The 133,811-nt window shown below is 49.3% G+C and overlaps 5 protein-coding genes and 1 long non-coding RNA gene across 21 annotated transcripts; 3 read left to right on the forward strand and 3 right to left on the reverse strand.

The window, feature by feature from the left end:
- Positions 1–3,605: 3,605 nt before the first annotated feature.
- On the reverse strand, positions 3,606–13,284 carry MAFF (MAF bZIP transcription factor F). The gene is made up of 3 exons (XM_005302491.4): positions 13,050–13,284; positions 7,094–7,163; positions 3,606–6,578 (listed from the first exon to the last, which is right to left on the reverse strand). The coding sequence occupies exons 2-3, from the start codon at positions 7,127–7,129 to the stop codon at positions 6,165–6,167; spliced, it is 450 nt and encodes a 149-aa protein (XP_005302548.1). The 5' UTR covers positions 7,130–7,163; positions 13,050–13,284; the 3' UTR covers positions 3,606–6,164.
- A 3,179-nt stretch (positions 13,285–16,463) lies between these two features.
- On the forward strand, positions 16,464–41,523 carry PLA2G6 (phospholipase A2 group VI). 12 transcript variants are annotated; one of them, XM_042843551.2, is made up of 18 exons: positions 16,659–16,714; positions 18,184–18,787; positions 21,210–21,453; positions 21,755–21,970; positions 23,241–23,421; positions 25,575–25,762; positions 26,538–26,634; positions 27,904–28,086; positions 28,461–28,569; positions 28,966–29,127; positions 31,163–31,253; positions 33,368–33,531; positions 34,128–34,278; positions 34,463–34,599; positions 36,051–36,205; positions 36,938–37,105; positions 40,043–40,116; positions 40,353–41,523. In XM_042843551.2, the coding sequence occupies exons 3-18, from the start codon at positions 21,245–21,247 to the stop codon at positions 40,495–40,497; spliced, it is 2,430 nt and encodes an 809-aa protein (XP_042699485.2). In that variant the 5' UTR covers positions 16,659–16,714; positions 18,184–18,787; positions 21,210–21,244; the 3' UTR covers positions 40,498–41,523. The 12 variants fall into 12 exon arrangements, with proteins under 12 accessions (XP_005302546.2, XP_065437198.1, XP_065437208.1 ...); XM_065581106.1 differs by having other exon boundaries at positions 16,661–16,710; XM_005302489.5 differs by lacking the exon at positions 18,184–18,787 and having other exon boundaries at positions 16,464–16,714.
- A 2,165-nt stretch (positions 41,524–43,688) lies between these two features.
- On the forward strand, positions 43,689–59,744 carry BAIAP2L2 (BAR/IMD domain containing adaptor protein 2 like 2). 2 transcript variants are annotated; one of them, XM_024100036.3, is made up of 14 exons: positions 43,689–44,030; positions 45,845–45,920; positions 46,188–46,274; positions 47,732–47,793; positions 49,347–49,418; positions 49,882–49,998; positions 50,458–50,604; positions 51,533–51,685; positions 52,052–52,193; positions 52,586–52,808; positions 53,628–53,699; positions 54,329–54,509; positions 57,614–57,654; positions 58,926–59,744. In XM_024100036.3, exons 1-14 carry the CDS (start codon positions 43,992–43,994, stop codon positions 58,999–59,001), a joined length of 1,488 nt encoding a protein of 495 aa, XP_023955804.2. In that variant the 5' UTR covers positions 43,689–43,991; the 3' UTR covers positions 59,002–59,744. The 2 variants fall into 2 exon arrangements, with proteins under 2 accessions (XP_023955804.2, XP_065437235.1); XM_065581163.1 differs by lacking the exons at positions 43,689–44,030; positions 45,845–45,920; positions 46,188–46,274; positions 47,732–47,793 and adding an exon at positions 48,644–48,763.
- Positions 59,745–62,538: 2,794 nt separating this feature from the next.
- Positions 62,539–77,355, forward strand: SLC16A8 (solute carrier family 16 member 8). Of its 3 annotated transcripts, none has more exons than XM_065581146.1 (5): positions 62,539–62,920; positions 66,892–67,203; positions 67,866–68,009; positions 69,410–70,279; positions 75,249–77,355. In XM_065581146.1, exons 2-5 carry the CDS (start codon positions 66,975–66,977, stop codon positions 75,638–75,640), a joined length of 1,635 nt encoding a protein of 544 aa, XP_065437218.1. In that variant the 5' UTR covers positions 62,539–62,920; positions 66,892–66,974; the 3' UTR covers positions 75,641–77,355. The 3 variants fall into 3 exon arrangements, with proteins under 3 accessions (XP_065437218.1, XP_065437214.1, XP_008177536.2); XM_065581142.1 differs by having other exon boundaries at positions 62,541–62,879; XM_008179314.4 differs by lacking the exon at positions 62,539–62,920 and having other exon boundaries at positions 66,825–67,203.
- A 1,304-nt stretch (positions 77,356–78,659) lies between these two features.
- Positions 78,660–93,066, reverse strand: PICK1 (protein interacting with PRKCA 1). Of its 2 annotated transcripts, none has more exons than XM_008179313.4 (13): positions 92,592–93,066; positions 91,440–91,533; positions 89,561–89,672; positions 88,508–88,636; positions 88,316–88,382; positions 86,874–86,963; positions 85,336–85,389; positions 85,165–85,227; positions 84,586–84,719; positions 83,910–84,002; positions 82,937–82,987; positions 81,040–81,184; positions 78,660–80,556 (listed from the first exon to the last, which is right to left on the reverse strand). In XM_008179313.4, the coding sequence occupies exons 2-13, from the start codon at positions 91,478–91,480 to the stop codon at positions 80,504–80,506; spliced, it is 1,032 nt and encodes a 343-aa protein (XP_008177535.1). In that variant the 5' UTR covers positions 91,481–91,533; positions 92,592–93,066; the 3' UTR covers positions 78,660–80,503. The 2 variants fall into 2 exon arrangements, with proteins under 2 accessions (XP_008177535.1, XP_008177534.1); XM_008179312.4 differs by having other exon boundaries at positions 78,660–80,561.
- An 11,776-nt stretch (positions 93,067–104,842) lies between these two features.
- LOC135980867 (uncharacterized) lies at positions 104,843–108,171 on the reverse strand. The gene is made up of 2 exons (XR_010597778.1): positions 107,873–108,171; positions 104,843–105,144 (listed from the first exon to the last, which is right to left on the reverse strand). It is a non-coding gene; the product is annotated as an uncharacterized LOC135980867 (long non-coding RNA).
- Positions 108,172–133,811: the final 25,640 nt, after the last annotated feature.

The following is a 133,811-nucleotide window of genomic DNA, read 5'->3' on the forward strand; positions in this document are numbered from 1 at the left end:
ACTGATTGAACAACAATTCCCAGAGAGTAGTTATCAGTGGTTCACAGTCAAGCTGGAAGGGCATATCAAGTGGGGTCACGCAGGGATCGGTCCTGCTCTGGTTCTGTTCAATATCTTCATCAATGATTTAGAAAATGGCATAGAGAGTACACTTAAAAAGTTTGCAGACCATACCAAGCTGGGAGGGGTTGCAAGTGTTTTGGAGAATAGGATTAAAATTCAAAATGATCTGGACAAACTGGAGAAATGATCTGAAGTAAATAGGTTGAAATTCAATAAGGACAAATGCAACGTACTCCATTTAGGAAGGAACAATCAATTGCACACATACAAAATGGGAAATGACAGCCTAGGAAGAAGTACTGTGGAAAGGGATCTGGGGGCCATAGTGGATCACAAGCTAAATATGAGTGAACAGTGTAACGCTATTGCAAAAAAAAGTAAACGTAGGATGTATTAGCAGGAGTGTTGTAAGCAAGACACAAATAATTCTTCTGCTGTACTCCACACTGATTAGGCTTCAACTGGAGTATTGTGTCCAAGGAAAGATGTGAACAAATTGGAGAAAGTCCAGAGAAGAGCAACAAAAATGATTAAAGGTCTAGAAAACATGACCTATGAGGGAAGATTGGAAAAAAAAACTGGGTTTATTTAGTCTGGAGAAGAGAAGACTGAGGGGACGTGATAACAGTTTTCAAGTACATAAAAGGTTGTTAAAAGGAGGAGGGTGAAAAATTGTTCTCTTTAATCTCTGAGGATAGGACAAGAAGCAATTGGCTTAACCTGCAGCAAGAGAGGTGTAGGTTGGACATTAGGAAAAACTTCCTATCAGGGTGGTTAAACACTAGAATAAATTGCCCAGAGAGACTGTGAAATCTCTGTCACTGGAGATTTTTAAGAGCAGGTTTGACAAACGCCTGTCAGGGATGGTCTAGATAATACTTTTAGTCCTGCCATGAGTTCAGGGGACTGGATTAGATGACCTCTCGAGGTTCTTTCCAGTCCTACACTTCTATGTAGAAAAGTAGGCCTTAACCTTTCTATGCCTCCATTTCCCTGTTCGTACAATGGGATGATAATGCTAAATGGATCTGTTTATGGGAAAAGGGAAATATAATTGCAAAGTATTACAGTAGGGTAACTGAGTTTAGTTTAAAACCCCAGGTGCACTCTGGTTATAGGCTTACTGTTGTATTTTTGCCATGTGCTTCTAGCCAGCATGAAATTGGTGATAAATGTGGTAGTTGTGTTACAGGGACCCCCTCTCTACTTCATATGGACGCATCCCCAAAGAAACAAGATGCTACTTATTGGAGAAGCCCCAACCAATAGTGAGACTACATTAGAGGAGGGATCCTGGTAGGCTGGTGGACGCTGAGAACCATGAATTCTGGCAGGAGTGCACTAGAGGCTGCTGCAGTGGGAAGCAGATGGAGACTGGATGTCAAATGCAGAATAGGTGTGTGGATTCAACATTGCCTGGAGGCTGGGAACTTACCTGTGCACATTGCAAAGCTCTGTAGTAATCCCTCCCACTTGGGCTCTGGCGAGCAGAAGTCATCACATGTTTGTCCATGTAGGTTAAGAGGATCCTTGTTTTCCTGTGGTGATGGCAGCTCTGTGGAATGTGGAGCGGGTGGGACCAACTACCAAGCAGTCATTGACCTCTAGGTAACATTCCTGGAATTCTATCATGCACCTGCTTTTCCTGCTGTATTCTGCATTCCTGCCACAGGGGCCTCCTGGCTCCTTGTAGGTTCCCCATCAGGAAGGACCCTCTTCTCCCCTCCCCTCCCCCCCCATCGCCCTTTAACTCAATTAGTAAGGCAGTGTGGTCTCCGGGCTGCAAGGCTCCTGTGTAGGCAGCAGAATGGACCCACAGTGTTTCCCTCCCTGCAGCCCCCATGACCCTATGTACACCCGCCAATGGTCTCAGTATCCAGATCCTTCCACCTCAAAAACCACTGAAAGTTGTTACGACCTAATTGTATTTTCCAGAGGCCGCCTAGCTGCAACCCGGCTCCAGCCCATTCCTAGCAGGATGAGAACCTTGGCAGCCCTTGGCACTAATTGCCCCCTTCACTGGCAATCTCAGCAGGAAGGCAAGGGTGTTGAATGGGGCAAGAAGACCAGATTGTCATCTTGTCCCTAGGGGTAGCTGCTGCAGGGCAAGGCTGAATAGGGTCACCACCTTTGAAATGCCAAAAAAAAAAAGCCCCCCCCCCCCCCACACACACACACAAGGCAAGCCTGCCGCAACCCCAGTCCCCAAGGCAACTCTGCAACACCCCTCCACGCCCCACTTCAACTGCCACTTACAGTGTGTAGAGCAGTGGTTCTCAACCTATCATTCTGGGCCGCAGGTTGAGAACCACACCGCACCCCTCCCCCCACAGATGGACCCCTATGCCCAGCGCCTCCCGCCCAGAGACCCCTCCACAGAGTGGGGCCAGGCATGGAGCCCTGGGCACGGCAGCAGGGACCCAGAGCCTCTGTGTGGGGCTGGATGGCAGCCTGGAGCTTGACGCCACGGGGCCAGGCAGTAGCTCCGACTCCATGGGGCAGCCCCCTGACCCAGCGGGGCTGGCTGGCAGCTCCAGACCCCACAGGGCCAACTGACAGCCCCAGACCTTGGACCCCACAGGGCTGGCCGGCAGCCCCGCGGCCCCGCCACACTGGGCGGTCAGGCAGCTGGGAACCCACACCCGCCACACGGCCTGGTGGGCTTTAGCACACAGCTGGGCCGCAGCTTTGTGCTAATTGGGCCACATAGGGGTCGTGGGTTGAGAACTGCTGGTCTAGAAAGATTGATAACATACCAGTCTCTTCACTCTCGCATGACTCAAACCCTCTCTCGCACACACATGCAGTGTGTTTGCGTTTTGATGGGCAGACAGCTGCTGTAGTTTCACCAGTATTGATCTGTTATGACTTAAACTGCAGAAGTGGGAACACTGCAGCATCTTTAGCCAGACACAGAAACTTTTAACATTAGCTATCCCAGTGTATTGTGATGATAATGCAAAGCTGTAGACCCACATTTTAAAAAAAAAAAGGCAGATTCAATTATTTTTCTGGGAAATGGCAAATCCATTTTAAAAAAAAAAATGACCAGGCTGGTTAAATACCAGCCAGGTGGTCACCTTAGGGCTGAGACATGTTGTCTAGGCACTGTGTGCGTTCGTGTTGCTGCCTCCCATGTTGGACCAGTCCTGTGCATAAAAGTGAAGTCCACCTTGAGGCCTATCACTCTGACACTGCCACTAGGATCCATATTCACTAGTATCTACAACCCCAAGTGTTTTAAAAGACCTCAGACCCCCAAATCATGTGATTGCACAGAACATGAGTTCTTTTTAGTCAACTTCCAGGTTCTGAGCACTTCGGGTGCAGCTGGTTCATGTACTGAACCTTTTCTGGCCAACCGGCAGAGCTAGTAACTTACTACTTTAATTAAAAAGATATTTTCCATGCAAGCTCTTGACTCCAACAAGTGGGGCTTTGAGAAAAATAGCCAATTGAGAGCACCATAAGAGTTGGCAATAGTTATTCAGTTTGATAAGCCCAGAGATCTGTTTTACAACTTAATAAACTCACACCCTCTCTGTGGAAAAAAACTTGCTTTATTTGTAAAGTTACAAAATACAGAGGAGTCGGGTAGATCACTTACTGTACGTCAGAAAATAAATACCTTTTTTTTTGCTCTATATAAGTATAAGATAAAATGTGATTTGCATATATAAAATATAAAGTACTGCTCTGTACCAACATCCTGGCTGTGCCGAGAGGCGGAATGGCAAAGAGGACGTGAAAATAACTTACATTCGTGCAATAAATAAACCAAAGGTGGGGAAGGGGAAGGGAGAGGCTAACCATGGAACCTCCCACAAAGTACACGGAGGGGGAAGTTTGGCTGCACTGCTCTGGAGCTGGCTGCGGCACTGTGGTGGGTGGTGGGGCAAGCTGCAGGGACAACCAACCAGATGTGGGGGAAATGAAGGGGTTAATTCTCTAACCTAACAGATGCCTAATGGTGTCTGCCCGGTATTACCTTTACTGACCCCTATGCTGTCCGTATTTATTTATGAATCCGCCTCCCTCCTGTGCCCAAGCTCCTATTTCAATTATACTGGAAAAGGTGCCTGTGACTGGTAGGGAGCGGGGAACTATCCCCTGCTCCCCGAGCCACCACCTGGGCTCTCCACCTTCCCGCTTTCCCTCAGCTAGTGGGTTGAGCCAGCCTGGTTCAGGGGAAAGGGCACTGAACTGGGAGTCAGGAGACCTGGCTTGTCAATTCCCAGCTGTGCCCCCAACCTGCTGGGCAACCTTGGGCTAGTCACTTCACCTATGTGCCTCTGCATCTCCCTCCCTCCCCCCTCCCCCCAGAAGGTACGCTCTTGGGAACAGGAGCCCGCTCTCTCTCTGTTTGTACAGTGCCTAGCACAACAGGGTGCCAGTCTCAGTGGGGATGTCCAGGTGCTACTGTCATGTAACTAGTAATTTTATCTCCACTACAGCTGTGTTTATTTCCTTCCTGCTGGCCTTTTGAAGAGTCCCACCATGCCATGGAGGAAATGTCACCATTAGAAGGAAAGGGTGTGAGCATGTGTGTAAGTCGAGATAAAAGGACACTGCTCTCTTCCCCCTGCTCCCCCCTGCCCCCCAAATAAAATTCCATCTGTAAAGCTAAAGAATCAAACATGAGCGTCCAACCATTTCAGCTGGTTACTGGCTCCATCTGCCTTTTCAGGCTGTGCTGGTTTTTGTATGAATGGATCTAGCCCAGCAAAAACCAGATTGATACTACAACTTCCTTCTGCGTGGCTTATCTCTGCAGCTCATTTGGCAATTGTGCCAGCTCCCAGTTACGCAACCAGGGCTGCACCGAAACGTGCTGTGCCTCCTTTGTTCTTTTCAGATCTTCTAAATTCTGTGGTCACAAAATGTGATTGAAACAGTCTCTCCTCCCTCCAGTATGTCAAACATAGTCCTGCTGCTACTTCTCTATCCAACTGCCTCACTTGCTTTGTTCCTCTTTCTAGTGTCTCTACTCTCCCTCTCTTTCCTTCTCTCTCTCTCCCTCTTTTTTTCTCATCCTGGTCACTCTCTCAAAACCAATTCCCTGCCATGCAGGAGATCTTGGAAATTTAGCCCTGCTACTAAATTTAAATTCACCCCTGCAGCTGAGTCTTTGTATTTCTAGTGTGCTCATCACCCTGATGTCTAGCCCAGATCTGAGTTATAATGGCCAAGAGCGGAGTCAGTCCTGACACGTGCTACAGAGAGCCTGTTGTCTCTCCATCACTCCCACGCTTGTCCTCTCTTTTTCCTCCCCCTCTCCATTAAACTGCAACCTCTCTTTCCCCCAGCACTACCCTGGCTCCCCTTAATGCCCAGTCCCTGGAAGACAGACTTAACTCAGCTAGCAAAGCCTCTGCCATTTGCTCTCAATAGTAGTTGTTTCGGGGCCTTCCTGGAAAGGTGTGGCAGCTTAGGGAAGTGAAGACCCCCGAAATGCAACTGACAAGGGGGCAGGGAGGGTTTCAGTTTATCTCCCTCGGGGGAGGCCACAACAGAAAATCTGGAATAGAGGGGCCAGAGTTAGGGAGAGAGGGCAGCAGGGTTTGGGCAACTCCTGGCTATTCTCTGGACAGGTATCCCATCCCCTGCTCTGTGCTTGACAAAGTAGAATAGGTCCTTGGCCTGGCTCCTGATTCTCTTCCCCCCCCCCATCCCCCTTATCTCACAGATCTTGGCGTCAGTGGAGCTGTACCCCTACCAATAACAAATGGGAAGGGTCTCTGAGCCCCTTGGGTAAATATGGGGGGAGGGGCACCGATGGGCAGGAGAAGCTACGAGGAAACTTTTTATAACAGTACACAATTGTTCGGGGAGGGAATATTTCAGCTAGGAGATTCCTGTCGGAACATTTTCACCCAGCTTGACAAGTTAATGGGGGGAGAGGGGGGTGCGGATGGAGGGCTGAACCATCGCTTGGTTCAAGGTGGGGAGAAATCGAGGGACCACTTGTTTTAAGGTCTTCAAGTCAATTCTGTCTCCTGCGGGGTTGTGGGAGAAGCCAGGGCAGCCGCTGTCCATTCTGGGTAAAGAGCTGGGCCCAGCCATGGAGGGAGGACGCAGTTCATGGGGGGGTTGGGCGGGCACTAGGAGTATGTGGCCTGGTTGGTGCCGGATTTGACGATGGTGATGACGCTGGCGGTGGCCACCTTGGCGGCAGAGCCATGGGCAGCGACTGTACGGGCAAAGCCCTGCAGCGCCTCGTACTTGCCCCGCAGGGCGTCCAGCTCCAGGCGCATGGCAGCGTTCTCGCGGGCCAGCTTGTCCACCTCCCGCTCCAGCTCCGTCTTCTGCTTCTGCAGTTCCTCCTTCTGGCACACCCGCTTGACCCGGCAGCTGGCCGCGTAGCCGCGGTTCTTCAGCGTGCGCCGGCGCTGCTTCAGCCGCGCCACCTCCTCCTTGGAGAGGCCCCGCAGGTGGTGATTCAGTTCCCGCACCGACAGCCCCATCAGCTCCTCGTCCGACAGGTGGGGCGTGTTCTCCCCCAGCTCGCGCTTGATCTGGCCAAGAGAGGACAGTGGGTGAGCAAAGAGTGCATTGGAGAGAGGAGGAAGGGGGGTGGGAGAACAGAAGAGAGTACAAGGTGGGCAGGGGTGCCGGAAGGGAGGGTCCAGGGGGCCATGGTCCCATCACGTTTAAAAGTGGGAGGGCTATGCCCTCCCCCTTTTTACTGGCTGTAAGGGTGAGCGATGGGGGGCCGGGATCTTGGGGGGAAGAGAGGCAGTGCAGGAGCGAGGCCTTGGGGGAAGTCGCGGTGTGGGGGTGGGGCTTTGGGGAGAAGGGATGATGTGAGGGTGGGGTCTGGGGGAGAAGGGGAGGCGCGAGGGTGGGGCCTCGGGAAGAAGGGGTGGTGTGAGGGGTGGGGCCAGGGTTCAGGTGCCAGTGCCCCCCCCCACTTTAAGGGCACTTCCACCACTCCTGAGGGTGGGAGAGAGGAATGGGGAAGGGCGGGATGGGGGAGCAGGGAGAAAGGAGGTGATGCTGGCTGTGCTCTTTGGTGCGAACTCACTCGTACCTTCAGGGCCTTGCTCGATAAGCTGTCTGCAGACATTGTCTCCTGCAGTCGTGCTCCCCAAAGGAGGACCCTGCAAACAAGCCAGAAGCAACATGTCACTCCCCTCCATCCCTGTTCATTTCACGCCTCTGGCTCTGTTAGTGGGGGGAGGGGGGAAGGCAGCCTGGCCCTACAAATCCCCCTCCCATCCCTTCTTTGCTCCGCAGCATTTCTTGCCCCAGCCCCATAAGCCTGGAACATAAATCACTTGGTCTCTTCCCTGAGGACACGTTCACGGGGGTGTGGGTGCACTGTCCCGCTAGAGAGATGGGGGTCAGGGGAGCGCAGAGGCCCAGCACTGAATGAATCAGTCATTCGATTTTAAAAGCAAAACATTCCAAAATTCCTTCCCCTCCCTTATTTCCCCCAAATGACCAGCAGCAGCAGGCAGAACCCACGGCTCCCCACCTATCTCCCAATGCAGGTTATAGACAGGTTCCCCGCTGCCCCACACCATCCGTCCTGAAATAGATGGGCCTGGCCCCTGCCTTCACCAGGAACTGCAGGAGGGCAAGAACTCTCCTGACTGAAAGGAAACATGGTGGGGAGGCAGCTGGTGTGTGTGTCACTGAAATGTCCGTGCCTGGAAAGGACGGCTAAAGGGAAAGTAAAAGCAACACAGGCAGCAGCAGGACCAGAGATCAGCAGGGAGGCCGGGGAAAGGGGTGGTTGGCTGGTAGGGCTGTGGCGTGACCCAGGAAACTGCCCGGGGGCTCTGCTCTTCCAGGCCCCCCTCTCACCTGCAGGCACCTGGCCTGCCCTGTCTGGCTCAGTGGGCCTCGGCAGAGATTAAACTCCCTCCCTTGATCTCCGGTTGGGAAGCAGAGCTTTGTTGACAGATTACAGAGCCCTACAGTAGGAGAGGGAGGGCTGGGGGCGACAGGCAAGAGGCAGATGGATGCAGGCAGGTTTTTGGGGGGGGAGGGAGGGCAGGCATAAGAGGAGGGGTCCACTGGGGGAGCTGTGCATGTTGCTGTGGCACAGGCCCCCACAAAACCGAAGAGCAGGGAGGGGAGCGGGGTTCAGCAGTGACGCCACTGGGGCATCTACGTGTGCAGGGGGTTGTGCTCCCCCTCCCCCACTCTCTCTGGGGACCACAGACAGGTGCCCAGGGCTGGAGGGGTGGGGAAAGGGGATTCCACTGAAGTCAATGGGAGCTGCTGGGGCCCAGCCCCACTGAAAGGTCAAGCACAAGGGGGCTCAAGCCGGGGACCCAAAATTAATGTCAGAGTCTGGCCTGGAGGAGTGGGGGAGAGCAGGTGGCCATCCGAAACTTACAAACTTGTCTAAAATACCCCAGTCCTGTGCCCTAGAGTTAGAGGAATTGAGAGGAGTCCCTGTCACAAGCAGCGCAAAGGGCTCCTTCGGCCTCCCCTGCCCCCCTCAAAAGCCATTCAGGGTGCACGTGTCTGTCTGAGCCACCTCTCCCCCAGAATCCCGCCGGGGCTGAGCTGAGCCACAGGTCTTTCCCTCGGGATGTGGGACGGACAGGCCAGCAGCAGAGGGAAGGAGTCACTCGTTTTGCTCTGCTGAGACGTGCCCAGACATGATACTCGATTGAGCCCACAAGCTGGGGCAAGCCAGGCTCATGGAGAACACTCTTCACAAGGGCCCAACACTGGAGGCGGGAGGGGACTGAGGCACGTCCCTTTCACTCCTGAACCCCAACCAGAGCCCTGGCAGCAAGCAGGATGTCCTGCCAACACGCTCACGTAGGCCTGCATGCAGAAACACCACCCAGACTTCCACCTGGCTGAGCGGTATTGTTCTCATTACCTGCCCTAAACTGCCGCAGAGCAGCCACCTTTCATCTCATGGGGGGGCAGAGCGAGCCCTGTCTAGAAAGCCATTTGGGATAGAAGGCACTAGAAATACGGACACTATTTTTGTCCCACCTACATGCACGTGGGTCTAATACACAACAAGGATGTGCCCAGATGTACCTGCACAACCACGCACAAGTTTGCTACCTGCCTTGCCTGTGAAACGTGAGCAGAGCCATGAAGCCAGGGGCTCTGACAAAGCCCATTCAAACACACACCAAAAGAAACGAAACAGTGTCAGTGCCAGGAGTCACCTCACTTCATGGAAACACCACATGTTTCTGCCCCACTCTCCCATGCTGGGGGCTGACGCAGAACAGGTAGGTGGCAAAGACTCCTCTGCTCTGTGGCTGAGTCAATCAAACGTCTGGAGAGTCCCAGAGGAGGAGGAGCAGGAGTGAGGGAAGCAGCAGGAGTGTGGGAGGGAGAAAAGCCATCTCACTGTGATTCAGCACAGAGAGCAGCAAGGTCACCAAGGCTATACATGCCCCATTCTCGGTAATTCTCCCACTGCGGCAGGGTGGCAGGGAGGGGAGGGTTGCATGGCTGAAATGTGACCATGATTATCATGAAACAGCAGCCATAGAGCGCTGTGAATTCACCCAGCAAGATGTGTTCTCTGTCCCCATGAGCTTCCAGTATAAGCAAGACAGGACAGGGGTGACAGCCCAGGTAAGGGTGGGTGTGAGGGCTAGTGATAAGAGAAAGAGGAGGTGTTGGAAGAGGTGGCCTTGAAGGCAGAGAGATGCTGCCTGATGGTTGAGAAGAGGCAGACTGCTCCAACCACAGGGAGCAGAACAAGGAAAGGTGGAGATACAAGGGCATGAGAAAGAGCCCTAAGGAAGAGAGGGTTGGGAGAAGTATAGGGAGTGAGGGAGAAGGAGGGGGAAATGAGAGCAGAGTTGGAAGCAGGGGTTGGAATATGCAGGGCCCTGGATGTGTGGGTGAGGAGCTGGCATTGGATACAATAAGAGAGACACTAAAAAGGGGGGTCATGGATGGGGTGACATGGTCAGAGCAATGGGAGAGGTGGATGACCTGAACAGTGCAATATTTGATTGGCTGGAGGGGGCGGGGGCTGTTAGAGGCAGAGAGGCCAAACTGTAAGAGGTTACAGTAACTAAGACAAAAAAATCAGATCCTCATGTAACCTGGGTTCATTGCAGCTGAGTACAGAAATGCTTGTCCGGGCTCAGTCTGCCATTGTCATAGGTGAAAGGACTTTAATTCAAATTCACAAGAATAGTCACTTGAGACGCGCAGCTTGAGATGCCCACTGTCAGAGACAGGAGACTGTGGAGTTGGAAACTGGGGTAGGACTTCCCTGATCTGGCGAAGATGGAATCAGAGACGGGGAGCAGGCCCCCACCCATGGTTACCAGAGTCTGTGCAGAGTCAGTCTTCTGCTACTTTAAGAAGCATGGGTGAGATGTCAAAGCTAAGATACCTCGTGCACAAATGTCAGGAAATTCAATTATCTGGGTCCCCCAGTGGCATTAACTCAGCTACATTGTGCCTCACACGCTAATGCAGAAGATTAAACACCATGTTTAGCTAATCAGTGTTTTTCAGTCCCTGTTTTTTCCCACGTGTTGGAATGACTATAAACTACCTCCAGTCCACCCTGCTTTAGGAGTGTGATTTAACACACACAAGGGACAGGGAATTCAGACCTAGTCCTCCAAGGTACTTAGCTGCCAAACTCCCATGCTTCAACGTTTGTGGTTCCAACAGCAACCCCACTTAGCTGGACGCTGCTCCTACTGAACTCAGGGGCAAAACTTCCATTGACTCCATTGGGAACAGTATTGGGCTCACTGTATTGATTCATGCCCAGCATTGTAGCATGTAGCTCCATTAGACTTAGATTAAGGGAGGGGGGGAAGGTTCCCCCCCCATAGAGGAGGAGAAGTAGCTTCTTCTCTTCCCTTACCACCATTTGGAGGTGGCAGGAGGGTTGTAATTCTGTGATTTGATGGGGGGAGAGAAGCGAGCTGGCCTGGCAGCTAAAGGTGCCTTGATACATGGGTGTGCTAAAAGTAGGCAGATACACTGGTTGACACTGAGTGGGAGGAGGTAGCAATGGTGGCAAGTGTGTGGGCATGGGATAAAACTATTGCTAGTAGCATCTAATTCTAGCAGTAATTCCACATCGGGACAGTGCATTAGGCTGTCCCAGTAGGGGGTCCCAGTAGGGGAAAACTGGACCTTTTCCTCTCACTCTGCACCAGGTTTTGAAGGGTGAGCAATAGCTGCACCTGAAGAGAGGCATCTGCCTGGAGAAACCTCCATTCAGTGTTGTGGGAGAGGGAGAACTCCAAAGGGAATCCTCCGCAACCTAACTCAGTAGAGGCAGATCCCAGCAATGTTGATTATGTTGGGTGTTAAGCGGCGTCCCAAACACTGGAGGAGGGTGGAGATACCAGTGTATGACCTGTGGGTGGTGGAGGGGGTATGTGAGGTTCAGAAGAGGAACTAATGAGTGTAGTGAAGTGGGAGGGTGTGAATGCCTTAACTGCTATTTCCTTGCTTTTTATGGCTTGCAATAGCAGGATTCACAGCCTAGCAACCTTACCTCCGAGTATTTGTGTGGGATCTGATATAATAGTTGTCATATGATAATGAGTCGCTTAATTCTAACATTGAACATGAAGAAAGTATTAACCCTAAGCTACTCTCTCTGCTTCCCTATAGAATTTCTGCCTCGAACTTTCCCCTGCCCTTCCTGCCTGGCTTCCTGCTATAGATTTAAAGAAACAGTACACACATCTCACAAGTATGATCTATGCTTAATGTATACTCAGTGGTAGTCATTAAAAATTCAGCATTTGCCCACAAGTCATCACATGTTGGCATGTGACCGTGTCATCCCTCCCCCCCGCCCCCCGATACCCTTAGAATAAGAAATAAGCCTGGTACTTGTATGGCATCTGCTGGCAAATGTAACTAGCGCCTTTTAACCCTAGAACTCAAAGTGCTCTGTAAATTCATTTCCAAGCTATGCTGTTTACACAGGGATCACTTCACCTGCCACTGAAATGCAGCCACCTCTGGGCTGAAGCTCAGCAGCTGCTCAACAGTGCACAGCAATACTACACAATAATTCAGGACAGAAGGTAAAGGAAGAAGAATATTTATCCAAACGAAACCTCAAAGGGAATTTAGGGGCTAAATTTTGCAACTGTTGCATAGCTAACACTGCCTCTGAAGTCAATGGGAGCTCAAGATGAAGCAAAGAACACAAGATGGGGTCCTCGTAGTTTACCCCAGGTGGCATTTGGCTGTGATTGTGTACCTCTGAGGTACAAAAAAATGGGATATCTGGGATGATCCTGAGCCCATAAAACTGGACAGTTGGCAGTGTGTACTGAGCACCCATACAGATTTCCCAGGACAACTACCTTAAAAAAGGGATCATCCTGAGAAAATCTGGACAGACGGCAATCCTAGATTTGGCCAGGATAGAAGGGCTAACATTTCTAGTCTTATTAAATGTGCCAGCGGATTCTCAATAGATCAGGGCCTCGGTTGTACCTCTCTTTCACTCACATACACACATGCCCCACACACAGTTAATTTGCGCCATGAGTAACTTCTCTGTTATTGAGAGATTTCCTGCCTTCACAGCTGTCTGAGCTCAGCAATGGGTGTGTATAAAACAGCTATGAATGCACCCTCACAGAGACACTCCGTGCTTTTGAACACTTGATCCTCTCCATTGCTCCTCGCCCCCCACGCTTCTCTGAAGATAAACCCCTTATATCCAAAACTGATAAAACCATGTCCTTCACCAGACACACTCTCGCCCGCCTTGATTTCAGCTGACATCAACCCTCCCTTTAGCTGTACACACGCACTCCTAAAATAAACACGCCACAGAGAAGAGCTGTATCATTCAGGCTTTTTATCCTTCTCTGGGTAGGGAGGGCACAAGGAAAGCAAAAAGCCCACACTGGTGGGATACACACATACACAGCCAGCAACATAAACACACCACCCCAAGCTCTCTGAAGTCTGTAAACACCCCTCTCTGAAGTCTGTAAACACCCCTCCTATGGAGGGGTGGGAAAGAAACAAGTAGAGTTCTCACTTACTGCGTGGTGTTCCTTGGTTCGAGTCTTTGTTGCTGCTCTCCTCCCTTCTTTATCCCCTTGGAGATCCTTTTTCTTAATGGTTTTGCTCTGTAACCTGCTTGTTTGAAGTTGTTGTCTGGAGAGGAGCTGGGCTCTGGGCTGAGATCTGCTGAGTTGTAATATGAGTTTCCTGGAATTACTCACTCACAGGATTCTTTTCATTCATAAAAACACAGTCATGCGATGACATCATTGTTTCCCCTCCCTCCCTCGCCATCTTAGCGAAGGGCACAGCACAGGCATTGGAAGCGACAGGAAGCTGCCATCTTGGTGCTGGGCATTAATCTTAAAGGGCCAAGTACGTTTGTTCTTGGTATGTATTAATAACCATTATGACTCTTGGCATTAATAATTAATAATGATATGTGTACTTTTATAGGGAGAGATGATTTTGTTGTTGTTAAAGCATAGCACTGGGAGTCAGAAGGTGTAGGTGGTAGTCCTGGCTTTGTCACTTGGGCAATATTACCTCACCCACCTTGTCTCTCTAATATCCTGGGACCAGCAGGGCTGCAACTGCACTGCATACAACAATGGAAGATATGGAATGTTACCATCCGAAATGGCAACTCCACAACATGAAGAAAAAGAAAGCAAAACTTAACAGCATTACCTCACCCATCTTGTCGCACTTGGGCAAACCATTTAGTCTCTCATGTTTCCCCTTTGTGAACTGGGGATATTGATCATTCCCCTCCCATCCAGACTCCTTGTAAGGCTAAATTAATTAACCTGGGCAAAGTGCATTGATATCCTTGGGTGGAAAGCATTGTAGCTGTGGGCAGTATTATTATTGTGTTATTAATAGTGTCTTGCATCTGAGGACTTCAAAGCACTCATGATTAGGAATGAATTTTAAATAGCTTCTTTTAAAATGTTGGATGAGTTTATATTAAAAGTGGAGAGGAAGGGGAACCATTGTTGTTTGGTGGTGGGGTTGTTGTTTTTTTCTGAAGAAAGTATTTTTAATTAGAGGCAGGTGTAACCCATACCAAAAAAATGGAAGTGTTCACTCATCCTCTTCTGGAGTGGTTATATCAATATGTTGTGAGTGTTGAGAGACACATCATATAGGGGTGACATGTCTAAGATTACTATAAAAAGGAGTTTCCTACTGCCTCCAACAGCAGGCCTTCCCGCTATCATTCAGTGCACCAGTCATGGGGTCTGGTCACACGATTCTCCTGAAATGTACTGAGCAGTTGCAGTTTTCCAACATCTGGCCTGCTGCCTCCAAGTTTAGAGGACAATGAATGAATCTCTTTGCATTTATTTGGGGTCTTGTCATGTTACATTGGGCAGGGATAAATATTGTAACACAGCATTTAGTTCTGCATGGACGAATACAGAAAGGAAGGACCTGTAAAGGGGATGATTCCTGGCTAGTTTCAGCCATCAGAACATCATGGTTTAGCTTTTCTCTCCTTTATAAAATTAGCCTGTAGTAATGGTTCAACGATGACAACGATGTTACTGAAGCCTTAGACCAGTACTGCAGGGTAGTATAGTGTTTTTTTTCCCCGGGCTTCCTATCATCTCTTCCAGAAACTCGGTCATATGGGTTACATAGCTAGTGATTTCTGTGCCACAGGACATAGCATTTGCTGAGACTCCTTTGCATTCATGCCGGTATCAGTCCTTGGGGAAAAAAGAGGGACTAAATTTGCCATCCTTCCCCTCATTCTAGGATAGTCCTGCCGTTCATGGGTCCAGTTTTGCCAACACCAAATGTTAAAAAATCACAAGTCAGGCTCACCAAAAATCACGAGATTGGTTTTAAAATCATGAGATTATGTAAAAATAATAGATTTGGTGTTATTTTTATTTGCCTTCCGCTTTTTGAGCCTTTAGGGCAGTGGCTCTCAATCTCTCTAGACTACTGTACTCCTGAAGTGGGGTCTGATTTGTCTTGCGCACCCCCAAGTTTCACCTCTCTTAAAAACTACTTGCTCACAAAATCAGACATCAAAATACAAAAGTGTCACAGCTACTATTACTGAAAAAGTGCTGACTTTCTCATTTGTACCATATAATTATAAAATAAATCAATTGGAATATAAATATTGTACTTACATTTCAGTGTATAGGATACAGAGCAGAATATACAAGTCACTGTATGAAATTTTAGTTTGTACTGACATCATTAGTGATTTTTATGTAGTCTGTTGTAAAACTAGGCAACTGTCTAGATGAGTTGATGTAGCGCTGGAAGACCTCTGTGCATCCCCAGGGGTACCCATATCGCTGGTTGAGAACCACTGCTTTAGCTGGCATTGGAGTCACATTTTGAAGCGTTCTCCACAGCCACGAGGGCTAGAAATTTACTTTTTCTTTCAGAATGAAGGCTGAAATCATCACATATCCATGTGACTCCAGGGGTTGGGGCATTAAGGAAAACAGTAATTATCATGAGACTCATGACAAAATCATGAGAGTTGGCAACACTGTAAAAAGTGTCTTTTTGACTTCAGCCTGGACATCATGTTGTTGGCACAGTGACTAGAGCTCTTCATCTCTTGTTATTTTCAAATCAAGACTGGATGCCTCTCTGGAAGATATACGTTAGTCAGACACCTGTTACTAGGCTCAGTACAGGGGTGACTGGGTGACATTTTATGGCTTGTGATCTACAAGAGGTCAGACTAGATGATCTGATGACCCATCTTCTGGCCTTAAAATCTATGACTTTAGGAAAGGTAATTGAAATATTTTACTTAACGCCCCACCGTGCCCTTTTTTTTTTCAAGAGCAGGGGCTTTTGGCTCAGCAGGAGCATTTTAATTGTGGTTGACAAAATACAAAACCTGAAAGACGTTCAGTAGAAAGGTCTGTCTGTGGTAGGAAGGTTTGTTTTTCAGGTTCTGGGTGTTTTAAGACGGAAACAGTTTCTGACACTGGACATTTTTTTTACCCAAAACTGAAACATTTTCACAGAAAAATGTAGGGAAATAAAAAACAGATTTGCAAAATGTCCCGGGGAGAATTGATTGTCCTTTCCCGCCCCCGCCCAGCTCGAAGCATAAGACTGGCCACGAGGCTGGTCTCATGCTTCGAGCTGGGCGGGAAAGGACAATTAATTCTTTCTGGGATGTTTTGCAACGAGGGTGCAGGGCCAGGGGTGCTGTGCAGCCCTCAGAGCCATGCAGTGGCACTTGTCCAATCAGAGAAATCAGGGGTGGCCCAGAGCAGGAGGTTGGTCTCCCCACAGCACAGAATCTAGAGCCCTCCCCCTGCCACTGAACGGGAGAGTCATGACGGCTCAGTGGAAATGGGGGAACGTTTTCAGGTCACTGTCTCTTTAAGGGGGGGTGGGTGTGAGGAAGTCCTCTGCTCCTCACAAAGATGCCTGTCACGCTACCATCAGTCTTTGCCTTTACTTCCGCCCCGCTCAAACATGGCCGCCGGCGGACCTACCCTACTACGGACAGGGCGTTCAAAAACAAAAGTCATCCGGGCCCCAGCTCCTGCCCCCTCCCCCGCCCAGATCGGATGGCGCCTGTGATTGGCCAGGGAGCGGGGCGGGGCGGGAGCGTGAGGAGCGAGCGCTGTGGTTGGCGAAGAGGGGATCACGTGACGTTGCAGTCCTTTTTGGTGACGACTGACGGGCGGGTAGCAGTGAGCGGTGGGTAAGTGACTCGGGCGATAAGCGAGTCTGGGGGAGGGGCACGGGCCTGGGCTTCCCGCTAAGGATTGTGGGGGCCCGAGGTGCAGTGGGCTGGGCGGTGGCGGCAGCAGCAGCCCGAGCACGCGGGAGGTCCGGGCTCGAGGTCCGTCGGTGGGGGCGCGCGCCCGCCTAACCTTGCTGGGGGCGGGGGTGCCCAGTCAGTGGTGCAGTGCAGGGAGCTGGGCTCATCGCCGCCCCGTTCCCACTGCACCCCCCGGGCCTGCCCCCTGGCGCTGGTTCCCCTGGGCTGGCACTGCCAGGCGGGCGGCTCCCCACCCCAGCACATGGCACGACGCCACAGATCCCTGCTTGGATCCCTGCGCGCCCCATGTGGGGCTGCCTCCTTCCCTGCCTGGCGGAGGGGAATGAAGCGCTGACCCTGCTCTGGCCAGGGCAGGCGTGGGGCTGAGTGGCCCTGCGAAGGGGGAATTTCCAGCCTCAGCTGGAAGGATGGCGCAGGTGCAGTGCAGGGCCTCGACACAAGCGATCAAACTGCAGCGAGGCCAGTGGGTGTCTTTGGGGCACAGCGAAAACCCCACATGCCCTTCCTGGAAATGAATGACAGACTAGAGGGAAGTCAGCTGTTAGTAAAGGAACAAAAGAGCCACAGCTTCATGTTTGTTTGCTTTCCTCTTTGGTGTGTGTGAGTGTGTTGAACTGGTTTTCTGATCCTCTTTTTGCATATAGTTCATTTCCTATATCTTTTTTCTTTGGATGGGTGGGGATAAAAGATAGACCACCTTATGCAGGTTGTTTATCTTGTGCTTAGGCTCTGTTTCCTTCTCTCCAATCAGCATTTTTCCTCTTTTCTAGAATTGAATACAAAAAAAAATCTCTGACTAGCAGAAATTCCTCTGCTCCCCCTCTATCTCTTGTTTTTCACCAGCTTGGAAGTGGTTGGGGTTTATTTGAGATTTCTTTTGGGAGTATGGTGAAATGCTGTGTTAAATTTCCCTTGTCCTGCTATTTGTTTTGTAGATCCTGTTTTTAGGCTGTTAGGTTTCCCCCAAAAGTTATGTGCATAGGAGCTGAACTCACCTGGCTAACTTCCCCCTCTTGCTGGAAAGGGATGACCATTGTCTAATGGTTACAGCAGAGAGCTGGGGGCCCTGCCTACACTAAGGAAGTTTTTAAATATGTCCCTTCATTGCTAACACCAGTTCAGCTCCATGTGTATTAGCAACATTAGGAACCCTAGTGTAGATGGGTTACCCCCGCTGTAAGCACTCTGTCAATTCCACCTGCTTTGGACATTCTCCAACCAAGGGCATAAAATCCTCCATCACTCCCTTCAGCTGTTCTTTCTGCCAGCCTGCGAGGTTCTGGGACCCAGTCTTTTCCCTGAGCTGGCATTTGTATTGGGGCTAAGATGTTTTTAGTCTAAATTATATACATAGTAGAAACTAGCTGGTCTTTTTTTCTTGCTTTTAGATTTGGATTTTTTCTGACCATTCAGTTCTCTCTGCTTTGGAAGATGGAGGAAGATGTCAGGGTTCAGGGATCCCTTCCCTGACAAATCACACGGTGGATAGCCACAGTCTGTATAATGCAAGAGAGATAAGGCATCCTCTGATCCAGGATGCTTTTTGTTTGAGAAGAAGGGGCCTCTGAAACTCCAATCTTGTCCCTTTGCCAGTTATTTTAGAATTGGTTTTGCCCTGGATTGATTTAAGGTTCTCCTGGGATGTAAACAAAATTCACTTGGCTGTTGTCTCTGCTTTCCACATGCCGGTGCAACCCGTCTCGGTCCCTTGTCATCCTTTAGGGAACAGTATATTAAAGAGTTGATGAATCTGCATGTTCAGATCATAACTTGAAAATTCATGGGATTGAACTCTATCCTCCTCGGGTCCTTTAGAGCCTCACAGAAACTGATTTTTCTTGCATTTATCATTTTATGGCTATAACGTGTGTGAAGAAAGTTACAGAACTGCAGGCTTTGATGTCATCCTTATACAAATTTTCAGAAGGATGAAGTAGTCCTAAACCAGCCTCCCAAACTCTTGTGTGGTGGTCTGATTTTTATTTAAATCAGGTAGTTTCTAAGCCAATATTCTTCCTAAACCCTGTGACCTTCTGGGTTTAGCTTGGCTGCACACAGTGGATGTGAAGAGAGGCCATTGTTTCATTGTCAGGGCAAAGTCTTTTAGGAAATCCTCAAGATTGAGGGTGGGTGGGTGGCTGGCCATTCCTTTCAGTTTAGAGGTGATCTAAGCAGACCAGATTCAGTTCTCAGGCTATGTCCTTGCTGAATTCCTTCTGTACCAGAAGGACTTAACACCCCTTCTGCTGGAGTCTAGCAGCGACTGCAGCATCTATTCCTCACATGCAGACTGTTGAGCTGGAAGGCTGCTATCTAGAGCCTGACTCATACCTCTTCTAAGCACTATATACTGATTTGTGATCAGATTGAATGCTGCACACAGGAGAGGAGTGGTTCAGTCTCTCTTCAGTAAGGAGCACACCTCAGTTCTCTTCGAGTGGATGTGTGAGGAAGCAGGATCCGTAGAGGAAAAAAATAAGGCTTGTCTTCATCTACAGCAGTGCAGCTGCAGTGCTTTAGTGAAGACGCTCTTGCACTGATGGGAGAGCTTATCTTGGTGGCGTTAATCCATCTCCCTGAGAGACAGTAGCTATGTTGGCAGGACAAACTCTCCCACTGATACAGCTCTGTCTACACGGGGGTTAGGTTGGTATAGTGTCGCTCAGGGCTGTGGATTTTTCGCATCCCTGAGCGAAGTCATTAGATATAGATCTGTAATGTAGACCTGACCTAAGTTTACTTACAGAAGAAACTTTTGTCCATGTAATGTACTGTCTTAGTAGATCTATACTGACTCTCTCTCCTCCCTACTTCAGAGATTTCAATTAAAGATTTAACCGACACTATGTGTCTGTGTCAATACATACCAATATTTCAAAGCGGCATGTGGTGGAAGAGTGGGGAGCTTGGTGGGGACCAAGGATGTTTTATAATCAGGGCTGTGGGCAGAGGAGCAAGGCTATGTATAGTATGGAGAGTAGCTGGGCCATGCATGGAGAGAATGGGGAACATGGCTATGGTGGACTGCAGCTGTGGGGGCCACCAGGCCAACTGACTTAGGACAGTGTGTGGGCATGAGGGCTCTGGAAGGGGATGTATCAAGGTGGACAGCTGTCTGTATGACTATCCGCATTCATGTAGACTTTAAAAACCTGGCAACTTCCTTAAAAAACAGTTAAGGTTGTTCAAGTGACTTCCATAAATATTATAACCAAAAGCCAGCAAATGCCTAGTGAAGTCTTCAGCCATCTCATCTGACCTACAGCCATGATTTCACCTTCTCTCCTCTGCCTCAACCCTCAATATGATGTATTTGCCTCTTCCAACTTCCTCCTCTGCGCAAAATATGCAACTTGTAACTCCATACACGAGCAGCTGTTACAACACATTAGCAGACAGACTTCTTCATTTCATCACCTAAATTAAGTCTACTACAGATGTTAGACAGTAACTTCCCAAAATGATGAACGCTGTACAAACAGTTTGCCCTTAAAAAAACAAATAATTCTCTCCATTAACAATCATACAACAGGACACACTTCAACATAACCGTCAACTTCAAATCTAGGCTACGCCCATGGCCATCTACTTCCACACAACACTAATTTTATACTCCAAACGTCTGTTTCATACCACTCCATGTGGTCCAAGTTAAAAATGGCATATTTAGGCTTTACTGCCATGAGTAGTCCCACTGGTAGTAAAGTTAAGTCAGTATGTTTGCAGGATTGGGGTCTTAGTATGGAGGTTGAGGGAGGCGACAGAAGTGATGTCAGTGAGGTAATGTGAATAAGGCAAAATCATGGCCGTAGTTTGCAAGGGGTGGCTGAGGATTTAGCTAAGAGCTTCAACTCCTTTTATGGTTGTATTATGTCTAAGGCACTGGATTGGGACTCAGGAGATCTGGATTTGATTCCTGGCTCTGCCACAGACACCCTGTGTGACCTTGGGCAAGTCACTTTAACTTGTCTGCAGCTCAGTTCCCCATCTGTAAAATTGAGGTATTAGGCTTGGCCTTTCTCTCCCACTCCTTGTCTGTGTAGATGGTAACCTCTTTGTGACAAGGCCCATCTCATAGTACAGCACCCAACACAATGGGACTCTGACCCTGACTGAGGCTGAAATTTCAGGGCCAGGCAGTGCCTGCTAGAAATCTGTTCAGCTGATATGTGGGGACCAACTCTTCACCCTTCACTCCGCATTGCACACCTTTCTGAGGGAGGATAGGGATGGCATATCTTGTCTCATGGAATACATGAAGAGTCAATGGACTTGTATTGAGGCAATGTGTTGGGGGTAGGGACTGGGAAGCTGGGGGTTAAAGTCACTGAATGGAACTCTCGTGGCTTTGCCAGATATGGGCAGTGGGGGAAGGTACTGACCTAGGCTGAATTTGGACTCTGATTTCTTCCAGGGTGAGGGGAAGTGGACAGTTGATTTCCCCCAAAGATGCAGTTTTTTGACCGAATTGTAAACACCATCAACAGTGTCAGTAACCTGTTTTCAAACCCTTACCGGGTGAAGGAGGTGCACCTGGCAGAGTATGTGGCTCTCACACGCCTGAGAGAGGACGACAGGGTGATCCTGTACAAGAACAAAAACGCTCGCTCCTGGGACTGCTTGCTGGTGAACTCCCAGAGTCATCTGGTCGCCTTTCGGTGAGTGACAGACGACCTTTTCCTCTTCTGGTTATGTTTTGGAGCCAGAGTGGAGATTTTCTGAGAACAGGGAGAGTGGCAGCATGGGGAATGGAAATGTCTTTCTGGCTGAAGGTGCTGTCGCTGGGGACAGGATGCCCAACTGGGTGAGGAGTCCTTAAGAGTGAATGCAAGAGGGAGGAGAAATGCCTAGCACTAGGGTGTGGACAATCAATGTGCCTCCCTGGTGCTAGGAGGGTTGGCTTTTGGCCTCTATCGAGGGGAGCTGGGCTGCATTCTCATTCCCTTTATTCTTCTCCAGGCTCTTCCAGTTAGACAATGAGACGGAAGCCGTTGAGCGCTTTGAGCAGTATGCCAGGCAGCTGCACCCCTTCTACGAGAGCTCACCACAACCCCTGCAGCTGGAGGTCCTCCAGCAACTGAGCGACTGTTTCCGTAACCACCCCCATTGGTCCCTGGCGCATGTGGCAGTGGAGACAGAGCTTCCGGGGAGTTTCCGACACAATCGCATCCTAAGGCAAGGGCTGAGGAGCTCTCTTGAAGGAGTATCACTAGGAGTTAGCTCAGGGCAGGAGTGCACTTCAGGCCCATGCTTTCAAGATCAAGCACCTAAATCCATATTCCAGCCCCTAAATAAATAAAAGTAGGCTGCTTGTTGGAAGAGCTTGGCTCCTGCAACTTCCATTGGCAGATAGTGGCCTAAATGCCTAGCTTGGTCAAATGATGGGTGTGATAACTGCTTACATAAGAACAGCCACACTGGGTCAGACCAAAGGTCCATCTAGACTAGTATCCTGTCTTCCAACAGTGGCCAATACCAGGTGCCCCAGAGGGAATTAATACATCAGGTTTATCAAGTGATCCATTGCCTGTCGCCCATTCCCAGCTTCTGGCAAACAGAGGCTAGGGACACCATTCCTGCCCATCCTGGCTAATAGCCATTGATGGACCTATCCTCCATGAACTTATCTAGTTCTTTTTTGAACTCTGTTATAGTCTTGGCCTTCACAACATCCTCTGGCAAAGAGTTCCACAGGTTGACTCTGCGTTGTGTGAAGAAATACTTCCTTTTGTTTGTTTTAAAGCTGCTGCTCGCCCATTATTGAAGGGTATAAATGTAACACTCACCATGGGAGTTGCTAGCGGGCTTTGAGCTCATTACCTTCAGCACCAACCTCCTGCATTTGAGCTGAAGGAGTAAATCTACTAGCCTGTAGCAGTAGTAAGGCTGTTATATAATCTGTGTGGACCAGCCACTAGAGGGGGTTGCGGTACACTGTGCAGGCATGTTACATAAGCAACAAGAAGGGAGAAGAATTGTCTTTCTGGATAATAAAGTGCTGGAAATCACTTTGGCCTAGATGCCCCATTCCCTTTCAGCATTGATCTGGGGAAACATTCAGTGTGGGCAAGGGGAATTAGAAATTGGATAGCTCAGGGACTGAGGGGTTAATGCAGGAGCTTTCTCCTCTTGGTCATTGGGTACAATCTAGCAGAGGATGCTGCACATCAGGAGCAAGGAATGTTAGCAGTGCTGTTTGGTGGTTCCAGTACTGGAATACCAGGAGGCACTAGATGGCAGGGATGTGAGTGGAGGAATCTTGCACAGCACTTCCCCATGCTCTTCCATGGGCTGTCAGCCCCTTGCTTTCATAAACACCAAGTACATGAAACAGTTAGTTCTAACACAGTAATTTAGGGAATCTGATGCAAACCTCTGGGAGGGCATTGTACTGAATGTCCTCTCTCAGGGCAGGGACCCTCCTGTTTACTCTCTTGTGTTGCAGCTGTGTGAACAGCACAGAGTGCGAGGATGGCTGTACCCCACTGCAGCTCGCCTGCCGGAAGGGAAACATGGAGTGTCTGTGTGAGCTGGTGGAGTGCCATGCCCGGCTGGATGTCACCGACAAAAATGGGGAGACGGTCTTTCACTATGCTGTCCGAGGGAGTAACCCTGAGATCATAAAGGTGAGGGGGAAGCAGCGGGTTTTACAGCTGGCTGCTGGGTACTCTTCCTACTGCGGGGTGGAGGGGGAAGAAAGGAACCCAGTGCTCTACGTCTGGAGGAGATAGAATCAAGGCTTTCCACACTTGGAGGAGAAAAAACCAGATAGATCTGCTGCTGCAGGAGGACAGGAAGGTGCAAATCTTTGGCTTGATCTCAGCTCCCCCACTTCAGGGACTTTGCTGTCTGTGTGACGGCCGAGTTCTCCAGGACTGAACTCTAAAGCCCAGAGTGCTCTGGGACAGGAGTAAAACAGGATGAGGTGCAAAACGAGTACATCAAAAAAGACTATATTTATTTGCATCTACTTCTGGCCTTAGGCCAAGAGTTCCCTTGCTATAGGCGCCATGGAAGCAAGAAAGGGAAGACCAAACCAAGTTTCTCATGGCCTTTCATGGTGGCTGAGGGTCAAAGGCTAGCTTGACCAATTCCCCTCATTCTTCAGAGTCTGCAGAGTCCGTCCTTAAACCTGCCTCCCCTTGATTCAGGTGACATGACAGTCGGAGCTGTTTGTGGACAGAGTCTGACCAAATCACGATTCCTCTGGGTCCTTGTTTAATTACTATGGGATGTTGGCCAGACTGGCTTGACAATCTAGACCCTTATGGACTGAGTCAATGTGGTTCCTTCCTGCTGATCTGAAGGGTTAGTGAGTACAATGTGTTTACACAGGCTAAGATTAAGGATTTTGGTTCTGAGGTTTTGGTGGTGCCCATAGCTACCCTCTGGATTTGGTCTGAGTATAGACTTGAGGGCTACAGATGTGCTTCTGTTGTTGCTCTGTGGGATGACTGCCTGCTGTCCATAGACAAGTGCTGTCTCTGCATTGTGCCCGGGCCTGAATCTTGATGGAGAAGGAGACAGGACACTGATAGGTGGCATTGGAGACCTTTTTTTCTGGCTGTTCTCTATTGTTATACCATGCAGGAAGAGCAGGGCTCAGAGTGATAGGTGGCCAAACCCTTGGATGGAGCTGTGTGTGTTTCTGGTCTGTAGTTACTTTGAGGTGGGTTTTGGGAAAAGAGGCTGATTCTTTGCGAGAAGAGGTTCTGGAGTCGAGTGGGGGCAGACTGAGTTCTCAGTGCAATTTGCAGTCCAGAAATGTTCTGCTGGGCTTGACTTTGCTGCCTCTGTCACAGAGGAGAGGGAGGAGCTCTGCCTCCTTCACAGCCTTGATCTAGGTTTGTAGAAATTCCTCAGGGCCAAGTCTGGCTGTATTTGATCGCATCTGGTCTGATCTGACCAGCACCACTTGAGTTTTCTTCCTCCTGCCTTTCTCTTTCTATGGCAGGTCATTGGTGATCTGTGTGGGGTGAGAGAAGGTGCTTCAGTGCTGGTATTTCTATGGCCATAGCCAGACAGCTTGCAGCACTTCACCATTTCTCCTACTTCTTGGCTTTTGGATTGGGTAGTTTTCTAGATGTCGGTCTTGGACTTCGGAGGAGTCCGAGAGAGTTTTGGGACAGACCGTGGGGGTTTTCTTGACTTGTGACCAGGAAGGTGGGATGAGGAGGCCTCGCCACATCTAGGGTGTTGGACCTTTTAAGGGACCCTAAAAACAATCCTGATTTAACGGGGCAGCCTCTCCATGTTACTATAATAATAGCAGCTTAATGGGTTTGCCCTGAGATTTGAAACTGGATTGACCTCCCCCAGGACGCTGTTTACCCTTTGCATCAGCAAGAACAGGGAAATTAAACTGTGCAGATTCACTTTCTGCCTCTCTGGTGGGTTTGGGTTTCCTGCAGAGTGTGGGTGGGGGTGGGGGGTGGGAAGGAGGTTTCAGTTTAACAAACAAACTGGCAACACTGTTTTGTTTGACATTTCCAAAACCAAAGTCTTGAAAACATTTCTATTTTGTTTATACTTTAAGCAGGATCTGGATTCAGGCTCTAACCTAAGCTTGAGCCGAAGGGGAGAGCGCAAGGTGGAGTAATAGACTTCCCAGTTGGACAAACAAGGAGAGTTTAAATAACCACCAGGATGGACTTGTGGGGTGACCTTAGGGTAGGGGATGGGGACAAGCTATGCCATTTATGATGAGTCAAATACTGTCCCCAGGAGCAGTCCTCAGAGCCTGGAGAGAGAGAGATTTTGCTGTTCAATGTCTTTTCAGCTACTGGGCAAAAAGCCGTCTGTTGGCTTGAACCACCTGAGCAATCAGGGGCAGACGCCTCTGCACCTAGCCTGCCAGCTGGGCAAAGAGGATGTGGTTCTCGCTCTACTGAAATGCCATGCCAAGTGCAACGTCATGGGGACACTGGGCTACCCCATTCACACTGCCGTGAAGTACTCCCAGAAGGGGTAAGTGTTCCAGCGCTTCGTTTCCAACAAGACAGGTGAAGGGCCCCACCTACAGGCTTGGAGCCCATGTGCTCCTCCCTGGGTGCCTGCTCACCCTGCTGAGAACAATGTCAGGGTATCACTGACTGGCATAGACTCGCCTCCCCTTTCCCAGTGCTTGCCTATCTTGCTGGGATAGGAGTGACAGCAGGATAGTGCTCGCTGGCTGAGACTCCGCCTAGTACCCGTTCGCCTTGCTTGGAATGGAACTCCGTGGTTGATGCCTAGCTAGCATGCCCCTTCCTAGTGCTCACTTGCCTCTCTGAGAATAGGCACTCTTAAGACACCACATGCTCAGATCCTGTGTGCCCACTACCATTGTGGGTTTGCCTTTGAGGATGGGCCAGCCCCAGAATGTCACCCGCTAGCACTAATGCTCTGTTCCCTCCCAGTGTCCATTTGCCTCGCTAGCAGGGCGTGATCCAACGGCCTGGATTCCAGGTATCTTCTTCCGGTGCCTGCTATCCTCTCTGCTAGTGTGGCCCTAGTAGCACGTTGACTCTTAGCCCCTCCTCTGTCTAAGAGCAGGGAGCACTGGATGCTTTGCTGTTCAGGGGCCTGCCCAGGTCACAGAGCCTCCCAGGTGGGGTGGAGGGAGAGAGGGCTGTTAACCCACAGTTCCCCGGCGTGGGCTCTCAAGGATGTGCCGACATCTGCATGTTGTTGGCAGGCTGGGGTCTTTGTCCCCATTCGTGACCGTTCCCTTTCCATGCCTCCATCTCATTTCCTCCCGAAGGTGTGTGCGGGCCCTTCTTGAAGTGGATGTCAATCAAGTTCAGTTCAAGGACCCCCGCTATGGAGCAGCTGTGCTCCACTGGGCCAAAAACGCTGAGGTAAGCAGAGCTGATGCCAGGCAGAGAGGCAAACTGACAGGCATACCAGCGCGCCACGCAGTCACACTGGACCACTTCTTCTCATTTGAAATTCTGCTCCCCACCTCCCCCCGTTAATTCCCCCAGCTGGAAACATTCACCTTCCTTCATGTTGCTGCGTGTGTGACTCCATTTACAGCACAGTAACCCAGCAGGCCACCCAAAAGACAGTCGCTGGTCACCCACGACTCATATTCTCAGGTAGAGCAGCTTCTTTCCCCAGGCCGCTTCCCACGGTGCTGGTTGAGAGAATCAGTGCTATCCACTGTGGGGGGAGAGAGCTGTGGACCCTCACAGTGAAGTGGGCAGATCCTGGTACTGGGTACCCATGGTTATCGGACTGCCAGCTTTCTCTCCTTCGCTCTCTTTCTGATGGAGTACTAGTGCTGCCTCTGCAACAAGGTCACCTCTGGGGTGGAACATGGCAGCCATTCTGTGCCATCAACATTATATAGCAGTTTCTAAGGCAGGAAACAGAAGAATAACTTCTCACTGAAGGGGAATTTTAGCTAGACACGTTATAATCACCCAGAGATGAAATTGGCCTGCCCACTAGGACTAATACCCCGAATTCTTGTGAAAAATACCAGGGGAGCTGGCATAACACCCCCCTGATGCCATACCAGGGCACTGATTCAGGCCTAGTTTAGAGAGGAGAGTGCCTCTTGTTGAATTGCCAGCACTCCTTTCTCCAGCATCTGGGTTCTCTTTGGATGTCTCCTAGTCAAGTACTGAACAGGCTTGAAACTGTCTAGCTCATAAGGTGTGACAGTGGAAATGAACGGGGGGGATTTTGGCAAAATCTACACAGAATCTTCCCTCAAATGTGCCAAAGATTTTAGCCCAAATGGGATCACGCTTTTCATTTAGCTCTGGCTCTGCTAGGCCCCATTCCTGTGTTTCGTTGTAAGACACAAGCAAGACGCTCAGAAGCATGCCATTAAAGTGAAGAGCTGTTTTGGTATCAAGTGTTAGAGAAACCTCACAAGATCCTCCTTGTCGCAATACAGATGCCCAGGGCTTTGTAGCTGACACTTAACTGTTAGGCCTTGTCTACACTAGTCTTTGTTTCTTCTCCCCATTGCTATCGTCAGCTGCTCCAGCACTCACTGCCTGGCATGTTCTTCCTTAGGCAGAACAGGGTAGTTTGCCCACCCACGCTGTTGCTCTGAAGCTATCACGCTTCCTTGTTGCCTTCTCTCCCTCTCTCCCTATGGCTTTGGGACACAGATGACCCGGATGCTGATTGAGTTTGGCTGTGACGTGAATTCTGTCAGCAAGACGGCAGACATGGCTTTGCACATCATGGTCAAGCGGGGGCGCTTTGATAGTGCCATGGTGCTGCTGACGCATGGGGCTCTCGCTAATGCCAAGGGGCAAGATGGCAACACCCCGTTGCACCTGGCCATGAAGGTGAGTTTCTCCTAGGCTGCAGGTTCTGCACTTCCAAGGGGATTTGATGGAGACCTTTTCTTCCAGGCCAGGACATGAAAAGAACACCATGGAGCAGGCCCCCCACCATTCTTTTTTATGAGAGAGGGGTTAGTATGCACAACTACTCTCCTCCGTGCTTCTAGCTGGGTTCAATCGGTCCAGCTGTCCTGGTGCCCACACCAGGAACATCACAGGCCCTGGCCCTCAAGTGATGTGAAGGAGATGAATTCATCAGGATGCTCTTAATTAGCAGGAGCACCCAAGGATGAGAGCAACAGGGCCCAGCAAAGTAGGCGGTGGCAGGCGGATAAAGGGAGTGTTGCCTATGACAAGAGATTTCTTCCCTCTTACAGCAAGACCACCTGGAGACGATCAAGGCCCTCATTGTGTTTGGAGCAGATGTTGAGATCCCCAATGAGTTTGGAGAGACCCCAGGGCTGGTGGCCGCCAGGACTAGCAAAGGTGAGCTGCGCGCAGAAGAGGGGAAGAAGGGAGCAGGAGGTAGAAGTGGAAAGCCTGATACTGCCCCTCTCCAAGCCATGCTATCCGATGCTGCAGGGGCACGATGGGGAGAGGCAGGGCAGCTGAACCACCAAGGTGCAGTCCCCCCGTCCTGGAGCACACTGAGTGTGCAGCGTCTACCCCATAAAGCAGCTGTAAAATGCAGAGTGAGGGATCCCAACAAAGCACAAGCCCTAAAGTCTGGTTGTGGAAGGATGCACAAAGTATGATCCCTACCTCACTTCCCATCCCTCAGTTACTGTACACACAGGACTGGCTTGCTGGGGTGTATGGAATGACCCTGTGATCTGTGTATTGATTTTCTTTTTAATATGTGCGACTCCCCCACCTCACAAGGTCCTAACCGGAAGGTGCTCTTAGGCCTGCTGCAAACGGTAGGGACGGAACGCTGCCACCCACCTAGCCCCGAATCCCCCCACATGGCATCCGCAGCATCACCACCGCTGTCCACCTCCCCGGAAAGACCACCGCTCCCACGGAACAACGGCCACAGTTTAGGTAAAGCCCTCCTTGGCCCTGTCTCTCACTCTCTCCTTCTCTCTCTTCACAGTCTTCTCTGAGAGCTTCTCTCTGGATTGTCCTGCACTTTTGTGGCTACATCCCCTCTCCCAGTTCTCATTGCCTTTAGTAGCTGCCAGCCTGCTCCCGTTCTTCCCAGGATCAGGTCTACCCTTCTCTTATTTTCCCCAGTAAAACTCTATAGGTCTGTTTGGATTCTTGGATACATCCCTGTAGTGCACCAGCCGAAGGAGGAGTATTTTTGGGTGACTGGCCACACACCCTTGAAATAAATCTGGGACCTATGTCTGTCCCCATATGCTGTGACACCCACCTCCATCCAGCTGGAGAGCCAGAAAAGAAAGCTCAGCTGAAATTTGTCTTGAGTTTTCCAGTCTTTGTTGGTGATGGGGCATCCTGGCTGTGGGGGAGAGGTGGGGAGGAATGAGACATCGGAGTGTCTGGGGCCCAGATCCTGAAGGCTGAAAACTAGTGGAGGGAAAGGCTGAGGCCTAGGGATAGATGAATGTGGAAGATGAATTCCCTTCTCACCCCAGCAGAGGGGCTTCTCTCTAAGCCAGTGATAGGGTCTCATTGGTAGGATGGAGCAATGGGTGTGATAGAAGGACAAAAAAGGAGGAATTACTTACCTGTAATTCTGTTGCTCTGAAGAAATGGCCACCCTGGATTCTCACTCCAAGCTTAGCACCATTCCTGTATGGTGTCTCTAGAGAAAATGGATTAATCTCGCCCCAGCAAGTGTGCCTGTACCTCCAGGAGTAGTACGAGGAGGGAAATCCAGGGCTGAATTCCTCTCTTCTCTCAGGAGTGATGGAGGTCTGGGTGTGTCTTTCCAGGATTAGTCTTCTGATATATTGACAGAACAGGGCTGTTTTTATCAGGGACCTGAGTGTGTGCTGAGAAACCTCATCCAGTGCTGAGATTCACTGCTTCCTCCTAGCCGCTGGCAATAATGTATTTTTTCTCCTCCCCTGTTTTCCGTTTGGTTTCACAGGCTGGCACCTCATCTGGGCCATATTGCTCCCCCGTCCCCTCCCAGGTTGTGGCCTGGGATACAGCTGCAGATGGGTAATGGGGAGGCTCCTAGACCTCCATGTCTGGTTATCTCCCAGGATTAAATCTAGATTTCTTTCTCATTTCCTGCGGCTGCTGGGACCTGTCTTCTCTCTGTCTTACTCTGGTGGTCCATCTGCTCCTCTGCATCTTTATTTGAAAGCTCTCTGGCTGCCTGCTCTCCGGGATTTGATTTCTGATCCTATTTGGCATGGAGTCTAAGGAAGGGGTGAATTGGTGGCACTGCATGCAGTGACTTGTCTGCTCAAGGGAGGAGGAGCAAAGAACTTGTTTGATGGGGTGGGAACTTGAAGTTCTTAGTTTTGCTATAACACGGTGCGAGGCCTTTGTTGGAGGGGTGGAATGTATCTGTGTCAGTAACCAGCTACCGGGGGACAGGACAGAGAAGGCGGGGCGATGAGTAAGGACTTGGCTTGTTGCAATAGAGAACCTACTAACCGTATAACTTTGCTAAATAATGACTTGAGGCAATGTGACAAGTATCTGTCCCTCAGGAGTGCTAGAAGGGCCTAAATAGCAGGGAGATGTCGCTTGGATAAAACAGTAAAACTTTGGCTGGCTGTTATGAAGTATTTCCTGATGGTGAGGTCTGTGTAAGTGAGAGAGAATCTCTCAAGGGAAGTGGTGGAAGCCTCATTGTTTGGGACGTTGAAGCACTTTAGATTGTACTGCAGGGAGCAGGTCTGCGCTGGCAGGGAAGGGACAGACATGAAAGATCTTTTCCGCCTTTGAGATAAGGGACAGAAGGGTGGGAAAGGGAACTAGAGGGATAGGGTAGAAGATTAGAGGGCAGTGGGGGAGCTCTAGGGATGCAGGAGACCCCAGAGGAAATATTCGCACCCCAGGTGAAGCGAAGGCCCTGTTCATGCATATTCCTCTCCTCCCTCTATGACACTAAACGTGTGTCTCTCTCTCCCACTGTCTGTCTGTGCCTCTCTAGGTTATGAGAGCATCATCCATATTTCCACAGCACTTGGCCACTTGCTGAAGACGCCGGATGTCGTGGACTCTGCCAGTGATGCAAAGAGAACGTAAGCGAGGAGCGGAGCTCATGAGACAACTGCACGGGTCGAATACAGGGACAGGGGGGAGTGACTTTTTCCTCCCCCCCGTAATGCGTGGCACCCTCATTCCTGGAACAATCCAGAGTTCCATGCGGGGGCGCATGTGTGTGTTAGGTTCTCTGCTCTCATTATCATTGACTAAAGACCCATGCGCGGCACGCCCATGTGTGACCCCTCTCCCCCTGCTAGTGCCCAGAGTCACGCATTGGTCTACACCCCTAATGGAACCCAACCTGGGCGATTAAAATCTGCCACTTCTGCCCCCACCATCACCCATTTAATGCTGTTGAGCAGCTAGTGCAGGCTTTAGCCCAGCCCGACACATTGACTTTATGGCTGCAAAGCTCTGCGTCAATTGCTGCACCGGTTTGGCAGCATCGTGATGCATCCATCTTGTGTGGGGTAGGAAGGGGATGCACAAAGATGGCATGAAGTGCAGGGGGAGTGTTGGGGGACCAGGATTGGAGAGCAAGTAGCAGGGTCCTGGGCGGAGGAGGGAAATAAGGAAACTGTCCTCAGCAAATCAAAAGGGTGGCCAGTCCTGCTTATGCTTTGTTGCTTCGAAAGGATATTGTATTAAAACAAGCTGTACTGGTGAGAAGGAATCTGAATGGCTGGCGACAGTCACAGCTGTGGAAGGGCAATGGAAGGCTTGGGAGCTATACCCATTTGTTCCAAAACCTGTACTAAAACACACCCAGCAAGAAGGACTTCATCAATGAATCCCCGTCTTCAAGGGAAATAGCTCCCACCAAGAGGATGGGTTATACCAGAGCCCTGCCCAACTTGGGAGCCATAACTCAGGGCATCGGGAGAAGTTACACTGCATGCCCAGGCCTGTCAGAAGCCAGAGGAGAGGAGCAGGTCCCTGTCATTCTTGAGGGGCTGAAGGCCTTTTCCTCCTCCTGGTTCTTATGAGATGTGCGTAGATCTGGTATCACCAAGGCTCGAGGACTCTGGCACTGAGCTGGCCCTAAATTCTGTAGCAAGGCCCCTGGTTTCCATGGCACCCTGGGGCAGCAGATTGGGAATTGTATGGTAGCTTCTGGTAAGAGTGTGAGGGGGAGGGATTGTTGAATTAAATAGGAATGGGATTAAGATGCTGGGCCCCCAGTGTATTTCATTTGAATATTAAATTCCCTCTATTTTACAATGCATCTAAATGTAAAAGGCCAGGTCCTCAGCTGATGTAAATCAGCATAGGTCCATTGAAGGGGATGACATCCTGTGTCCTACAAGAATGCACTTTTGCCCCTAACAACACATAACTGCTGATCATTGAAGTGGGTGGGGTGACACCAGTTTACACCATCTGGAGATCAATCCTTTCGCTACCAAGGTGCTGCTGTCTTTTGTTTGTCATGGCAACATGTAACTGCATTGTGGAAGACGTTTCAGGGGAAATGTAGGGGTTTTGGTGGCTGGGATAGATGGAGATTTTAGTGCCTGAGAGATGTTTGAGTTTGTGGGAAAGGCACGTTAGCTGGGTGTTTCTGCTAAAATGATCAGCCATGAAATTGTTCACAATGTTGACAGAGCAGTGATGTGTTCTTTGGGGATATAAGACCGTGCTACATCTGGAGACAGGAAGGCGGCTCTCCACAGTGTAGTTTCTTTTGTCTGTGTGAGGCTGCGGATCTCAAATCCAATATCCCACACCTTGTGGAAAGACCTTGTTTAGCCTGGGCAACTCCCCCTGATTTCCCAGTGGACGGTATCTGAAAATAGAGTGTTCAGGAAACTGGCGATAGGTGAGGTCTGGGAGCTGCTCATAGTGGTGGATGGCTGCTTTGGAACCTGAAAGGGAAAAGAGGGTGTTTGAGGATGGTTTGACAACTGAGAAATCAGTTGGGTGCTTTTGGGGTTGCAGGAGGGTTTAGCAATTGGGAGGAGAGCTGGGACACTTGAGGGGCTGCAGGGAGGTACTGGGAGAGAGGTTGGGGCATTGGGGTGGGGGTTCAGGGTGCTTGAGAGGAGGCCAGTTTATAGAGGAACGTCAATCCTGTCTGCTGCGCTGAGCATACGTATGTTCTAATGCATAACCTAGCCCCCATCTTCCTGTTCTCCTGGTCCCTCTCTAGGTACGATCGCCTCCTGTGTCTGGATGGAGGGGGCATCCGGGGCCTGGTGCTCATCCAGCTTCTCATTGCTATTGAGAAGGCTGCTGGCCGGCCAATCAGGGAGCTCTTTGACTGGATCGCAGGGACCAGCACAGGAGGGATCCTGGCACTGGCTATTGTACATGGTAAGGGACGACTGGGGTGGCAGCACCGACCCACAGGCACTGCCATTGCTAAGCCTGGGTCAGAATGGTTCCTCGGTGTGTGGAGAGCAGGGCAGGCAGGAAAGGTGGGGGCTGCAGCTCTATGAGCCCATCGCTCTGGGAGGTTGCTACCAGCTGAAAGGGAAATGGGATTTATTAACAAACAAACGCCAGAACTCTGATCGGTGTTTGCTCCTCCTGGCAAATGGTCTGACCTGCTGTTTGGTATTTGGGAAGTCACACAGCAAACAGGCAGTGTTTTTGGCAACCAGGTGTTCCTGGTCTTCTTCCCACCAAGGGTCTATGACCAGATTCATTAGCTCTTTGTTATTGTCTGGAGAATCCTGAGGAGTCCACTCTGAACTTGCCCTCCTCCCTCAGAGGCTTTCCGATAGCCTACTGCAGAGGATTAGGCACATACCTCCCGCTCCAGGTAGACACTGCAGAGGCTGTGTGTGATGTTGCCAGATCTCCCCCGACCCTGGGGAATTTGAGCTCTGATCCCCTGGGTCTGGCTGGTTCTGCTTTTCCGTCTGCCTCCCACTGCTGGTTACAGCTAATGCCGTTCTGTGTCTCAGGGAAGCCGGTGGACTACATGCGCTGCCTGTACTTCCGCATGAAGAATGAGGTGTTCCGAGGGTCACGGCCATACGAGTCGGAGCCCCTGGATGAGTTCCTGAAGAGGGAATTTGGAGAGCACACCAAAATGACAGACGTCCAGAAACCCAAGTGGGTCACAGCTGCGGCTGCACTTGCTGAGATTGTTCACTCCCCTCCTTTTGGCAGGCTCCGTGGTGAAGCGTTCAGCCAGGCCATGGACCAGATCAGGAAGCGGAGGTTGATTCAGAGGCTGATGATTCCTAACCAAATTTGTTTCAACACTAATCTTTGTTTCTCATTTCATTTCCCACAGGGTCATAGTAACAGGGACCCTGTGTGACCGGCAACCTGCTGAGCTCCACCTCTTCCGGAATTACAAGGCGCCAGCGACGAAAAACAAGCCTGATGTCAAGACAACAGACCCCTTCAGACCACTGACCAAACCAGAAGGTAAATGCTTCCACGCACCAGAGTCCACTGGTCCAAGTGACTGGCAGAGAAGAGGACCTTATCAGAGAGAGAGAGAGATTCTTGCCCCATCTCCCCTCTCTCTGTGAAGAATGGTACATCCCAATAGTGGATTACCCATCATAAGAGCAGAATGGTATGTCCCGGCAGTGGGTTATTCTCTACTTTAACAATCCTTAGAGCTTGGTCCTAGTGGAAGTTTCTTAGTGTCCCCTCTCACCTGTCCTGCCTTGACTGTTCCTGCTTTTCTGCTGCAATAAGCTGTAGCGTGCTGGCCTAGCCACCTGGGGATATGTTCTGCCACTCTGCAAATTCAGCAGCCACTCTCCCTGGCTCAGCGGGAGAAGAGTGGTGCAGAAGGGCCACCAGATTTTTGGAAAGGGGTCAGGAGGACACACCTTCCTGCATCTATGTACGGAGGCGATGCGTGGGGTGGGGGCAGGCAGGGTCATGTCCTCTCCCCCCCCCCCCCCCCGATTTCTGCCTTCCATTTAGCAACATCCAGAGGGGCTGCTGCAGACTCTGCCCCACAGGGCAGTGGGGGTGGGCAAGGCCTAGGCTGCCTCTCACGGGGACACCCAGCAGGGAGGAGGCAAAGACTCCCCCTGGTGGCGACACTCACCATATGTCTGTGCAGCGCAGGGAGGGAGGAAGCAGCAGGGAGTGTGGCTGTGGGCTGAGCCCCTCCCCCCCCCCACTACATGGGGCTGTTTCTCCTTCCTTGCCTCTGGCATCCCAGCGCTTCCCCATGCCTGCTTTGCAGACTGCCCTGTGACAAACGCTCCAGACCTGTTCCCAGGGCAGGGGCTACTCTCCCGCTCCTATAGCAGGGCTCTGCCCAGGGGAAACTGATCCCCTCGCAGAGCAGTGGGGCTTGCCCTGCTGTCCATTTAGAAACAGCTTGTAGATCCAGAGGTGATGAGTGGGGTGGTCACGTGCCTGCCCTCGCCAGAACCTTTAAATTGTGGCCCCCCCCCCCCCCCCCCAGTTTATGCGTTGCCTCTGTCTATGGGGATGGGTTCCAAAGGGACATCTCCATCCCTCCTGGGCTAGTGAATGGATCTATTTCATACAATGGGCAAATTCATCCCCGACGTAACCCTGCTGGCTTCAATGGAGTCCCAGCAGGGATGAATTTGGCCCAGTATCTTTAAAGGAGGCTTGAATGGTGGTGGGAGGGGGAGATGGGTGGGAGGATATTGCAGGGCCGTCATTTACACAAGCAATGATTCTCCAGTGAATCCAGGCAAAGCCCACAGTGTTATGAAGAAAGAGGGCAGAACTAACTGGCGGAGGGGGTCTCTGGAATTACAGATCTTTTCTCCTCCCCCCAAAATCTACTCTGTCTTGCCTCACCATTCAGCAGTGTGTCTGTCTGTCCGTGGTGACACAAAAAGTCAGTCAGTCCTATGCGCTGTCTCATGTTTTCACAGACCAGCTTGTGTGGCGGGCTGCCCGCTGCAGTGGTGCCGCCCCAACGTACTTCCGACCAATCGGGCGTTTTTTGGATGGCGGGCTGCTGGCCAATAACCCCACCCTAGATGCCATGACCGAGATCCATGAGTACAACAAGTCCCTAAGCCAGAAGGTGAGGGTAAATCCTAGGGCTTTAATTACTACCCGGAGGATTTCTCCGACATGACGTTACAGTGGGGTTTGGTTTGTAAATGACTCCTCCCTGGGAAGGGGGCTGTAACTGGTGGCTCTCTGAGATCAGAGCCCTGTATTTAGCCACCGACCAGGTAGTGCATCCTAAACAACGGCACTGCAAGCTCCCCGGATCTCCCCAGCACAGTGCTCCAACCTGGCTGTTGTCGGAGGATCAGCTCATTCTGTCTGTGGCTCTTTCAGTTCTTAGCCTTTCTGAGGAAGCAACAGATAGGGCCAGTTCATGCCAATGTGGCGATGGCTTTTTGTGTGATGCTGACGGCTGTGCTCTAGGCACAAAGCCAAGATTCCCCCCCCAGTTATTTCCACATAGGACGTTCAACAGAGGTTGATGACTGTCAGTCACTTCTGACATGGGGCTGGATTGGCAGTGAAGACTTGGGGGGGGAATGGAGAGGGTTCTGGTTCAGGATGGGCGAGGCATGTGTCTAAGTTATTGTGCAGGAGGGGTGGGGAATGTGGAGTGATCTTATGTAATCCTCAATCTCTTGATCCATACAGGTCCCCAGTATTATCAGCTCAAGGATCTGGGCAATGAAATGGGGACAGCAACTTATGAATCCCCTCCCCCCCCCCCATCCTGTTTGTGTATTTTTAGGGGGTAATACTGTGGATTCATGCTAACAAAAATTGGTTTCTCCATCCTCCAAAGGGGCAGAGCCAGCAGGTGCGGAAATTGGGAGTGGTGATCTCCCTTGGGACGGGGAGGCCTCCGCAGGTCCCGGTGAGCTCCGTGGATGTCTTCCGCCCCTCCAACCCTTGGGAGCTGGCCAAGACAGTCTTTGGGGCCAAAGAGCTGGGCAAGATGGTGGTGGATTGTGTGAGTAATGGGGGGTGGGGTGGATGGGATGAAGCTGTGGAGTGGTGCGGGGGGGGACACCTGAGGTGGTTTCTGATGCTAAATCGTACTATTTAAAAAAAGAAAAGATGCTCAGTTGGGACTTAGGCTATTACCCTTTAAATTCCAGCGAGGATGTGGGGATCACCTGTGACATCTATTCAGAGAGCTCCATGAACCACTCCCCAACCTACGGAGCTCAATAACAAAGGTCTTACTCCCTAGCAAGATGTCTACAATCACTTCCTATCCCAGCTGCCGTCATTCCTCCTCTTAGAGCCTCCTTAAATCCCTCCTTCTCTAAACTTTGGAGAGTCCAAATTGCTGCAGCAAAAACCTCTCATGCTTTAGAAAGTGGGTTGAATAGTGACATGTGACTTGTTACACCGTGCCCGTGATACCCAGAACTGTGAGCCACTGTGTTACCCCTCTGCCTTAGCAAGAGCGAGAGCTTTGCTGCTGCACAGCCCTGTGTGCGTCAGTTCCCTGATACACCAGCCTGACCAGCAAACTCATCTAAACTCGATCAGTCAAAGCCTTGCCTTGCAGGTAACAATCAGTGAACCCGAGTTCCCCAGAGCTATCTCCCTGCAGCGTCCGGCCCCTCTCACTGGACACTCTCGGACATTACTAAATTCGCTCCTTCCGTGGGGACAGAGCACACATCAGCTGATTAGATTAGCTGAAGACTCACACTTCTCTTTAATCCACACAGCGCTGAGATGGTTTTTTAATAGAACAAGAAGAGATTTATTAACAAAGAAGAGATACAAAGCAAAAGAAAGAGATGGGTGGTTCCAAACAAAAAAAACCCCCACGCAAGTTGCAATCTTTGCCTGCGCCATTTTCTTTCTCACATCAAGTTACCAGCATCCCCAGCCCTCCACACTATGGGACCCAACTTTTACAGCCTCGAAGGGTGCTGTACCTTAGATCCCCTCAGAGATGGATCACTAAAAAGGTCTCTTTGCTCCCCTTATATTACCCAAAGTCTATTGTCTCTGCCTTGAGAGCCAGGAAGGATTCCTGGGGTTTCTGTCCCCCACCGTGATTGTTAAATGATCTTCTCCTCACTTGTTTAGCTTGATGGCTTTGTTTAGCTTATATGTAAAGATACTTGCATTGTCCTCTGCCTGTATCCAAGCTTGTCACGTGGGTAAATGCATATTCCGGTCTCTAAAGCAGGCTGAGTTTATACACTGCCGCCCAAACACATTTCAAGATAATATTTCCAGCACGTGTCTATAACTCTTTTACACCCCGTACATACATCATGTGGTGACTTTCGGGACCTGCTTGTCACCAGTTGACATATGATACCTTCCATGACACCTTTTACATACATATTATGACAGTGTGCTGGGGCAATGAGTATGTTAGGCCTTATGGGAGTTACAGTATGGGTGGTCCTCTGTCAGTTGGCATTGAGGGGGTCACAGGAAAGCCAGAATGTTAGGGTGAGATGGTCTGAGGTGGCCCAGCCTAAAGAATTCTTCTTCCTATTTGGCACTTGTATCCTTCAAATACATGTAGATTTGCAAAGGGATTAGGTGGATAATCTCTGGGAGCGAATGAGAAGGCAGGATAACCAGCAGGGGGCAGAGTGGTGTAAGTATCAAACACAGTCTGTCAGTTAATCCTGAGGAGCGTTTGTGTGATGGGTTATGGAGCTGTGTTAATAACACCATAGCTGAGAGTATAAAACACTCCTTTATAAACCTACAGAGGGTCCTGTGGCACCTTTAAGACTAACAGAAGTATTGGGAGCATAAGCTTTCGGAAGAAGTGAGGTTCTTACCCACGAAAGCTTATGCTCCCAATACTTCTGTTAGTCTTAAAGGTGCCACAGGACCCTCTGTCGCTTTTTACAGATTCAGACTAACACGGCTACCCCTCTGATACTTTATAAACCTGATTTTTTGACACCAGCCACCATTACCTTGTCAAACAAGCTGCTTTCTGCCAGAAATTTTATATGTACTGTCTCTTGGCAGAGGTGATCTTGTGTGTAGAAAGTTTGTGGTTGACCAGGTTAGCCTCTCCAAGTGATCGGACACAGAGGACCTAATTTTCAAATTAGGCTGCATAATTTTGTGCATGTAAAAATGGGTGCAATTTACTTATGGGTGCAAAATTCCAGGTGCAGAATTGGAGGTCTGGTTTAAAAATGAAGCCCTGAAAAACGGGGTATTTTGCTTTTAGAAAAATCTTCTGTATTGCCATCATGATCATTCAGCAACATAAACAAATTAAAGAAATTCCTAAATAAAAACTATGATAGTAGAGAGAAGATTGGATATACCACTCACACACACACTCTCTCTCTCTCTCTCTCTCTCTCTCTCTCTCTAACAAAAAGAACCCTGGAATATTTTTGTTCACAATAACCTTAACTTTGACCCCTCCTTGGCTCTTCTCAGCCTTATACCTACAGACCAGAAAATCTCTGTGGAGTTTGTATTTGCCATGAGCTCTGCATTTCAGGTCTCATTTGAAAGCTGCCCCAGCATAACTCATAGGGCTCGTAGTGAATGCAACCCCTGCTGGCATTGTGTTCCTGGAGCAGAAGCCAGGATATAAACAGAATCTGAGAGATTTCACGGCTCAGAACCCAGAGCCCCAAACTAGAATCACCGCCAAAGCCCCTTTTTGCACTTTTGTCTGCACACAAAACTGTGGAGGCCTGGGACACCAAAAGGATTAGAAGAGTGAGCTCAGCCCCATGGGGAGCTGCAGCAGGGCCGGTAGAAAAGCTCCCCTACATCATTTGGTGGGTAAGTTTCCAAAATGTAGTTTTCTCTCCCTCGGAGGCCTGTACAGTGGGACTCAGTGCCAAGGGAGCCTGACTTTACAAGCAGAGGGATACATGCATTTAGGTTGATTTCAGTGACCTAAGAGTGGGCATCTTTCCCCCTGCAGTGCACTGATGCGGATGGCCCGGCCGTGGACCGTGCCAGGGCTTGGTGTGAGATGACAGACACGCACTATTTCCGGTATGAGCTTTTCTTGGCTGGTGCCCTTCCCCTCTCTCGGTGCTGGGCCATCTGTTTGGTTGTCTCTCTTCACATTGTTTTCCCCCTCTCTCAAGACCTGAGTGTGGCATGTGTCCCCATCCCCAGGCATCATGTGGTGCAGCATTTGATGCTTGTGTCCCCATCCCTGCCTGTCCCTTGTGTTGTTGCCCCTCTGTCTTCCCCAGTCCCACCTGGTGGCATCTCGATATCCGCAGGTTCAGCCCACCGCTGCACTCTGACGTGATGCTGGATGAGGTGAATGATGCGATCCTAGTGAACGCACTCTGGGATACTCAGCTCTACATCTGCCAACAGCAGGAGCAGTTCAAGCAGCTGGTGCAGGAGCTCCTCACCCGATGATTCTCTGGAAGACTCGAAGGCACCAGTGCCCAATCCCGACAGTAGTGACTTAGGAAGCGGGCAAGGAGCAACAGCCTTTGTAGAAGGGCTGGACTAGGGGTTGTCCTTGCCGTCAGACTGAGACGTTGGTGAGAAGAATTCAGGGATCAGAGATATTAAATATGAAGCAGTACCGCCCCCCCCCGTACCTCCCCCACACACGTGGTGGCAGCTGGGAATTTACAACTGGTATGGAGGCCTGAGTCCCCTGTCCTCAGAGTGCAGTCTCTGGTACTCCCCCAGGTATGGGCGTGTTCCCTAAATCACCCTGCCCTGAATCTATCTGACAGAGCAAGGGCAGACCTCACACTGCTTCCCACCTCCTGAGCAGACCTTCTGTAAGGTAACCTTGGGAACAGATCTCCCTTCCCCTAGAATATCTGTGGTACTGGCCCTTCCCACCCTGTATAGCACATTGAAAGTGATGCAAAGACAAACTTTTGAGAACTAGTTTATCCACTCTTGCGTGGGTGGGGTCTGGGCGGAGAAGGGGCCAGGAAGAGGGTAAAGTCCCTGCAGTAGTTTTGCATCCAAAGTATTGTGATTGTTCTTTTGTGATCCATTATCAGCCTTGGGATGAGGGAAGATCTTCCCTTGATCTGTTATAGCCTGTGACTGCTCCCCTTTCCCTTTCTATTGCTTCAGTGCCCTTTTTTCCCCACTCAGTGGCTCCTCCCATCTCTCCTTCCAGTGTCCCTCCCAGTTCCCAACAGCTTCTGGTCACTAGGGTGATGTGAGCAGACCTGAGGGGAAGGGGATGAGGCTTCCGGGTTTCAGATGAATGTTTCCTGCTGCCTGGCCTGTGCTGATAGTCCTCACTCATGGGCTGAGAAGTGGAAACCCCTCCCCTCCCCTCCCCTCCCTTCCAGGGGTCACGTGATGAGGAGCAAAATTCTTGCTTCAGCCGTGGAACAAAGATTAAACCAAATTTATTGGGAGCCATTTATTGGCTGATAACACAGAATAAAAAGATAACTATGATTTAAACGCTGTGTTCTCTGATCATTTCCCACTGAGGAATCTGACCCTTGGGATTAGATGGATTTCCGCTATTCCATTCTCCCCCTCCCCAGCTCTTCCTCCTGGGTTGGGAATTCCAGTGCGCTCTTAAAAGGCACTCATTGGTTCTGCGTTTTTGTTTAGCTTTTGATAGAGGTGAATTTATTTGCTTGTAGGAACTGTTTGGAGTTCACGGTTCGTCGGGTCATTTCCCACGTTCTTGCGCTCTGTTTTTTAAATCTCACAACATTTTTGCCTCGCAAAACAAACTAACCAGTTGTGGCGGTGTTGCAAAGAGAGGGTTCGGTGTGAGACTTAGAAGGTGTGAAATAAAGGGAGGTTTGAAGTCCATTTGATCCTCATAAGCTTTGTATTTCTGTAGTGTCTTCTATCCTGCAAGATCCCAAAGGGCTTTGGGTCTGATTCTAATCCCACTTATACACCCGTGTAATTCCACTGATTGCAGCGAAGTCACTCTTGATTTACACCGATGTGTATATGAGCAGAATCCTGCCCCTCTATCTGTATGAAGGGATCAGTCACAAGTGAAGTGCAGCCTCTTCTTGGGTGGAATGTAATGGCTGTTTAACAATGCACAGCAACATCACACAGCTGTCCGGGTGTTTTGGGCCAGCAGGCTGTAACGACCCAGTTGGAACTGGGTCAGAAGAGAGGATACACCGAAGTGCATTGGAATATAACGATCATGAGGCATCAGGGTATTAATTCTGCTGCATCTCATCCAAAATATTAGCACCTGTAAAGAGAGGGGCTTCTCCACCTCTGAGAGCTGTGCTGGGCCTGGGGTCTGTTTGATATGTTGTGGGCAGAAGTGTGGTGTCCTGGAGTAGGGATGCCAACCAGACCAGGTTGCATGCATGAGGGAGTTAAAAGAAGCCCACTAGTGGGGCTTGGTGGTGCAGGTTGAGCAAATTCTGTTTCCCTAAGAGTTGGGAAGGGATGTGATTGTGACTCTTCCTGGGGCACGCAGGCCTGTTGGCAGCAGCCTCCAATGCAGGGAGTCTTTGCCTGTTCCAGCTGGGTGTTAGTTTCCTAACACAACCAGCCTGTCAGCCACTCAGGCGCTCTCCTCTGGGCTGTTTGGGCCCTGCCTTTGCCCTGCAGGTTGACTATGAAGGCACCCCAGCCTCTAGCCTTCAAAGTGTCCTCCTGTGGTGTCCAGACCCTTATCACTGGATACCCCCAGAAATCTCAGGCTCTCCATTCCCAAGGGAAGAGTGTACCCCAGTTTAGCAGTTTTACCTTAGCTCACTGCTCCCCTATCACACACCACTCGTGTTCAATTATAGTAAAACAAGAGGACATTTATTTAAGAACAAATAGAGATTCAATAGAAACAAGTTTGTGATGGAAACAAATGGCTCCATACAAAACAAAATCATGAAATGTGAAGTAGGGCCTACACTTATTCATAGTTACCTTCCCCGTCTAGTCAAGTAGATTCTCAGCCCAAAGTTCAGGCATTTGCTGCCCCCAAGGAGCTAGGATCCCGTCTTTCACAAAGCACCCCCGCTCATCAAGGTACCTCCTCAGTGAATGGGTGCAGAGTGTCTCTCTCCACCCTGTGATATCCTCAATCAGTCTTTTGTCCTTATTCACAGACAGGGCGATTCCCTCGCTGTCCTGCCATCCTTTCCACTGCCAATGCCAAGTGGTTTCAGTGTTTATACTTTGCTGGTTTTTCATTGACTTTTCTGGGTTGGTGCAAAGGGGGACAACTGAGCAATACAGGGTGACAACTTCCTCCCACTTGAATGGGCCATCACTGAGACACATCATTTCCTGGTGATTCACTTTCACTCCAAGGCCATAAGGGCGTGATTTTCTGTATAGCTACATTCTTCCTTAAACGTCCCTCGTACACACATCTCATAATGATTATGAGTATTGATAAGTTACAAGCTTTCAGTGGAGACCTCACATGCTACCCTTTGTGGATAATAACCATGAAAGTGGTGTATTGGGTGTAGTGAGTTTGTAAGGTCTGAGACAGGAGGTGGTTGTAAAGAACAGTGAACCCTTTCCCCATTGGCACTTGTGTCACAGTGGTGAGGCACAATGAAGATGGCTGGACCACCACATGATGGTATGGGGGGGCGAGCTGTATACTGAAACCTACAATAAATAATTAAAGGAGAAGGTCACATGACCCTCATGGCTGTCACAGGGTTCCTCTCTCCTCGGTGTCTGGTTACATTCAAGGATCAAATTCTAGCATCCTGACTGGTGAATTATTAAACCTCCTGGTGGCGTTCTCATCCCTTCACACTGGACATGTTTCTTCCTGGTGTCCTGCTGTGCCAGGTAGAGAGTGTCTCAACCCATCTAGGTCCTTGCAATTGGATTCTCAGGAGAGTTTTGAGGACAACTCGTCCTCTCCCCACCAACTTCTCGATCTCTGGGAACCCCTCACCTCCCTGCAAAAGGCTGATGAGATGGAGCAGTCCTACAGATCCACAATCTCCATCTACAAGGTGAGCTGTTACCTCCCTGCCGGCTGTGGAGTGAAAGGGCTGTTCCCAATTGGTGAGAGACGCATGGGGTTGGGGGATCCTTCATAAAGGATTTAAAAGCACAAGAGAGACGGAGTGTTCTAGGGGGGGAGATTAAATTAAGATTAATTTGCTTTGAAAATCTGTGGGCCATATCCTCAGCTGGTGTAAAGTGGTGTAGTTCCAAGGCTGTATGAATCCTGGTCTGGTGTGAGAACAGAGTGATGGCCGAAGAGGTGTGTGGTGTAATTCAGCGCAGAACCCAGCAGTGCTGGGGCTAACCTCTGGGCATTCTGGTATATTAAGGCAGAGCACCTTTCCCAGTGAATCGCTGCTATGGGAGAGCGAGAGAGGCTCATCTGGGGGGACTGTCCCAGAAAGGAGGGAGGGAGGGAGCCAAGAGGGTAAAGCAGGAAAGAAACAGGCGGAAACTGAGCAGCATTTTGGCTGATCTTAGGAATCCTTTCCGGACAGTGAGGATCTACTGGACTGTGGAATATTCTCCCAGGGAAATGGTGGAAGCCCCATTGCTTGGAACCTGTAAAGCTAGACTGATCAAAGCCCTGGAGAATACACTGTGGGGAGTCATTCTGCCTTGGCAATGGAGGGGTGAATTACGTGTTACCTAATAGGAAAGGCCTGTCTCTAACACCTATATTCTGGGGGGGGGGCACCTGTATTGAAGGTGTCCAGGGGAGGCATGTGATAGAAATTGGCCAGAGAGCTCCCCTGTGTGTGCTCTGCATGACTGGTGTGAAAATCTGTGTATGTCTGAAGAGACACCAAGGATTAGTGAGTGCTGCTGTGTGTCCAGGCCAATTACGGTGTCTCTCCGTGAATGCACATTGTTACAGGTGTTTTTCTAGTTACAGGTGTACATCTGCCCGTGCTCATACAGCATGAGACCTGCTTATAATTGGCATCTTATAGTGAATTTTGGGGGAAGAAAAAAACCCTTTCAACAGCAGAGAGTTCCAGTGAATGTAGACAAGTGTTAAAACTCTCAGGCGAATCAAACATGCCCAGACACTAGTTTCTCTGACCGCAAGTTCAGGGTAGATTAGTGGCTGTGCAGCTCCTTGTCTGAGTGACCAGACCGATCTGACTGGTCTCCGATGTACAGATCAAATTATACAATGCACCTTTTTGGTAAAGACGCTGCCCGGATCGGAGCTCTTTCTAAAAGAATCCTGCGCACAACCATGGCCAGCTGGGCTGGAGTGTGCAATGAGGGCGCTTCCTTTCTGTGCTGGGCTCGTCTCCTTAATTTTGTGCAGTGCTTAGATCCCACGTCTGAATTTCCAGACTGCTGCCCCTGTATGGTGTGTAATAAGGGGTGCTGTGCACACTGCCCACCTTCAGTTAATACAGTAAATAGACGTACGAGGCTGGGCTAAGACTGCACCATGCCTTGACTCTATCGACCTATGGGGCCCTGATGCTCATGACATGGTTGCCAGGAAGTGATGCCCACCCCTGAGGGTGGAAAGAAACCTACTAGGTTCTGGGTGCGGGTAGTAGCACTTGGGGAAGTTCAGAGGGAAGGGTGATCTCCTGATCACCTCACTCCGATGTTTACTTTCTGCTGGAAAAGAAGATGCAAGAACGGGACCTCCCCAGTGAGAAGGGTACCTGAGCCTGAAACCAGAGACTGGTAGGATGGGTAGGCCGCAGCTCTGTCGGATGAATCACATAAGGGAGGGCACAGGCCTCATCCCAGGCCCCGGGGTATGGAGGAGGATCGCATTAACCTGTTGTGTTCTTTCACCCCTCTCCCCAACTTGGATGGATGATAGAGCATCTTGGAGCAGTTTAACCCTGCCCTGGAGAACCTGGTCTACCTAGGCAATAACTACTTACGTGCTTTCCATGGTGAGTGCTGTCTCGACTCCCGCCTGTGCTTAGTTGGGGGACAGCTTGGATTGTGTCCATGGGCATCACCCTCGATTGGCAGGTGGGGAACGTCAGTCTGTGCTCCTGGGGCTGTTCTGAGCTTGTGGGTAGGCAGGAGAATAGTTGATGAGGACGGGAGGTGGCAAAGAAGGGAAGAGTTGAAGAAAAGGGGCAGAGGGCAAGGATGGAGCACGGTTATTTAGGGAAGCTTTAATCCAGCTGCCCTCTCTCCTTGTGTTTCTGCAGCACTGTCTGAGGCGGCTGAAGTCTATTTCAAGGCAATACAGAAGATTGGGGAGCAAGCCCTGCAGAGCTCCACCTCGCAAATGCTGGGTAAGTTTCTCCCACTGACTGTCTCTGGGAGGTGGATCAATTTGAAATGTTGACCTCCTCTCCAGCCCAGCCCATCCCTTCCCTGCCCCAGGGCTCCCATCGCACCAAGAGGCATGAGGAATGAAGGACCGCACTGGGAAAGGAGCCTGCGTCTCCTGCATGACAACGCCCGTCGCTAATCCCCAGATGCGCTAGGCCTGGTCTGTGCAGCACTTCCAGCCCCCACTGATCCCAAGGCCTGAAAGCCAGGCTTCGTATGTGGCTTTGCAGAGCACTAACCCCCGCAGGGCACTAGGCCCAGCCTCCCCGTGTCCCACCCACTTCAGAGACGGAAGCCCAGGCCTCCTGCTGTACATAATAGAGCAGAGCACGGAGCCCTGGGGATCGCACAGCCGGGGGCTTTGCCACAGAATCCAGCCCTGGCTGCAGAATTTTGATCCAAGCGTCCCAGTTTTCATTTCACACAAACGATGTTCCGGGTCGTCACGGCGGTGAGGGAAACTCTGAATATATGAACCAACCGTAACGGACGCTGTGCTGCCTTCATGAGTCTGCAGCCAGCCTGAAGCGAGAACTCAGAGAGACAGGAGGCAGCCCCCATTCACCTATGTGGGTTAGCTCTGAAACCTAAAAATGGCAATTTAACTATTTCATAGCTGGATCTTTTTCCTAACATGATCAGCAAACGTGCTTATCTCCCAGTCCCCAACTGCCTCCCAGGCCTTCCTCAGATCTCCAGTCGCTTCCTACTCAGCAGCCCGTCACTCTCACTACCCCCATCCATCGCAACTTATTCATACAAAAATCTGTGGCACATCTCAAACAGAAACATGGGGACAATGTAAACGAAATGGAATGTAATATCAAAATAAGCCACATAGTGGCAAGCACCACTAAGTGCGCAGGTGTATTTAATTCTGCATTCATTGCAAACGGGATATTTAATGTAGATAAAGCTGTCACCAAATTTTTGGCCTGCTGCCGCAGTGTCGTGCAGAATCCAGGGTCCTTGGGGCAGACAGTCGATGTGACTTGCTGTGAAGTACGCAACGGCTTGCCCTGGGGCACATATCCCAGCCTTCCAACCCCTTGCTAACTCCACTATGCAAGAGACTGGAAGACCGGGAGCTGGTACCACAGTTTCCCATGGTGCGCTAAGCCACTGGTTATAACGTGCATATTCTGATGGTAATCAGTGAAATTATAGAAAGAGATTGAGCAGCTGTTATAGAATGAAGCGGATTGGCTGAAACCCTCTCCTCACACCTTGGACCCAGCCCCAGCAGACAGCTAATGCATAGCGATAGTAGTTGGACTTTTGCACCAAGATAACGCTGTGCCGGTCATGTAACAGTGGTGATTAGTGCTAATGACCCCTTTGTTTTAACTCTCTGGGAGAGAATGATACACGCAAGGAGGAAGGTCTAACTATGATACTTTGATCTCTTTTCTTGAAGGTCAAATTTTGATGCAGATGTCTGACACTCACAGGCATATGAACTCTGACCTGGAAGTAGTGGTGAGTATCTTGCCGTGGCCCATCTGTACTGGGAGCAGCCCTTAGCTGTATGCTGGCCTAATGGAGCTGTGTTTTATGGAGCTGCAGTGGCTAGATGCCATCTGTTGTTTCCATACCAAGAGTTTGGGGTGGGTTGCTCCCAGTTTGTGGTGAGCAGAACTGGGGGAGGGGTTAGGGTTGCCAACTTTCTACATGCACAAAACTGAACACTCTTGCCCTGCCCCTCCTTTGAGGCCCTGCCCCTTTTCTGAGCGCCTTCCCCCCCTCCCCCCGTCGCTCACTGTCCCCACCCTCACTCGCTCATTTTCACCGGGCTGGGGCAGGGGGTTGGGTGCGGGGTGGGGGTGTGAGGGCTCTGGCTGAGGGTGTGGGGCCGGGTATGAGGGATTTGAGGTGTAGGAGGGGGCTCCAGGCTGGGACCGAGGGGTTTGGAGGGTGTGACGGTGATCAGGGCTGGGGTTGGGGCAGGGGGTTGGGGGGTGAGGGCTCTGGCTGAGGGTGAAGACTCTGGGGTGGGGCTGGAGATGAGGTGTTTGGGGTGCAGGAGGGTTTTCTGGACTGGGATTGAGGGGTTTGGAGGACGGAAGTGAACTCCAGGCTGGGGCACGGGGTTGGGGTGTGGGAGGGGGTGCAGGCTTCGGCTGGGAGTGTGGGCTCTGGGTTGGGGTTGTGGATGAGAGGTTTGGGGGGCAGGAGGAGGATCAGGGCTGGGGCAGGGGGTTGGGACACGGGAGGAGATCAGGTGCAGGGTCTGGGTGGCACTTACCTCAAGCAGCTCCCAGAAGCAGCATCATGTCCCCTCTCCAGCTCCTACGTGGAGGTGCAGCCAGGCAGCTCTGCGTGCTGCCCTGTCCGCAAGTGCCGTTCCCATTGACTGTGGTTCCCAGACAATGGGAGCTGCAGAGCCGGCGCACAGGAGCTGGATGGGAGAAATGCCGCTGCTTCCGGGAGCCGCGTGGAGCCACAGCAGGTAGGGAGCCTGCCTTAGCCCCCCTGCGCTGCCGACCAGACTTTTAACAGCCCGGTCAGCGGTGCTGACCAGAGCTGCCAGGGTCCCTTTTCAACCGGGCGTGCCGGTCGTAAACCGGACACCTGGCAACCCTAGGAGGGGGATGTAATCTAAGCAGCATCCAGTTCTGACGTGCCAATATTTACATCTCTCCCCCTCCCCCGCCCCCGGTTGTGCTGTTGGGGGTGGGGGTAGAGAAGGGGAGGACTAGTGAAAAATGAGGATGTTAACCCTTGCCCGGCTGTGCGGTTGTTATTGATATGACAGCAGTGTCTAGAGGTCCCAACCGACATGGAGAGACAGCCTTCGCCCCAGAGAGCTTTCCGTCTGATTAGACAAGACAAAGGGTGGGAGGAAAAGCAGTATCGGCTCTGTCTGCAGATGCCTGGCCAAGCGTGTCCATCAGGAGTCAGGACTGGGGTGGGGGTTCTCCTGGGCACTCCCTAATTTCCCGTTTCGGGTCCCCTCGCCTCCCAGCTGTCAGCAGTGCCCAGTAATACCAGCTGCTAGGGGCGGTTTCTAACGACTTCTCTGCCTCGTCTAGGCTCAGACGTTCCACGGAGACCTGCTGCAGCACATGGAGAAAAACACCAAGCTGGACATGCAGTTCATCAATGTGAGCCCCAGCCCTTCCCTGTCCCTCCTGAGCTCTTTGCAGGCTTCCCTCTCCCCAACCCCTAAGCAGGGTGCTGGACTTCTCTCCCCACACCTTCGCTGCGCCCCTCCCTCCTTTGAGTCCCTTAGCGCAGCTCAGGCTTTCACCCTCTTGCTGGTTATATCATTGTTTCATCCCTGAGGCATTTCCAAGGATATTCCAGGCTTTCCCTGGAGCAGGGGTTGGGAAGGGTCTCTCAGCAACTGGAGAAAAAGAGACTTTCCTTCTGCCTAGCTGCCATGTCCTCATGGGCTGACTTGGCCAGCTCTCCTTTGTGGTAGCTAGGATTCATTGGGCTCCTAAGTCCCATTTTCAAAAGGGATTTAGGCCCATTGACTTTCAATGAGATTTAGGCTCCTAAGTCCCCTCTGTGCTTTAGAAAACGTTCCTTATAGTCTCTGGTCTCCTTCTGTGCTCCCGGCAGGACAGCCATCAGCGGTATGAACTGGAGTACCGGCACAGGGCTGCCAACCTGGAGAAGTGCATGTCGGAGCTGTGGAGGATGGAGAGGACTCGAGACAAAAATGTCTGGGAAATGAAGGTGGGAAATGAAGTGGAGGCAAGGATGGCCCTGAGACGCGGGAGAGTCTGGAATGAGGAGAGTGGTCATTGCAAGCTGATGCTGATGATGCCTCCAGAGCCCAAGATAGTTTATAGCTTGTCTCTCCCTTAGTAAGAACACAAGGGGGTGTTCCCTGGATTGCAAAAGGCAGCAAGTTGACACACAGATAGGAGACATACTTTTCCACACAGGGTACTGTTAATCTATGGAACTCCCTCCTGCAGGATGTTTCTGAGGCAAACTGTGTGGAAAGACTAAAATAAGATTAGGGGCCAGATCCCTATAAATGTTGTGTGCTGCTTCAGCATAGCAAAGGGGTTATAAAGGCTGATGACCCAGCCAGCTGAGGGAAACCCTGGGTTTATTCCCCCAAATACTGCTCTGTGCAGACCCAGGGTGCTGCATTGACATCAATCCCTTCTCCTCTTGTCCACCCAGGAGAAAGTGAGGCGCTTGCAATCGGAAATGCAGGCATTTGTGTCTGAGAGCCAGAGGGCTGCAGAGCTGGAGGAGAAGCGTCGCTACCGCTTCCTGGCTGAAAAGCACCAGCTGCTCTCCAGCACCTTCCTCCAGGTCTACAGCAGGGTAAGGAGGGGGTATGACCTGAGGTTGGGGGGAGGAACATAGCCATAGCTACTTAGTCCTGCCCTGAGTGCAAGGGACTGGACTGGAAGACCTCTTGAGGTCCCTTCCAGTCCTACGTTTCAATGATTCTATGTGGGGATGTGTACCTTACAATCCTTGACTCAGAAAAATTTCTTACCTAAAGCAGCTTTTCCGCATCACCTACCCACATGGTGGGGGATCCACCGTTCGAAGATACAGAGAGCACTGCATCTTTGTCCACTAAGTGATGGTTCATAAGGAGCCCTTTTGCTTCTCTTTATACCCCTCAACGTTCATTTTCTTTTTCTTAAGAGTTAGGACTACCCGCTGGGGTTCAGACTGTGGTATCCTGCAGCATGCCGATGACAAGCTATTTCCTCATCCTCCTGATAACTGGTGTTTACCTCAGAGACAAATTGTCTCTGGCATCATCATGCTCAATTGACATCATAGACCCAGGCAAGCAGGCAAATCAACATTCCTTTGTCTAGGACAAACATGTTTATGAGGTCTGCCCCCAAAACATATTTCTGGCACACGTACATAGCTCTTTACATACCGCCCATCACTCGATGATATTCGTGACCGGTGTGTCACCAGCTTTCAGCTGATACTTCACACAACACTCGTCACAGATAAATACTGTGATGGCAATGAGTTAGGGGTAGTGAGTGTGTCAGGCCTGATGGGAGTTACAGAACAGTTGGCCCTCTGCCAATCAGCATTGAGGGGCTCGTAGAGTGGCCAGGGTGTCTCACCTGCCTCATCCTGCTGGTGGCAATGAGGACAGTGCACTTGGGTACAGGTTGTAGCTTGTTTTGGATCCCCACTCTTTAATTCCCCCTTTCCCCCGCACAGCTGGTCTGCTCCCATTTTCCTCCGATCTCTCCCCTCTCTCTCTCCCCAGGCCTGGGGCATCATCCAGAGCAAGGTGCCAAAGTGGAAGGAGCAATTGGAGGCCAGCCGCAATCCAAGCAGCAGACACTCCCCGAGCCTGCTCAGTGCCTCCCATGGCCAAGGGTATCCGTCAGGCCGCCTGACCCCCAGCCACCTCGACATGGTGAGAAAAATGCCAACAAATGATCTCTCCAGTAACAGGGGGGTGCCTGGGATGGCCTCTCCCAGGGCAGAGATCCCAGAACAGAGGGTCAGCCCAGCTTTTTCCCAGGGTCTGTTATTTTTTTGGGGTGGGAGGCAATCCCATGTGTATCCCATTACTCTGTACCTCCAGGGCCTCACCTGATTGTCCTCCCTTGGTGGCATTAGCTATCCAAGACGAGGTGTGGGGGGCGGGCGGGGAGAGGTTGTGTGTGTGTGTGTAGGAGTGTTGGGGGTGGGGAGGGATACATTCCTTTAGGGACCAGGCTTCTGTCGAAGAGGAATCTCCTCTGTGGTGCTCACGCTCACCTTCATTTCCTTCCAACAGCCTCAGAGGCCTCTGGGAGATTTTGGCTCAGCCATGACTGGACGTAATTCAAGCCCCTTCCTCCAGGAGCCTGCAGAACTTCTTAGACCCTCTCCTCAGCCAGAACCAACCAGGAGAGGCCTGCAGAAGACTTCATCTGCTGGTAAGACTGGGTAGATGGGGGCAGTGGTGTGGGGCTAGTTGTACCTTATGTGAGCAGGTACAGGCTGGATTTGGGAGGGACAAAGCTGCCCATAATGCATTTGTTCCAGGGTGCACTTGAGCACCTGTTCTATGTAAGGGCGAGAGGGCAGGGTACATGGAGGGTGGGGGTGAAGCCCACGAGTGAATGAACAGGGACCCAAACAGGCAGGGTCAGGGCTCCATTAGGGAAGCTGTGTGAGTGGGATAGGGAAGCCCAGGTCTGAATGGACAATGGAGGCGTCTCACTCCATCAGCGGTGGGTCCCTCTCAGCCAGGCTGGGGTCTTGCAGGGGGAGTCTAAGGTTGAAAGAAGCCCTCTGAAACCCCTCACGCCTTGGCTGCTCCTGGCAGGCTCGCTCTCCGCCGGCCAGCGCTCGCGCTCCAGCTCCTTCGGGGAGCGGGCAGGAGGAGACGCAGGAGGAGACGGCAGCGTGTTGAGAGTCCAGGCAATCGTGCCCCACTCTGCTGGCGCCAACCGCACCTTGCTAGGGTTCAACTTCGGGGACGTCATCACGGTGCTGATCCCAGAGGCGCAGAACGGCTGGCTGTACGGCAAGCTAGAGGGATCATCCACGTAAGTGCGCTCAGCCTGTCTCCGTGGTGCTGGGCTGGAGGGGGGATGTTGGCGAAGGCAGAAGCCAGCTGTGAAGAGCTGGGCTCCAAGGGTTAATGCCCTGCCCTCAAGCCTTCCTGCTTAAAAAAGCAATGCCAGTCTCAGTCTAGCCGAGGGCTTTCTCACTTACACGGGCAGCAGCTACTGCTATGGCACAGTGCTTGACAGTTACCGAAAGGCACAACTGGTGCCATCCCTGGCCTGGTATCCGATATGGGGCATAGGTTACTGGCAACGTGGGGCAGGGTGTGGGTTGGAATTTGTGGGGTGCCTGCTTGCCATATAGTTCTTACCCAGATGCTGCCTTTCTATTTGAGGTTCATTAGTCCCAGCTGTGTCTACCTTTGGAGCAGGGGAGTTTCCAGGAGAGAGTCCCAGGGGATTCTCCAAAACTGTCCTCGCTTTCTGGGGTCAGCCTTGTCTCTGTCCAAAAAAGTGTCCAATATGAGCCCACTACCAGCGGTGCCGGGGGAGCTCTCCCAGGAAAACCCAGGTGCTGGTGGCTTAGTAAATGGTGCTCTTTCCTCTAAGTTGTCCCTGAACAAAGGCCCTGACCTGGTGCTAGGGGAGGTCCACGTGCTGCTGGAAGTGCTGTTCTTTCAGCTCAGATACAAGGCAAAGGGCTCGGTGACTGGTGGCCATTTTAAGATCCCATCACGGCCCTCCATGCAATGAGCGTGTTCGCCCCAGTGCCCTGGCCAGACTCCACCACGGGTAACGGAAAGCTAAGAAACGTGTTGCTGCAAAGGCTCATTGTCCCCTCTGTCTCCGGGTCCTTAGGAGCGGCTGGTTCCCAGAAGCTTTCATAAAGCCCCTGAGGGGAGTAAGAGACCCGGAGGAACCACCCACCAGGTAATGGGAGCTGCTGAAGTGCATGTTCGTACGTCATTCACGCAAGCGTGTGCCTGGGTGACGCAATGTCCTGCGTGGAGCTGCCCATCGAGGCTACGGCTCTTGGGCATGCTCAAGAACTTGTCTGAGGGCCATTGGCACTCTTGGACGTGGCTTTTCTCAATGAAACTGTGACACGTTGCTCCCATTGTGGCACAATATTTCCAGGGGCCTTTAAATCTCTAGTTAGGTAAATCCTAGGGGTACATATTCCCTGTGTCAGTGGTTCTCAAACTTTCGTACTGGTGACCCCTTTCACACAGCAAGCCTCTGAGTGCCACCCCCCTTATCAATTAAACACACAATGTTATATATTTAACACCATTATAAATGCTGGAGGAAAAGCGGGGTTTGGGGCGGAGGCTGACAGCTCGTGACCCCCCCCCCCCCATGTAATAACCTCGCGACCTCCTGAGGGGTCCCGACCCCCAGTTTGAGAACCCCTGCCCTATGGCAACCTCTTGGAAGGGATTCCCAGGGGACACGATCCCAGACCACATGTGCTGTATGGAGAGATTCCAGAGCACTCTTCCCCAGAGCTGGATTCTGGCCTTTTCTTCTTGGAATCTCTCCTTTCCCCTCTTGCTCAGGTCCTTCCCGCTGCGGAGCAGTCACAGCATGGATGGCCTGGATTGCCCCAGTGTCCCGTCAGCAGGAAATTACCGACACAATGCTGCCCTGCCTCAGGCACCAAGCCCTTCTCCAGCCTCACTTGGTGCTGGCAGCCGCCGGAGCAGCTTGGCTAGCGCTGCCGCTTCTTCAGATTCCAAGGTGAGTGGGCACAGTGCTATTCTAACCTGAGCTAAGGCAGTGAGAGGGGATCTGTGGGCTAGGGTGTGTCCCTCAACCAACACTGACCTTCGCTTTCATGTCCTTTCTAATTGAGGATAGTTAACAGGTTACCAAGGGAGGTTGTGGAATCTCCGTCACTGGAGGTTTTTAAGAACAGGCTGGACAAACACCTGTCAGGGATGGTCTAGATTTAGTCGGTGTCTCAGCGCAGGGAGCTGGACTTGGTTACCTCTCAAGGTCCCTTCCAGCCCTACATTTCTGTGATGCCATGATACATACCCGCTCCAACCAGGCTTAGTAGGAAGGGAAGGGTCATCCTGACCTCAATGCATCACAGCTTTCATCCATCTCGCCCATGCTTCTGGGCCTCTTTAGTGCTGCTCCTGGCCATCCATGAATCCACCCTAGCTGATCTCAGCTACTCTGCTGGGCACGGGCTACTTTACAGCTGCTCCCCTCCATCCCTTTGAACCTCCCTGCAGGATGAAGTCCTCTTCAGCACAGCTCCTGTCCATCCATCCCTAGCAAACTCCGTGCCCTATCCCATGGGAGAGCCCTGGCCCCTGTGCTCCTCTCACTTCTTCCCTTTATTACCCAGCAGGGGCCCTTCAGTTTACTCCTCTTCTCCATGACATCCCAGCCTGATTTCTGGTGGCTCCGGGGCAGCAGCTCTTTCTGCTAAAAGTAGGACCATGAGTGATGGAGCTAGGCTGGGGACCAGCTGACAGAGATGCCATCCTTCTTTCCTTGAAAGGGCTAGGGATAGCTCTTTTGGGTGCCTCTTCTAAAGGCAGCTGAGGATGGGGAAGGGTGAATAAAAGCCTGGGAGCAGAGGGCCTGCATTCAGGTCTCAGCAAGGTGGGGAATAGAATACAGAGGCTTTAACTGGAGCTCTTAGGTTCCAATTTGGACCCAGAATGGGGTAAGAAGGCAGGGTGAAGGGCAGAAGTGTGTTTGGATGCCACAGGGGATTGGGGGATGGGATACGGAGTCTGTCCTCTCTAGGTGATTGGTTCCAGTCCCAGGCTGGAGGGATCTGGATGGTTCAAGGGATTGAGAAATGGAATATGTAGCTTTTCACCTCTGGGTCTGTGGTTCTGGTGAAGCCCCAGTCTGCCTGGCTCAGGGGACTGGGATGGGGACATGTAACCTACCCCCTAAAAGTCACTGGTTCCAATCCAGCCCCAGCCTGGGAAACTGGACACCTCAGGGGATCGAGGAGTGGGAGCTTTTCTCCTCTGGCTCTGACCCAGCCGTAGGTCAGCAGTCAATGAAAGTCATTCCCAGCTGACGGCTGTGGAGCGAGCTGTGTGAAATGAGTTGGGGTCTTAATCTAGTACCTAGTGGGGCAGATATTTGCATCACAAGCCCCAACATCACCAGTTATCACTCCCTTCGGAGGCTCGGCAGATACCAGGATGAAATGGGCTGTAGCAACTGAACTCTTCTTTCCTCCCAGGGTTGGTCCCTCCAGGGCAGCCCAGAGGCGCAATTTGGGGCTGTGTATGTTGGGATCTTGTGTAAAGCTGTATCTGTATGTTATATGAGTAGGGGCCTACCAAATTCATGGTCCATTTTGGTCAATTTCACAGTCATAGGATTTTAAAAATCGTAAATTTCATGATTTCAGCTATTTACATCTGAAATGTCAGGTGTTGTAATTGTAGGGGTCCTGATCCAAAAAGGAGTTGTGGGGGGTCACAAGGTTATTGGGTGGGGGTGGTACTGCTACTCCAACCAGGGCTGGCGCTTCCACTAGGCGACCCTAGGTGGTAGCCTAGGGCGGCAGGATTTGGGGGGCGGCATTTTGCCGTCCTCGGCGGCAATTCAGCAGTGCGGGGTCCTTCCATTCTGCGTCTTCGGGGCACTTCGGCAGCGGGTCCTTCACTCGCTCCAGAGCCCGCCGCCGAAGCGCCCCGAAGACACGGAACAGAAGGACCCCCGCCGCCGAATGCTCTGAGATGGAGCGCTGCCGCCTAGGGCGGCAAAAACCCTGGCGCCGCTCCTGACTCCTACTTCTCTGCTGCTGCTGGCAGTGGCGCTGCCTTCAGAGCTGGGCAGCTGGAGAGCGGAGGCTGCTGACCAGGAGCCCAGCTCTGAAGGCAGAGCCGCCACCAGCAGCAGCGCAGAAGTAAGAATGGCCTGGTATGGTATTGCCACCCTTACTTCTGTGCTGCTGCCTTCAGAGCTGGGCCCTCAGTCAGCAGCCGCCATTCTCTGGCGCCCAGCTCTGAAGGCAGCAGCGCAGAGGGAAGGGTGGCATGCTATGGTGTTGCCACTCTTACTTCTGTGCTGCTGTTGGCAGGGCGCTGCCTTCAGAGCTGGGCTTCCAGCCAACAGCCACTGCTCTCCGGCCGCCCAACTCCAAAGGCAGCACAGAAGTAAGAGTGGCAATGTCAGGACCCCCAATTTGAGAAACTCTGGTCTCCCCTGTGACATCTGTCTAGTACAGGGTAAAAGCACATAAAAGACCAGATTTCACAGAGGGGAGACCATATTTCACAGTCCGTGACACGTTTTTCACGGCTGTGAATTTAGTTAGGGCCCTATATATGAGGCTGTAGGAAGCATGCAGGGGTCGGGAGGTGGTATCCCAGGCCCTCCTGTGATCAGAGGGGGCATCTCTGGCCATGCTGGCCTGTGAATTCTAGTGCCAGTTTTGTTTGTTTGCTCTTTGCTGTGCTCTGCAGATCCTAAACTCCCATGATCAGAAATGCACCCTCCTCCCTGAGAAAGAGAGGGGGGCCTGGGAGCCTGGGGCGGGGGGAGGGACAAAATTCCTTCTTCCCCCTGCACAGAAAGGGGGATATTTGTTCTCTGCAATTCTGCTTTGGTGGGATTTTTCAAAAGCACCTAAGGTATTTAGGAGCCCAAGTCCAATTAATGGGCATTGGAGAATGGGATATGGAGTCTATCATCCCGTTAGTGGGACTTGGGATCTTTAATTGTTTAGGTGCTTTTGAAAGTCCCACTGCGTGTGTGTTTGTGTGTGTGTCTTTCCCTCCTCCTCTCTTTGTGCCTCTCTCTAACCTGCACAAGGTGCTTACTCTCAGCTTTTGACCCTTTGTCTCGTTCCGTTGCAGAAGTCAGCTGTGCAGGAGCAGCCCCCAGAGCTCTTCCCCCGGTAAGTGAAGTCTGGGATCACTGGTGGTTTTATCTTATTGTTTGGAAAGTCCTGGAGAACTGGGGAGGTGCCTGGAGAAAAGCAAGTGTGGTACCAGTCTTCCAAAAAAGGAAGGAAGGGTGAGCGTGACAATTACTGCCCTGTCGACTGACTCCTATCGCTGTTAAAATAATAGAACAGTGAATGAGAGGAGGGTAAAAACAGTCTCTAGCAAGGCCCCCAGGCCTCTCTCTGGCCTCTCCTAGAGGAACCAGAGTAAGAGCTCCCAGGTTGAGGAGATGATGAATCGGGTCCCTCAGAATTGCCCATTTGGAAGGGTCCAAAGGGAGGGTGTAACTAAGAGCAAATTAGGACAGGAAAGTCAGGCCAGTGAGAGCTGCTGGACTGTCAGTTAGTTTCCCAAGGGAAGCGGTATGGAAGCCCCATCAGGAGGGGGACACAAACTATTCTGGACAGGTACTAGCAAATGTACCATAATGAGCAAGCTGCAGCTGCACCAGCCCCAGGGAGATCTGACAGGCTTTCGCCATCTCCTCTCCATCCTCTGAACCTTTCAGAGAAAACAAAGTGGGGCGAGCTCTCTAGTGGGGGATGGGATGGGCAACTGGCAGGGCAGGAGGCGAGTCTCGGAAAGGCTGCCCAATGGTCAAGGTGGATTGAAACAGTAGGGGGGGCTCTTGCTGCCCCAGCCAAAGAGCAGGGGGAGAGGAGGAGCCGCATGCCCAAGCCACCTCCCTGTTCTCTTTTATTTGAACCCTTGCCACCGCCCCCATCCTCCCACAACAACTCCTCCTTCACTGGCTAACTGCTCATCTTGTGAACGGTGCCAAGGGTAGGGGGGAATGGTCATGCCAGAGTGGAGGAGGGGTTCCTGTCCAGGGAGAGGCTGGAGAGTGGCTCTACCAGGAGGGAGTGAAGAGGAGGGTCCCTCCCAGGGAGAGGGAGGGAATGGCCCTGTCAGGAGGAGGTGGGGGGAGGCAGTCCCATGCAGGGAGGGAAGGGGAGTGGCCCTGTCAGGGGGCATGAGGAGGAGGGTTACCAGGAGAGAGTACGCAGATGTATTATAATTAACTGCATTGATAACTTGCACCTGGTGGCCCCCATCCGAATGAGACCGTTTCCCACTCTCAGCAGGGAAGCTTTCTACTGTCCCTGCAGCACGTCCCCACAACATTCTCTGTGACGGGGCCTCTGCCAGGGCCCTATGGCCGGGCGGTGCTGAAACAGCCTTTCCTGAGCCTTTAGTTCTCCTCTTGCCTTTCTCCTTCCAGCGGCACCAACCCGTTTGCCACGGTAAAGCTGCGCCCCACCGTCACCAACGACCGGTCGGCACCCATCATCCGGTGAAAGGGGGCCGTGGAGAGCAGCGGATTCTGGGGGGTTGACAGCAGCACAGGTGGTAGAAACGCATAGTCCTTTCCCATTCCTGGGCCACTGTGATCTCGGGTTGGCGCTAACCTAGTGCACTTTCTCAGGGCGCGCCTCAGTCTTACTCCCTGTGTCTGGCGCACTCCAGCAGTAAATAGATTCCCTGGTTTTCTTTGGCGTTCTCTTTGGATTGACGTGTGTGATGCTGGTCACGCTGAGTGGAAGGTGTCCCCAGGATACTGGTGCTGGTAGCATGGGCAGGGAGTTGCTTATACCTAAGCACTGGGAGCTGGAGGAGGGCCCATCTCTCATTGGTCTGTGCACCTGCACTGCATGGGGAGATATTGACAGGGGAAAAGGAGAACCCTACCCAGCCCCTACTCTCTGTTGTAAAGCCAGTGATGGTTATTTGGCCACTGAGCAGATTCCTGACCTACGTTTGGGGTTAGGTCCCTGCATGATGGATCAGACAGTAACTGCAAGGCAGGGGTCTTCTCCTCTCAGCTCCTCGCCCCAGGGCCTTGGGCAACTGGCCACTGAGTTTCAAAGAGCTTTGAGGGGAGGATGCCTGCCCGTTCGCAGTGCCTTCTCCTCCACCCTTTTGTTTGGTAGCCCCAGGGTTGGATTAAGATGGGAGGGGAAACCCAGCTGCGCAGCCTTGTGTTTGATTCTGTACATAATAACAATAATATATTTTTAAAATAAAATGGAAACACAACTTCCCCGTGTGTCCTGGTTCCTCTGACCGTCCTTCCTGTCTGCCTCCCCGAGGGGATGCCAGGGGCAGGTGTGCACCAGGGAAACTAAGACCTGGGAAAGCTTAACCTTGGGTAGGTCTACACAGTAAGTGGCAGCCTGCGGCAGGCTCAGAACCTGGGCTTGTGGGGCTCGCGCTACGGCTCTAGAAATAGCTGCGTAGACCTTCAGGCTTGGCGTGGAAGCCTAGGAAGCTGGGTCGGCATCAGAGCCTGAGGCGCAGTAGCCACCTGGCTGTGTAGACATACTCTGCCTTGCTAATACGTGTGGCTCTAGTGCCTAAACCACCTAGACAAATCTCTGAGTCTGCTGCCTCCACCCGCCTAAGGGACCGGGAGTTTGCTCCTCAGCCTTGCTATGGCCCCTCGGTGCTGGGTAAAACGGTGGAAAAGGTCTCCAAAGCTCTTGCTACCTGGAGCCACTTGCCTGCTTCGCTTGGCCTCACCAACTCTCCATCACATTTAAAATCTCTCTTCTCCTGTGCTGCAGCCTCACTCAAGTCTCCTTTCCTTCGTTTGAATCCAGCTTCACAGCAGCACCGAACGCTGTGGCGTGTTTTGAGCCGGAGTTCTTGTGAAAGCCACTGCCCAGAGGAAAGCTGTAGGGGGGGTGGGGGGGGGACTGGCCTGCAGCTGTGTTAGAGCTGTGTTTTTAACTTGTACATCCTCCTTGCCCACTCACCTTGGACATTCTGCTCCTTTCTTGCGGGCAGGCCCTTAAGAGCAGAGTAAGTGGTGGGTGAGCGCCTAACCTCACACTGAGCACCTGTAATTTCCTGCCCCTAGGGGGCAGCAAAGTTCTGTGTTCCCTTCCCCTAGCTGAGCGCAGGGCGCCGTCCTGCTGAGAGAAGGCCTGGGGGTCTCTGGGAAGCAGGGTGGTGGGGGTTCCTAGAGAAGCCAGTCAGAGTACTGAGGAGGGTGGAGTGAGTGGTGCCCACCCAGAGAATGGCAGGGAGGGGGAGGAGGGGTGAGCTCTACCTGTACAGACCATCAGCACCGGGGGATATCTAGATCTGAAGGAACGGGGGGTCCCACTAACCCTCTCCCCATCCACCTCTCTGCACTGGAATGTGGCACCCCCATCACTTCCCCCGTTACCCCTGCACAGAGTTTGGTTCCCCTGGGAGAATCGGTGGCGCCAGCCCCTTGCTCAGGTGTTGAGTTTGAGAGTCACCTTTTAAACCTGCTTTAATGAAAATACGCCTGGCCTCCCCGTCTCTGGCTGGGTCACTGTGGTGTGTAGGGGGGAGGGAGAGGGTTCCTTCCCCGCACTTGGTGCTTCACGAGGCCTGCACACAAACACAGCATTGTTGTTTTGAGCTCTCCCGGGGCGGGAGAGAGACCTGCTGCGGCTGCTTTAGTCAATTAGCCTTATTAATAGACATTAAACCTCCCCCCCCTCGCAGCTCCCGAAAGCCCCTCCCTGCTCTGTTACCCCTGCCCCCCTGCAGGAATTTAGAGACGGAGGAGGGGGAAGGAAGCTAAGAAGCTTAGTGGATTAAACCGCAGGCCTTTCGCTTCTGGGGACCAGGGTGTGCATGTCTTCAATCCTTTGGCCACACCTGGAATGAGTCTTGCCGGTCTCAGCGGTGATTTCAGGTGGAAAGCAGACTTCTAGTTTTATTATGGTGGCTTAACCCTCCCTTACTCCCACCCCAGCAGCCCCACACCCCCTCCAATCAGTTGCAGAGGCTGCCTGAATTCTGCCTCCGCCCCCACCCCCGGCCCTCATGGGGGCTTTGCTTTTTGTAATGGTTGGTGACTGTAGCATTCCTCCTGGCGCTCTACGTGCACCGATCTCCCCAGCACGGCCCCACCATCCTAATGCCAACGGCTCTGCCTGCTGTGGGTGAGTGCTGTTTGGAGTGTGCTAGACGGCCAGCCCTGCCCTGCATTCACTTGGCTTTTTTGTGGAGTCTGCAACAAAAGGGAGCCCTGGCCAAACCAGCCCTCCAGCCATATGCCACGAGGAGACGGGAATAACTCATGAGATTTTCCACACTCCTTAAAAGGAGAATTTACCCCAGGCAAGTGGTAAGGAGGATGTTCAGGAAGGCCTCCATGTTCCTCCTCTGTCTGTCTATCTACTAGCATATGTGGCCCTCATCAGCATTGAATCCAAGCACCTGCTTGCTACTTCAGAGCATTCCCTGCATGGCCCACTCTCTACTCTGTTTCCTTTGCTCCATCGTTGCACCGTCTCCACCGCAGCACCTCCATACTCCAGCACTGCACCCTGGTCCTGACACTGCACCCCACCCCCCCACAATGCCCTGCTCTGTCTCTGCAGCGTTCACTGCAAACACCCCCCCATCCTGCATCCCCTGCTCCGTCACCACACCCGATCCCCCTTCTTAACCACTGCACCCCCTGCCCCATCCTTCTGCTCCCCCTGCTCCAGGACTGCACCTTCCCTGCCCCACCTCAGCCCATCCCATGCATTCACGCGCCAGCTTTGTAAAGCTCCTTGACATTGTTGCCTAGGCTGCTCCATCCTGATGAGCCAAGAGACCAATGTTAAGAGCCTCCCTGCAAAGGGAAGTGAGTGCAGAGGGGAAGCCATAAGGAATCTTTGGGCAGGCTCCCAGCCGTCTCTCTGTGCTGAGCCGTGGGATTACCGGGGCATTCTGGCCCAGGCATGCAGGCTGCTCCTTCCCATTGGCTGGGAAAGCTTCTTAAAAATGGAGAGGTGGTTTCTGCTAGATCAGCACCTCTGATGCTTTGCCGACTTTAAAACATAAGCAGCTGCTGACCCAGATCCACAGTGTAAACACCTTGGGGCTCAAGCCGCGCTGCGCCCAGGGAATCCCAGCGGAGAGGACTTGGGGGGAGGGTGTCTCTGCAGCAGCTGGGGATCACTGCATGACCCCACCAGCAGCAGGTGGTTCAGGAGAGGACAGGAAGCCGTGCAGGATTTTCTGCAATCCAGATTGAAGGGGGGACTTTGCTGTCCAGGAAAAGAGAGCAGGCTGCTGCCAGGCATCTGTCATGGAGCTAACCCCGAAAGACATCGTCTAAGCTAACGTGCCCCTCCAGGAGCCAAGCAGCGCCACGCGGATCAGCCCCTGGAACTCGGAGGGAGAACAGCCGCCGTCCTGTGAGGTTTGTATCCAGATGCGCTTTGACGAGCATTGATTCATTCGGTAGGTTAGTGGGGTGTTCAGGATGTTCTCCTGGTTGCTGCTCAGGCTAATGCTGGTCTCTGGGCATAGCCTATTAATAGGTCAGCCTGTGCCAGGGAAAGCTTATCTAATTCTCATCTGGATGCTCTCTCCATGCACCCTCTCTCCCTCTGTGACGTGGATCCGCTGCTCTTGGAGGCTGGGAGTGTGAACCCTGGCACCACCACCCGGAGCAGGGACCCCACTGAGCTGGGACGCTAGAGGAGAATGCTGGCACTAGTGTGTGGATCCCATTGACTCCCAGTGCCAGCGTGCTCGAGTTGTGGATCCCACTCTGTTCAGAGGTTGGGTCTGGGACAGCTCCCTAGTGGCCGGATCCTGCTGTGCGTGGAGGGCGATTCTCAGTGCTAGCCCCGGGGGTGTAGCCCACCCCGCACACAAAGGCTGAGGGTGTGACTCTCACCATTAGTGCACTGTCCTTACCCGTGGGTTTTCTAGCACTGGTGGTGAATCTCACCCTGGCATAACTGAGACGTCAGCACTGAGCTACACAGGTGATGGGTGCTATGGGGACACCTGAGACTGCAGGTGTGATGCGTTGGGCGTTAGCGTTCAGGGCGAAGTCTCTGCCTGCCAATGATCCATCTACTGTAGTGTGTGTTTAAACTGGGAACTGAGTATTTAAAATATCCAAACAAACCTCCCTGGCACTGGAGAAAATAGTAGTGAGCAATGGTGTGCAAGGACCAGACACAGTGCACATCAGTGCATACAACCCCCGTAGCAATGATCAGAACAGCCAGTGTACTTCCGAGTGGGAAACCTACACTCCCCACACCGGTCTCAGAGCCTGGAGTAAATGGCACACCAAACCATGTTTCGCAAATGAGGCGTTGTGTGCCAGAAGGCCAAATCGATGCCCTTGCCTAGAAGCTATTGAACACTTAGAGCGAGGAGACGTGTTATGAACACTGCCTCCCCGCTTCCCAGTAAACCCCTGATCATGGTGCTGGAGAACAGAGGTTTCAACAAGATTGAGAAATGTAAGGATGGGCAGAGGGAATTAACAGCAACAATCTGGGGCAAGTGTCTGTGTCTGCATGGGTGCGAGCGTTTGGCAGCAGACACTCTTCCAACACAGCTGCATGCATCAGATGATGCCAGTGGTCCAGGTCCAAGACTGATCTGGGAATCTTTGTTCCATTAGAGCACATGCCCTGTAATACAATAGTAACTTGCTTGCTAGTAAGCTGGAGACCGGTTGTGGGCGGAGCGGAGACTGGGGTGTCGCTAAATCAACCTGTCGTAGTGCTGTTGTTTGAAGTGATCATTTGGAGCAGTAAAAGGTTAGAACTGTTGATGGTTGACAGTAGAATCTGGGTTTACCCTCATTCCGGACGGTGAATACTTGGTGTAGAAATGCCTTTCCAACAGCCCCTTCCTACTGCTGTCTGTCACTCATTTGCACTGAGTCAGGGAGACTTGGTTTGTAAGGCTCAGACTCTTTTTGGCAGTAGGGTCCAGATAAATAAACACAGCACTGGGGAGTCACAGCTCCTGAGTTCTAATCCTCACTCTGCCGCTGGCTCACTGGGTGGCCTGGGGCGAGTAATTTATCATCTCTGTGCCTGAGTTTCCCCATCTGTAACGTGTGTGTGTGTGTGTGTGTGTATGAATATTAATGGGCTAATGTACATGCAGCACTTTGAACACTTAAGGTGCTGTATGAGCACCAAGTCTTATGTCTGGAATGAGTTTCTCAGTGCTGCTTGGCTGCGGGTAGAGAATGCTAGAGCTGGTGTGGGGGGGGGACAGCTGGAGCCCTCTATAAATGGGCTAGAACACCAGGCAGAGCTCGCTGGCCCCTTGCCTGCCCGTTTCTGGAAGTTCACAGCACATGCTGATTCTGCGCATGAGGAGCATTTGGCTAGAACTGTCCAAAGGAGACTCTGCTGATAGCAAGATCCCACTGGCCATTCATTTCCTGTGCGACAGGTTCCCAACTACTGTTGACTAGGGGGCACTGGGCTAGGCCTTGTGGGAGAGGTGCCAGAAATAGCCTTTCCAGCTTCGCTTCAACAGAGCTTGGCCCAAGGCTCTTGCCAATAGCAGTGTGTTGTGGTAGGACAACTGACCATGCTTTCCCGGAACAAGGGTCCATCTGGTGGGAGAAGGGAGATTCTGCTGAGGGCATCTGGGGTCACCAGTCCTGAGCCTACCTGTATGTGCTGAGCCTGGCTCAGAAACCTGATTAGTGACAATTGGCCCAAAGCCAACGGCGCCTTCTCATGCAAATCAGCCTTACAGTGCATTGTGGGTATAGCAGTGTCCCTTACTGTAGGCCCACAGGCAATCTCACCATTTCGGCTGGTGCGATGCTACATAGTCCTTGCTCAAGTGGTGATTGAAGACACCCCCTGGAGACACCCAGCCCTATTTTTATTGTTAGTTGTGCCATATTGACTTGCTGACAACCTACACCATAACCAGTTTGGTTGTGAAACACCAGCCCCTCACCTCCTGGGTGGAGTTAGCAACCTCATGAAACTACTGAGGCTGGCTGGTGCTGGAGCTGGGGAAGAAGGGGCTACTCTCCAAACTGGACTCTTGCGCAGTGAAGGTGGTTTACCCTGAATAACATAATTCTGCACTTCTACTTGAGGCTCTCAAAGCACCTTACAAACATGAACACACATAGCACCCCTGTGGCAAAGGGGCTGAAAGATACTCTCTGTTATGCACAGAAAGGGGAGATGACTAGCTCAAGGTCACACACACAGTCTGCAGCAGAGATGGGGATAGAGCTTAGATCTCTTGCTTCCCCATCCTGTGCCTTGTCAGTGAGAACCTCCTTGGCTCATGGCACTTCCCAGATCAGAGTGAAGGCTGGGACTTCCCAGGACTGGCTGAGGCAGGGAATGGAGACATCATCACAGAGTGAACTGTCTGCTCAATGTACTGCAGCCAGTGGCACTGGAGTGGGGAGAGGCGTTTTGGGAGAGGAGGGGAAACCTGCATTGGCAGGGGAGGAAAGCGGCATGGCAAGCTGTGAGCTAAGCCTGGGGAAATCCACCTGTTCCCTGGAACCTGTCATACCATGTGCTAGCTACACACTGGCCAGGAGTGAGAGAGTGCTGTGTTAGCAGTTATAGCCAGAGTGTGTTCATGCAGAGACATTGGGTGACCAGGAGAGAGGCTGTGGCCTCCCTGTGCTGGTGTTGTGTGCTCCCGGGGTCCACCATGCTCAGCATGGGGAAGGGCCCGATGGGCGCCCTGGCACAGACTGCAGAAGTGAGAAAAACAAACCCAGACTGGCCAGTGGGAGCAAAATTCTTGGCCAGCTTAAGGCTTTAGAGAGAAACTCACAAGACAGCCCTCGCCTCTCCCCCCAACTCTCGCTGCCTTTGTTCTGGCCACACCATATAGGTACAGAGCCCTAATCTCTCTGGCATGCAAATACCCTACTGCTCTAGGGTATTCAAAAATCTGTCTCCTTGACGGCTCAAAAAGTGGGTGCATGTGAGGGGGGGGGGGATGCGGACTGTCTGCAGTGTGCTTGCAGGGAGCATGCATGGTGTTATATAGCCTGTCTAGGCCCCAACCCAAACGAAAGCCCTGTTGTGCTAGGCACTGTGCAAACACAGCTTGAGAGACAGACTCTGAAGAGCTTCCAGCCTAACTAGACAAGGCAGCCAACGAGTGGGAGGGGAGCCAGGCACAGAGGAGAGGTGAGGGGACATGCCCAAGGTCACCCAGCAGGTCAGTGGCAAAGAGCTTGGAATAGCGCCAGGTCTCCTGCCTCCCACTTCAGTGCCTTAGCCACTAGCCCATGCTGCAGCTCCATGTGACGCGGGGGCAGAGGTCAGAGCAGGCGGGAGTAAATACTGGCACAAGTGAACTTAAACACTTCAACAGGCAATGGTGGAGCGCCGGGCAGAAGGCTGGAGCTGCCATTGTAACCATGTGTCCTGTATGCTCTTCTCCTCCTGCAGCTCTTGGAGATCTGTGTCTACTGCACGCTCTCCCCCGCCCCCAACCCCCGCTTGGCTTTGGGTCCCCTCCCCCAAGTTAGAAAATGGGGAGGTCTGACCCAGAGGAGGGCCAGCCGCCAGCTTCAGTGAAGCCCCCAGATGGTGGCTGGGGCTGGATAGTGCTGCTGGGCTGCTTTGTGATCACCGGCTTCTCCTACGCCTTTCCCAAGGCCGTGAGCGTCTACTTCAAGGAGCTGATGCACGACTTCCACGTGGGCTACAGCGACACAGCTTGGATCTCGTCCATCATGCTGGCCATGCTGTATGGCACGGGTGAGAATGCTAGCGTGAGCCTGGCCCCCTTCCAACAATCCCCCCACCTTAGCCCTCCCCCGCTCAAACCCATACCCGGCACAGAGTGGACGCCTCCTTTGGGTCTTTAACTGTCTCTTTATGCTTCCCAACCCTCCTCTGCACTAAAACCAAATGGGAAGTTGGGGCAGGGTGACAGAGACCTCTGTCCCCAGCACCCCTCCCAGAAGGGGTATGAGCATGTAATGTTGCTGATTTATGCCCCCACGTCCTCCATGCCTCAGACATCCCCTATGTCTCCGCGGGCACCCTGAAGATCTCTTTGCCTGCTCATCAGCTCCATTCCTTGGTCAGCCAGAGGGGGTCCCTGTCTTCCCTTTTGCTGCCCTCACTGAAACTGAGTGTAGCTGTCTCCGTGTTACACCGAGTCTCTTCTTGCCCCGTGGAAAGAAGGAATCAAAGCCAGGTCTGCCTTGTGGCAGTGTGGAGTCAGGGCTACTCTGTCTGGACCCTAGAGCTGACTCTCTACCTCCAGAGCAGAGCTGATGGTGAGGGAGGGAGATTTCCTTTGGCCTCAGCATTCTGCATTCACGTGCTGCAGGTGGGTGGAGAAGTCACTCAGTTGTAGCTGCCCTAACTCCTTGTTTTCTCTGGTTCTCACTGGCTGCTCCGCTTCCATTCAGGGCCTGTGAGCAGCATCATGGTGAACCAGTTTGGGTGCCGGCCTGTGATGCTCGTTGGTGGGCTCCTGGCGTCTTCCGGTATGATCCTAGCCTCCTTCACCACCAACATTATTGAGCTGTACCTGACGGCTGGCATGCTGACAGGTGAGAGCCCTACGGAGGGGGAGCGCTGCAGCTGTGGGAGTACACCCATCGGATCCCAGCAGCTTGGGGCTGGGGGTGGGAGGATGACATAGGCAGGGATAGAGACAGAAGGGACATAGATGATGTCTAACTACCATGGTGACTGGAGATGTGTATATATGTGAAGGCAGAGAGGGGAGAGAGAGATGGGGGTGGGGGTGTTTATAGAGATGCCCTGTCTGTGCTTCCACTGGATCTGTGTGAGCAAGACACATGCATAAATGCAGTTCAGGCTGGCAAGCTGCTACCTGAGGGAGACCAGGCAGAGTGAGGAGTTGAGGAACACTGGCAGGGATGATGGAGAAATAAAGGGGTCTAAGTCCATGGAAGGATTACATGGCCATATGGGAGAGAAGTGGAGACTGAGCGAGAAACACACAGCTTCATGACATGGTTTTTTCTCCCCCCTTTGCTCTGGAGAAACAGTTTGGTTGCTAAGGGAAGAGGCTTTTCTCCTTACCGTGGATGTGCTCAGGGAGCCGACGTGGCTGTTGGGAGGACAACCTGCCATGGCAGCAGCTTTATGGCACTGGCTCTTGAGGCTGGAGGAGGCAAGAGGAGGGGTCCGGGCCGTGACTGAGCCTTCTGCCTGCCTCCATCTGGAGTGGCATAGATGGAATCAGAGCTGGCCCAGGGACCTCAGTGTCCAGGACCCTTGTTCTCTGGCTGGCAAAGGCTGAGAGCACTGTGAGGATGATCTGCTCAGAACTCAGTGGCTGGCAGGAGAAACACCTTAAGGTCTGGCTCATCAATTCATTTAGCAAGATTGGATGGGCTCGAGAGGGAACTCCACACAGCCGTCTTCATACAGAGGCAGAGTCATTGGGGCATGGGGTGGGGGGAAACCACTGAGCTCTGAGGGGGCGCGTGGGAAGAGACACATGCACTAGGAGGAAGAAGAACCCATCATAACAGGAAAAAAACCCGCTGGTCCATTAATATTGTCTCTTCTGGATGCAATCTGACAATGGAACAGCCTGAGGTGGGGGTCACAGTGGGACTGATCAAGAGTTTAAAGGGTAATAGCCCAAGTAAGGTGATGGTGGAGCAGTCCTGATACAGACTCTCAGGGAAGGCCTGCCAGTTAGAATGGGGTAGCCAAAGGCAGGTGGCAGTGGGCGGTCCCAGTGCAATGTAAGCTCTTTGGGACCTAGCCCTGCCTCTGCTATGAGTTTCATACAGTAAGTCATGTGGGAGAGTCTAAGACTCAGGAAGAGAATTAAACTAGATGATGGAGTCTTTGGGCTAGGTGTGTGCATGCAGAATCTCTGAGAGGTTTGCATTAGTTGTGGTCCTCTTGACTCTGTTGTCTCACACCCATTACTCTCTCCATCTCCTCCTTCCCCTACCCCTGCCCACAGGTCTAGGTATGGCTCTGAACTTCCAGCCCTCCCTGATCATGCTGGGCACCTACTTTGACAAACGTAGACCTCTGGCCAATGGGCTTGCTGCAGCCGGGAGCCCTGTCTTCCTCTCTGCTCTCTCTCCGCTGGGGCAGGTCTTGCTCGAGAAGTTTGGCTGGCGAGGAGGATTCCTCATCATGGGGGGTTTGCTGCTCAATTGCTGCACCTGTGGAGCAGTCATGAGGCCTCTCGAGGCAGGCATGAAGCGGAAGATGGAGAGAGTTCAGGACAAATATGAAGCCAAGGAGATGCTGCCCATTGGGGAAAGGGCAGAGGAGGCCATAAGCACCATTGATGGAGCCAAAAAATCAAAGAAAACCAAGAAGCAGCAGCAGCCCAGGAAACGGAAGAAGCTATTGGATTTTTCTATCTTCTCCAACCGGGGGTTTGTCATTTACTCCATTGCTAAGTTCATCATGGTCTTGGGTCTCTTTGTGCCCCCCATATTGCTGGTCAACTATGCCAAAGACATAGGAGTGCCAGACACAGAAGCTGCCTTCCTGCTGTCCATCATTGGCTTCATAGACATCTTTGCCCGCCCTTCCTGTGGGATGCTAGCCGGGATGAAGTGGATGCGTCCCCATGTCGCCTACTTATTCAGCTTTGCTATGCTCTTCAATGGCCTGACAGACATCTGCAGCGCCAGGGCTAACACCTACACGGCACTGGTCATCTTCTGTATCTTCTTTGGCATCTCCTACGGCATGGTGGGTGCATTGCAGTTTGAGGTGCTCATGGCCATTGTTGGATCCCAGAAGTTCTCCAGTGCCATTGGGCTGGTCCTGCTCATCGAAGCCATTGCTGTGCTCATTGGGCCACCCTCAGCAGGTATGTTTGTGCTTGAGAGAGCTGTCGGTCACCCAGCTGCCCTCCCGGCCTGACACTGGGACTCTTGACCAACAGGGTAACACTAATGGTTAAGTCCTCTCAAGAATTTGGAGGCATCCAGACATTTTAACTGCATATTTCTAGCTCTAACTTTTGACTGGTGGAATGGTATCCATAGTCATCCAATGGCATCCTAGATATCAGGGTGGGGTGGGATCAGTACCTGGCATCTGAAGGGTTCATGAGGCTGCACCTCTTTAATGCTTTGAGGGAGAGGACATCTAAGCAGATAACTGAAGAACTGAAAGGAGTTGAACAGTTCAACTCCTATTTTTAGAGAGGAATGAATGAGGGACTATTTCATTGCCTCTGTTTGCACAAGTGGGAGGGAAAGGTACCCCTGCTTTATTATGTGTGTGTGTGTGTGTGGGGGGGTAATACACACTTCTCTCTATTTTTTTTTTTTTTAATCAGTTTTTCACAAAGTATACAAAACACTGAGCTGGTTTTTCATTTCAATTGTCCCTATAAAAAAAAGACCATCTAAAATGAAGAATCTGAGTACAACCCAATTCATCACCAGGGCCGGCTTTAGGAAGTGTGGGGCCCGATTCCAACAGTTTCGATGGGGCCCCGACAGGGATGACTAAAAAAAAAAAACACACGTAAAAAAAACACATGGGGCTTGTACTCACCGGGCCGCGCTCCTAGTTTTTGGCGGCAGATCCTTCACTCGCTCCAGGTCTTCGGCGGCACTAAAGACCCGGAGTGAGTGAAGGACCTGCCGCCAAAGACCCAGAGCACCGCCGGGTGAGTAAAAATTAAAAAGGCGCCTCTAGCCAGGGAAGGGATTCTCTGCCACTTGTCCCCCACTCTGGGCGGCCCTGCCACTGGGTGTGGGGCCCTCTTAGGCGCGGGGCCCGATTCGGGGGAATTGGTGGAATTGGCCTAAAGCTGTCCCTGTTCACCACAAAACTGATATAACCGGTGTGCTGAGAGATTCTTCTTGTGAATTCTAGTAGTTTTGCTCATAAAAAATTAGCAGCTACGAGCATTTAGTTAGGGCTACCTATAGTGGGATCTACCCCCAGTGTCCCTTAATCCTGACCAACAGCACCCCCTGCTATTGCTTTGCATGGGTAAGAAGAGAAGGTTATGTTGTTGTTAAAGCCTGGCAAAAACCATTTGTGAACATTAATGTGACTAAAACCAGCAGCTTCTCATTAGTATTCACAGCCCTTCTGCTTTGTTGCTGTGCATATTCATGAGCGTGACTATTTTTGTTTGCAGAAAGCACGAGTCTCATGAATGTTTGTAGCAATACATCCCTGCCAGAATTGTGCACAGGGCTATCTCCAAATCTTTTTTTAGAGAGAAGATTCAAAGTCTTTCCTTCAATAAGGGAGTGGTGCAGGGGTGTTGGAACAATTTGTATAGTGGGGGTGCTGAGAGCCATTGAACCAAACTGTAAACCCTGGATATGATGGAAACCACTTCAAACCAGGGGGTGCAGCAGCACACCTAGTTCCAGCACCTATGGAGTGGCAATAATATGTAACTACTAGTGAATAGTTGTTCCCTTGGGAGGGAGTAGCTTGCATAAAGTGTCTGAGGAACGTGACCAGTCCTTCTCAAAGTCTATTAGTGGATAACGTGCAAACAGGAAAACAAGGGCAAACTTACTGAATAATTTATTCCCTGAGGCATCTCTGGTGTATTGTAGGCAAATGCCTACCAGGGCCCAGACTGACATCCCCCTCCCCCTGCTCCTTTCCTTAAGCCAAAATTTGAACCCATATCTCCAGCCATGACATGGCAGTGCATGAAACACAGCATGAATGAGCTCCTCCCCATGCTGTGCCAACCATAGAATCATAGAATATCAGGGTTGGAAGGGACCTCAGGAGGTCATCTAGTCCAACCCCCTGCTCAAAGCAGGACCAATCCCCAACTAAATCATCCCAGCCAGGGCTTTGTCAAGCCTGAGCTTAAAAACTCTAAGGAAAAAAAGATTCCACCACCTCCCTAGGTAACCCATTCCAGTGCTTCACTGCCCTCCTAGTGAAAACCATCCCATTGCCATGCTGAATCATAGAAGATTAAGTTTGGAAGAGACCTCAGGAGGTCATCTAGTCCAATCCCCTGCTCAAAGCACGACCAACACCAACTAAATCATCCCAGCCAGGGCTTTGTCAAGCTGGGCCTTAAAAACCTGTAAGGATGGAGATTCCACCACCTCCCTAGGTAACCCATTCCAGTGCTTCACTGCCCTCCTAGTGAAATAGTACAGGAGTACTTGTGGCACCTTAGAGACTAACAAATTTATTTGAGCATAAGCTTTCATGGGCTACAGTCCACTTGTCCAAGCTAGACCTCCCACACTGCAACTTAAGACCATTGCATCCTTGTTCTGTCATCTGCCACCACTGAGAACAGCCGAGCTCCATCCTCTTTGGAACCCCTCTTCAGGTAGTTGAAGGCTGCTATCAAATCCCCCCTCACTCTTCTCTTCTGCAGACTAAATAAGCCCAGTTCCCTCAGCCTCTCTTCGTAAGTCATGTATCCTAGCCCCCTAATCATTTCCGTTGGCCTCTGCTGGACTCTCTCCAATTTGTCCTCATCCCTTCAGTAGTGGGGGACCAAAACTGGATGCAATACTCGAGGTGTGGCCTCACCAGTAACGAATAGAGGGGAATAGTAACTTCCCTCGATCTGCTGGCAATGATCCTACTAATGCAGCCCAATATGCCATTGGCCTTCTTAGCAACAAGGGCACACTGCTGACTCCTATCCAGCTTCTTGTCCATAGTAAACCCTCCACTAGCACAGAGGCTCCCAAAGTGGAGTTCCCAGCCCCTGTAGGTTACATGGGGATCCATCTCTTGAGCCAGGGTCAGAATGTGCCAGAACAGCATTCCCGCATTTTTGCTGCATGGAGGACACCATTTTGTTCTCCAGATGGTATCCTCCGCACAGCGTGACCTCTCACACACCACGCATGAGTGAGAGCTCACACTGGCCGGGGTGTTCCAGTCACACCAGAAATGATAGGGGTCCGGGACTCTTAGTAAGATGCCAAAGGGGTCGTTTGGGAACCACTGCACTAGAGCCTCTGAAGGCAAAAACAAGGGAGGTTTAGGTTAGACATTAGGAAAATCTTTCTGTCAGGGAGGTTAAGCACTGGATCAAATTACCTAGAGAGGCTGTGGAATCTCTGTCACTGGAGGTTTTTAAGAGCAGGTTGGACAAACACCTGTCAGGGATGGTCTAGATAATACTTAGTCCTGCCACAGAGCAGGGGACTGGACTTGATGACCTCTTGCGGTTCCTTCCAGTCCTACACTGATTGTGGGGAGGAAAGGACCAGACCTATGGCTTAATTTGGGTCACTGTGAGAACCCTCACTAACAACAACAGTACCTGGCTCCTCTTCTCTGATCCAAACAGGAACACGCTTATTTCCCACGGGGAGTAGCAGGCCCAAGCAGGTGGACACTGGCCCACTTCAGGGAGATTTCTGAAATAGATTGTGAGACAGAGGTAATGATTCATGGGGCTTAATGAAGCAGCTGTGGTGGCAGGGGAAGGGGACATTAGCTCAGCATTGCTGGTGGGCCTGTCAGTATCCAGAGCTTGGTGATATGACAGCCAAAAACGCAAAGGGGGGAGAAACAGGCCTTTATTGAATATTGTGTGCAGCACCGGAGCAGCTCCTTTCAAGGAAGGAACATGGGAGAAATGGCAATAGAAAGAAAAGGGAAGGAGGAGACCATGAGGGGATCTGAACAGCCTGGAGAGGGAGAGATGCTTTGTCTCCTCTCCATTTATGCACAGAATTTAAGGCCAGAAGGGACAGGTCTAATCTGACCCCCTGTATAACGCTGGCCTGAGATCCTCACCCAGTTACCCCTGCACTGAGACCAATAACGTATGCTTTAGTCAAACACATCTTCCGGAAAGGCATCCAGTCGTGATTCGAAGAGGGTTACGGTTATTTGGGTAAGTCAATACAGAATGGTGGAGAGGGACAAGGACAATAGTGGGATGAGAGAGGGACCTAGGGTACTGCAGCAATGAAGCTGGGACCATCTTTATAGGTTGAGAGCAGTTTGTTTGTAAAATAGGATAACCAGGGAATAGCTGTCACCGTGGCAGAATGGAACAGTGGCTAAACTTATGTGTTCAGCCTATGCCAAGCAGAACAGAATCTAGCCCATGATGCCTGGCAGCTGTAGGGCCTGATGGTGGGGGAAGCTTGAGTCTGTTGGTAAACGCAGTTGATCTGACTTAAGGGAGCAGAACCAGAGTGGGAAGAAAGTAAGTGTGTCACTTTGCTTGCATAACCCCCTACTTTGCCGCTACTTGGTCTGCAGGTTCGAGGGGATGACAGGGCTTGCTGTGTGTTAAGATTTGCCCCCTACTATTCCCTACTCTTTACCCAGCCTGGAGTCACATATAGGGTCCCACCACACACACAGGACAATCCTGACTTTCACAGAGTTATCCCATGAGCCCTAACTTGTGGGACAATTCAAAGGTCCCCTAATATTGGTTTCAAGCATTATGCCGCAGCGTTGCATGTGATTCCATTGCCTCTTCTGAGTCATCATACTGTGATGATGGGAAGATGGACTAGAGCAGTGTCAGACCACATCAGCACAGTCTCATGATTATTTAACACGTACAGAACAAAGGCAAATTAGTAGCTACAAGCAGTGTCACAGACTCACCTCTTGGAGCACATCCTGTCTGTTTTTCTCAGCCAACACAGAATGGCTTTCTGTTGTATATTGTCCAGGGTTTTGTCAAGTGTAATTCTGAATATCCCAATAAGGCTTCAGTCTCTTTCCTTAGGAAATTATTCCCCAGCCACAGAGAGCTCATTGAGGTGCTGATCTCAGCGACTTCCATATCATTGGAAAAGACTTGCTGATAGTCTAACACTAATTATTTCTCATTTGACTATCAGGACGCTTGGTGGATGCATTCAAGAACTATGCAATCATCTTCTACCTGGCTGGCTCAGAGGTTGTACTCTCCTCCCTCTTCCTGGCCATGGCCACCTACTGCTGCCTGAATCAGGGGAAGAAGACACCCCAGCCAGAGAAGACCCCTTCGGTAGGGGGTGGCAGTGATACCGAAGAGGCAGAGTCAGATGCGCAGGAAGTGGAAGATCATGCTGGTGACAACCACCACCTGTCCCACAGCACCAACACTGCTGTCGTCATGGACAGCGATGCGGTGAACCACGTAGCAGAGGACCATAGTGCAGATGGGGTGGAGCAGCCTGCGGATGAGGGGGCAGTGCCAGTCCCAGGTGAATGCAACTCTGGTCAGACAGTGGAGAGAGAGAGATTTTAGCAAGTGAAAAGCCAGGACTAAGAGACAATGCTAAAGTGTGTGACTGGCCTGGTTTGGAGACAAGTATATGGGGGAAGGAATATGGGTTGGAAGGGGAGAGTGTGCTGGGGAAGAAGGGGGAGCTGCAAGGAACAAGAGACCGATTCCAAGAATAGCAGAATTTTTATATATATAATGTCTGTGTAACGGTATACTGCAAATACACTGATGTATTCAACACAGGCCCAAAGACCCTGAAAACCAGCCTCCCCTACAAACTGTCCCTGGGAAATATTTTTAAACAGCAGCAGAGGCAGCCAGAGAACTTTACTTTTCCCTCTACACTATCACCCTAAGACAGAGTTAGGGGCTCTCTATGATCATATCTGATTTACTCAGTCTTCAATGCCTCTCCTAATCTGCTACTGCTGTCAGGACAGACCCCGCTTCATAGACTGCAGAAGAGGCCACGCTATGGACTTGGCGGGAGGGAGGTTGGTTTAGGCTGTCATGGAAGCAGCTGATGGTGTAGGGAAAAAAAACTAGAGGGCAGCTACAGGAATTGCCATACTTCATGTCAATAATCTCTCTGACCTTGCCTCCAACCACAACCAATGCCTTAGAGAAAAGTATAGCCTTCCCCTTCCTAGGCAATACTAAAAGTGAGGGGAAGGGACTTCATTCTGACCCCAGCTTGAAATTATCTGATGAGGTGGCAGGCCAAAAGAAGTGGTTGTGATGCTTTATGGGCAAGGAAGAGGAACTGGGGGAAAAGCTCTAGTTAAGGGCACCAAGCAAGGAAACAGTCAAACTAAATGCCATTAGCTAACACCTGCCCTGACACTAAAAAGTTTTACAGATAGGAATACTAGCAAGGACCCTTCCCCATAGGCTGAATCTGCACGGCGAGAGTAGATGACATGTGAGGGGGAACAACGCTGAGCAGGAAGAGTTTCTCTTCAGAGCCCAGGTAAAAAACACACCATGTCCCGAGGGATTATCCCTGTGGCAGCAATGGTACAAGGGGGAGGGGTGGATGTGTGTTTTTTAACTAAAAGAAAACCCCTTATATAAAGGAATCAATGTTCAGGCAGAAGAACAAGCAGCAGCCAGAGGATGCAATGAATGAGAGGGTTTGAGCAAGTAGTAAATCAGGCTTAAGAGATGGATTTCTGGATTCTAAAAGAACAACCTTCACTCGCATGCTTAAACCACACTTAATCCGCTTTAGAACTGGGTCTACTATGACACTCCTAGCCAAAGCCCTTCCTTCCAGTTTCCTGAATTACTTTACCTCAAACACCCCGTGCCAACACCTCAAAGGCCCTATTACACCACCAAGGGATCAGAAGCCACAGGGCTGTACGGCAGGGATCTCAAGGGCTGCAGAACAGGCATTTCACTTCAGGTCACTGGCTTGAATATGAACTAGGGATTGGTCAGAGACATTACCAACTGATAGCCCAGCTAAACCGAATTTGGTGGGGGAGAGAGAGAAGGTTGCACTCCAACTGCTACTACGCAAGCAGTACTGATTTGCTGCAATAAGGACAGTTTTCAAGGAGAGACAAGACCTCAATGAGCCAGGGGGCTTGCAACCAAGATGTGAGACAGATGGGGGTGGGGTGGGGCAAAGAGCACTGTAGCTACCCCCCTCTGTCTGTGTAAGAGGCTCAGCTTGTAACTTGCAACTAGCATTGTATTCACATTAAAATTTATCTAAACTCCCAAACAAATCTGACCATTTTTGGAGCATCAAGATTAGTTAATTCCTTAGAGTATATTCTCCATGGCTCTGTTCAATCTTGCACTTTTAAGTGACTCAAGAGAAGAAGCCTCCACCACATCTTCTGGGAAACTAATCCAGTCTACATGGACCTCACTGGTAGCAAAGGATTCCCACTATCCAGGCAACATTTTCCTTTATTCAGTTTCATATCATGAAGTCTAGTTATACAACCTTGTGGTCAGAGTCTGTCTCCCAACATAGGCAGCACCAAGCAGTAGCTGGGAATTCCTTTTTCGTCATGGGAACTCAGCAGAAGGGATAGCTACTCCACACTGGCCTCAGCATAGGGGCCAAGCCAGGGAAAGGTTACCGCTAGAGCACCTCTAGGGGGATATGGGCTGCTGAGGAGCAAGATCCCAGGATATCCAGGACCAGACCAGTTTCCCCCACCCCCCCAGGGGCCATGAAGATGGTATAGAGCCACCTTTGCCACTTCCCCTTCCAAGTTGCACTGAACATGGCTTACCATAGCTCAGGACCCGGACTGCACTTGATACTCCTCCTCCAACAGTTTTCCTATATACATTTGGTCCCTCCAGTTGCTTGCTTACTGTGGTTGCTCTTGTCCAACTCCCATTCAAACAGTGTCAGCCTGGACTCCCGAACCCCTCAGCAGGACAAAGCATGAGGAGTGCTTTTTAAAAGAAAAGTTGGTACCATCGTATTGCACTATAACACTCCAAATGGGATGCTAAGCAGCCTGCCCTGTGATCTCTGCCAGTCAGAATTCAGAGCTTAGGGAGAGAGGCTGTGGCCAGAGCTGGTGAAATGTGGTTTGCTGGAGCTCCATCAAGCTCCATCACTGATATTTTCCATTCCTATAAGCTACCTCTTTGACACAGCTGGCAGCCTCTGCTCACAAGGTCAGGACTTACTGTCAGCTCAGGCTTGAGGTGTGGCAGCTGAGTTTGTGGTTAGAACCTAGCATTGGAATAGCAAGGGATGCCGCGGGACAGGATTGAGGTGGACTACTGTGTTCTGCAAGGCTATATTTGCCCTCTAAGCTGAGCCATAGCACACCTAGGAACATAGGACACCCCGTGTATAGCCTTATGGAGCATGTACATCACACTTTTCATCTGCAAAGCAAGGTGCAGTGATGGCCACCATAATTCTGTTCAAGGAGTTAATATCCCCCTTAAGACAAAAGGAACATAGCCTTATGCACAACCTTCATGTCCCACCTCAGGTCCAAAATAGAGAGATGAGGAGAAGCGAACAGATCACGAAAAAGCCAGTGAAAAAGGGAAGGAAAATAGAAATGTTATGTTTTTCTTTATTAGAGGCAACCATCAGCATATTAAAGCCCATTCAAGTCTTCCAGAGCAGCCTAGCCCTAGCTGGCCTTCTTGAGGCACCCACGGAGATGATGACAACAGAGTCCAGAAACAAAACAAGTAAAAAACATATAAATCATAAATTAATGCCCTTAATAGCCTTGCTCACTGCCAGCTGGTACATGTCATCCTTAGGGAGAAGTCAAAACCTTCACCCCCAACAGATCACTGCCACAAACAAAGCCATATATGGAACTGGGACTCCAAAAAGGAGAGAGAAAGGGAAGAAGGGTTGGGAGGAATCCTTACTTCCCCTGATTTTTCCTTTTCCCCTTGCCTTGTGTTGGGGGTGAGGAGCCTTAGCTATGAGTTTCAACTGGGCTTTCTGGCCCGAAGGCAGCACAAAATGGGAAACCGAATGGTCATGTAGCAACAGGGCAAGCTGTAGGGTGGGGGTGGGTGATTGAATACGCCATGCTCCTTACATCACGTGTCTAAAATAATCTCCATCTGCAGGCACTGTTTTCCCTTCCCCATAAGACTGTGTGTTGTTCAACACACTCTCTGATATAAGGCCGTAGCAACTCCTCCCCAGTTTTATAATGATCACACCTCTTGGCACCTATGCACAGGGAGGGGTGCACATGACAAGCTGTGCATCCTCAAGGAGCAAATCTGGTTAAGGCCAACCAGGAGCAAAATGTGAGAGGGGGAAATGACCAAGGAAACACATGGACCAGAGTCCCCTGAGCCAGTGTGAATTTCACAAACCTCCTCTCTTTGACTAGTAGAAGGTTCACCTGTTGCCCATGTACTGATGAAGATGGTTCCTCTCTGATAAAGGCCATTTCCCTTCTCTTTCTTTGGGGAGGGTTATGCTACACATGGGAAGGGCTCCAGGCAGCCCTTTCCTTAAAGGATTTCATCAGTCCCTTGTTGGTTGATGCCCTGTTTACATCTACCACTAGTTCTACACCTCAGCTTGCCTGGGTTCTCCTTCTCTTCCCTAGGAAACAGTAGCCAAAGCAGGTGGAGAGGGGGCAGATTCCTCTAGCATCCTCACACCTACCTAGAGCCAGCAGGGGCAGTAGAATTGTAAACAACATTTGAAGTGGGAGAGTAGAGAGGCAAAACCCTCTGGTCCCAGGGTAGTCAGCAGTGGAGCGAGTGGTCCTGCTGACTTCAGCATTTTTCCATCTAGTGAGGGCAGATCAGGAGGAGCTGTTCTTGCTGTCCATAGTTATCCCTCTTGAGGTGCTTTTTTTAGCAGACGCAGGCAGCAGAAGAGGAGGGATGTGCTCTTCACACTCAGAAAGGTCCCCTCCACAGGTGGAATCATATGGTGCGGGGAGGGAATTCCTCAAAGGGTTCCCCACAGTAACCCCCTACCTCAGCCTCCGAGTTGGGCAATGGAACACTGGGGAAAGCCATCCAGGCAAAGAGGGAGGGAAGGAGAAAGTGGAGGCTGGAAAGAGTGCGGACTTTGCGCCCAAGTCATCCCAACTGCCCCCATCCGAAGCAGAGGAGGAATCCCTGGCTGAGCTTATACAGAAAATCACTGAGGACGAATCACCATGTGAAACAGATTTTATCAGTCTCTAATGTCTTTCCCGCCCGCTGTGTCAGCATATTCAGGCATCATCAATAAGCTTTTCGCCATTTGCTTCCTCCTTCCTCCTGGCCTCTCGCTCTCCTGCTTCCTCTTCCTCCTCTGCCCCATCTGAGAAGACGTCCTTCTGACCATAGCTCAGGGTAGTGCGTGCTAGGTCCACTTCGATGGGAAAGACATCTGCGTCCCGGAGCACGGCGTAGCAGTCATCATTGTACTTGGACATGGTGGAGACAAAGCGCTGGAGCTGGAACACGATGTCCTGCACTGCAGAGGGGATGGGTTGGGAGTGTGTCAGTGGGGAATATAGCAGATAGTGTTCTCCCTCTCACATGCACTCTTGCTTTTTCAGTGACCAACCACCATGTCCACACCCCGTTACCCTGGATTTGAGGGGTGTGTGTACCACAGAATGTCATCAAGCTAATTGCAACTAATCTGTTCCCCAGGGTTTTCAGAACCCACAGGAGTATCTCTCCCCTCACCCCCAAGGCTGTGACCAAGCCTCCCTCCCTGAGATTAGCCAAATATTTCTATGCAGCAGGCACATTCATGCTCTGTGCACAGCTGTCTCCCAAGCACTCTAACAGAAGGATCCATGAGGACAAGGGACCCAGACTGGATGAGGTCAGTGAGATGCTGGCAGCAAGGGTTTCTGGGCTAAGATGAGGAGGGACCACAAGGGCAAAGAACCCCTGTCTGGATGAAGCCCATAGGGGCCATGAAGGAGGGCAGTGACACTCACCATGTTTCTGGTCCAGCAGTTCAATCTTCTCCAGCACATCCTTCCTCATCCTGGCAAAACGTGTGCGTGCCTCCTGGCGGCAGCGTAGGACTAAGCGATACTCATAGTTCCCAGTGCTGACCCTGTAGAGGGGCTCGCCCAGTGCCTGCCAAGAACACCACACCATTTTAAAGACTCCCCAAAAGTCCACCGTGCCAGAGGCTTACTGATGTGATCCCATGAACCTCAGGTCACCATGTGATCCTGCTGCAGCCTTCTTGGGACCATTGAAACACAGCACAGGAACCACTGATGACTAGGAACACGGAGCTAGTCCTAGGCAAGCTACGAGCTGGAGCCCAGAGCCTCTAAATCTACTGTTAAAACGGCCACTTCAAAGGCCAAACACATAATAGCAGGGATGAAGAAATGAGCATTACTATGACACAAGGGAATGGGACTTATAGTCCCTTTCAACCTGGAAAGGTGAGAACAGATGGCCAGCTGGTACTGGATTTCTTAGCTGAGTTATTGAGAGAGACACCAGTACCCAACAAGACTATTGTACATGCAAGCAGGTGCTTGAGAAAATGCAGGTGGGATAGATAAACTTATGCCAGTTTGTGACGGCTGCCTTCCTGCAAGCTTCACCACTTGCATGTTGCCTCACAAGCAAGCAGCAAGGTTTCTTTTCAAATATATAAAACCCTTGACAGGGCTTTGAAGCGGAGCCCAGAGCTGGAGCACAGAGCAGCTCCGGAGCAGTGGAGCTGCAGGTTTTTGCCTGGAGCGGAGCCGGAACACAGCTCCAAAGCCCTGTAGAGGGCAACTCTATCCAGGCATCCGTATGTTGCCTACCTCTAGTCATGGCACTGGAAGTCAGTAAGGGTGGAACTACTAATTGTCCAACAGCACATGTTTGAGAGAAAAGCGATGGGGTCTGTCAGCACAGGGGACAGCAGACCGTGCTTCCTCCCTACACACATACTTGCTTCTGCCTGTGGGTCTGGAATGTACCCTTCATTCATGTGTGCCAAAGCCCAACAATGGCACCCTGCTGGCCCAGGGGGAGAGATTTTCTTCTCCCATTTAGCAGGATGTATATCATCATCATTAGGTGTTGGGTTACTCAAGTTTTACTAGTTACTAAGGAGGCACCATTGTCTGGTCCTCTGAGCAAAGAAGTGGGCACCAAGGAATGCGGAGTTCTAATCTCAGCTCTGATACTGAGTCCATCTCTGACCTTGGACAAGTCCAAAACCCCCTTGTATAGTTGGGGAAACTGAGGCATACACAAGGCATCTTTATTTACCTTATAAGTTGTTGGTAAGGATTAAGATTTGTACAGCACTTTGAAGAGTCACAAGGCTATATTCAATGCTAGGAATTATTTTCCATGCCAGTTTGAGGATTTTACTGGATTTTTGGAAGTCTTCCAATTATAATTATAAATATTTAAGTACATTGTCACTAGGAGAGATTCTCCTGAAATTTTCCTTAAACAACTACAATTGCAACTTACAAACAAATTTGCATTAGTGTGGGATGCAGAGTATCTAATACAGGACTTAAGATAAACTGCACATTATACTCAAGTGGAATCCATTAGGATAACACTGTATAGTAATCCTTAACACATACTAGTATTACTAGAAGAGTAGGACACACAATCCAATGAGCATGCAATAGAGATGATGACTGGTCCCAATGATTTGTGATGATGGGATGTGTTTCATAAATGGTATCAGTTATATTTTCTGCATAGCATTCAAAGACTTTCAGGTTTGAAAACTAACAATTTTAATGTATTATTAGCAGGGCTAATGTATGGCTGTATGCAGGCACATCTGTGTTTCTGTGGGTTGCATGTGAGGGAGGACAAAATGCTATAGAAATACAACCTGCAATCTGTACTCACAATGCAGCTGTATTCCTCATCATCCATCTCCTTCACTTTCAGGCAGTAAGACTACAAAGGAAGGGTTAAAGAACAGAAAACACCAAGGGTTAAAAAACAACAACACATCATCACCACACAAAGTATTGTGTGACCAAGTTTCCAGCAATCAGACGTGTAGGGGGTTGTCCCTGCTTCTCAAGACCTTCTCAAATAGTGTGGCCATGGACACTGGGAGAAGCCCAGATGGATCAGATGCAATATCTCAGAAGGAGAATGAACCCCGTTTGGAGAAAGGGGAAGCAGGGGAAGCACGCCCCTCCTAGGAAGCAGGCAGGCAAGCAGGGGAAGGGGCTTGTTATTTATACTACAGTAGCACCCAAAACATCCTGGACCCTGGATAGACATACAGGAAGATTCTGTCCCTCCCTAAAGAACTTACAGTTTACTAAAAAGCTCTGTGCTGTGTATGGTTTGGGGCACTACCATAGCAAAAAGTCACCAGGAATAAATAAGAAAGCGATGAAATGATTAAAGGGCTGGAAGGATTGATTTAAGAGGAAAGATTGTCAATTGTCTAGCTTGGCTAAATAATGGCCAACTCAAATATCTGAAGGGTATTAATGCTGCGGAGAGAGAGGAAGCGTTCAGGAGATTCCAAGATGGTAAATTGTGTAGGAGCTCCCTTACAAATAAGGAGGTTACATTTAACGAACCAATATGTCATGTGGATATCAGGAAATGTATCTTAATTGTGAGGTCTGTTAGGTTACAGAATAGTCTCTCAAGGGAAGTAGCTGAAGCATGTTTCTTGGGTCCTGGAGACTGGAGAAAGTGCTAGATATGGAATACTCTTGACCAGGAAATAGAGTACATGTGAATGAATAGGTCTTCTCTGTGCCCATGTGCTATGACTCTATGAAACCCAATCTCTCCCAGATGTTAATTAAAAAAAAAAAGAGAGAGAGAGAGAGAGAGAGAGAGAACAGCTCACCAAGTACTCAAACTTGACATCCAGGTATTTTTTGATGGTCAGTCTTGTGTCGGGAATGGCTTTGTTCAGGTACGTGTTCAGGTCAGTCAGCATCTTCAGAGAAAACATGTTAGTAAAGTTACAGGGCTAAGGAGGAAAAGGAGCATTAAAAGGGAGCTAAAAGGACTTGATGGCCTGCTGCTATGAGTTAGGGCACCCTCAATCTTGTTCACAGCGAGGCAGGTGTCCATGTCACAGAAGTCACCAGCATGAATGGTACGATTTGTTCCCTTTCGTGGACAGTCTTAGCAGAGAGCTCAAGGATGGAAGGGACTATGTAGATGTAAATATATTATCAACAGATGTGGAGCCTCCAAAAGGAGAACAGGCATACTGGAGAGTGTGCGTGCAAGTGTGACAGTCTAGTTGGCGGGTGGCCAGAGGGGGAAGTTTGCACAAACATGTTCAAATAACTCTGCAAACTATAGATACATTTACAACAGCTACTCTGTCTTAACTGTTTAGACAGTTCCTTTAAAGAAAGTTTCTACAGTGTTATTTCTAATTCTTCCCATCACAATTTTTAAGACCATACCCTCAAAGACAGACTCCTCCATTTCTGGGCTCCTCTCCCACCATTCCCCCCTTTCTCCTATACGCTGATGCCAATCCCCTCTCCTGTGCTTTGATTCTTTACCGGTTTGATAGTTTTCAGTAGGCGGATCCCAAATTTCTCGATGCTGCGATGGGCATCTGCAAATTTCACAAAGGCTTCACTGGCAGCTGGCTGTGGTTCCCGTACACCAATGACCGAGAAAACATCTCCAAACGCTGAGCAAATTAAAAAATACATACAAATGGAGAAGGGGTTTATCTGGAGAGAAGCCTCCGTGTCGGATATTATTAACCATTCCCACAAGCTAGAATTTGGCCAAGTGCAGTGTAACAATCCTATTCTCGCAGAATGCCAGAGGTTCCTTAAAGACCACAAATAGTCAGCGACTCACTTTTATGTCTCATGTGAAAGATGGTACCTATGGCAGCACAGTGCCCATTAACACCATGCTAGGGAATTGTTTCTGAACTGACTCAGAAGGAAGTGCACCACTTCCTCACTCATTCCTGCAGTCTCTAGTTTTTGTTGGGGGTCATGGTTCAAGTACTGATTAGGTCTGATGTTTCTGAGATCTGATAATATCATAGACATCCACTCCCCCAGCCTAGGGTGGTCAGCCTGCTACAAGTTTGAGGACTGAATTCCTTCCAGTCTGTTTACCTCTGTGTGTCTGGGAGAGTTCAAAGAAAGCTCTAAGGAGACTCTTGGTGTGCTCTGTCATGCCTGTGGTGCGGGAAGAGAGAGAGAGAGAACATACAAATCATCCCACTGACACAGTAGCCTCCCTCCTCCAATCCCAATCGAGATGTCTGACAGAAGAGGGCAATTTACCTTTGTACAGCTCTGCGGTTCTCTCCAGCTCCTCCAGCCTCTTCACCAATCCATCTAGAGGGGAGCAAAGAACCAGAGAACAGGTGGTTATGATGCTGAATCCAGGGGAACATAGGAATGTGAGTGGCTGAAAGGAGAGGGTATTTATTTTATATGAATGGTTGAAAACACCCTCTCCCCACCTCCTCAAAAGTCTGGCTCCTTACCCAACAGGTAAAACTTTAAAAATTAATCCAAACTGGATTCAGAGTTGTATAATTCGACTCACCACCTATTTGAAATTCACTGGATTGGCCCTGATTATCACTGTTCTGTTGTGTCCTGTCAATCCAGCTATCAGTTAAAGAGCCCCAGAATATTATGTCATGGGCTGTGGATGCAATCATGATATACAGGGACCCAGCGTATTTCCCACAGAGGCTGGGCAGCCCTATTTACAACAGTAATAAATGACAAGAAGGCACAATCCTGAGGGAAGAAAGCAGAGCTTGTGTTTAACTACGACAAATTAGAAGGAGGGACGGGGTAACTGCTAGATAATTACTGCACCCCTCAGATGAGAAAGCTGAATGAATATCACAAGAAATGCTCAGGTTCATGCATACCCTACTACTATCCTAAGACAGAAGAGGTTGTACATGAAGAAATGCCTGACAGACATTAATATAACATCTTTTATCCAGACATCCCACAGCGCCTGACATATTCATTTATTATTAAGGGATTGGGATTGAACATATGGACAGTCATGAACTCCTTGACTATTAGAAGTTGAAGTCTGGGCCACAAGTAATTGGAAACATTGTTTTCCCTACACTTGTAACAGGTTTAAAATGTGACCTATAGCCCCAATCTCACAATAATTTAGGCATTCTTAACACACATGAAAAGGTGTATGGAGAATCACTTCATTCACCACTGAAATGCAGCTACATCCAGACTGGAAGGTGGCAGCTGTTTAACAGCACAGGAAGTACAGAACTGCCATACCCATTTGGGACTGCAGAGGGTATTATGAGGGACATAGCCATGCAGCCAGGGAGACTTTTTTTGAATCCAGGTTTATTATGCACACGGGACACTTGCAGGCAGTGTGTTTCACACAGGGTTACTATAAGGTGTGACATGACTCAACAAAACTGAAACAAATGCCTGTAGTCAGAATACAGTTAAAGAAATGATAGAAAGGACACTAGCAGATAGGAGGGCTGTTGCTTGTTGGTATAATTATTTTGACCTTGCAAAATGATTGTTGTGTCACTGAATGCTGTGAGGTTGCATTGCCATGCACTCATAACACTGCAATGCTGCACAACAAAAAAACACTCAGGAATCTCTCACTGTCCTGTGATCTAAGTATATGAGACTGTGTCTCATGCAAGTATCAGGAGAGGTGCCTGCCCTAGTCAGACCCCTTGCCCCACTAGTACTACTGGGCACCAGCTTAACAAACACTACCCCACATGGCATTATTGGATACCAGCTTAACTGACATTGCCAGTAGCCAAACAGGAAGGTGCCTTTCTCTGGCTGCTTACCATTGCAGAGGATGGCTCGGCTTAGTCCCAAGGCATCTGCTGTACCCGAGCTCATGTTCTCCACCAATCGGTGCTTCACTTTCTTTAACACTACACCCAGCAAAAAGTGTCAAAACTCAGGATCAGGGTAATTTCCACAGTCACAAAGAACACAGTTAACAAAACTCAGGTTTCAGGTACCAAACTGGCTAGATTGAGCCTAACTCAGCAGAGCTCAGAGGAGACTGAGCAGAGAACAGAAAGACAATGCCACAGAAATTAGATGCAGGGAAGATCTGAACCTGGGCCAATGCAGGCAAGTTCCCTACAATATGTTCTCTAATCAAGTCCTATGTACCCCAGGCAATGAGGCTTCCACAACTTTCTTTGGAAGACACAGCCTAATAGCTCTCACCATAGGAAATATGCCTTGACATTCAAGACCACATCTTGCTTACTTTACTCAACTTCCAATGAAGTTAACAGAATAGCGTGAGAGTAAGGCAAGTAGGATTTAGTACTCAGTCAAAATTTTCCCTTTGCTTAATTTTATCTCATGACTCTTAGTTAAAAGTCTTTGTACCACCCTTAACATTTCCTCTCCCTGTTTGGTGATCATTCCTTTCAGATTCCTGAAGATAATTATGCCCTTTTCGTAATCCTATGACTATTCTACATGTATTTAGGGCATGATTTTTCAGAAGTGCTGAATGCCTGCAGCTCCCAGTGACGTCAGCTGAAGTCGTGGATACTTGGCACCTCTGATAAATCAGGCCCTTCGCTCTTATTTTTTCTCAGAAATCCATTTCCCAGCCCCTGTTTATTTTTGGCTGCCCTTGTCTGAGTTTCCTTTAGTTTGTCAGCATCTTCACTGGCAGGGGAGAATGAAAACAAAAGAAAATCTAAAGAAATAAGAGGGGCTACCCTTTACTATATGCGCGGTTCAGCTTTTCCAGGGTGCTGGGAATGTGATCACATTTAAAGGGGACACTCGGGTAGGTTAAACTCAAAATGTAGCTTTTGTTTAAAAAAAGTTTTACAAAACCCAATACGGAGAGAAATGTCCTAATGATTATCTAAAATAAGATTAACTGAAGACAGGAGTTTTGGACTGGAATCTTTCCATGCACTGTCAGAAATCCAAAAACACCAGCAAGGGCAGACTGAATGAAAAACAGTATATGAAACTGACTCATTGAGTTTTACTGTCCAAACTGAACACAATGCAGAAAGCAAGCAACAGCAAAACTGATAAAGTTAATTTAATTTTAAATAGGTATTATTAGTAACACAGAGAAGGACTTTAAAAAAAGAAAAAACCAACCCAAGGTTAGGTTGTGTCCATTTAAAGGAGACAAAACAACAGCAAATACTGAAACAAAGTCTGATTTTGACTGGGATCTCCTCACCACCCTCCTCCTACCCTGCATTTGAAGGGAGAGAGAGAAACCAGCATGTCTTACCGATATCCAAGGACTTGCCCTGCTTTGGGTCGGCTTGGAGTTTGTTGTAGTGAATAGTCACTTCTCCCTGGATGGAATAGCAAAGCCAGAGCTGTTGTTCTGGAATTGAGCAGCAGGGGCCTCCTCTACTGAAGGACAACAGTTTATAATCTGTGACCCAACCTGTTCCATTGGACCGTTCCTACTCCTTACCTTTACCACCTGTATCATTTTGGCTACCTCCACTTTGGTTTTCCCTTTTACTGACTTCCCATTCACTCCTGTGATTTCATCGCCAGCCGCCACAGTTCCATCTAGGGCTGCCGGAGTGTTATCAAACACCTAGGAGAGAAAAGGAAGAGTAGAGGAAATATGGAGCCAGAAAGGAGCGCAATTAAGTCTTATTTATGGGCCAGCCTCTATTTCGCTTCCCTTCCCAACCCATAACATTTAGACACCCCACATGGATCTGAGGAGAGGTGAGCACACAGTTCCTTCTGGGGCCTGTCACCTCTACTTTGTGCATCATCTACGGCAGGATTTCTTGAAGTCTAGTACAGTAGTTCTCAACTGTCCAGACTACTGTGCCCCTTTCGAGAGTCTGATTTGTCTTGTGTACCCCCGAGTTTCATCTCACTTAAACATACTTGCTTACAAAAATCAGACATAAGAATAAAAAAATGTCACAGCCACTATTACTGAAAAATTGCTTACACTCTCATTTTCCACCATATGATTGTAAAATAAATCAATTGGAATATAAATGTACTTACATTTCAGTGTATAGCATATAGAGCAGTATAAACAAGTCATTGTCTGTATGAAATTTTAGTTTGTACTGACTTCGCTAGTGCTTTGTATGTAGCCTGTTGTAAAAGTAGGTAAATATCTAGATGAGTTGATGTACCCCCTGGAAGGCCTCTAAGTACCCCCAGAGGTACACATACCCCTGGTTGAGAACCACTGATCTAGTACATCACCTATGGCACTTCCCCCTCTGACCTCTTTGAATTTTAATATGCTCCCAGCACTCTGCTGATTCTCAGGTGGATGTGTGAATTCAGGAGCCTTAACCCTATCTTTCCAGAACTATTCCCAATTAGTGTGAGAAACTTCCGTTTGCTGGCAAAGAAAGAGGACGCTTCGCACTCTGACAAAAGCAGAAAATATAAGGTTCTCTATGCCCCCCCCTCAGCTTCCATCTGTCAAGTTTAACATTGCTTCACAAGGACAATCAGAATACTCTCCTCTTCCATGAGTGCCCACCTGAACAATATAGAGACAGGGACAGTACTGTGCTCCTCCCCCAATGCTGATCCCAATCAGATTCTGAGTGTCCTTCTTCAAGGTTACTGTCCCAGGAACGGTGGGGATCCCACTAGAACAATAGAGAGAGAGAAATGATTACTGATACAGGTTGGTATAGCAGTATCTGCATGCAAGAGCTAAAATGTATAATCTGAAAATATACCAGATACTTCTCATCTGAACTAATCATCTTACTGCTGCTGTTTAGCCTTCCAGCCCAGATTGGAAGGACCTTGCCCAAACATGATTTAGATAGGTTTATTTGAAATCACTAAGTTGAACAAGAGGCTAATGATTACATATGTGATAATGGAAGTAGCCTAGTGAGCAAATCCAGTACTGCAGTCAAAATTAGGCCCCTCTGTCTTCTATCACTGGGAATAGAGAGAGTGAAAAAGATACATTGGGAGTTCTGAGTGTATGTGAGGAATAGAGATAGAAAACATGCTCCATGATATACTGTGAAGCATACTTAAAACCCTCAAATATTTTGGTGGCTATTATTTTCAAATCTCTGTCCAAGAGTTAGGTGAATAAATGCACAACACAAATATGCGGGGATGAAATATGACTGACAGTGAAGACTACTCTCAAAACAGAGTCCCTCTATTTACCCCACAAAAACCCTTTTATTTTCAAATAAAATTCTAGTGCTGTCATGCTGTGGGAGCTCCACATGACTGTCATAGATCTATGGATTATTATTATTACATTTTAGTCACGGGTATATTTAGTAAAAGTCACGGACAGGTCACGAGCAACAAACAAAAATTAATGGCCCGTGACCTGTCCATGACTTTTAATAAAAATACCAGTGAATCAAACTTGAGTGTGGGAGGGGTAGGGGGTTGGGGCACTGGACAGGATGAGGTGGGCTCTGGGTGGCTCTTACCTGGGGGGCTCCCCAGAAGCGGGGACATCCCCCTCGCTCAGCTGCTAGGCGGAGGCATGGCCAGGCAGCTCTGCTTGCTGCCTCTGCCTGCATGCACCACCCACAGCTCCCATTGGCCACGGTTCCTAGCCAATGGGAGCTGTGAATCCAACCTCCTACCCCTCCCACACCCAAACTTTGCAGCTGGGGGTGTACGGGCGCCCGTGACTACCCCAGCAGCAGCAGCTGGTGCACCTGGCACAGGGGCAGCCTGAGCTGCCCCTGAGCCAGGTGCACCGGATGCTGCAAAAGTCACAGAATCCATGACTTCCCTGATCTCCGTGACAAACTCAAAGCCTTAAGGATTATACATTCTCCTGCTATTTTTTCCTACTTCATATTTCCCTCCCTACCATTCCAGCAGAGCGCGCCCCTTTAGAACACATTAACACTGCTGTGCAATCAGTAAATTAGGAAGAGTCATTGTAGAGCAATAGAATGCTTTTCCCTCTGCTCACCACCACTGCAAGGCTCAATCCCTCCTAACCATAGGGAGTAAGAGATCAAAACTGAACAATGAACCTAAATCTCCAACACACATCACCAGGAGCGAACAACTCTGCCTGCTTTGAGCAGGTCCTGGTTGCAGCTCCTTAGGCATCGTCTACACTTAAAACTTAGGTTGACCTAGCTATATCGCTCAGGGCTATGAAAAATTTCAAGTCCCATGCAATACAGTTAGGTCAACCTAATCCCCACTGTAAACAGAGTTAGGTTGACAGAAGAATTCTTCCATCAACCTTATCTACTGCCTCTTAAAGGAGTGGATTTATTACAGTGATGAAAAAACCATCATCGCTGTAATATGTATCTACACTACCGCAGCAGCACTGCAGCTGTCCCATTGTAGTGTACACATATTCTTAGTGATATTCAGTTGTTGGGAAAGGGAAGTGAAGCACTCACAGTTTATCCTCCTCAATGTCATAGTCCAAGTCTCCAAACATTGCTCTTGCTGGCTGGAGTCTTTTGACCTGAGACTCCGTTTACACCAAAGTGCCTGGGAAGAGGAAAAAAGAACAAAACCCAGTAAACTTAATTATCTGAATTCATCTATGCTCAGCAGCTAAAACTGAAGACTCAAACTGTGCCCTCTGTCAGCCCCTTTCTCTCTCTCTTCCAATGGGGGATGGAGCTGTCAGACCCTCTCCTGCCTTGGGGATGAAAGATATTTCAGACCCTTCTGATTCTCCACTCTGGGTTGGGGATGGGGATAATAGTGCTTTTTTTTTTTATTGTTTTACAAGCTATACAAGTACTGGCAATGCTTAGGACAGAACACGGTCCATTTTGGAAGCTGAATCTTTGTGTGTTGTATCTGCTTGCACAATACTTTTCAGTGGTATCTGGAGTCTTATCCCCTTCATCCATTTACTATTTCAGTTTCTTCTGGATTCTGGGGCAAGTCGATACGTATCACACAGTCCTCTGCCTCTCTCCTCCGGGGGCTACGCACAGTTTCCCCTCACTGTTTTTTACAGGAATTCTTCTAGTTTCTGACAGTTTGAGGAAGTATCTTTCTCCAGTTCCCTCATATTTCAGTCAGGAGTGTAGCAAAAGTCTCTCTTCTTCACCCTCTCCTCTGTCACAGTAACCGCACAGTGGTTCTTCTCTGGGTTCGCACCATGTTCGGAGTCGCCCAGTTTCCGTCACGCCATTGGGGTGGCTGGCACTGGATATGGGGAGCCTGCCTGCGCGCTGCACCCCGCAGGTGGGTCTGCGAGGTGCCTATGCTGTGCGGCGACCGGCCAGGCTCGGTGCTGCCGGGGGGCCAAGCGGGGTTGGTGGCGGCTCGACATGGGGGTGGGAGGGCTGCCAACCATTGGGGGATCCCTCTCTGCTGCTCGGGGTGAGGTGACACAGCAGGGGGCCAGGCTGGCACGGGGGGAGGGCAGGGGCTCTGGAGGGAACAGCCCCCCGGGGGGGGGCCAGGGAGAGCGGACCCAGGCTACGCCCGGGAACCGGAGGCAGGGCAGCAGGGAGCTAATGGGGACCCCTCAGGCGCCCCCCCTTTGGGGGCTGGCAAAGCTGGAATGGGGGAGGAGGTTAGTCACTCACCGGAAACGGCTGGCTCGAGCTGGGTACCTGCATCCACCTGCCGCCTCTACCTGTCAGAACACCGCTCCTCCACGTCACTTCCGACCGGAAGCCTCCTACCTAACCTCTTCTTCCCCCTCACCCCCGCTTCGCGTGCCGTGGGGAGCAGGTGTTCTAGAGACCCGGCCGCTGCCCCCACGCTCGCCTCTCGCGATAAGACGGGCCGGCCCCCGGGGGGGGGGGGGAAGGAGAGCGGGTTGCTATGGCGACGGAGAGCGCTCGGCTGCTAGCCGGACAACCAATAGAGGAAGGGGCGGGGCCTAGCTCTGGCTCGCCCCCTGCCGCCGCCACGTTGGGGGAGGCGGGGCGGGGGAGCAGCGGTCTCTGGTGGGGGGAAGGGACGGGAGGGCTGCGGCTCCTTGTCCCTCCCCGTAGCGGGGCCGCTTGGGAGCCTCCGCTGAACCCCGCATCCCATGGCAGGGAGCAGCCGCGTCACATCCTCCGCCTGGGCCCCTGCAGCGGGACGGGGGTTCGGCTACCGGCCCGTCCAGAGCAGCCGGGGCCACAGCGCCACCGGCTAACGCCAGCGTGTGCGCGCCCGCCTGGCCCCTGGGCCGCCCGGCGCGCGCGTCTCGTCCTCTGCAATGGAGGGAGGAAGAGCGGGATGGTGGCGCAGGCTCTGAACTGGGCCTTGGGAGGTCTGGGCTCATTTCCCAGCTCTGCCACGGGCCGTGTAACCAGGGGCTAGTCACTCAGCAACCCTGGGTGATCATGGGCAAGTCATTCCCTCTGCCCTGTTCCCCGGTTCTCCAGCTGTGACGGGGCGTTCCCCACCTCCTGCTCCCACATTGATGAGAACCGTACAAATGCCTAAAATTAAATAGCAAAGATTGAGGTTGGCCGAGCCATCCAACAGCATCTTAAATTAAGCATGGTATTGGTAGTGGTGACAACAGAAAAATGTAGCCCCTCCCTTAAGCAGGATCCACGCTCAGCCTCATCAGAAATGTCTGACATAGACAATCTCCCTAATACGGTAGCTTGGCTTATGTAAAATAAAGAACCTTTGGCCTGAATCTTAGTCCTGGACTATGGGGGCCTTGCACAGTAGGCTGTTTTGCTGGGTTGCTGTTGGTGGTTTGGTTTGGTTTTCCTCCCAATCTACTGCTTTTCCTGAAATCGCTGGTATTTTCTTGTTGACATAGTTTCCTATTGGATTGCCAAAGACTTCATGGCCATGTGAGTTTGCTGGTCCTTGGTAAACTTTCAGGTGGAGTGCTTTACTCATAAACTGATCTTCAGCAAAACTCAGGAAAAGAAGATCTATTTCCAAAACTGTCCCCTCTGGCAGCAGGCAAAACCACCTCTTTCTATACTTTAGTGAACCCTATTCTACACTGAAGGTAGACTACAGCATTCCCCAATTGGATACATTTTATGGTGCTATATGAGTTTTGGTCAATTGCCAAAGTGGACCTGCTCAGGCTAATGAGACCCAGAATATTTGCTTGAGGTTATGTTGAAAGTTAGATGGACATTTAGGCCTAAATCCTCAAAGGTATTTAGGATCCTAACTGCCATTGAAATCAATGGAAGTTAGTCACCTAAATACCATTGGCAATCTGGGCCTTACTGTCTTGTTCTAGGAACATTTTGTGCTCTTAGTCCTTTGCACTCTGCACATTTGGTGGAAACACTGCATTTAAGACGATCTGCTATGGCAGGAGGCCACAGACAGGTCTCTAAAATATCAGCTTTCATTTAAAAAAAAAAAAGTAAGTCTCTAGCTCAGTGGTTTTCAAACTTTTTTTTTTTGTGGACCACTTGAAAATTGCTGAGGGTCTCGGCGGACCACTTAATGATCTTTCCAAATGTGTCAAGTATCAGGGGGTAGCCGTGTTAGTCTGTATCCACAAAAACTACAAGGAGTCCGGTAGCACCTTAAAGACTTAACAGATTTATTTACAAAAGCAGCGTTGCCTCTCCTGGAATTGACACCTCATCTATTGTTGGGAGTGGACTACATCCATCCTGATCGAATTGGCCCTGTCAACGCTGGTTCTCCACTTGCGAGGTAACTCCCTTCTCTTCATGTGTCAGTATATAAGGCCTGCATCTGTAATTTTCACTCCATGCATCTGAAGAAGTGGGTTTTTTACCCACGAAAGCTTATCCCCAAATAAATCTGTTAGTCTTTAAGGTGCCACCGGACTCCTTGTTTTTTCCAAATGTGGTTTGTACTGTTAGCTAACTATTGTAAAGCACTTTGGATAAAGGCGCTATATAAAAAAACCTTAATAACTTTTTTTGTTCTACAAATAAAAGCACACAACTCCTTTTACTACAGTATCAGTAGTTTTACCTTTCTAATGAAATGGATGTGCCCTCTCTCCCCCACCGCAGCAACCCCCACGCTTGGGCTGGGAAGGAGGGCCATTTCTCCCTGGCAGCTGCAGCCCTGGAGCTGTGGAAAGTCGCCTCTTTCTCTGGCTGCCACAGCCCTGCACGTCCCAAATTCCCCCCATCCCCTCTTCTCACCCCACCTGCCCATTATTCCCCCCAAGGCCACCACCTCACCTTACATGTGTGTCTTCTCCAGGGTCCAGGTACCTAATTAGTGGAGCCATGCCTGCACGACTCTACTAATTAGGTAGGTGGCCCTTCATTCTCTCATATGCAACTACCCAGGCGCGCACCTTAGAGGGAACTGTCTGCGGACCACCTGAATGGAGCTCACGGACCACTGGGAGTCCAAAGACTACAGTCCGAGAACCTCTGCTCTAGCTGTTACATTTGCAAAGAAAACCTTCTAAGTGTGATGCAGTTTTCAGAGATCCTAAAACAATAGCTTTGAAGTGTGAACCATTTCAATGTTGCCAACTCGGATGCCAGTGCTTATACTGTTAATTTCAACATTGTTGACTATTTCACTGCAGGGTGGATAAAAATTGATGATTTAAAAAAAATTGTTTTAAATCAGATTTTTTTATTTATTTTTTTTAAATTATATTTTTTCTTTTGAAAAATAAACCTATTTAAAATGAAATCCAAATTTATACAAAACCTATCTCAAAACTTTTCAATTAAAAATATGCTGAATCATTGAGTCTCTACTAAAAAATGTTGGGTTAAAGGCTGCTTTTCTATGTAAAGAAAGATGTTTTCCCCCTGATTCTACCTTTTGAGGTCAAGCTTTATAAATATGGCACAGGTACTATATTAAGGGCTTGATTCTGTGGGTTGCCCAGAGCCTGTGCTACTGAGTGCAAGAAACTGGTAAAGTCATCACAAGCATTGGGACCCAGCCTCGGACTCCAGGACACACCACCATCTATCTCAGTGGTTTCCAAAGTGGGGTCCCCAGGCCTTTGTGCTGGGGTCCATCCCTTAAACCAGGACCGGAACACATTGGAACAGCTTTCCTGCACTTTTGCTGCGTGACGGACACCCATTTTGTTCTCAAAATAACGTCCTCTACGCAGCATGACCTCATGCACCGATGAGAGGTCACACTGATGGGGGTGTTCCCACACTGGTGGGAGTGTTCTTTTAGTACCAGCGCTTGCCCATTCAGGACTACACCCTCCCTGTGAGGGTTTAGAAGTACTTCTTCTGCCACATATGTCAAGACTTACAACACTTCTACAAGATAGGAAAGTAGTACCTTCATTTAGGGGGAAAAGAACTACAGATAAAGTGAAGTGTATAGGCCTTAGAACAACAACAACATGAAATTTATGTACAGAAAATGAAAGTGCTCTGGGACACTTAGATGGCAGTGGGGTCCTTGGTGGAAAAAAGTTTGGGAACAACTGAAATATTTCATCAGGATCATCCACTGAGCCTCCTGGGTGGTCTCATACTCCTGTTTCATAGCTTCTCTGTGCCTGAGCTCTGTTTGGCTCAGTTCTCAAATTATGAATATTTATGACCCCACCACCATGGAAATTTACTCTGCAGTTCATGGAAAAACACTGGTCTGCCCAGTATCTACCAGCTCTTGCTTCTCGATGGTTGTGAGCACTTCAAGTAAATGGCCTCGCTCTGTTTCCTTGCATGTGTACACAGAGAAGATACAAAAAGAGAAATCCATTAATTTCTCAACTGCCTCCCTCCCGCCCTCTCTCTAAACAAATAACATAGTGCAGTGCAAATGGCTCTTGTTTTTCTAGGTGTAGGGGTGGGGAGTTATGGAACAAGGGAGAAGGAGCGGTATGTGCAACCAGAAAGCCATGCTGGAATCAACGCAGGACACTGTGTGAAGAAGTATTAGAGGGGTAGCCGTGTTAGTCTGAATCTGTAAAAAGCAACAGAGGGTCCTGTGGCACCTTTAAGACTAACAGAAGTATTGGGAGCATCTGAAGAAGTGAGGTTCTTACCCATGAAAGCTTATGCTCCCAATACTTCTGCTAGTCTTGAAGGTGCCACAGGACCCTCTGTTGCTGTGTGAAGAAGGGATCAGTATTCTTCAGAATGCAGCCTCTGGTGTTGATTTCAACACCTGGGCTCTGAAAAAAAAACTGCCATGGCTGCAGGTCATAAAAAAGACCTTACCTGGGAATATTTTCAAGAAATTCCTGAACCTCTGGGTGAAAAAGGAACTTGTGCCAAATACCGTATCTCTTTGTTGCATGGTTTACAAGACCTGGCTGTTGAAACGAAACAACATTATGAAAAATGCTCCTCAGAAGGTAAATGACTTTGAAGATGATGATGTGGACATGTCTGAACAATCTGGATCAGCTGGTTAGTAAATTTATTTTTGCACTGTTCTTATGGACTGCCTGCCATATTTTACTGTGCTAATAAATGATAAAGTAGTCAACATTGGACTAAAGAGAAATGTAGAAGATATGCTGAATATACTGAAATCTAGTTCCATAGCCCTGGACAAACTGCAGAAAAATTGCTGCTATATTGCTGGTGCTCATGAAATTTTGAAAGAATGTCAAGAGACATTGAAGAAAAATACCCAGCAACAAAGTTAAATTGCAGGCAGTGAAGAATCAGATGGATCAAGCATTTACTCTCCTTCATTTTCTTGTCAGTGTTCTCAACCCAAAGTACCAAGGTAGATGTCTAACTGCTGAAGAAGATGCTGCTATGACTAATAATCACGCATCAGTCAAGACAAACACAATAGATTTCAGGGCTGGAAGTGAACCATTCAATCAGTACTTGTTTGATGATGATATTTTAAAGAAAGTCACACCACCGATCTGGTGGAAGTCACTAGCTAAGCACCAGGAACCAGTGTGTGTTGAAGTGCTAAACCAGCTTTTGACATCAGTAGCCTCTTCTGCAGGCACAAAGAGAATATTTTTTACATTTGTAATAAATCATTCAAAGTTGAGAAGTCAATTGGGAGTTGAAAAAGCAGGAAAACTTGTCTTTCTCGTCCAGTCCATGTATAAAAATGAGGAGGGAAGGGATGGGATCTATTAGTTTTAAAAGTCTGAAGGCCAGCCTCAATACCTTAGGAGAGAGTCTTGTCTCATTTTCAAGAGACTAAGGTTATGTCTACACTGCAGCTTATATCGGCATAACTTATGTCGCTCGGGCTGTGAATAAGCTACCCCCCGAGTGACATAAATTACATTGACATAAGTGCTGGAGTGGACAGCACTATGTTGGCAGGATAGCTTCTCCTGCTGACATAGCTACTGCCGCTCATGAGAGCTGGAGTAGTTAAGCCGACGGGAGAACCCTCTCGTTGTCTTAGAGTGGCTACTTTACAGAGCTTACAGTGACACAGCTGCATCGATGCAGCTGCGCTGTTGTAAACTCTAGTGCAGCCGTTGCCTAAAGCGAGTAGGAACATAAGCTCCAGTCACTCTCACTTAGGGATATTTGAATTTTTTCCCAGGCTGACCTGAAATAATCAGTTTAATTCACAGTCTACAGTTAATACTTCTGTTGCAAATGTGAATCTGCTTTGATCAGAGAAGTTTATGTATCCAAAACATATAAGGTTGTTTTAGTTAATAAAAATACATTGTATATGCTGTTGTGTGTTTAATTACATTCCAGTTACACTCATAATGCAGCTTGACACAAATCATGAGCAAAAAGTTAAGTATCTAGTAAATAAGCAATGTATCATTCACCATTTTCTAGCATACTAAAAATGTACAATTATTAAGAATCTGAAAATATTAAGCTATAAAATTGCTTAAATAAATGTATATAGTTATAGTGTACCCTCCTAAATCGCAAAAAGATGTACCAACTCTAGTGTAAAGGCTCTATTTAGTTGTAAATCAACATGTTTTGATGGTTATATCAACCAATGAGAATGCACCTTTCTTTAGAAAATAATTGAAGTACAAATGGAAAAGTTGATTCAAATCCATGATTTAAATGAAGATTTTCCACTTAGTGATTTAAATCACATTCCACCCTGTTCCACTGCTCAGCAAAGCATGTACGAAAGAAGAAGTAATATCATAAAGCTCTACATTAGCATTTTCCAAAGCACGTGTATGGAGTGGGAGAACAAAAGATTAGCTGCAGTGGGACAGAAAATGTATAAATTAAGATATGTGGGCTTTTAACAATAGAGGTCAGGATTGCAGGGGGGGTGTGTCTTTTTCCTGAAGGAGGGACAGCATTCAGAAGTTTGGGAAGTACTGGTCTAATAAGTGAAACAGTTCAACTACACAACACAAGTCCTCCCTATGTCTGTCTTAACCATGCCAGTTAGTTGAAGGAACGACATCCCCGTATTTTATACAGACTAGAGTTGCCAACCATTGCAAATTTTGCAGGATTGTCATTGTCTCAAATTCTAGGGCAATGTCCCTTGTCCCTGACTGATCTTGGTGGGATGCTAAAATGTCCCTTGTGCATGAGAAGTTACTTCTATCACTTCCTACTCCTTTAAAATAGAACAAAATTAACATCAGGTACGTTATGTTTCTTCATGCAGTAAAATATACTTCCAAGTATGTCAGTGACAGATTGATCTGGGTGGATTTGGCCAGTCGGCCCTATTCTGCCACCTTCTCTCACACAGCACAGGTAACACTCAAGGGCTTAACCTCAATGTAACTGCAGAGCCTGCAAGCATGGCTGCTGAGAGCTCAAGGAGGCTAGCTCCCACCTCTAACCTCCTTGCTGCTCCTCATTGGAAGAAGGGAAGAGGTGGTGCTTAAGACCATCCTTAAGCTGGTTCCACCCTTGCCCTTCTCCTTCCACTAAGGAGTGACTCTGGCAGAACTGGGACTGGCCTCTTTCTCCTCCACACAGTTATTTATCAATGGACTGCTCTTTCACCAAAGTGTCTGTGGAATCCAAAATCAATAAGGAAATTCATTGGGGCTATGCAATGTGTGAGAACATTGTGGCAAATGATTTCCATACTTCTGATGTGGTCTTTTCACTTGCAAGGCATGTCAGATAAAGGTAATTTAAAATGGTTCTCTTTAACAGGGAGGTACTTTTCAAAAGATGATCGTGATTGTGAAAAAAATCTGGCGTGATGATGCGGACGAAAGTGCAGAGGCCATCTCTCCACAGAGTCAGTCAAAACTGGGAGACAAGTATCAGAGGGGTAGCCATGTTAGTCTGAATCTGTAAAAAGCAATAGAGGGTCCTTGTGGCACCTTTGAGACTAACAGAAGTATTGGGAGCATAAGCTTTCGTGGGTAAGAACCTCACTTCTTCAGATGCAAGTAATGGAAATCTCTAGAGGCAGGTATAAATCAGTGTGGAGATAACGAGGTTAGTTCAATCAGGGAGGGTGAGGTGCTCTGCTAGCAGTTGAGGTGTGAACACCAAGGGAGGAGAAACTGCTTCTATAGTTGGATAGCCATTCACAGTCTTTGTTTAATCCTGATCTGATGGTGTCAAATTTGCAAATGAACTGGAGCTCAGCGGTTTCTCTTTGGAGTCTGGTCCTGAAGTTTTTTTGCTGTAAGATGGCTACCTTTACATCTGCTATTGTGTGGCCAGGGAGGTTGAAGTGTTCTCCTACAGGTTTTTGTATATTGCCATTCCTGATATCTGACTTGTGTCCATTTATCCTCTTGCGTAGTGACTGTCCAGTTTGGCCAATGTACATAGCAGAGGGGCATTGCTGGCATATGATGGCATATATAACATTGGTGGACGTGCAGGTGAATGAGCCGGTGATGTTGTAGCTGATCTGGTTAGGTCCTGTGATGGTGTTGCTGGTGTAGATATGTGGGCAGAGTTGGCATCGAGGTTTGTTGCATGGGTTGGTTCCTGAGTTAGAGTTGTTATGGTGCGGTGCGTGGTTGCTGGTGAGAATATGCTTAAGGTTGGCATCCTGGACAATGATCCCTCACTTTCACAGACCTTGGGAGGCAGGCCAGTCCTCGCCCACAGACAACCTGCCAACCTTAAGCATATTCTCACCAGCAACCACGCACCGCACCATAACAACTCTAACTCAGGAACCAACCCATGCAACAAACCTCGATGCCAACTCTGCCCACATATCTACACCAGCAACACCATCACAGGACCTAACCAGATCAGCTACAACATCACCGGCTCATTCACCTGCACGTCCACCAATGTTATATATGCCATCATATGCCAGCAATGCCCCTCTGCTATGTACATTGGCCAAACTGGACAGTCACTACGCAAGAGGATAAATGGACACAAGTCAGATATCAGGAATGGCAATATACAAAAACCTGTAGGAGAACACTTCAACCTCCCTGGCCACACAATAGCAGATGTAAAGGTAGCCATCTTACAGCAAAAAAACTTCAGGACCAGACTCCAAAGAGAAACCGCTGAGCTCCAGTTCATTTGCAAATTTGACACCATCAGATCAGGATTAAACAAAGACTGTGAATGGCTATCCAACTATAGAAGCAGTTTCTCCTCCCTTGGTGTTCACACCTCAACTGCTAGCAGAGCACCTCACCCTCCCTGATTGAACTAACCTCGTTATCTCCACACTGATTTATACCTGCCTCTAGAGATTTCCATTACTTGCATCTGAAGAAGTGAGGTTCTTACCCACGAAAGCTTATGCTCCCAATACTTCTGTTAGTCTCAAAGGTGCCACAAGGACCCTCTGTTGCTTTAAAACTGGGAGAGACGTCTTTGAAACTGGTTAATACAACCGTGTCTGCTGCTGACAGTGCAGCAGTGACCTATGGAAAGAAATGTTTTGAAAGCCAGTCAGCACAGCTGTATGCAAAATTACTGCAACTGTCATGTGTAGAATGGCAATTGTCAAACTTTCATACAAGGTTCTTCTTTAGGATGCAGAAGGATTTAACCGTCAAATGTTTCAATGAGTTATCTATGTCTGCAGAGAGGGTTCAGTAATTGAAATAATTCTTTGATTTTGTAGAACACAGTGGCTTGTTGCATCATATGTCATTTCTTCCAGCCATTGTCCAACTTCTGAAGAACTAGAAGACTCTGACACCAAGCCTGACTTTGTGACACACAGCAAAGAAGAAACAGTCTTTGATTTGAAAATTCCTCTCTGACCAGGAACAAGGACTTAATAACAATTACCTCTCTCTCCCTGAGTGTATAATGTCTTTCTTGCAGTTATTTGAGCCTGGTAACCATACTGATCAAAACACTTGAAGGTGAAGCCATTCACACTGCTGCAGTAAATTTGTGACAATAGGTGGAGGTTAAGAATGAGTTTGCTGTCCTGGGTGTAAGAGAAGTGATTTGGTTTCCAAGTTAACCAGAATGAGCATATGCTCCACACTTCTGACCAGAACATCCTCTCCTCTCAGAAATAACTAGAGTGAAATCCTGAAATCAATGGGCATTTTACCATTGACTTAAATGAGTCCAAGATTTCACCCCTAGAGTCTAAAGGTGAAATGCTCAACTGATAATTAGCTGAATAGCTCCATGGATTTCAATGCTCTCCAGCTGAAACTATGACCCTATGAGAGGAATCTATTCTACTTGGGAAAGCGTTTTCTTATTAAAATCTCACCGCTCAAATTCCTTTCAGTTCTTAGGTTAAAATAACTGATCACGTTTAATGAAGTTTAACAATGTACTTAATTTTTTTTAATTTGAGATTAACCCCCAGTAAAGACCAGTGGGGCAAATTGTGTTATTGTAATTATTTATATTACAGTAACAAGGAGAGACCCCATCTGCCACTAGGGTTTCACTGGCTGGGCACTGCAGAAATACATAAGAAGGGACACCACCTAATGACCCCAAAGAGTTTACAGTCAAATAGACAGGAGAATGGGAAAGGGAGGGGTAAAATGACAGGTGCAAAGTCACATAGCAAGTCATTGGCAGAGACAGGAATAGAATCCAGATCTCCTGAGTCCCAATCCAGTGCCCAATCCATTGGACCCTGCTTTATTTCATGATACCATTAGAATCATGTAGTTCCCAGTCCCCCTCGGAAACACTGAATCATACCTTTCCCAGGGAAGTGGCTGCCTAGTAGTAGGTATGATCACACCTGTTACAACAGTCAAGAGATCTGGATACTATTACCAGCTCTGTCACCGAATTGCTGTTCAATCTTTGATCAACGACCAAGCAAGTCACTTCACCTCCTTGTCTGTTTCTTTTCACTTCTGTCAATGGGGCAAACAGTACTTCCTTACCTCACCGGGGCATTGGCAGGGTTAATTGAATCATGCTTGTAAAGTGCTTTGAGATACAGGGGAGTCGCATCTTATGCGGGGGTTAGGTTCTGAAGTCAGTGCGTAAGGCGAAAATCACGTATAGTCAAACGCTCATTGAATGGAATGGCGGGCGGAATCACCCGCACTACAGGTACAGTATTTAAATTGTTATTTTTCTCTTTTTTGTTTTGTTTTGCCGAGCGTGTATAGTTAAAATCATGTAAGTTAAATGCGCCTATGATGCGACTCCACTGTACAAGGATAGAAGGAGCTATAGAAATGCAAAGTTGAATTTTTCTTAATAATAAAATAATAGAGAACTCAGCTTGCAAGGTGTGGGATTAGCTTCTAGTAATGCAAACCCGTTTTCTAAAGGCCATTTTCTTTAGTCAATAAGCCCACTGCAGGGAACTTTTTTGGCATCTGAAGGCTAGAGGTAAATTTAGGGCTACGAGGAAGGCTGGAGGGGATCTGAATTGCAACCTTTGCAAAAAGAAAAAAAGTACGCATTCAGAAAGATGGTTCAGAACTTTTCTTGACACTTCCTGGTTTACAGAGACGTGAACTGGGAAGTTATATTACATACACAAGATCCCTATTGCTTCTTGCTCCATGAAACATAGCAAATAACAGAGAAAGGTGACTCACGGCGTTGGTGTTTCATTTCTATGGGAACAGTTCCATCTTGTGGACACTGCTGAGAACTCCTGGTGCTAATGAAGACAAATAAGCGTGCAATATCAAAGAAATGCGGTTTGCTGATTGTGGTTTGTGACTGTTATTATATTGCAAGAGGAATAATATCTCTTGCACAATGCATTGGTGAAAATCATTTTGTGAGGCATTTCTGGATGTTTAGCACAGCAGACCTTATGACTGGCAGGGCACCAAACTGACAGAAGGGGAGATAAGAGCACAAATTCCCTCCCACCCTTGTTTCGCTGCTAGACTAGGGGGTCGGAAAGATAGCAGTATGGTGTTCCCTCCTCCACTGTCCTGCTACTAAGAGGGAAGACAAGTTGCAGAATTTGCATGGGATAATGAGTCCCAACAAGTGACCATTTGCTTTGCTTGTGCTTAAGGCTGGGCCTGATTATTAACTGTAGGGACAGAGACTTAAAATGCAGTTCTGCTCCATTTTTATTGTCTCTCAATAGCTTCCAGATCAAACGGGTTCAGGTTAGGTTACAAGTAAAGCAGTTTCCACACACTCCCAAGCTGTCAGCTCTGCAAACTCACGCTGGGTTCTGAGAGCCAAGCTGGCTTCTTTTCTGCTTGCACTTAATCACCAGTAATAAAGGTTCTGCAAGCAAATCACATCTTTAGACTAGTTAGCCTGATGCCCCCCAAATCTCTCTCTCTGCAGTGAACCCATCCCTCTCATTTCTTTTTGCCTTTCTAATACCTCAGTCTTTGAGTCTGTCAGCTCAAAGTCAGCCTGGCCAAATTTGAGCTCACTTATGCACCTAAATTCTCAACTCTGAGGCTGTATTATCCTCTTGGGGGATTTTCTCTGGGGCTGGAGAGGGGACGATGAGCATCCTCTCTGGCCCTAACCCACTCATTCCTCCAGCCCAGTCTCTGCATCTCCCTACCAGTGTGCTGCAGATGCACAGAGAAGCCTTTACAGGGTGTAGAGAAAAAAGAAGAACAGGAGTACTTGTGGCACCTTAGAGACTAACAAATTTATTAGAGCATAAGCTTTCGTGGACTACAGCCCACTTCTTCGGATGCATATAGAATGGAACATATATTGAGGAGATATATATACACACATACAGAGAGCATAAACAGGTGGGAGTTGTCTTACCAACTCTGAGAGGCCAATTAATTAAGAGGAAAAAAAACTAAAACAAGGGTGTAGAGAAGAATCAGCCAGTGACAAGGTGGCATTGACCTGTTCAGTGCAGAATGTGGCACATGGAGGGGATCCCTCATGGGTGCATAATGTAGGCTTATGAGTCCACCTCAGAAAGGAGAAAAACAAATAAAACAAATAATTTAAACCACCTCTAAAAATAATCTAAACAATCTTTCCTAAACATATACATCTTGTGACTTCAAAGACTGATATCTCAAGAGCTCCCAAGGTTAGAAGCAAGTTGTGTGTGTCCCATTTGCAAGCTAGGAATTCCCCCTTTCCAACCATGTGATGCTCCCATTTCTAGCACTCCGTAGTCACAAGATCAATCAGAACTTAATATTGCTGTCCTGGGCTTCAGACCAGTGTAATTTTGAGGGTGGGGGAAGGGGAAGCAAATGTCACAATTGTCAGTGAGAAGTGGGTATTTTGGTGGCAATATGATCTTTTGTTGTTTTAAGTTTCATCTCTCTGAAGCTGCCCACGGTTTTGAATGTCAGAAGTTTTTCCAGAGGTGATGGATTAATGGGCAGAGTGAAGGTGAAGTGGATACATGATAGATGTATTGTATCTACATGTCTGCAGTTTATCACATGGATAGCAAAGCCACATAAGTAGTGTAGATAGATACAGATATCTATACACTCATCTACCAACAAGGAAGCTACCTAAATGATCATACCAAGCCACTGGCGTTTTCCTTCACATCTAGAGCACTTGTCTCTCTCCTGAATGGCAAGGATTTGTGTATTACAAATTGTTCTGGTGATATTTGGGGGGGGGGGAGGGTTGGCAGAGGGGAGAAGGAAAACATGGTATAGTAGGGACGGGCATGATGAAGCAAGTTAGTACATTGACCCATCGCCTTGAGAAACCAGAGGCCCAAATGCAATTGGAGTTACACAAATCCTGCAGGTGGAAAATCCAGGCCCTGGCTTGAGTCACAAAAGTAATTTGATGATTGTCAGCATAGCCACTCCATGTGTGTAGCTCACAAAACCACCGCACTGTATGGCCTGGCTCAGGAGAAGGCTCAGGACTGGAGTATCTGCTGATCAAGGTGAAGGTGCATTGGCAAAGCTGTGTGGGAGTCCAGGACTGCTGTGGGACAGGGATGAGTTGCACTGGCAGAGTTGTCTGTCAGTCCCAGAACTGGAATAGTGCAGGGTATTCCAGGTCAGGACTCATGCCCTGGCAGAGCTGGGGGGTGGGAAGCAGGCAGAGTGCTTACCCTCCTTATGTCTGGTTCTAACTTGTCCGATTACTCCAGCCCTTTTTCACCTCCAGACTGTAAAAGACTCTTGTTGAGCGTGGGTCGTAATTCACCGCGACCTCCCCTCCATTTTTATTACAGAGGAAATGTGTCTTTGACAAAAAGCAAATTAAATGGCTTAGTCAAAGAACCCCTCAAATGCCTGGGACCCCTGCACTTGGCCACCCCTGCCCACTTCCCGGCTCTATTTCTGGTTGAGTTTGGCGTTTAAGTGGGTTGACCCCATGACCTGGCTGCCCCGGGGGTCAGTGATGAAAGCGGATGGAAGCTTCACAGTCAGGTCTCTTGTGTGTGAGCCTTTTGTTCAGAGGGCTGGAGCGTGCAGTGCTTGGGGACAGTGCTCAATTGTTCAGGGGCATTGCTCTACCCATCATGCCCTTCTCCTGGTGGCCCCGGCCCCTCTGGCTCATGCGTGGGAGGGAGGTGGCTTCTCCACTCAGGGTAGGAAGGAAACCAGTCTCTTTTATTTCCATGTCATTTCAGTCCATTTGTCAAGCTGTGGAGGTTTCTAGTACATTTCTAGTGATTTCAGGGGGTGGCCCAAAACCTCACTTCCTGTCATCTCATGCATCACTTATGGCCGAGATTACAGCCTCACCCATCCGGGCTTCAGAATGTGAACCTCTTCCTTCCGCCACCCCAACCACCCAAGGCTTCCCAGTGGAGACAAGTCAAAATGGCTGCACACATCCCAGCATCCCGGCAGAGAACTCTCATCCCTCCCTCCTTCTCTGCCTCTTTCCAGGTTTCATGAGGCAGAACAAGGGGTCCTTGAGGTCAGGATCCAGGTGCATTGCCAGAGCTGTGCAATGTGCCTAGCTAAGAATGATCTACATTGGCAGAACTGCATGGGGCTGGGAGGAACTAAGACTAGACTAACCAGTGGTGCCGATGGCCCAGGATTGAGACGCATTGGCAGAAGTGCGCGTGGGCAGCCCAGGGCTGGGATAGCAGGGAGTGTTGGGCTGGGCTTGAGGTGCCCCAGCAGAGCTGTGTGCTTGGGAAGTCTGTTCTCTGCCTCATTCCAGTCAATGCTCTGAGTCTCTCCTCATTGCTCTCCTTCTCTCTTGTTTTAAAGCAATTCCTTCCTGAGCTTTACATCCTCATTACAGATGGAGGGTTTAGCAGAGCCCCCTGCCCCTCTCCTCCTCCATACAGAGGAAGCGGATAAAAAGAGCAAAGGGTCAGGGTTTAATTACCGCATTGTGCACAGAGTTGAGTGATGGACAGAGACTGTCAGTGGGTCACCTATTAGCTGCCTTGCGGGGGTGGGGGGCTGCAGTGTAATGAATTTCCTTAATAACGCACGACTGGGAAGGCTCAGGGATTTCCTCCCTGATGGGAGTTCCATTTTTGAGGAGTAATTCCTCACCCCTACACCTCTGTCCTTGACAGAAATGAAGCTGTCCAAGATCTGGCCAGCTGGACTTCGAGGGGTGGGGTGCCTGTGTATGTCCCCGCCAGTTCGGACTCAGATGGGAATGCTCTTTCTGGATATGCCAGGATCCAAAGGTGGACCTTGTTTTCTTTCAGCCATTGTTCCCTGCTGAGCTGGGCTCACCTCTGTCCCACGATCCGTAGGATGTTCTCAGGTTTTCATGGGTGGATTCCAGTGTGCAGCCAGTCTCAGCTCTGGGGACAAAGAAACAGTCCCCAAATGGGCCTTGTGATGTGGCGTCATTAGGCACTGACCCCGCAATGTGGGATGAAACGCACAGGCTGTGCTGTGATCGCTCAGTGCACAGGATGAGCTCTGCTGGGTGGCAGATTCCCAGATGGGAACTGGCAAAGGTGACAGTAAGTACTGTAGACAGGGCATCTCTTGCTGACTCTACCCAGCTCCATTTCCCCATTTTCTCTCTGCAAAAGCAAGGAAGAAGACAGTCGTGGGAGGGTTGGGGGGCCCTACACACCACAGTTCTTGTCTGTGCCTAATGAAGGCTCAAACCATTCCCTCCAGCCAGAGCGAGATTATGTAAGTGGGAATGGAATCCAGAACTCCTGCCCCCCACAGGACAATGTGAAGTCCCCTGAGGTAATAATAAGTCCCGGTTTTCATAATGTTCCCAGGCTTCACAGCCCTGAGGGAATGAGGCAAATTTGTTCTCTTGCAGATTTTAATTATATGCTGTAGTGCTAATGGAGAGAAAGAAATAACAGCCTGCATTCATCTATCCCTCTGCTCCTGTCCCTACTGTTCCACATCTACTTCACCTCACCTCACCCATGCCTCATCCCTATACCCTATCTCCTCCTACTCTTTGTTTCTGTGCCTCCCATGTCCCCATGCCATCTTCCCTCCATCCCTAACCACTCAATTCCTTATCTTTGTCCCTGCCCTCAACTCCTCTACATGACATTTCTAACCCTGTCCCACCAGTGTTTCTGCCTCATCTGCCCTGCCTCCATCTCCTAGTTTCTACTGGTTTACCCTGTCCCCACAGTCCTTCCATATCTCCTCCCTCCTCTTCTGATCCCCTGTCTCAAACTACATCCACTCCAGTCCTCCCAGACCCTTCTTCCTGTCTCTCCTGCCCCATCCCATCTCCTTCCAGTCTCTCTGTCTCTGTCCTCCATCACCACTGCCCTTTCTCTCCCCCATCCCTCTCACCTCTGTACGTCTATCCCCTTTGCCCCTTTCCCTGCACACTCATCCCCTCAACCCCCATGATGCTCCTTTCCTGTCTCCCTCATTCCATCCCCCCCCCCCCCCGGTGTTGTTTGCATGAGTCAGTTTTGGAATCATGAGATCACTGTTTTCTCTCTCTCTCTCTCCAACAGTGGGAACATCACATTAAGGAGCATGGAGAAGTGACCGGGGGCCATTGGGGTGACTGTGACACCCCCCTCCCCGCCCGCCCTACCCCCTTCCCGTTCTGTATGAAAGGAGGCCTTGTTATCTGAAAGCGGAATAAGAACAGCAAATAAAAAGACGGAACATGTGATCTCATTGGCTTTACTTAGCTCCCGCAGCCCCCACCTTTCTCGATTAATCTAAAATTAGCTAAATAGGAATCAATAATCCACCTCCTCTGGAAATGAAATGATGGCAGATTATCTTCTGAAAGTGCCTTGAACAGTCCTACCTATCGGTCTCCATGAGGAGCAGAGAGCAGCCTTACAGAGCACAGCCCTGGCACTCCAGCGTGCTTCTGCCACTGAACAGAGGGCCTAATTAGCCTCTCACTGAGTCACCCCTGGTTTACACCAGTGTAAGTGAGAGGAGAATTAGACCAGGGAGAAACTACTCTCCTTGCTTCACCATCCCTAGACAAAGGGATAGCTCAGAAGATTCAATGAGGAACAAGCAATGGAGATGAAGGGCATAGTTTAGAGGGGACGGATGGTCTTATGGTTAAGGCACTAGACTGGGACTCAGGAGAGCCGGGTTTGCCACAGGCTTCCTGTGTGACCTCAGCAAATGACTTCATCTTTGTGTGCCTCGCTTCCCCATCCATAAAACGGAGAGAATACTCCTTTATCTATTTAGCTGATATGCTCTTCTTGGCAAGGACTGCCTCTTGGTTTGTGTTTGTACAGCGTCCAGCATGCTGGGTTGGGTCCTTGAGGCATCCCTGTAATACAGAGAATTCTAGCTCTATCTGGGAAGCCATTCACTCAGACAGTATCAAGGCAGATCAAGGAAGAGGATTATTATTTATTCATTATTGATTACTTATATAGAGGGGCATGGTGCTTTACAATAAGGGATGTGACATGCAGTTTTTGTACTGATTTAACTACCTGACAAAAGGGCACAGAGGAGGGCATGAGAGACGTGGGAGTCAGATGAGTGAAGAGGGCGACTGGGGGAGGGAAAGGCAACAAGAGCAGTGTGGTAGAAAGGAGCAAAGTAGTTTAGGGTACGAATGAGGAATTTGAGTTTCATATGGGAGACAATAACAGTGAAAGAAAAAAACACATTTCCTGACCAACATAACTATGCCAACAAAACGCAACAGCTATGGCTTGGTCTACACTAGCAACTTATGTTGCTATAAGTACGTCGCTCAGGGGTGTGGAAAATCCACACCTCTGAGCGATGCAGTGACACCAACCTAACTACCAGTGTAGACAGCGCTATGTTGACAGTGCTTCTCTCACCAACATTGCTACCGCCTCTTGGGGTGATGGATTACCTACCTGTAGAATCTTCACTGAAGCGCTACAGTGACACAGCTTCATCCCTGCAGCCTTTTAAGTGTAACCAAGTCCTATGTCAACAGAAGAGTGCTTCTGTCTGCATAGTTAATGTCATTCAGAGAGGTGGGGTTTCTACACCGACAGAAAAACACAGCTTCTTTCAATGTAGCTGTGTTTACACTAGGCAGGTCTGCCGGCATAGCTTTGCCAGCATAGACTCCGTAGTGTGGACATACCCTTCGGTGTTATCTTTGTGGGAGGCAAATGGATGTCTGTGGGGAGTGACAAAGACATGATCACCATATGAGGTGGAGCAATATATATGGAGAGTCACTATGGCACTATCTCCAAGGGAAGGGGAAGGATATAACTAAGGAATGACTGAGGTGTTATCACTGTGGAAGATGAAGGAATATCTGTGTGGAGTCACTGAGATTGCCATCGGATGTGGAGGGATATATCTTGGGAGTCACTGAGGCATTATCACTGTGGGAGGCGGAGGGATCTCCATGATGAGTTACTGAGGTATTATTGATGTGGGAGGTGGAAGGATAACTTTGGGAAGTCACTGAGGAATTATCAACTTGGAGGTGGTGCTGTATCTATAAGAAGCCATGGAAGGGCTAACCCTGAGGCAGGAGGAAGATATATCTGTGGGGAGTCACTGAGGGTTTCACAGTAGGACTTCTTGTACACAATAGCTTTGCAACTGGGGATTCAAAGATGCCAATGGGAGTTCTGAGAGAACTAGATGACATTTAAATCCATTTAACAAAGAGTGGAAGCTCCTGTTTCCAAGCAGCTGACCAATAAGTATGGAGCAAAGAAAGTGACTTTTCTGTGTATTCAGTGTGTTTTAATAAATGCAAAGTTCCTGTAGAAATCTAGACTCTATGTGGCCACTACTGGACTCCTGCCAGTTCTTAGTCCCTGTCGTTTGATTCTTCTGAGACAGGCATCATGACTATATATCTGAAATTCCTGTAAGCATGTTGGACTGACTCAACCTATCGCCTACCTTGGCGTGTCTGACTCCCTGCCGCCCCCCATCGCTAGGAGAAGCCTAATGTAAGGTGTAGGGCCCTTCACGGAGCTCCTTAATGTCCCAATGAAATAAGAGCTGGAGAAATATTCTCCATGACCGCGCTATGGTCATTTTTTGCCATTCCTTAGTCACTTGGCAGCCAATGGGGGAAAAGGCGGGAGCAGGGTTGGGGGAGTAAGAGAGACTCAGAAAGGAACAAAAGATTCCTTTGTGGTTTTGAGAGAAAAAAGGGAAAGCATCACCAAATGCCCAGAAACCATGTTTGTAACAAGAGAACTATTATCTCAGCCTCTTGGAAAACAACTTGGAGTGAAAGGCCCTGGCTGAATTAACCCTTCATGGAGGTGACTCACTGAGGGTGCAGGACAGGCATTGAAGAGGGAGGAGAATTTTAAGGATGGCAGCAGCGCTATTTTTTCAGCACTTTAAAGACAGGATTCGTTATTTCAGAAAGGGAGGTGGGGAGGAGGTTGGGTGGTTTGACCACAACAAGATTAAAAATGTGAGCTAGCCATTCTCTTTAGGAAGGTTTCCATCTGAAGTCTTGGCAAGGTGTCTGGAGACATCTTGGCAGTGTGGGGAGTGTCTCAGTTTTCCCTCCTTGGGATATTTTTTCTGGGGGCGATGGAGTCCTGGCCTTCTCAGAGAAAAACAGCTCTGCCAATGAGACAAAAGATGTGAACAAATTGGAGGAAGTCCGAAGGAGAGCAACAAAAATGATTAAAGGTCTAGAAAACATGACCTGTGAAGAAACATGGAAAAAATTGGATTTGTTTAGTCTGGAGAAGAGTGAGAGGGGACATGATAACAGTCTTCAAGTACGTAAAAGGTTGTTATAAAGAGTAGGGTGATAAATTGTGCTCCTTAACCACTGAGGACAGGACAAGAAGCAATGGGCTTAAACTGCAGCAAGGGAGGTTTAGGTTAGACATTAGAAAAAACTTCCTAACGGTAACAGTAGTTAAACACTGGAACAATTTACCTAGGGAGGTTGTGGAATCTCTATCACTGGAAGTTTTTAAGAACAGGTTAGACAAACATCTGTCACAGATGGTCTATATAATATTTAGTCCTGCCTCAGTGCAGGGGACTGAGCTAGTTCTAGATGACCTATCGAGGTCCCTTCTAATCCTACATTTCTATGATAATCTGTCCCATTCCAATCTCTATTATTCCAGTTCTGGGCTCCCAGACAATTCTGCTAACACACCTCAGTTCTGACACACAGCACCTCTATGCATGTCCTGGGCCTCTAGTTAGCTAAGATAACCAATTTCACAAGTGTTGTGGGTTTGTAATACTCATAAATTGGAACAAGACTGAAAGCCAAAACCACTCATTTCACCAGTGACTCCCTGGTAGGACCAGATCTTCAGAAGTAAGAGGCTAGTGGATTAACCCCACAATAACCCTTTCCAACAAAGCTTCCTCTTTCATTAGGTGTTATTGATCGCATGCTGTTCTAGGGGGGAGACCTACAAGCCAAAGAACAAATCAGAGTAAGCTGAAGTCGTATTGATAGCCCACATGTGGACACTGGGAGACGTGGTTAGGACCACGAGCACAGGACCAGAAAGAGCACTCCCAACCCTGGAGAGTGAGAGAGAAAGGAACCTGGGTCATGTGACACTGCTGAGCACTAAGCCCTAAGAAAGCAGGGTAAGCCTGACTTCCGGCTGTCTGCCCCTTACAGGAAGTGAGACAACCAGACAAGAAATAAAACCTCATTTCCCACATGACAGTGCAGAGCTATAGCTTCCTGTCTACCAGAACCTCTAGGCCCTGTCAGTCCTAGGAGAGCAACAGGCCAGGCAGGGAACTGAATATGGGTTCCACCATGTGACAGTACAGATTGTTCCCTGCCTGGGCACCAGTACCTCAGCAGAGTCAATTGTAGCATTGAGGTCTGTGTCCCTGAAACATGTAGGTCAGGTGGGATGATGAGAGGATGCAGGCTGAGCATTACATTACGACTTTGCTTTCGTAAATGAGAGATCACATGGGACTTGTGTGTGTGTACGCGCGTGTTATAGTAACACTTTGAAAACAGCCAAGGAAATCATGTGGAAACATAAATATGCAGGCTCCCTTTCCCTGCCCTAGCCTCTGCCCTACCCTTGATCTGCTTTGTCTCTCTCTTTTTTTCTGTGACTCTAACCACAAAGGCTGAAATGGCATTCTGCTCTTACTAACTTAGTACTGGGCCTTGGGGTGTTTTTGTTGGCACATGTCATCTGGCATAAGCCCTACCTGTGCCACTTTGATCACCTGGGCTGCATCGTTTCCCTCCCCACTCCCACCTTGGAAACCTCGTTGAAGCCCTGAAGATTTCCCATCCTACAATTTTATGTTACGCCTTCTGGCTGCTGTCCCTAGGAGGATGAGGCAGAATTTCCCTTTCAGAACTTGTCAACACCTGCAGCCACAAAGAGGACACTGTTCAATGACTCTCTGGAATCCATGATGCTCTGGTGAGTCAGAGAGTGATGTAAGGTGCTCCTGTCCACTGTACCCCATCTTGGATGCTGAATTTGATAAATTTTTGTTTGCTGGGGATTGCCTCTATGACCCTTGCAGAGATCAGCCTTCTCTTTGCACTGCCTGTTTACACCTGACTAGCATTTAGTTGAGTCACTTACAAGGCCACTAAATTCCACTCTTTGTGCCACCAGTCTTCTGCGATCCAGGCTAGGAAACGAAGAAATGTTGTGGCTCGGTGCATCTTCAGCAGCCCAAAGACCCCTCATCAAACCCATTCATAGTGGCAGATTAAGGTAGGATCCTCAGATCACTAAAATCCAGATCCCGTGTTCCAGGACAAGCCCACAATGGTGCTCCCTTCATGTACAGGGGTCACCCAGAAGACTGAGAAAATTCCATCTGACTTTAAGCCCTGTCTCCACTGAGGGACCACTAGGAAATGGGGCCCCGGGGGTCACAAAGTTTTTAGATGCCTCCAGCCAGGCAACCCCGCTGAGTTCAGAGGTGTCGGAATTGGGAACTACACACACAGCATCGAACTCTCGGGATCCACTACCCACATCAACAACTCATGCATGGGTCTGTCTGTGTCAGTGACAGAGTACGTCAATACTTGGCTTCCTCTGCTAGAAATTAAGCACAGTCAGATGGGAGAGGGGAGAAGAAGGAGCCACTGACACCAGGTGGGTAAGAGAAGATGAAGAACAGAAGGAACTCTGGAGATGAGGGAAAGGTCTGACACACACACGGGAGCTGCTGAACTTTATTTCCTGGTCCCAGTCACATGACTTGAGTCACGGTTACACAGGTTACCTGACAGGGGACCAGGTTATATCCCATTCACCTCTCCTGCAGCCAGAAAGAGGAGAGCAGTATTCAACCACCACCTTCTAACAGACAGAACAGTGTGGAGGGATCCCTCTGGAGCAGGGGGGCTAGAAGGAGTCTGATGGGGCAGGAATTGGGATAAGTCACGACTCTGAGATTCTGGTGGATCAAAGTCTCACATAGACTTAATTCAGTACTGGCTGCCCAGATACAGCCATCCAGTGAGTGAGGAGGAAGAGTGGGAACTGAACCCAGATGAACCTTCTGAGTTGCAATCCAGCGACAGTTCCCCTAAAAGATCCCCCTGATTCAGACACTCCCCCTCAGACTCTCAGTGAGGCCATATGCTCTATAAAACCGGAGGGAGCTAAGTGATTACCTCCCATTTATTAACTATGTTCAAAAAAATCTCTCTTCCAAATACGTATATAATGTAAAGGGTTAATGTCTACAGCATGAGACATGAGGCTAGGCTAGAGTCATTAGGGAAGGAATTGATGAGATGCCTTACGCTGTGACAGTACCAACTGGGGAGGATTGGTGGGCTTTGTGGCTGTGTACCACAACTGATCAGGGAGAGGTAGATGGGCTCTGTGCTAAAGCTATCAGAGAGGGATTGACAGATCCTTTGTGCTGTACCAAGACTAATAGGAGGGAAACGGGAAAGCTCTGTGATGCTGCGCCAGAACCAATCAAGGAGAACATGGTGGAAATCATGGTATTAAAGAAGAAATAATCAGGGAGGATGGTCAGGCCTCAGGTTGCTGTGCCAGAAGTGATGGGGGAGGGATTGGTAAGCTCCATTATACCAGTCAGGGAAAGTGCCTCAGGCTCCCTGTTGCCATGCTGGAGCTGATCAGAAGGATTAGCAAGGTCCGTAGCATTATACCAGAGATGACCACAGAGAAATTGGCCAGTGCCATGGTTCAGATCCAGAGCTAATCACAGAGTGATTGGTGGGCCCTTGGCTATTGTTGATGGCAGTGGCCAGAAGGGCTCTGCGGGACTATGTGAGACATGATATGAGAAGGATCAGTGAGCTCTGGGGCTAGGGTGACTAGATAGCAAGTGTGAAAAATTGGGACAGCGGGTGGGGGTTAATAGGAGCCTATATAAGACAAAGCCTCGAATATTGGGATAAAGCCTCGAAAATTGAGACATCTGGTCACCCTATCTGTGGTACTGTGACACAGCCGGTTGGGAAGAGCTTGGCAGGCTCCAAGGTACTTTGCCCATGACTGTCACAGAGGAACTGACAACCCATTGCGCTCGCGTCTCTTATTGAATTGTCCTGCACACTTACTGCTCTGCTACTGATGCCAGTCTTGACTGTCCATTTGTCCAGCTGTCTCTGTGCTGTTTTCCATGCTGCCCCTTACGCATGGCACACTTTCTCTGATCTAGTCCATAGACCCACTACCCTTTCCAATGCCAGATACCTCCTCAAGACCCACTTCTGCTGTAATGCCAACCTGAAACCTCTCAATTAACCATGGCTTGACTGGGGCAAAATAAAACCACTCAACTCCCCTTCCTCCTCCAACTCCCCAATCCTTTTAAATAATTACAGAACACCAAGTTGTGCAGATTGCCAGCCTATGTAGATCCCTGGTTTTATTGCTGTTACCTTTGTCATCCCTTCCCCATTCATTCCGTTTGTTTCTTTCACTCACTGCTTGCCTCTCCTCTTAAATTAGTTTGTAAACTTTCTGGAGCAAGGGACACATTTTCCTATATGTTTGTACGATGCCCAGCACAATGTGGCCCTGCTCCTGATTTGAGTCTATGAGCTCTTCTGCAAACCATAAAAAAATAATAGTGCCAATGTATCAGAGAGGATTGCAGATGGTGTGGTGGGTGCTGTATCAGCGCAGTAACCAGCAGGGGTTGGAGGATCCATATTGCTGTGTTTGAACATATCAAGGAGAGAGGAAAGCCTCTAGATCTCTTGTGTTGTAACGGTCGTGCTGATCCAGTCCTGCAGGACAGATTCTGGTTCTGATGGAAGTGTTTACTTTAATAAATAAACATACATTAAAGCATCTCCAAGTTTGAACCTGTCTTGGCTTTAGTCCTTCAACCAGGGCAATCACCACAGTTCATACTTTTATTGGATTAGACTTTTGAGTTGGACTTGGTTGGATAGGATGGGGTTGGAATGCATTGCACTAGGTAGGATCAATGAGCTGCGCTGGAATACTTTAGGCACAGTTGCTTTGGACTGGATTAGATTGGGATTGATCTGGTTGACAACTTCAATGGGCTTTGGATGAAGGCCTTAGAAGGAATCAGAGCAGCTTGCATTGGGCATAGTTTGGTCAGTGTGGGTTAAACTGGGTTGGACTGGGTCAGCTTGGATTGAATTGAAATTGGCACTGGCTTGGGTTGGATTGAGTCCATGTAGGTTGGACTGGAATGGGCTGGAATGGATCACAGTTGGATTGGGGACAGTGAGGTTGAACTGGATTGCGCTGGATTGGCTGTATGTGGGGTAAAGTGGGGCTCTTTGGCTCGTATCAAACCAGCCCGGTTGGGTCAGAGTGCATTTGTCAGAAGCTTCTCTCTAGGGATATGAAGTTCTGAAATGAACCCCCACAATATTGACAATAGGTTTGGATCTAGAATTTGGTCCTTCAGATCCCAACTAATCCAAACTTTCTCCCTTTCCCAGACTGTGGGCTGAGCCAATCATGAGGCACTCAAACCAGAACTTATTCTTTCTCTGCATGTGCCAATCTGCTGGATCAATTCCTATCACCACTCAGCATCCTAACATGAAGAAAAATTCCCCTCCCCTGCAGACTAACAAGGTGGGGGTAGGGTGACCGCCTACCTGCATTTTAAGGAAATAAAGGGCAACACTGATAAATATAGGACAAAGCTTATTTTTAATGGTCAGTACCTCACTATGACTCACTGATGATACAAAATCATATGCAGCATAATATCGTCCAGTTGTATGACTGTATATGATCCTTTGCATGATTGTCGTTGACATATATGAGGCAAAATGCATCTAATATTAACCTGGTACAGGATGTGGGACATTAGACACCTGTAAAGGGATATGACTTCAAATAAAGAATGTCTATTAAAATAAGGGATTTCGCTTTAAAATAAAGGCTTATGTGGTCACCCTATGCGGGGAGATGATGCTATCACACTCCTTCCTTCCCCACCTGCTCTGTTTGGCTTTCCAAACAAAAATAAATACATAACAGTGGGTAGGAGATGGCATGGTCTTTGGTGGGACTGGTAAAAGCAGTGCCCCGTCTCCTTACAAAGCTAGCAGAGAATGGAGCAGGAGAGCGGAGGGTAGCACAGCGCTGTACAGCTGCAGGGCTGCTCACAACAGGGCAGAGCGCTTGGAGAATGTGCTCTTTGTTCCCTGCCTTTAAAGGGTAAGAGAAACACTTATGCATGGCAAATTAGCCCAAAAATGTATTTCTCTAAAACACCCGATTGTCTGGCCAGCTCTGCAGCTGCAGGGAAGTTCCAGAGAGAGAAGAGGGGGAGGGAGGGAGATTTTGCTGGGGGTGGGGGGAGAGAGTGGATTGTGTGAAAGAAGGAAATGTTCATGTGCTCATTCAAACTGAAAGTGAACAGATGATGAAAAGGGGGAGTGGGTGATAGGACCCTTGTCTTTGGGCCTGTGGGGTGACCATACAATCATGAATGCAGGGTGGCCCCTGTGGGGAGAGATGATGGGGAGCACAAACCAAACTTAATACTAAGAGATATTCTTCCTATAGATCTAGAAGGAATGTAGTTCAATAGCAGCCTGTTGCCTCCTCTGCTTGGAGTCCTGCACCTGCAATGGGTCAGTCCAGTTGTACCACTCAAGCTGAGTTTCTCAAGTGAGTGCTACCCACCAGCAGTGAAATCCTTGAGCTAATTGAGCTAATTCTGTTTGGTCTTCTAGTCACTGTATGTACCAAGCATGGGGACCGAGTGTCTTTTTGAGTGATGATGGCTGACTCCCTTGAAAACTTCCTCTAGTTAAACAGCTTTAGGGTTTAATCCCCATTAGTCATGCGTTCTCTTGATGCCGATGCGGTCTCTGGTTAAGATCGCTGAGGTCTGCACCGTCTCGAGGAAACAGCTTCAAGGCCAGTGTTTTCTTTGATTTAAAATGTCCAGGATGGTGTGATCAGTGACTAGGAATTCTCAGGCAGTCTCTGGTTAAGAATTTACAGCCAGGTGCCAATAGTGATTTAAGGACTGCCAGATCAATGCTGGCAACCAAGTGAACTTCCCTTAGATTCAGAGAGCAAAACCTAGTGATAGGAGTGGGACACTTGAAAGCTGTCGAAGTTGTGTCAGTGCCATAGGCTCTGGAAAAATTCAGACCCAGCATGGCTCGGCAAAGCATGCCCCAGGGAACACCTACCAATGATTACTCACCATAACTGCTAGAACCTGTTGAGTTTGGTGCTCCCCTGGTGGTTCATTGGTGAAGTCCTGAGCACTAGAAGGAACCTTCTGTTGATTTTCTCTTTTGTGAGTAACAGGAACTTGTGGCGGGACAAACACTTTGAAAAGCAGAGGAAACATCACCACAGAGACAGAGAAAACTCGTCCAAACAGCGAGTTTAAATATCTCTCCATCAGGAAGTTCCTGGAGTCTTCTTCAACCCTGCTTCTGCGTCAAAAGACTATAGTAGGAAAGGCTAGAGTTGAACCCATCCCAAATAATCTTGAGAGCCAGGGGATTGAGAGAGGGTCTTTCACATTTTATCTGGGCAGAGAAACGTGTTCCGCCTTCATGTGCATACTGAGCGTTAATTTTCCTCTTTGGTTATTGATTGATTTGTAATAAGGGATTTTCATTGTTCCAGCTTATCCAGCCAACACCTCCCTTTGCTGCTCCACCCATCCAAATCCCACTCCATCTCAAGGTTGCTGTTAAATTCCCCACAAAACCAGATACTTCCTTGGAAAACACAGTAACTCCAGAATCAGAATTCTGAAATCCCCCATTAACCTTCTATCACTGAGTTGGAGGGTGGTAAGCCAAGGGCAATTTCCCTTGGATGTCTATATGAGAAGGCAGCATAGGGGTAGGAGACATGAGTTGTTCACTCTCTGCCCATCCTAACCTCCCTCATGTCTGTGAGGTCAAGCTGATGAGAGAGGACCAGCTGAACACACAGAACTCACTGCAGCAGGAAGCCAGTGTCATATTCAGGTGGAGACTCCTAATGGGGAGAAGCAGAACAGATGAGTATTGTGACAAAAGCAGCCAGTATGGGGTGGGAGAGGTGGGTCATGGGGCTGACCTGAATGTTCCAATCCTAGAATTGGGGGAGAGTGCCTCGGGTTACAGAGCTAATCACTACTGGACTCTTCCATTGTCACCATTTGGATCATCTCGTTGTGCCCACCTGGACAATTCATTGTTCCATGTTAAGGTTACACTGGAGAAGAGAATCTGTTTAATTTTAATCAAATAAGCAACATCTATTAGATATTACTTATTTCATATTCCAGAGCTTTATAATAATGTGCGTGTGTGAAGGGGTCCCCTATAACACCAACCCTGAATCCCCTATAGCATCACAGTGGTACAGCCCCAGTACCAAAACTCTTCACATGCTCCTCAAGAAACAGTCCCATGAATGCATGAGGCAGAGTTACATTATCTTTACTCGAAATTCTTCTGTACCAGGGCTGGTATGATGTCAGAGCTAAGCTCCACGCCCAATAGTTTTGCAGTCTGGGTGGGACACACTGATGAAAGAGCCCCCAGTAGTTTGAGAACGAACTCCTGATACTACTCATGGCGAGGTGGGATTAAGGGGGAATCAGACTCCAGATATGAGACTCCAATATTTTGCGTATATCCTACTAACGTGCAGGAGAGCAAGCAATGAGAGATGGGTTTAGCCTGGGTGCAAGAATACCTGGAAATCTTCACTAGCAATAAGTGATGTGGCAGAGAGGCCTCAGGCAGAGTTGCAGGAAAGAGATCTTTATTAAGTAAGATGAGACTGAGTGGCCAGTGTTACATGCAGGGACTCTAGAGTTTGAGAGTTAGAAGTTTGGACTCATCTTGTATTCCTGAGTCCCCAGGTGTCAGGCTGAATGAGGTGCCTCCTGGAACCTGACCCTCTTTCTCCAGTTCCACTCTTTATATTACACTGGTACTTCTCATGATTCACAGGGGTAATTGAGGAGGGTTTCCAATTAGGTAGAAGTGCCCTGGTAGTTTGAGAAGGAACTCCTCAGTACTTTGCTATGGCTGTGTCTATACTAGGTTTTTGGCTGAATATTTCTTACCATTGCTCCCACTGGTTCAGCTGCTCCAGTGGTAGTAATGGTAGGAGCACTAATGTAGACAAGGCTCCTGTGGCCACTGGAGTTTCTACCACATTGTTGTCTAACATGGCACACAACAGGTCTAGCCAAGATGGTGGTAAAAATGCCAATGGCTACCAGCACTTTGCCTACATTACCACTCCCACCATTGGTACCACCAGTGGAGCTGCACTAGTGAAAGAAATGGTGGGAAATTTAGGGGCAAAAATCCTAGCGTAGACATGGCTTAGGTGTAAAAGGCCTCGTTAATTTGAGAGGGAACCCCCGATACTGCTCATGAGGGGGCTCGCAATGAATTAAAGAGCCCCTAGTGCTTTGAGGAGGAGCCGTTCCTCTCACAATCTCAGGTTCAGACTAGATGAAGGTCAGGATAGAGAACCACTGCCCCCTTCCCCCCTCGCATGTGCACAAACATACCCACCCACCCATGAATAGCTCTGGCACCTGTGGATTCCAGCCTCTGTAACTGGGCTAACAGATCAGAACCTGAATGAGCAGCATAAAGGCGCATTGCAGCCCCGTCGTGGCTCTGTCCTGGCCCATCCTCCCCAGCTGCAGCAGCATCCGCTTCAGGCCCAGACAACAATTCTTACCAAGTCCGCTGCGCAGTTTTCTTTCTCTCTCACTCTCTTTTTTAATACCCTTTTTTGAACATATCATTACAGGAGAAACAAAAAAGGGGACAATAAAGCCATTGATGCACTCCTCTCGTCCCCCATCCCCCCGCCCTCCTTTGGTGCGTGCCAGCACTCTTTCCACCCGCCCAGGGCTGGAACCAGTGCCAAACAACCTCTGCTAATAAACAAGAGGAACCAGATAAACCAGGAACACAATAGAGGGATTTGTTGCACTTAGAGATGGTGGGAACAATGTCAACGTCGCGCGCAGCTGCATATAGCCCCCCACACACTCACAACCCAGCCTGTGTGATTTATGAAAGGTCAAAGTTCATCATCTCTTAAAGGGCTCCTTCCTTGCATCATTTATTAACCCTTCCTTGACAATGGACCCTTATCGCGGTGGCAGTGTTGGGTTTACACAGTATTTGCTTTGAGGAGAGGGAATATATACATTACATTGTAGACGTCTCTCTTCACTCGAACATGTGTTGGTAGTCAGTATTAACTAATGATAAGCTGTAGTTTTAAGTGAATTTGGTGCTGGTGAAGGTGCCAGATAAATAGCCCTGGAGACTACAGTTTGGTCATAGAACCAGTGCAGCACTAGCAAAGGCAACGAGTGAGCTTTCTCTAACACTATCTTGCCAATGTGATTTCAGGGGTACTTTAATGGAGCTCCTCTAATGGTGAAAGTGAAATTTGGTCTTCATTCCTCAATCAATTCTTGCCTTTTCTGCTGAGACTGCCAATAAGGAGGCCAATTAGTAGCCATTTTTGATAGTATTTTTGTGATGGCATCTGCTAGGAACTGGGTTGGGTATCAGACTGGTTATTGGTGCCCAGATACTAAGTTATGATGTTTGCATTATATACTGCAGTGCTGAGCCTCGCCACAAGGTCTGGACTTGATGCAGGAATTACTGGGTAAAATTCTTTGGCCTGTGTTATGCAGCAAATCAGATTAGATTATCATAATGTCCCTTCTGGCCTTGAAATCTATGAATCAAGAATACCTAGATAGTAGGTAGATTAAATAATCTCACTTCACACAGGCCACTGAAGATTAGATCCACCAACTATTAGATGGAACTTTTGTTCACTACCAGCATGGGATAGAGAGGAACCAGTGAGCTAGAGGTGAAAGGAGAATATAGTACCTATCTTTAAAAAGGGGAATAAAGAGAACCCAGGGAATTATAGACCAGTCATCTTAACTTTGATACCTGGAAAGAAATTGGAACAAATTATTAAACAATCAATTTGTAAGCACCTAGGAGATAATAGGGTTATTAGTAATAGCCAACCAGGATTTGTCAAGAACAAATCATGCCAAACCAACCTAATTTCCTTCTTTGACAGGGTTACTAGCCTAGTGGAGAAGGGGGAAGATGTGGACGTGATATATGTTGATTTCAATAAGGCTTTTGACACAGTCCAATACAACATTTTCATAAGCAAACAAAGAAAATGTGGTCTAAATGAAATTACTATAAGGTGGGGGGAAAACTGGTTGAAAGGCCATACTCAAATAGTAGTAATCAACAGTTTGCTGTCAAACTGGGAGGACATATCTAATGAGGTCCTGCATGGGTCTGTCCTGGGTTCAGTACTATTCAATATTTTCATTAATGATTTGGATAATGGAGTGGAGAGTACACTTATAAAATCTGCAGATGACACCAAGCTGGGAGGGGTTGCAAGCACTTTGGAGGACAGGATTCAAATCCAAACCAACCTTGACAAATTGGAAAATTGGTCTGAAATCAACAACATGAAATTCAATAAAGACAAATGCAAAGTACTACATTTATAAAGGAAAAATCAAATGCACAACTCCAAAATGGGTAATAACTGGCTAGGCGGTAATATGCTGAAAAGGATCTAGGGGTTATAGTGGATCAACATTGAATATGAGTCAACAACATGATGCAGTTGCAGAAAAGGCTAAAATCATTCTGGTGTGTATTAATAGGAACGTTGTATGTAAGACACCTGAGGTAATTGTCCCACTCTACTTAGCACTGCTGAGGCCTCAGCTGGAGTATCATGTGCAGTTCTGGGCACCACACTTTAGGAAAGATGTGGACAAACTGGAGAGAGTCCCGAGGAGAGCAACAAAATCGTTAAAAGGTTTAGAAAACCTGACCTTATGAGGAAGGGTTAAAAAACACTGGGCACGTTTAGTCTTGAGAAAAGATGACTGAGGGGAGACCTGATAACGATCTACAAATATTTTAAGGGCTGTAATAAGAAGGATGGTGATCAATGTATTCCATGTCCACTGAAGGTAGGACAAGGAGTAATCAGCTTCATCTGCAGCAAGGGAGATTTAGGTTAGATATTAGAAAAACTTTATAACTATAAGGATAGTTGAGCTCTGGAACAGGCTTCCAAGGGACATTGCGGACTCTCCGTCACTGGACGTTTTAAAGAACATGTTGGACAAACACCTGTCAGGTTTATTTGGTCCTGCCACAGCACAAAGGGCTGGTCTCAATGACCTCTCAAAGTCCCTTCCAGCCTTACAGATCGTTATCAGGTCATCTTTTCAGGTTTTCTAATTACCTCAGGTGTCTTACATACAACATTCCTATTAATACACACCAGAATGATTTTAGCCTTTTCTGCAACTGCATCATGTTGTTGACTCATATTCAATTCTCTGATTCAGTATCTCTTTCGCTCTGTCATCAGTTATGGTTACCACTTCAGCCAAAGCTTGTTGTGTCTCAGTGCAACATCACAAGGCCATCTCGTGAGGTTCTGGTGCAATATTGTGAAGACCTGATACGTTGATTTGCTGGCCTAAATTTTTGCTCTTGACCTTTTAATCATCTTTTAAGAGGCTCCTGTAAGATGTGGAATAGTTTCCTCAAAACTGAGATTATCCTGAAAAAATCAGCTGGGTAGCAAGCCTGGCCTTTGTCTGACAACCGTTTGGAACCAATGCCCAAGAGGTGAAAGACTCTGCATTGCATTCTCAGTTCCCACAGCTATCCCATTTCCCAGGCTGGATATATTTCTGATGAATATCATTGAGGGTTGAATTCGAGAGGACCTTCTCCATTAACAAACTTGAGTTTAAATCCCTCTTTAGTCTCCCATGTGAGTCTGGGGTGAAGGAAACAAGCCCAACCTTCCAACTGGATGCTTGAGTTTGGGGTTATAGGAGATCACTTGTATATGAGATCCCCTTTGACATCGTACTGTGGTTCAAGTAAAGAGAAGGGACAAAAGGGATTCTGGTGTGTATTAAGAGCCCCTTTGGTATCACACCGGTGGTTCAAGAGAGAGAGACACAGCCCCTCCCAGCCTAAGGCAAAGGAGAGTCTGGATTCATGGTATGGAGACATCCCCCTCCTTGCATGAAACAGACAGAAAACTGGGGACTTACAGTATGTAAACAGCCCCCTTCTGGTGTGGTGATGCTTTGGGCAAAAGGGCTGGAAATAGCCCCCTTCCCTGTGGGGCAGAGGGGACTCTGAAGGTTGGGGGTTAAAGGGAGGAATGTCGCACTGTCTGAATGCCAGTTGGTAGCTCTGGTTACCAATAGAACCGTTTCTGCTCTTGCTTTGACGTCTCAGCCTCAGGCCTTGCTCTCTTTCTCGCTCTCTCCCTCACATTCCTCCGGGAGCTGATCAGGGCTTGAATGACACCCCAGATGACTCTTCGCTATTAATTCCTGCGTACAGAATAGGCTCCTTGTTCTTCCATTCCTACTCTCCTTGAGGAATTACAGGGGCCAAGGCAGCAGATTGAAGAGTTCCCGACTTAACCCTTCCCCTGACTTCCCAGGAGTCTTCCTACAGCCAGAGGGCCAGCAGAGAAATCAGAAAGTGGGAGAGAAATCACCCCAGCACCCCAGCACCCTCCTTCAATAGAACCCCCTGCGCTCACCAAAAGACACTGCAACAAGAGGCTCAGACAGGAGGGTCCCACTGCCTATATGTTATATCCATTACCAGATAACCCCTTTCTTTCCCCTTCCAAGAATTCCCTGTGTAGAACAGAAATATCACCTCCAAGAACCCCAAAGTTCTCTCTGGTACATCAGATTGGATACAGAAAACCCAACCACAACTAGTGCAACAGCAAAACCGGGGATTCTCCCCTCAATCCCCACCCTTGTAGTGCTTCATTTTGACCAATACTTGGAAACCACATCTCTGTTTTAGGACATGACGGGGTTAATAGCAAGGGAATGAAAGGCGGAGAGCCACCTGTCAAAGCAGGTAGCAGACAGACATGCTCTGCCCGGCTCCCTCTTTGATCTTCCCAGACCCTAGTAATGCAGGAAAATTGTCCTATTTAGCAATTGTAAAACCTCCACCAACCCACAAAACAATGCTAGAATAACCAAGGTGATGGATATAGAGCTTGGGGTCTTTATGGTGATCCCCAGACTGATTTTTGTTTCCCATTCTAGCGGGATCCCCTACAGTTCCTCTCTGAAGTATTTTGCTCAGCAACCCACCCCTTCAGTTTGCAAGCACTGGAGAATCAAGTCCTCTGTTTATCCCAAAACAGCAGGCACAGCACTGGCAGCAGCCGTGCCAGCTTCCTGCACATCCTGCCCCACCAATGTCCCTCAGCCCTGCCTAGGAGGGCGGTTTGTCTTTGTGGCCAATTCCATCTTTGGCTGGTCTGGTGGGACTTGTAACAAAGAGAACAACTAGTATCACTGGACATGATGCTTTTGTGATGGGGACACCTGTCCTGGGAGTAACTGAGCTGAAACCCCCTGCCCCTTTCCTCCCCTATTCATTCCACACAGTTGAGTGAACAATCCGAAACGATAAACATTTTTCAGTTTCTAATAACCCGGGGCTAGATTGGAATCAATAACCTAAAGGTAAAAGGCTCCGTAGCCCACCCTCAATCCTCATGAGTCCTTGGGGAAAAGACTCCATAGCATTCCCAGTGCCAGCCTGCCCCAGGTTAGTGAGAGAATGGGACTGGGGCCCGAACCTGATTGATCAGTGGGGCAGTGCAAACTGCTAACTGGGCCCAGGAACCAGTGACCTCCCAGACCCTGTGGTGATTCAGCAAGTGAGAGACTCAAATGGGGAATGCAATCTGGTTCTCCCTCAGCCACTGAGCCTGCCGCACGAAGGGGACTCTTTCTAATAGAAGGAAATAACTAACCCATTACATGGTAAACAACCTCCATGCCTAAGATGCCTTTCATTTGCCCCTGATTCCCCATGACAGCAGTTACTGCAATTCCCTTGAGGGAACGCCACAGACAGCTGCAGGTCAGCCACATGGAGCCAACAACCAGAAACTGTTATAGAGTGAGTGGCTGTGGCCAGGTCAAGGATTTTGTTTTTTCCCCTCCACTGTTGCCTTCTTGGGTGACTCTCCTGTGGTGAATCCTCTGAGACTACTGATGCTTGGCCAGTGGCTGAGGGAGAACTGAATGGTGCCTTTGAGAAGCTCTGGGACTGGCACCAGAGGGTTCTGCCAAAAATTATGTGGAATGAAACAAACCAGAATTTGTCTGTCACTTTTACAGCTGCCTTGCATCTGCAGGGACCCCAGTGTCAGGTAAAAAATATCTTTGATTCTGTCAGAAACTGTGGTTGATCAGACTCCAGGCTGGCTACCACTCTGGAACTGTCCATTGGAACAGAAGAATCACCTCACAACACGGCAATGTTTGCATCATCCTGGAGCCCAACATAAATATGGGGACGCTATAAATTCTGCTGTGATTGGGAAAGACTTTTGAAAATCAGAACCAGTATGTGAATGTTATGAGGGGTTGTGGCCTTTGCTCAAGGAGGGATCTGGGAAGAAGATGGTGGTGGGGCAGTGGCAAGAGGCTGTTTTTAGACACTGTGGTGATGGGCTCTATAAATGGATAGGGCCTGATTCTGATCTCACACGGGCATAAATTGAGAGTAACTTCACTGAAGTCAATAGAGTTACACTGGTGTCAAACTGGTGTGAGAGCAGAATCAGATCCATAGATTTTACAGTGTCATTTTACAAGAATAATAAAGAAGAGACTCTTTTCCTCCCCTCTCCCTCCCTCTTTCTGAGTGTCACACGCAGACCAGCTTTAAACAAAGAGCATATTTTGCTGAGACCCTGCTAATCTGTTGGGTTCCTTCCTGGCATTCCCCTTTGACTGCCTTCATGATTATGCAGCTATTTGTGTGTCACTGAAACCTTTCTGGCTCTCTTTCTACACTCCTCTCCCTGGCCTCCTTTTCCTCCAGTGATGTCACAGAGCAGTGTAGTTGACTTCACAGCCATTTCCATAATGATGTGGGGTGATGTCACGGCACTGCCCTGTGACATCTTCACACCGGAAGGGAGACACAGTTCTCACTTCTTACTGGGTATATTGGATACCGTTTCTGCCTGAGGGAATGGGATATCCAGGGTATGTCCGACGTCCACTCTGTCTAGGATCTTCCTTCCAGCCATCCAGCCCTTGCTCTCTCCCCAGTGGGGCACAAGACAGAAGGAATCCACCTCTCAGTCCTCCTCCCACCCATGATCACTGGGCTCACATCCCCTCCGCCCTCTCCTCTTTCCAGTGAGAATGATTCCCCCCCTCCTCCTCATATACCTGGCACCTTGGAAGAGGTGGAATTCTCTACACCCGCTTCTATCATGTCAGAAGGCGGCACATCGCACACCTGTGAAGGCAGAGTCGATGTGTGCGGTGGCACTTGGGGCAGGTCATGAGCATTACTGGAGCTTGGATAGGCAAAGGGGGAAACAGGAGGGAGGCACTGCTGCCCCCTGAGAGGCAAGGTGGGGATCCCTTACCATCTCCGTTTCCCCAGGTCCCCCTCAACCAGATTAGCAACATAAGGAAAGGACAAACCTTCAGCAGTCTCTGCTATCCCCCCCAATACGGCACTGGGAAGGTCCCTCATTTTAGTTCCATCACGGCTTCCTGATATCACTGGAGAGAGAGGCAGCCAGCCGAAATCCACGCCAATCCACTGCCCCTGCCAATGGGACGTGAGGGAGGGTAGCGTGGGGGAAGGAGAACAAAAATAACAGGAGAGGGACCCAGCAAGATACCCCCTCCAAAATAAAAACCCAGCCCACCCTACATTCTCCAACTCTTCTTCCTGCTTCCCCACCTCTTTCGTATCAAAGCAGCATGAATCCTCAATCCCAGAGGGAACGCACCAACGACGGCTGCAGGACCGGGTCTGGCCATTTCAAAGAGGAGTCAGTTCCCAGCAAGAGAGCCCTGCCCTGCCCTGCAGTCCAGCTGTTGCTCTCTCTGCTCCGGCTAGCCCTGTCTCCTCTCTCCTGTTCGGGTCTGAGGCAAGCTGGACGCTTTTAAAAAGCTTTTTATGTGTGTGTGTGTGTTAATCACATGATTGTCATTCACCTGTATCTCAAACAAAGACAGTGCACTGTTAAAGGCCCAAACAAGAAAGCAGGCAAGGGAGGGAGGAGGGTGTAGAGGGAAACTGAAGGGGTTGTTGAGAGAGAGAGAGAACCCTTATCAAACTTCCAATTCATGGGTCTCCCTTTCCCTCGGCACACTGGCGTTATTGTTTGGCTGTTGTGTGTCTGTGTTTTCCAGTGTCTGTTCCCCCCACTCTGACGCTGTTTTACTGTATGGAAAGATTTCATTGTGAGCCCCTCCCATTTTCCCAGGCGGTCCCAGGACAATACCAGTCCTGTGCCCCCGAGAAGGGACATGGCACAAAAGCAGCCGCTGTCTGTCTTACCCAGATTGCTGCTGGGGTGAAGCAGCTCAGGTATTTGTGGTGCGTATGTGATCACACGCACAAGCTCGCTCTGGAGCTCAAATGAGAGGTTGGGTAAGAATAAGTGCGGCCCTGGGGCACCCAAAGCTTTCTTCAAAACAGAGGCATCCTCAGACTTCTTGATCTTCTTCCCCTCACCTCCTTTCTGCAAGGAGACTCTTCCTTCCCATCCCCTCCTTCAGACAGACTCTTCCTCCTTCCTGAGTCACACCCAAGTGGAACTCTTGACCTTCCTTTCCCAGTCACTCCCCAGATAGACTCTTTGGGCCAAATTCATCCCTAGTGACTTTCATGGAGTTGTCCCAGAGATGAATTGGCCTCTTGGTATCTCATTGAAGTACTACTGCACTGTAACTCTTCAGAGTTACACGGAGCCTGGATCCTACCTGCAGACTGCTCCTAGGAAGGTTCACCCTTCCTGCCGGCTTGCTGGTGGCTCACCCATTCTTCCTGTCTCGACCCTTAATGCTTGGCTAAAAGCAGGATCCCATGTTGGTGCCTAACCTTATCCCCTTGCAGTGGGAATGGAAGGTAATAGGAGCTTGGAGTGCTATGCAATTCACCCATGGAGCCTCCTCCTGCACAGAGAGCTTGGCAGGATGAAAAAAAGAGGAGCAGAAGAGCACTTTAAAATAATAGACAGAATCATAGCCCATGGGAGAGCAATCCAAAGCCAAGGGCCCTTGATAGACATTTGCCTGCCTGCCTGTCTCCCTCTTTGAGATTGTACTGCAGGTCAGCCAGTAATTCCTACCCTGACAATCCTAAGTGCAGCAATGGGACATATAGTGGTTGAAGGTCCCCTAGACAAACTAGTCCTATATTATTTAGAGAATTGTATATAACAGTAAGGAGCATGAAACACACAACCAGCCCAGGTCACAGAGTGAGGGTGTCATTGACTGTCACAGGTTTAGGTCCTGGAGTTGCCGTGCTGTCAGAGCTGCACCCTACTGGAGCTTATCAAGAGGAATCCCAAACAAACAGCATCCATTTATTCAACCTAAGCGTCACAATGGGATGTGTGTGTATGTTGAGATATTATTGAAGCGGTATAACTGGATGGGTGCCCAATACTGGCTCTGAGGGACCTCATACTTAAAAGATTATGGCAGAGGAACCACTGGCTTTATATGTCTTTATATGGGAGGATTTGAAAACCCTCTCATTTGGGATCTATCTAAGGTACTTATATGGCCCCTATTACTGTAGTACTCGAGTGCTTCACAGGCTTAATGTATTCATCCTCACAACACCTCTGTGAGGCAGGAAAGTGCTATTATCCTCATTTTGCAGATGGGAAACTGAGGCACGGAGAGACTAAGTGACTTACCCAAGGTTACACAGGAAGTGTGTGGCACAGCAGGGTCCCCTGAGTCCCAGGCTAGTGTCCTAACCATTGGACTATCCTTCCTAGTCTAAAACCAGAGGTTGGGACCCGGAGATCGTAGCTTTACAGAGATAATAAAAAAAATATAATTTAACTGGGGAAAAAGGATGGAAGCCTTGAAGAGATTGTTGCCGGAGTACCATAGTAGCCAGTGCAGAACCCAAGGGACCCTTATCTTTAGAAAGAAGATCAGTACTGAAATACATTGAATGTGGTGGGAGGCTTCTCAGCCATACAGTAGGCTTACACGGGAGCTCAAAGGTGTCATTTCCAGCTTGAATAGAAACCTGATCAAGCTAGAGTGCTAAAAATAGAAGTGTCACCGTGGCAATGTAAATGGTCAGAGGGGTTAGCCGCTACGTATAGGCTTGGATGGGATCATGGTCAGGGCTGATGCCCATCCTGCTGATCACACTGTAGCGGCTACACTTCGGTTCGATCAGAGTTAGAGTGAGTATCTCTGCTCCCGCTGGAAATTACACCTTGCAGCTGCAGTCTAGACATACCCTTACAGAGATCCTCACGGAGGCAACAACTTTCATTTGTAGATAGAAAAGTGTCACGCACAACTCCTCGCAGAGAGACGGTCGCTGTTCTTCTCTCACTCTGCGTCCTCTCGTCTCAACTGGAGAAATGGTGCCACATTGTCAGCCACAATGACCGAGAGAAAATTCCCTTGGCTACTTCCCACCATGCTGCCTTGGTGCAATAGGAAAAGTTACCAGGACAGGAAATTAGGCTGCAAAACCTGTGCTGCCCTCCAGTCTTTGAGGAACACGGCGGGAACTGGAAACCAATCCCAAGAGCAGAAGGAAAAAGAAGAGAGGGGAAATCAAGACACAGAAGTAAAGAAAAAGAAGGAGGGACCAAGAGAGATGGGGGCAAAGAAAGAGAAAAAGGAGGGGAATGGAGAGAGGAAGAAAGAAGAAAAATTCCTTTCCCAGTTTAATAGGAGGTGCCATTGACACGTCATTTCAGCAGAAACTACCTAGATGGTAAACTCTCCTGGGCAGGGACCAGCTTTTGGGGATGTGTTTGTACAGTGACTAGCATAATTGTGCCCTGATCCTTGACTGAGGCCCCTAGGTCACGGTGCTACTGCAACATAAGGGGACAGAAACTGTCCTTTTGTCATGTGTTTGTACAGCACCTGGCATATTGGAGTCCAGGTCTGTGACAGGGGCCCCTATGTGCTACTGCAACATAAACAAACAAACAAACAAGCGATGGTCCACAACTTCATGCTTTAAAAGAACTGCTTCATTCTGATTTTGTCTCTTTGTCCCAACACTAGGAAAGGTCAGAGTACGCTCTCCACCCTCAAATCCCTGGGGACACATATGCATTGAAGAGGTGGGATCTCCAGTCCCACCTTCCCCCCCAGTTTTAAGTGGGGTTCTCTTAGAGCAGGCGCTTCAATCCTCAGATGCCTTATTCCCTACCACTTGGCCACCAGGACCTTGTAATCCCACTCCTGGGAAAAAACATCCCTTCCCCATTCTCTCTGTCTCCTGAGGTCAGCAGGAACCTGCACCTGGAGGGATGGGAAACGAATGCCCCATCTTATTGTATCCTGCTTTGCCCTTCCCCCATCCCAGGTTGGTATTAGCTGCAGACAGGGGAACAATCAGGCCAGTGTTTCTCAGCCGTGGCTACCTCCCAGTGGGACCAGGAGACGACCCCTTCCCCCTCCCTCAGGCTGTTCCTCTTCTCCATGGAGATTCCTGTATCCCTCACACAGGCTCTTGGCATCCTAGTGATGAACCTCACGGGCTAAAAAAGACATGCTCAGTTCAGCAAAGTCTGTGTGATACAGCGACACTGCATCTAGCATGTGCCTATTATTATGGCTCTTGGGAAGAGGTTACCTGCCCCAGTTCTTTTCCCTTTACGGGGACAGTTTTAGCAGGTCACAAAAATCCCAATGGAGAGAGGCTAAAAATGCCAAACAACCCTCACAAGACCAGTCGGAGCTCTCCTTACAACCCACCAGAATCTCTGCTGGGAACACACACATAGGATTTCTTCCCAATAGGGGAACACATCTGTGTGATAACACCTGGGCCTCACCTCACCAGCACCTACACCATTTTAATCTAGGAATCAGGGCCTGAGATTTCTCCCCTGAGATCTCCATTGGGAAGTGTGTGTGAGAAAGAGAGAGAGAGGGTGGAGCTTACACACCTCACCTTCCCAGGGAAGATGGGACAGTACTAGGATAGGTGCCATGAGTCCTTGTGTTTCTTGGGTAGGAGAGAACCACCAGACCCTTGCCTTGGCTTTTTGTCACATGGACAGACAGACGGTGCTGGAGGAAGGAAGGAGGGCTAAAGTCAGTCCCCTGATAGGGGGTTATTTGGTGCCAAGCCCTCCCCAGAAAGCTGCCCTTGGCGCATTGAATACTACACGCGTGCCAAGTATTTGGTGCCAGTGATCTTGTGCATCAGCACCAGGGAGCCCAACCCCTGTCATCCCCTAACCTGGCTTCATTAAGCTTCCAACATAGACTTCTCCTTTGGGTTCTAATGCAGCTGTCCTTGGTGCCACGTTGTGGCTCCAGCCCTCACCACACTGAGATGCATGAGGTGAAAGAAACCATTGAGAATTGTGGAGGGAAAATGGTCATACTCTGTCAATCAGATAACACAATCCTAGTTATCAGTTCCAGGTTCATTCTGGGAACTGTAGCTCAAATGCTCACCATCTGTCCGTGACATTATTTCCCTGTCTCTCTGGATGGGCCCCGCCATTATTTACTTTGTCATTCCATCACTGGGCCTTCTAGTGAGTCAAGCTCTGCTCCAGGGGTTCATAATGTCCTTAGAACTCCTTTGATGGAATTATTTCCCTGAGTCTCACCACAACTAATCCTTTCTTCGCTCTGGGATTCCTGGCCCGGCATGGAAACATGTCCAAGATGACACTCC

Source organism: Chrysemys picta, chromosome 1, assembly GCF_011386835.1.
Source record: "Chrysemys picta bellii isolate R12L10 chromosome 1, ASM1138683v2, whole genome shotgun sequence".
NCBI lineage: Eukaryota > Metazoa > Chordata > Testudines > Emydidae > Chrysemys > Chrysemys picta.

What these genes read in the sequence shown, in the direction of transcription:
- MAFF (XM_005302491.4), bottom strand. Translation starts at nt 7,129, where the DNA reads ATGTCTGCAGACAGCTTATCGAGCAAGGCCCTGAAG. An exon ending in TATCGAGCAAGGCCCTGAAG is followed by an intron (nt 6,579 to 7,093) that starts GTACGAGTGAGT and finishes TCTCTTGGCCAG; the next exon opens with ATCAAGCGCGAGCTGGGGGA.
- PLA2G6 (XM_005302489.5), top strand. Translation starts at nt 21,245, where the DNA reads ATGCAGTTTTTTGACCGAATTGTAAACACCATCAACAGTGTCAGTAAC. An exon ending in GAACAACGGCCACAGTTTAG is followed by an intron (nt 29,128 to 31,162) that starts GTAAAGCCCTCC and finishes GTGCCTCTCTAG; the next exon opens with GTTATGAGAGCATCATCCAT. An exon ending in GCAAGATGGTGGTGGATTGT is followed by an intron (nt 37,106 to 40,042) that starts GTGAGTAATGGG and finishes TTCCCCCTGCAG; the next exon opens with TGCACTGATGCGGATGGCCC.
- PICK1 (XM_008179312.4), bottom strand. Translation starts at nt 91,480, where the DNA reads ATGTTTGGAGACTTGGACTATGACATTGAGGAGGATAAACT. An exon ending in AAATGATACAGGTGGTAAAG is followed by an intron (nt 88,383 to 88,507) that starts GTAAGGAGTAGG and finishes TATTCCATCCAG; the next exon opens with GGAGAAGTGACTATTCACTA. An exon ending in ACTGCTGGACCAGAAACATG is followed by an intron (nt 80,562 to 81,039) that starts GTGAGTGTCACT and finishes TCCCCTCTGCAG; the next exon opens with TGCAGGACATCGTGTTCCAG.
- BAIAP2L2 (XM_024100036.3), top strand. Translation starts at nt 43,992, where the DNA reads ATGGAGCAGTCCTACAGATCCACAATCTCCATCTACAAG. An exon ending in CCGGAGGAACCACCCACCAG is followed by an intron (nt 53,700 to 54,328) that starts GTAATGGGAGCT and finishes CCTCTTGCTCAG; the next exon opens with GTCCTTCCCGCTGCGGAGCA. An exon ending in CCGCTTCTTCAGATTCCAAG is followed by an intron (nt 54,510 to 57,613) that starts GTGAGTGGGCAC and finishes GTTCCGTTGCAG; the next exon opens with AAGTCAGCTGTGCAGGAGCA.
- SLC16A8 (XM_065581146.1), top strand. Translation starts at nt 66,975, where the DNA reads ATGGGGAGGTCTGACCCAGAGGAGGGCCAGCCGCCAGCTTCAGTGAAG. An exon ending in GGCCATGCTGTATGGCACGG is followed by an intron (nt 67,204 to 67,865) that starts GTGAGAATGCTA and finishes GCTTCCATTCAG; the next exon opens with GGCCTGTGAGCAGCATCATG. An exon ending in GACGGCTGGCATGCTGACAG is followed by an intron (nt 68,010 to 69,409) that starts GTGAGAGCCCTA and finishes CCCTGCCCACAG; the next exon opens with GTCTAGGTATGGCTCTGAAC.